We start from the raw sequence: 144,179 nt of genomic DNA, 5'->3' as shown, positions 1-144,179 counted from the left end.
CATTTTTTAAGTACCGTATTTTCAGCACTATAAGGCCCACTTAAAAGCCTTTAATCTTCTCAAAAAAACAATTTATAATCCAGTGCACCTTATAGTGCGGAAAATATGTTAATTTACACAGATATTAAAGCGTCGAACTGTGATCTCGAAAAAACAACAACGTTCCTGGTCATTTTTAAGGCTTTGTTTGTTCAAGACTTTGAATGGAAACATTTACTAAGTCAGATATTTAAAGAATAAACGCTTATATATATATTTTTTTAAGTCTTCAAATGCAAAAGCAAAACTCACAGGCAACAGAACACAATCAGAACCAGGATCAAGATGAGCAGGATCCCTCCCAGCACGCAGGAGACCACCACCACCGCCAGGAGCGACGCTGTGGGGGCACAAACAGACCGACGGGGGGGTCAGCGGGTCAGTGAAGCGACGCCTTACAACGTCCACTTCCATAAATACACTTACAGTCGTTACAGTTGAAGCCAGCGTAGCCAAATGGGCATCTGAAGGCAAAAACAAGACCAAAATAAATACAAATAAATAAGCGCATTGTAGGAGTATGACCACACGGGGGCGCCAAACACTTGACTCGTCACGCACTAAAGCGCTTTGTGCACGTGATAATACATGAAAAGGTTAATGAATCAAACGTTTACTAGTTTAATTTAATGTGTTATTCATCCTTGACATGATACTTGACAAGCAAATACAAAACGTTACATTTTCTCAACATGTATTACTCATTAAAGTACATTTAGAAGTTTTCAAAATAGTTTACATGGTCAGTAAAAATCTGATAATAATAATTAGACCTGATTTTTGGTGTGCGTTTTCGTGCTGAACAGAAATCTGATCATCAAGAACACACGCTTTAGTGAGTTTGTGTTGTTTTTACATGTTATAGTGTGTTAAGTATATTGTGTTGTTTTTAGAGCGCGCTCACACACCGTCTTCTACGTGTTCGGTCCAGTTTAATCTGATATTCAAACCAGATCTAGTCCTGGTTTAGTCACGTTATTTCCAGGTTTAGTCCCAGGTTTAGTGTGCCGTCCCGCGCAAGTAGTTCGTGAATGGAAGATGAAGTACAATGAGTTTCGAAAATGAGCCTACTTTAACAATAGAGGAAGTTTTAACAGAAGAAGAAGTCATTTATTATCATATTACCAGTGCTTTTACTTCCTTCACGTGCAGCTTAGTCATTATTACAGTATCGACATGCTTTGATATCATAAATGCAGGTACTCACGGCTGACATGTGTCCTGCACCGCCCTCTGACCGCTGGGACACGCTACGAAGAAGAAGACACAGGAAACATGTACGTTTAGACACACAGGCCTCGTTTTACCGGTCACTCTGACGTTCTTTATGTTTGTCTGCACATGCTATAAACAAACGAGTGCAGAAATAGTGCTGCTTCATGCTAAGCGGGAGAAAAGTACCGTATTGTCCGGAGTATAAGTTGCACCGGAGTATAAGTCGCAACAGCCAAAAATGCATAATAGAGAAGAAAAAAACATACATAAGTCGCACTGGAGTATGAAATGTGGTTGCAAGTGTGAAAATAACAAATAATATCACATATAAGTCGCTCCGGAGTATAAGTATATAAGTATAAATATAAGTATAAGTTGCACCCCGGCCAAAACTATGAAAAAAGGTGCGACTTATAATCCGGAAAATACGGTAATATATATTTGGTATTAAAGTATAAAGTGATGAATGTCCAGCGGGTTTAACGAGTTGTCTTCACTCTTGTGTGTTTGATTTTGAGGCCCACTGTGTAACCTTTCCGCTGGAGGGCCTGTGATCTGCTTGTCTCCATGGAGATGTTGCGGCTCTACCTGACATGCTCCACAGTAGGGAATTAAACTTGTATATCTTTCGTTTATTCGGTTACAGCTGTTTCGCTTGAAAGTACCTTACAAACATGCATTCTGACTGTGAGTGAGCCTCTCCACAGAGCTGACCTGTACCCTCACACCAGAAGCGTTACATAGTGCACCTTTTCAGTAGTTTATAGCTAAGATTTTTTTTATATTTAACACTTTGTTTTGACACCCTAAACATTAATTCAACAAAATAAAGGTGCCTTCATACATTTTTATGTGTGAAATTGAAAAAAAACATTATATATTGACATTGGATGAGTTTTGGCCCAGTGGTGGATGGGTAATTTCCTAGTGTGATGTCATCAATTACAAACAGGAAGTAAAATTGCAAACCTAAAATGTATTTATCTCTGTCATACGCACTTTAACCTAATCATGTGAAAGCAGTTATCATTATTTAACTGCTTTTCACATGTAATTATAAAAGCTTAAAGCGCCCCCTACAGGTCGGATGACTCATTTAACTAAAATGCAGTAATGATAAATACATTTTGCATTATGCTAAAAATGGTAAAAATGTTGTCATAGAATAGCACGTTTTTTTAGGTTTATAATTGCACTTCCTGTTTGTAATTGATGACATCACACTAGCAAATTATTCAGCAAACACTGGGCAAAAACTCTAATCTAATCTAATGTCACAATGTTTATAATTTGACAGATAAAAATATATGAGAGCAACTTTATTTTGTTGAATTGATGTTTAGAGAGTCATAAAAGTTGTTTCTTTATGTAAATTCTGCATAAACTTTGACTGGAATGAGACTCTAGTAGGTTTTTAAACGTTTTCTCCAAAAATACCTACTCGATTGGTGTAAAACTATAATTTATATGCACAACATGGTATTTTATATACTCCACATCATATTTTCTTGCTGAATAGATATTTGTTGGCGTCTGACCCTCATAATAGAGCTCTTTATACAGTGCATTTCATGGGAAAATGTCACGTTTCTGCTCCGCTCTTTAACGCTCTGTCCAATGGCTTCCCTCCCGAGCAACTGTGATTCCCCCGGACGTCTCCGCGGAAACGGCTGAATTCAAACGAAATAAGTTCCGAGAGATAAATGATAGAAAGGTCGCGGGTCGCCGCTCTGAAAAGGCCGGGCGTCTCAACCTGCGGCTCGCTCCCCGTCGCTTCGCCGCCTTTGCCTCTCGCACAAAACTGTTGAAACGGGTGGAAGAAAGGCGAGTTACTGCGGCTTTAACGGGATCCGGGACCACCACTCCGCGGGTCGCCGGCTTTCATCTTTAATGTGACTTTGAACGTCCAGAGAGAAGCGCGCAAAGAGGAGAAGAGTTTAAACCTTTCTTCAGAGTTTAAAGACCTGTTATTCATTTGCAGAAGCGTTTAAGGAGTTTTTAAGGATTTGGATGAGTAGTTATTTTTGACAAAATCAGACAAAACATACACGATTTTCCTCAACAGATGCGGTTATAAAACCATTTAGCTCGAAAGCCAGCCACGTTGTGACACAGCATCGAGCCAATAGGTCATTTTAAATCAAATAAAACACAAAAATTCTTTTCTGGATAAAATCTGACGCATACCAACCTTCTAAACCGACTATTCTTTGTGCAAAAGTAAAAATGCATAAACACTAGGGATGCAAATAATCTTAGTTGTATTTGGATCATCTTTCATTACATGAACTAAACAGACTCCAAAACACAGACAAAAAGACTTTTTATAACTAAGACAGCGATGTTATTAAATCAAAATGTCAAAAAAAGGAACAAAAATGTAGATTTTTCATCAATAATATACTTTCTTTGTAGATATTCTCTATTCAGAAGCCTTCAGTCGTCATATTTACACCTGTATTGGGTTGATAATGTATTTTAAAAGCGCACAATCGTTTGACTACAGTAATTATTAGCAGTTGCAGCTCTGATCATTACAAATGCCAGCCTCAGGTGAGTAAAGCGGAGCGTATACACTGTTCTCGTTTCACCTTTGCAGCTGGAGTTGGAGTAGAGCTGGTTGATGGTGACGTAGCCGGGCAAACAGCTGCACACGGACTGGCCGTTGGCGGCCGCGCAGGACGTGGTGCCGACGTCACACGGAGTGAGGAGGCCCGACTGGCACAAGTTTACGTCTGCGACAGGGGGAAACAGAGCAGCAGACAGTCATCCTGCAGCATCGCGATACGAGCGGTGGAATTTAAAGAGCGTGGATGAGGAAAAAGGCTTTTAAGAGGCGCAATACCTGGCAAAACGTTTAAAACACTCGGGATGAAGGTAGTGTTTTTGAGCCAAATGCATAATACACCACTGTAAGGCCGTTTTTTAAGTTTGTGATGCTTATTTTTAGTTCCAATCTCAATTTGGGCATTTTCCCACACACAGTAACAGTTCCCTATTAAGTCAGAGGAACCACCCAGTCCCCCTAACTGACTACAACATTATTAGAACATTTAAATATTAAATTAAGTCAGGAAAACAAAACAGTGATGCACAAAAGGCTCAAAACTAACAATAAAATTAACAATAAAACACAATTATTCAGTTATTCAGAATGTCAGTTACTACTTACTGTTTAAGAATTGTATTTTTGTGTTCAATTCTTGCATCAGAACTGTTTTAAATCTCAAAATGAATGAAACACATTCCCAATAATAATAGGATAATGCTGTAAATGTACTTGTTTTAAGAAAAAGGTTCCTGGTCTGACTGGAAAGAACTGGAAAGAACTGGAAAAAAGTCTCTATAGTGTAGTCTGTCCTGGTTCCTACTCTGTGTAAACCTGGTAGCTTTTATTTTTTAGTTCCAGACCTCATTTGACACGTGTAATTTTAAACAAGAGGTACATATGTAGTAAGTTGTGTGTTTTATTTATTATATTTATATTACATGCATCAGCTGTGTTTAATTATACCGCCACTTTTAACACTCTTTTCAGTTTAAAATTGACAGTTACGTTCCGACTCTCCTATAAACATGTCATTTCATCCTCTGCGTCCTCATTCATCAGCATCAGATCTTCGTACCTTGGTAAGTCGCATTCGTCAGAAGTGCAGAATTCGATGAGGCGATGGCCTGGTCGACCGCCGCGTTCACCTCGGCCTCGGTGACGTCGGTGTTTTGGTAGATGTTGTCCACGGTCGCAATGACACTTCCCTCTCTGCGCGGAGGAGAATGACGAGCGACAATACATCAGAAACAACACCAGCAATCTGCATTTGACATTCCTACTACCGTATTTTCCGGACTATAAGTCGCACCAGCCAAAAAATGCATTATAGAGAAGAAAAAAACATATATAAGTCGCACTGGAGTATGAAATGCGGTTGCAAGTGTGAAAATTACAAAAAATGTCACATATAAGTCGCTCCGGAGTATAAGTATATAAGTATAAATATAAGTATAAGTCGCCCCCCGGCCAAAACTATGAAAAAAGGTGCAACTTATAGTCCGGAAAATACGGTAAACCTTAACAAAACAGTCCCTTTCAGCGGCTAAATATGAACAAAATATTGGTTTGTGACTGTGTTTACAGGCAACAGAACCAGCGTATCAGCGTAAAGATGTTATATGAGCAAATAGCATGTAATTATAAAAGCTGCCCCCTACAGGTTGGATGACTCATTGAACTAAAAGGGAGTGTCTACAGAGCCGCGGCGCGCGGCCGAAACTGCTTGGGCTCTGTAGCCACGGCCGAACTAAAATGCAGTTAAGATAAATATATTTTGAATTTGGCTAAAAATAATAAAACAAATTAAAACAGAATAGCATGTTTTTTAGGTTTATAATTTCACTTCCTGTTTGTAATTGATGACATCACAGTAGGAAATTACCCAGCAAACACTGGGCAAAAACTCATCTAATGTCACAACTCTTTTTATTTGACAAATAATAATATATGCGAGACGCTTTATTTTGTTGAATTAATGTTTTAAGAGACATAAAAGTTGTTTCTTTGTGTAAATTCTGCACAAACTTTGACTGGAGTGTCCCTAGTGTGATGTCATTTCCTGTCATTTTCTACAGGTTTTTAAACATTTTCCCCACAAATACTTACTCGATTGGTGCAAAACTATAACTTAGATGTACGACAGGTATAAACACACAAAATAAAGTCAAAATTAGAACATCTTAAAAACCTGTCATACACACTTTAAAGAGCAATATTGAATTATTTAACCATTTATCAGAACTTCATTTTTATAAGTTCATTTGCATGTGTTTTATTCGTTTGGTTTGTTTGTTTAGTTGTTCTTACGTCAGCTGTATGACCTCCGACCTGATGTAACCCTTCTGCTTTCCGAGGATCTGGGAAAGCTGAGGACGACAAAACGACAACAATAAACGGTCGTCATAGTAACACGGTTTCAAACTGAATCATGATCTTACGCCGTACCTCTGCAGAAATTTCCGCCGCCGTCTTTTGGAAAATGGGGGAAGATCTGTTGCTCATTTGGCTGGAATAAGACCTGGAGACGACGCGGAGCCGCCCGGGGAAAACTTGAGCTGGAGCAGAAGCGAAAAGTGGATTTAAACGTCATTAAAGTTGAGAAACTGAGCATTTAAAAGTGCGTTTTGGCCTTTTTCTATCTAATACTGTGTGGTTTTCTGTGGCTCCTGTAGAAATGTCCCTGTTACGTTTCTTGGAAGATTGTCCCAAAGTCGTCTTAAGTCATTCTTACCTTTTACACAAACGCCGTTGTTAAAGTAGGTCCCGGCGACACAGGCACACGTGTGACCGAGGCAGACGCTTTCAGGGGGGCAGGGCCTCTCAGGACAAACTGGACACAGAAAATACAAGGGTTTCAGTTTTGATTTATTAATGTGGTCCCAGTCGAGTTATTAAACTGTTTTGTTTTTGTCTTTTTGGTTGAAACGGAGTGATTTGTGTTATTTCTTTTAGCCGTATTTATCAAAACATTTTAGAGGCAAAAACTCAATTACCCATTTCGTTTTTGTTTGCGAAAGATGAAAAAACTGTAAACCCAAAACCATCAAAAACCAGGGACGTCACAATATCACGTTTTAGTGTTACAAAAACAGTGAAATGTTCCATCTTCTTTCATTCCAACACAAAATCAAACTTTCTGATTGACAAAATAAAGTTAATGTGACAAAAACAGCCAAATAAAAATGTAATTTGGAGTAAAAATACATAATTTTGCTTTTCAAAACTGCCATGATTATTCTTGTTTTTTGCTATTTATTAAAGTCTTCAATTTGCACACACCTATGACTGGAGCTGCGGAGGTGATGGGCGGAGCCACAGAGGTGATGTTTGGAGCTGCAGAGGTGATGGGCGGAGCCACAGAGGAGATGTTTGGAGCTGCAGAGGTGATGGGCGGAGCCACAGAGGTGATGGGCGGAGCCACAGAGGTGATGTTCGGGGCTGCAGTGGTGCCAGTGGTGCCAGTGGTGCTGCCCCCTGTAGGTGGCTGAGTGGTTGCGACGGTCACTGACAAAAAAGAACATTAACGTGAGTATTAATAATTAAGATAAATTAAAGTATTAAAGACTTCATTACGCCTTTGATTCTAAAAATGTTAAAGGTTGAAACTAGTTACTACGAGCTGTTAACCGGGCCAAAAACATTTAGATAATCGATTAAAGGTTGAAAATATAAGACCTTATGCTTTATTGTAGGTAATTAAAATGGTCTTGAAAAGTAGTTTTATTTAGGCCTATATATTGTTTTTATTCACTAGTAGTTCTTTCTAGTAATTTATTCTTTGCTTGAAATAGTTATTAAAAAAAACAAATAAATGGTGGCTAGTCAGGCTAAGTCGCTGAACTGCTGCATATTATTGTGTTTTTAGTCTGTTCAGCTCTTGCCTTTTTTTTTGCCTATTTTAGCTAACTTCAAACTAGTAATATAATTCAAAAGTTTTTTTCTGTAGCTCTATTCAATTATCTAGGCTTGGGGCAGCAACGATGACTATTTACGAATATTTCTAGCTTTTTAATATATTTTTTTCAACTGACATATCATACTATTCCAGCAAAAAAGATGAAACATTAATTACATTTATTAAAAAACGTCCTTTTAATACAAAATCTGACACTGCTTTGTTATAGATAGACTTTAATTAGCCTTAAAAAAAAGCCTTAATTCATAATGAACAAATAATTTAGGCTTAGTAATGATTTTAGGACATTAAGTAGTTAAGTAGTTACTAAGCCTGAATTATCCTTAATAAACTACGCAGTCATTATGAATTAAGCCTTTGTGTATGCGCCGGATCACAGACTTGGTCCTACCTCCTGAGGTTGTTGCTGAGGGACTCGGGCTGGTGGTATTTCCGGTGGGTTTTATTGTGCCTGTGGAGGTGTCTGGAGAAACAGCAGTAGTAGCAGCAGCAGTAGTAGTAGTAGTAGTATTAGTAGTGGTAGTATTTGTAGGCGGAGGAGTTGTCAGAACGGTGCTAGCTCCGGGAGTAGACGCAGTACTCGACGTATTTCCTGTGGTCACTTCTGGACTTGTAGAATTGTCGCTTGGGTTTGTTGTCGTACTATTGTCTGGCTTTGGAGTACTAACGGTCAAAGTAGTGTGGTTTGCAGTATTTGCAGTAGTAACGTTGTTCATTTGGGTGACAGACGTTGTGGAGTGAGTAGTTTGCGCAATAGTCGTTCCAGTATTGTTCGCGGCAATAGTAGTAGAAGTATTACTCGGGCTTGTGCTGTGTGCGTCAATCGTAGTAAAATTCCCTTCAGAAGTTGTGTGATTTGACCCATTTGGGGTTGTCATTGGCAACGTCGTGTGTCCCGTGACGTTGCCGTTACTCGTAGTCAAATGTGTCGTGGAGTCATTTCCAACGGGAGTACTCGGTGCTGTGGTAGTAGTGCCTTGCGTGATATTTGAAACTGCAGTAGTATTTCCGGGACTTGGAGTGGTGTGATTGGCAGAGTCTGGGGTCGTCGGTGCCAAAGTAGTATGTGCAGTATTGTTAGTAAACTGGCCTGGATGTGTTGTGGACTGGTTTCCATGGTGAGTACTTTGTGGCATTGAAGTCACAGTAGTAGTAATATTATTGTCAGGGGTTGTTATATTGTTAGAATGGGTGACTGAAGTGGTCAGATTGTCAGTATTTGGAGTAGTTCCCATCAAAGTAGTATGTGCAGTATTATTTGGGCTTGGAGTAATATTAGTAGTAACATTATTGTTGCTTGTTTGTGTACTCGATGTAGTAAAATTGGTTGGATTGGTGACTGAAGTTGTCTGATTGGCAGTATTTGGAGTAGTTCCCATCAAAGTAGTATGTGCAGTATTATTTGGGTTTGGAGTAACATTACCGGTAGTAGTAACATTATCTTTGCTTGTTTGTGTACTCGGTGTAGTAACATTCTGAGGATTGGTGACTGAAGTTGTCTGATTGGCAGTATTCGGAGTCGTTCCCATTAAAGTAGTAAGTGCAGTATTATGTGGGCTTGGAGTAATAGCAGTAGTAACGTTACTTTTGCTTGTACTTTGTGTGCTGATTGTGATATTCTCCTGATTTCCAATGGCAGTGCTCGTCCCCATCGTAGTAGGGCCTGTGCGTGTAACTGAAGTACTAGGATTTGGCGCATTCGTTACTAAAGTAGAAGTTTTGGCGCTTTCAGTAGCGTTTCGGTCTACTGTAGTCGTGGCGTTGTCGTGTCGAGTACTGGGCGACGCAGAGGTGGGCGCGGTCGAGCTTTGGCTGCCGGAGGTGGCGCGAGTGGCCGTGGGTGTGTTGGCGTTGGTGGCGGTGGTCTTCCCGAGCGCGGTGGTGTCGCCCCTTAGAGGAGCACTGGACGCGGGCAAAGTGGCGAAGGTGGCGCTGGAAGAGGCGGCGCGGGTCGTGGAGGCATTCTCGGCTGCTGAAAATCCTGCAATGATACGTTAAAAACAATATTCAGAAAAAAAAACTAAAACAACCACCTAAATGTTTTTAAAAGTGTTTGTTAGAAGAAGTTTTTTCCCTGTCAAATTTGTTGACCTGGTTTATGGTTGATATCGCTGTAATTGCTAGTATTTGTAGCCACATGAAACAAAAACTGCCACAAAGTTCAATTTTTTCAACAAAAGTGAAATTATCTTTTTTCTTGCCATTACTTCACTCCAAATATGTGCTTGTTGTCAGTTTAAATAACTTCAAACCATAATTCTTGACAAAATTTCCAAATGTATACAATCCACAAATACAAACATTATTTGGATTTTTCTTTTAAAAACAATAAATGTTTCTTCAATCTTCAATTTCTAGAACGTAAAAGCTACTGGTCCAAAAGTTGAGAATAAAAAGTATATTAATTTTGATAGTCTCAAAATGGATGCAAAAAGAGCTAATTAAAAATAAAATTCTAAGTATGAGCTTTCAAATAAGGGTAAATGGTGATATTTCTGTAGGTTTTGTTGTTTTTTCTTGTGGTTCATTCACATTTTGTGCAATAATTGAACCGCTACCCACATTTACAGGCACATTTTAGCACATTTCTGATAGAATTCAAAAATGTTATCTAAATATTGTATTCAGGATAATAATAATTAAAAAAACATCAAGATTTGACCAATATTGCCCACCACTTATGACTAATAATCATGTAAGTTGCTTCATGATGGCGCTATAGAGTTATTGGATTTTTTTATTGTCTTTTTTACAAACAAACAAACAAACAAACAGGGCCAGAGAAAGAAAACAATAAGTACACATTTTAAAATAAGTTTTGAACGGAGTAGGTCATAACCGCTCTTTTCTATGTATATTTTTGCTACTTTTATGTAATAAAATAAACTAAAAAAGAAGAAGAATTAGGCCTGCTTCTTGTGCACTCGGGCATTTGTGTCTTCTCAGCGTTGGTCTACACGATGGAGCAGAGCCCACCAGAAAGCATCCCTCTTTCTGGCGGGCCATCATCACCATGACTACAGTGAGATACGGCTACATTGATCCTGAAACGACCATAGGGAAGTGCAACGCCGCAGTCCGCCTCCTCTGCCATTGCCCTCCCCAAATCATCAATAACGTTGTGATTTTTTACCATAACCATGAAGAAGAAGTCCAACCCAAAGATGGAGAGGAGGAAACGCGAGGATCAAGTCCAAGCTACTTTTTAAATAGATAAAGTAATTAAATAAATAAGTCCTCCAGCGTGCAGACACAAGCGGTTATCTAGAGTATTCAAGAAACTTAATACTTTTCTGTGACGCCCGTCGTCTGTTGCTTATGAACCAAGTCGTCTGAAGCAGTCGCCATAGAGACCCATCAAACCCATTATTTGTTCAACTTAAAGTACTAAAAATGAATGATATTGCTGAAGTATTCTCAAAATAATGTTTTAAGCAAATTACAAAAAATACTATAATGTAAAAGGAACAGACATTTTCAAAATACCAAAGTAATGGAACAAAGTGAATTTATGGAATGATCTTGACAAAGAAATCAAAGAATTAAGAACAATAGCTGCATTTAAGAAAGACATGAAACATATAATATTGAGGATGAAAAATGCAATGTATTTTTATATATTATTTTTTTGCAATGATTCTTTGTGTCACTGTACGTCACTGATGATGTATTTGTTATGAAAAAAAGTCCTGCAACAATTTAATCACTGAAATTATTGTCAAGTAATTCAGTCATCGTTATCTGGTCTGTACATAGCTTCCAGAACGTGCCGTGAGCTGAGAAAATATATATATATATATTTTTTTTTTAATTGCGCCGCAATTCCATGAAAATGAAGTGGAAAATGTGTAAATTGTGTGGTTAAACGTGCTCCAGGATCCACAAACGGCTTCAGCTTCATCCGGGTCAAATCTTGTACAAATCTCTTCATCACGTGACCGTTGCGTCCTAAACATTAACTATCGATTAAAACACTATTACCACAGTAACACCTCTAAATACTAGATCATAAGTGTAGAAACGCATTTCCTTTTACTGTAATCGCACCATTATTCACGCCAACAGTTCAAGGAGCAACAAAGAGTGAGTTGTGTAAAGTTTGCAGTCTTGTGAAAAAGATAAAAAGAAGACGTCATTGAGGAGTGGAAGTGGATCTTCAAAAGAAGCTCTTCGTCACACTAATGGCTCCATAATGCATTTGTTCAAGTACTTTATGGCTCGCTAACACTTAATGTGGCATAAACAGCCCTCTCTGAGAGATGAGGTAAAAGTGGACAAAGGCTGAGTCAACACAAACTCCCCGAGCGCTTCCCGATGGCGTAATGTACGGAATTCTTTTACTTGGTTTAGAACAGACCTGTGCATTTGTGGCCCCAGGGGCCAGATGTGGCCCTCGGCCTGTTTTAATTCGGCCCCCCTCAAGCCCTCTTAAGATTTTAGTTTCTATTCTTTATCTGTCTTAGCTATGTAACATGTGTCTGCACTTGTGTCCTTAATAGAGGTGACATGAAATAATCAATTCAATAGTGCAAAAAAAGTGCTTATAATGATAAGAATTTGTAACACCAATTATCACAGTCTGGCCCTCCACCACTTAACTCGATAGAATATGGCCCTCAGAGGAAAAATAATAATTGCCCACCTCTGGTTTAGAAGAACACAAAAATGAACCTTATGTTCACATCCAAACTTCTGGCACATTTTATCTAATTTTCGACTGCACTGGATGCCCTACCTGACAATATTCTCCACTTTGAGGGCCTGGTCCTGGTTAGCCTCTCCGTGTCCTCGTTTGTTTGTTTACAGGGTTAAACAGGAAGTGCGAGCGCGTGGCATCCAACTCCACATCCAACTCCACATCCAACTCCACATCCAACTCCACATCCAACTCCAAATCCAACTCCACATCCAACTCCACATCCAACTCCACATCCAACTCCACATCCAACTCCAAATCCAACTCCACATCCAACTCCACATCCAACTCCACATCCAACTCCAAATCCAACTCCAAATCCAACTCCAAATCCAACTCCACATCCAACTCCAAATCCAACTCCACATCCAACTCCAAATCCAACTCCACATCCAACTCCACATCCAACTCCACATCCAACTCCAAATCCAACTCCAAATCCAACTCCAAATCCAACTCCACATCCAACTCCACATCCAACTCCACATCCAACTCCAAATCCAACTCCAAATCCAACTCCACATCCAACTCCACATCCAACTCCACATCCAACTCCACATCCAACTCCACATCCAACTCCACATCCAACTCCACATCCAACTCCACATCCAACTCCACATCCAACTCCACATCCACATCCAACTCCAAATCCAACTCCACATCCAACTCCACATCCAACTCCAAATCCAACTCCACATCCAACTCCACATCCAACTCCACATCCAACTCCAAATCCAACTCCAAATCCAACTCCAAATCCAACTCCACATCCAACTCCAAATCCAACTCCACATCCAACTCCAAATCCAACTCCACATCCAACTCCACATCCAACTCCACATCCAACTCCAAATCCAACTCCAAATCCAACTCCAAATCCAACTCCACATCCAACTCCACATCCAACTCCACATCCAACTCCAAATCCAACTCCAAATCCAACTCCACATCCAACTCCACATCCAACTCCACATCCAACTCCACATCCAACTCCACATCCAACTCCACATCCAACTCCACATCCAACTCCACATCCAACTCCACATCCAACTCCACATCCAACTCCACATCCAACTCCACATCCAACTCCACATCCAACTCCACATCCAACTCCACATCCAACTCCACATCCAACTCCAAATCCAACTCCACATCCACATCCAACTCCACATCCAACTCCACATCCAACTCCACATCCAACTCCACATCCAACTCCACATCCAACTCCACATCCAACTCCACATCCAACTCCAAATCCAACTCCACATCCAACTCCACATCCAACTCCAAATCCAACTCCACATCCACATCCAACTCCACATCCAACTCCACATCCAACTCCAAATCCAACTCCACATCCACATCCAACTCCAAATCCAACTCCACATCCTCACATACAACTCCACGTTGGTTAGCGCAGTATCCATATTGCAAGGAAGGAATGATCATTTTTTGTTAATTTGAAAGATATTTTTTTTATATAAATTCATAATATTAAAAGCATAGTGGACGATTTTTTGGCCCAAATCTGAGTCTCATTTCCTCGTGGCTTTGACTGCCGATTAGTCCTGCCACGTATCAATCATAGAACGCACCTACTGCTCACCTGCAGCCTCGTTCTGGCTCGTCCCCAGGAGAGCAGCACGTTTCCCTGTGTCTAAGTGCATTGATCTATTATAATATAGTTCCCTCAGTGTATGGGACAAAATGAAGACAGAGAAAGACAGTTTGCGCTGGCTCAGAAGAGACGGAAATCTATGGAGACGAGAGATGCGATGCGATCCGTCGCGCTAATAAACAAACGCACTTCTAGATGCTCTTGTGCAGGTCCGCGTGGGGAGATTGCGCATGCGTAATATATTTTAGATTTTTACTTTTGGAAAATTACTTCAAGTGAGTATGACAGGTTTGAATGATTTCCTAGTTTTGACTTTTTTCTTTTAACTTTTATTTGGTGGAATATATAAATGACATAAGTTACAGTTTTGTGCCAATCAAGTGTCAGTTTGGTTGAAAAAAAAGTAGAAAAACATGTTGAAATTTGACAAAATATGTAAAAAAAAAAAGAAAAATCTTTTTTAGTTCATCTCGTCGTAGGCACTTGAAATATATGGACTGTCTACCATGTTTCTTGTTTACGGCTGTACTAGTACTTCTGGTTAAATACTTACAGAAGTACACACCCACTAAAACATCAGTCCAGTTATGTTTCTCTCCCTTTGTAAACGTCCTGGTGTTGCCTAATGGTTCTATCGCTTAGTAACCGGGATGCATGAAAAATGACTTGCACACTTTTATGAGCTTGAGTACACACACACGCCCAGAGCCACACCGCGTACACAGGCGCGGTATCAGGCATGTATTTATATCATTAAAGTCACTGTTACGTTTCCTTTTCGGTAAAACGACTCATTCAGATCCTCCAGCGATAGAGTTGTTCAAATATGAAGTGATAATATCTCAGCTATGAAAAGGGAACAGACGTAACACCAGGATAAAGTTTAAAAAGTACAAAAAAGTTCTTATACCACGGCCAGTTTACAATCACTAGAACAACCACAAAAAGGTACCATCGTTTTTCTCCCTCACGTTCGTTTAAAAATACACATATTACGTTTATACATCCACAAATAGTAAATATATGTAAATGTCAGATGTTATTAGTGCCTGTCAGTCGGTTTCATGCTACATTTTTTACAATTTTGAGTTATTTGCAAAGGTGTTTTATGGTGAGAAATGTTAAATACTTTCATAAGAGTCACTGCTGATAATTCTGCGAAAGCCTCTCACTCCATTTTTGACATTCTTTACGGAGTGGTAACTACGCTGGTCTTTTTAACACACAAAATGTTGTTTAATATAGTTGTGAATAAGGTTGTCACAGTAACAAATGTTAGTGTTACGATTATTGTGAGAAGAAACACTGCAATTATTCACAATCAAGTAGCTTTATAAAATCAAGCTTTCTGAATGATAAAGTAATGATAGTGTTACATAAACATCAGATAAAAAGGTGCTTCACACATTTTTGATTATATATTTCACTCATTGTCGCCGATTCTAACTTTTTTTGTTTTTTTCGTTTGAATATATTGTGACCTGAATAATCACAATTATCGATTAAAGGAATAACCTTGACATCCTCAGTTGTAAATATATTGTATTTAAGTTTCAGTTTCTCCTCAAAAGATAACATATTAAAGGTGCACTACGTAACTTTTCTGAGAGAGGGTCCGCCACTTTCCTGTCTCCATGGAGATTTCATTGCTTCACCCGGTTTGTTCCACGATATGACATTAAACGTATCTATTTGGCTTTTTAAAAAATATTTCATAATAGACGGTTATCATTGCTCGAAAAAACAACAACTTGAAAATACTGCTCTGCCTCTCCACAGATCTGACTCGTAACTTGGCTTGGTGGCGCCACTCTCCATGGTGATGGATGCGTTTAAGGCCGTGCAGGGGAACATTCCGGGAAAAGCAATAACATCTCCGTGGAGACGAGCGGAAAGGTGTACAATAGTGCATGATTTAAGAGAATATTTCACAAAAAACGATTGTCCAAATGAGGTTAAACTGTTCGAAATAAGCTTGACAAACCTAATGGCAAATCAAGCACATTTTTTAAAACCAAAATAATTAAATCTGCGTTGTTTTGTTTTGTTTCTGTCAGTTCTTGGTCCAACGCTGCTTAGTCCTGCTGCTTTAGCGTTAAGACTTAACGTGGCCGGAATTTCATTATTTCCAGATTAGCTGTTTCGGAGGCAATTTCTGTTTTGTTTTTTTTGTTTCTCGTTCCGTCAGATTTGGCGTCGTCCCACAGCACCTGCTCGAAGAGAAGCTCGTGGAAAGAGGAAGAGCGAGCGCAATGAGGAAACGTCAACATTTGATTCGAAGGCTTAACTCTGTCGTGACATTAATGAAGTTCCGCTTGTCATTTGGGGGACAGACTGAGGGTTTTCCGTGCATTCTCTGCTTCTGCGTCACATCCTCAAATCCTCATAAGCCTTTGTACACATTTCGCTGTAGATCCGAGCGATTACCCTAATCGAACCGAGATCAAATACGTAATGAGTCAAGTCGTCAATGGTAAGCTTCGTGTAAAGGTTTAGCTGATTATTTAATTCAGACTTATACTCCGGAGCGACTTATATGTGATATTATTCGTTATTAATGTGCAATTACTGTCGTGATTCATGTGCAATTACTGTGCAATTACTGTCGTGATCGCATGCAATGGTAAGTGTTTATTTATTTTATCTTTATTATTTTTTCCCCTCCATCCCTTGTTGGGAAATGGGAGGTTTTGTCTATGGGAGTTTTTGTTTATAAGAGATCTTCTATTGAGAGTGTTTTTCAAACTTCCTATAAGTGATCTGTTCTTTTCTTCTGTATCTACCTCTGTATCTACCTGCGTTGCACCAATGAAATTTCCCCATGTGGGACAATAAAGGAATATCTTATCTTATCTTATTTTCACACTGACAACCACAAGAGGGCGCTCTAGGCTCTAAGCGACGCAGAGGAAGAATCTGCACTTCCTCTACCTCCAGAGTTTGTGGAGTTGTTTAGAAGTGACACAGAGGAAGAAGAATTCAATGGATTTAGTGATCCGGGGTAAAACTGATGCTTTGGTAAACTTGTTAGCATGTTCTTTATGCTATAGTTATCTGAATAACTGTTAATATGTTACGTTAACATACCAGACACTTACCACAGTTCTGTCTGTGCGTCATGTAGCTGAAGGTGTTAGCGTTAGCATACGTACACCTATTCACCATGTTCTCTAATCTGTTATTATTTTAAACTGCATTTCAAGATAAAATGTCTGTTCTTGGTCTTGGATTTTATCAAATACATTTCCCCAAAAATGCGACTTATACTCCAGTGAGACTTATATATGTGTTTTCTTCTCTATTATGAATTTTTCGGCTGGTGCAACTTACAACAAATACGGTAGTTCATATTTCTTGAAAACTTTTGCCCTTTTTCCCTGTTTTACAAATGAATGGGCCGGGGTTTATCCGACTACATCAGCGCGTGGTGGTCGTTTTTGAATCAACTGGTCCTCAACCTATGGCAGTAAGTGGCCATTTTGTTGAGCCACATTACAGGCGGCGATTTATTTGTTTGTAATTGAAAAGGACAAAATCCAATGAGAGTTCCTTCACAGTAAACAGTAACCTGGCCCTATATCGCCTTTGTTCGAGAAGCGATTTACATAGACGTACTTCCCCTTTTGTTCTTCTCACTAAAGTTCCATGAACCGTCTCTTGTTTTCAGCTGAAACATAATAATCCACATGCAAAGTGGACCATATGATAAACAAATTAACTGCTCTAATCTGAGTATTTTTAGACCTTGTTCCTGTTAGGATACCAGTGTATTTATTCTGTTTCAGGGTTCAAACTAGGGTTAAACAAATGCGTACAAGATGAAATCAAATAAATATACAAAGTTGGAGCACAAGGTTTTGATCTATTTTGGTCCATTTCAGAACCAGTAAACGAGGCGGTGGTTAAGGCCAGGTAAATGTGAATGTGCATTTTAAAACCCTTTATTTAATGTCCATAAAATAAAGGGTTTTTACATCATTGTTGTATACTTCACTGTCAAGTATCGAGCCTTTTCTTTAACATCCAAGTGTGACATTTTTGTATTGAAACCATGTTTGTTCATTAGCTGTGGAAATACTGGTTTATCCATTTTTTGCTGTGTATTGTCATTGTTGAATTGACTGTTACTGGAGGGGTTAAGAACGGACAGAAAATGTAAACAGAACAGTTACCAAATTAGAATTAATCTTGCATTTTAGACTGTGCAGTTAATCAGATTTGAATCGAGATCTAGTTTCAGTTATTTCTAATCATCTGAGTGGGTATTTTAAATCAAAATGTTCACTCTGTCACTAAACACATCCAGTTTGGTTCAGAAGTTAGACTCTGAAGCAAGACATGTAACTGATTTAAAGTCGTTTATGGTCGGGAAATTAATATTGAAAACCATTTTGTTTGTAAAGATGAAATCAGGCAGGCAGAATCAATGAAAAATCTAGCAAAATGTTGTCATCTTGTTGCAGAATCAATGAAAAATCTAGCAAAATGTTGTCATCTTGTTGCAGAATCAATGAAAAATCTAGCAAAATGTTGTTGTCTTGTTAAAGAATCAATGAACAATCTTGCTAAATGTTGTTGTCTTGGTTCAAAATCAATGAAAAATCTTGCTAAATGTTATTTACTGTCTTATTGCAGAATCAATGAAAAATCTTGCTAAATGTTATTGTCTTGGTTCAAAATCAATGAAAAATCTTGCTAAATGTTATTTACTGTCTTGTTGCAGAATCAATGAAAAATCATGCTAAATTTTGTCATCTTGTTGCAGAATCAATGAAAAATCTTGCTAAATGTTATTGTCTTGGTTCAAAATCAATGAAAAATCTTGCTAAATGTTATTTACTGTCTTATTGCAGAATCAATGAAAAATCTTGCTAAATTTTGTCATCTTATTGCAGAATCAATGAAAAATCTTGCTAAGCGTTATTGTCTTGTTGCAGAATCAATGAAAAATCATGCTAAATTTTGTCATCTTGTTACAGAATCAATGAAAAATCTTGCTAAATGTTATTGTCTTGGTTCAAAATCAATGAAAAATCTTGCTAAATGTTATTTACTGTCTTATTGCAGAATCAATGAAAAATCTTGCTAAATTTTGTCATCTTATTGCAGAATCAATGAAAAATCTTGCTAAGCGTTATTGTCTTGTTGCAGAATCAATGAAAAATCTTGCTAAATGTTATTGTCTTGGTTCAAAATCAATGAAAAATCTTGCTAAATGTTATTTACTGTCTTATTGCAGAATCAATGAAAAATCTTGCTAAATGTTATTTACTGTCTTATTGCAGAATCAATGAACAATCTTGCTAAGCGTTATTGTCTCGTTGCAGAATCAATGAAAAATCATGCTAAATTTTGTCATCTTGTTGCAGAATCAATGAAAAATCTTGCTAAATGTTATTGTCTTATTAAAGAATCAAAGAAAAATCTTGCTAAATGTTATTGTCTTTGTTCAAAATCAATTAAAAATCTTGCTAAATTTTGTCATCTTGTTGCAGAATCAATGAAAAATCTTGCTAAGCGTTGGCGTCTTGTTGCCCCGCCCTATTTAAAGTTAAACAACATCTACTTACAGGCGAACAGTGACTATGTTTCCATGACAAGCGCGTGTCAAAAGCACATTGAACACAACGCAGCAGAGGGACTTATCCACAGTGGGATAATCCTGCGCAGACACAAAGGAGAGGACCGGGTCAGACCAGGCCAGCACTGGGGCTAAGGTCACCTGCAGCAGACTGGAGCCGGGGGGATATAACGGAGCTCCGGGTTTTACCTGCTCATCCTGCTGCTGCTGCTGCTGCTGAGGACCCACAGTTACAGTCGACTAAAAACACGCTCTGCGCATCGATTAAACGGCCGAAAATGCACTGGCGAGACCCTCGAGACTGCGGGAGCTCACGAAATTACACATCATTATTTGTACAGAAAACCACCGGTGAATCAATAAACTCGCAGCCCACTTCAAAATCTCCTGATGAAACGTGACAGGTTTTCTAGGTTCTGTTGTTTTGCGAATTTAAATATATTAAAATCGGCCAAAATAATCAGTCGACTAATGCAAATTTTTGTCGCGAAAGACTTATTAAGCAAGTAAAAGACAAAAGGACCCCACTCTCTTAAGGACATGACCTCTTTTTCATGAGTTTAGAGTGTGTTGCCATAGCAAAGTACACACTAGAGATGGGCAATATATGTCGGTAATACTGTGAATGTAGTTTTGAAGACATGACAAATTTGAATATCTGGTCTATTGTTTAATACAACACAATGCTGCAAAATGAACTCTATGAATAATGCAAATTTCTGAACTACAGTGGGTAATATTAGAGTCCATTTGTCAAACAGTTAAACACATTTTAAGACTTGTTTTATGTTGAAAATGCCTAAATATATTCTGGTTTTTGAGATACTTCCTAATTTTACAGTACGGTATTATTGTATAACAAAATTACAATATTGTGGGTTTTTTTTTTCTCTCTTTCGTTTTCTTGATGAGCCTTGAATACCAATGTCAAAGCTTAACGTTAATAAAAAAAAAAAGTGTTAATGAGAATAAATTGCCTTATTCCAGCAAATCAGAGCATGGATTATGGTTTAAGTAGTAAAGTTGTCACAATACTAAACTTGGAGTCTGGAATAAAGTAAAAGTGAATTGAACTAAACTTAAAGTTGGGTACAATAGATATTTTTAACATTTTAAACACAAAAAATCTATACTAAACACTCAATACCAATATTAATACCACTCGCCAACTTTTGATGCAATTTTCAAGACAAAATACTAGAACGTAATTATTATCATAGTGGTCATCGAGTTCAGTTCAACAGATCGATGCTTATTCAAATATATCAAGTTTTGATTCTAGATTTAGTATCAATCAGTATTTGTCATGGCAACACACTGATACTATGTTGCTGTTGTAACTGTCAGGAGCAGTTGGTGACCACGTAATGCACTGCTCAAGGACCCTTCCAGATCTAAAGACAGGATCCTGGTCACGAACGTTTTTCAAAATAAAATAACAAAGTTACAAAAAAGACTAAAAATGAGAAGGACTTGGTCAAAACCATCGCGAGGTTAAAAAGGCTAAAAAAGGCAGGACAAAAAATACATTTACTCCAGTATCAGAAGGCAAAGGAAGAAAAAGATAATATAAGTAATATAATATAAATAAGGACAACACAAATATAAATAATTTAAAGGCAAATTAGTAAATAAATAATTTAATTTATTTAGCATATAGTGTTCTTTAATGTATTCCCAGAAGTGCAAAAAGCAGTGATCGAAAGAGTGAAGATATGTGCAGTCTGTGGCAGCAGCAAAAACGCTAGTTGAACTTTAACACAGCAGCTTTTTACTGTTTAAAAAGCATTGCCAAAATCTCAAACAGACTTGAAGAAGCTTGTGCATTTGTCTCCAGTAAGTTGGACCAGAGGTTACCAAAGTGGGGGTCCCAAAGCATGAGCTGGGGGAATCTCCAAATCATGACACTGGATTAAATCTACACAATAAACATCTGCAATAAATGCAAATTAACCTCATTTTAAAAAAAGATTACAAAGCTAGGGGCCCCTGTGTTGGACTACTGTAACTTCTGCTCACTGGCCCCTCTGAACGAGCTGCAGAAGAGCTGAGACGGGCCTCTACTCTGACAATGTTCAAATCTAAGATAAAAACAGCTCTGTTTAGCTGTGCACATGAAAGCATTTTAACTTCACTCTTCTCTTTTGAAGTACATTTGATAGTATTTATCTGCCTGTATTGTTATGTAACTGTTATGTGAAGCACTTCATGTTTACTTGGTGTACAACTTGTGCCCTATAAATAAACTTGCCTCGCCTAGTGCCCCTTTCCCAGCACAGGCCCCTCCCCCAAATCAACAAACAAACAAAAACAACAATTTCTCTATAAATAGAAATATATCACATCCGCAATCAATGTCAGAAATTCACAAATATGATCACAAACAAAACTAATTGATTTGTTTAGTGCCTGGGAAAGATAAGCAACTCGCACCCAAAAACGACAAGACACAACAAGGAGAACGAGCAGGCAAGAGAAACGGTGGAACAGGTGTGTGTGCGTGTGGCGCCGCGGCCTCGTCGCCGTGGCGCTGGCTCACGGAGCTACTCCATCACCTTATCAACGTGTAAACACATATCAATAATGAAGACACTGAATAAATAGGACACACATTTTAAATCAAATCAAATCAAATCAATTTATTTTTGTAAGGCCCAAAATCACAACAACAGTTGCCTCTGAGGGCCACAGGGAGAAATGAATCAACAATGTCTGTGGTGGCGATGAAGTCAGACAATGTCTGTGGTGGCGAGGGAGTCAGACAATGTCTGTGGTGGCGAGGGACGATGTCCCAGGGTCCTCTGTCCTTAGACTCTCCTTCTCGGCCAGGAAAAACTACAGAAAAAACCTCTTTGGGAAAAAAGCGTAGAAACCTGGAGGAGTTCCAGTGAAGGAGAGATCCGACTCTCACAGACGGACAGACGGACACGAGGAGACTGGAGCTGGACCCACTCTTCAGGCAGATGAGGGACCGTCTGAGGCGAACTGGACCCACTCTTCAAGCAGATGAGGGACCGACTGAGGCGAACTGGACCCACTCTTCAAGCAGATGAGGGACCGACTGAGGCGAACTGGACCCACTCTTCAGGCAGATGAGGGACCGACTGAGGCGAACTGGACCCACTCTTCAGGCAGATGAGGGACCTTCAGGCAGCTGAGGGACCGTCGGAGGCGAGCTGGACCCACTCGTCAGTAATTGTAAATGTAATTGACTATAGAAAGCACATGATATTTGTGTTGAAAGTGACATTCTATTGACTAAAATAAAATATGTTGTTTTTTATATAATTGTGGTCTTTTTTCTTACTCAGCTTGAACGGTGTTGTGTGAGATTTACAGTGTGTCTATGTTTTCATGTTATTTATCTTGATTTTATGATTGTGATGATATCTATCTATCAACGTTCTGCTCCAAAATGCATTCGCAGCTTCTTTACTGTCATGTGGCCTTACGGTAGTTTTGATTTCAGTTCTAAAACTATTCAGAAAAGTACAATCCTGTTCATGTGATTCGTTTCAGTATCAATACAAGCTCAAATGTGTGTGTTTTTTGAGTATAATTGTGGTACCATCGAGCCTTCTATCAAAGTTGAAACTGAGTAGAAATGTGTTGTCAGAGTTGGGATGTTGATGTTTAGGTTGCGGGAGCACCTCGGGGCGCCTCCACCCGCGGGAGCACCTCGGGGCGCCTCCACCCACGGGAGCACCTCGGGGCGCCTCCACCCGCGGGAGCACCTCGGGGCGCCTCCACCCGCGGGAGCACCTCGGGGCGCCTCCACCCGCGGGACACAATAGCACTCTTGTGAAGTGTCCGACTGTCAGCTCCAGTTCCCTAAACGCATCTCGACTTCCTGTCCGCACCGGCGCTGACGCGAGCCCGGGATAAAGGCCCGTTTGTAAATGAAACAAAACACTGTACAAAGTCATCCACTAAAATACTAAATAAAGGGGGAAAAGCGAGAATAAAAGTTACTATTTCTTCAGAGCGCTCTGGCTATTTCCAATGTTGACATGGTTTCTTTGTCTTTTTGACTTTTACACTAATATATGTTTAGTAAAGGACATATCGGACGTTTAGATCAACGTAAAATAATGATTACATTAGTTAATTTCTAATTCGCATTTGTCTTCTTCTAAACACAGAGCAAGCTGCAGTTTGCTGTAAATAAAAGACTAATAATCATAAAGTCATGCTCTGTGAGTTTTTTAACAGACTTTCCACATTTGTAATGGTGAGGTTGGAAGCTTTGACACACAATAATTGATTAACCATTAACCAAAACTTGAGGAAACAGTCCGTCATAAACCAGCTGTCTACTTATTATTAATCATGAACTAGAATAAAAAGTAGTTTGAAAATGGTTGACGATATGTAAAAAATAGAAAAATAGCATTGCAAAATACTCAATCTATACATTTATCTAGATTATTAAAATAAACAATAAATGAAAAATATTAGTGGTAATTATAGCAGTTGTTTTTTAGTGCTAGGTGATTAATCAGTCAATAGTGTTTTCCAAAATTAAGATAAGAGATAAGATAAGGCTTTATTTGTCGGGGGGGAATTTCGGACAATAATTAGTCGACTAATTGTTTTACACACTTATGTATAAGGATGAAGTAAATTGTTGGGTGAATACCTAGTTACTTTAAGTTTATGTACTGTATATTGTATTTTTTGAGGTCTTGTGAGTGCAGTTTGGGTCAAATATTTGGGATTTGAGATTCTTCAGAGTTGAATTGTTTTTAGACTACAGCCCTCATGCTAATAATGAAAATATATAAATTATAGCAATCAATATATAGTATCTCCAAACAGCGCAGTACATCTAATGGTTCCCCAGAATTAATCTCACAATATATCGAATTATCAATATTTTGTAGCAGCGAAGAATTGATTCACAAACACATCTCAAAATATACATGGCTCACAAACAGAGATGGTGTGAGCGCAGAGTGACAGGCAGTGGCCCTACAGTGAGGAAGGGCCCGGGGGCCACGAGCCAGGGCCCTCATTAGGGGTCGCTCATGTGGTGAGTCGCCTCCACAGTGCGCGAGCTTCACAAACTCACGCGCGATCAAAGAGGAGGAGAAACACTGCTACCTGCTAATTATGGGTCAGTTCATGAGACTCACATTTATGACTCTCTTTGCAGGGCCCCCGGGTTTAAAGATGGCAACGCACCGGGACACAGCGAGGGGCTTCTCTGAGTGCTGTTCCCGAGGTTTTGGTTTACAAAGTCACAGAAAAGCATAAGGAAAGACGGTGTTTGTGATAACAGTTTTACCTGCAGACGGAGCTGTGTGACTGTAACCTCACTCTAATTGTGATGACAGTTATTGTTGCAGCAAATGCATTTTATTTTATTTTATTTTTTTACACATAAAACACAAGACATAGAAAGCGACACTGAGAGAGAGCCAAAACACATCTAAGTCCCATTTAGTCAAATTAAGTTAAATTAAGTCCGGATGTAATTTTTTTTTTTCATTTTTTGAAGGTCAGTCACAATGTTGGTTCTGTCTTCAATTGTGTGCTCAGTAAATGTATTTATTTTATTTATTTTATTTATTTTATTTATTTTATTTATTTTATTTATTTTATTTATTTTATTTATTTTATTTATTTTATTTATTTTATTTTATTTGTTTTATTTATTTTATTTGTTTTATTTGTTTTATTTATTTCATTTTATTCATTTTATTCATTTTATTCATTTTATTCATTTTATTCATTTTATTCATTTTATTTTATTTATTTTTTCATTACCGAAGTTTACCTCTGACGTAGTTTCCCTTGGAAAATGTAAATGTGTAAATAGCAGAAATGCATTTTAATTTGGTTCTGATTTCGCTGCGTGCTAAAGGTCACACTTTGGTTTGATATTTACTGTAAGTGGGATGGGACTTTCCCAAGTTGAAGACAAAAGAGAGAATATGTAACTTAAGACACGAACAAAGTCCAGCCTGGATTAAAATCCTAAAGTACTAGATTTTTGTTTTTGTTTATATCAGCAACCAGTTTATTTATTTGATTATTTTGATTATTTTATGAAAGGTTTTTAGAAATTGCCAGAAAATATGTTTGTAATCTTTTGTAACACAGAGTTACTTTGCTGACCCTTTAAAGATGATAAACAGGGACTGGTTGTTCTTTACTTCACTCGTTCAACTCAAAACGTTGTATCATTGTTGTACTCAAAGGTGAAAACTATCTTTGTCCTTGAAACGTTCCTCTTCAAAGTGCACATTCCCCCCTTCGCTGACGGGGCAAACCTGGAGCGTGACCACTGAAATATTTCAAGCCACTTTCCACGAGAACTGCGACTTCAAACCACGCCATTGTTAGTCTAATTTCCAACTTTGATCACAACTTTGGTGAGACGGTTTGCCTGGAGTTACAGTACAAGGCCGGTCTAATGCATAAGCTCTATAAGAGGGAGGAACAGATGGCTCCCTGCAGTTCGGGCGCTCGCCGGGCCTCTGCACATATCATATCCAATTAAAGCCCCGCGGCACATGCTTTCCGATTACTGAGCAAGATTTAACCTACAAACAGGCTAATCCAACGCGGCAACGACGAACCCGCGACAAAGAAGACGTAGCAACAAGTCGTCTCGAAGGGTGTGAAATATAAAGACGTTACATTCTGTTTGTACGAGTGTTGGGAACACCTGAACCACAGCGAGTATGTGCAGTTATGTCAAGTATATGGTGCTTTTCCAGATGCTTTTCTTGCATTACCCACGGGAGCCAATTGGGGTGCTCATTGTTGACAAAAATGAATACGGTTTGTCAATGTTGTTTTGCATTATCTCGCTAATGATGTTAATCGGATTGTATTTTAACAATAACCTACATGAGGATGATGAATGTGTTTGTAAATGTCTTGGTTTTGGGGTTCAAGTATTGCACGAAACTTGAATTTTTGGAATTTACCAGAAAATCACTAAAGAAAAGTGCAGAAATATCACTTCATACACTAGACTAGAAGTTTCTGTCTCTTTTTGGGGTAGTTTTTAATACTTTAGACAATTAGTAGTACAGACCATATACATATCTCCAAAACGTCAATTGCAATATTTTTTCCAATATATCTCCCACTTCTACAGACAATCTGTTTTCATTGGCCAATACACGACCACCAGCAATCAATTAATGGAATACTCGTTGACTGGTCAATACATTCCAAGGTTCCAAAACACGCAACGAGCTAAAAATAGGTTTTATGACTCAAATTGAGACGCAATTGCGTGAAAACGGCGCCAAAAATGCGTAAAGTTTGTGAATTTTGTGAAAATGCTCCTCAAGGATCCTCAAACGGCTTCACTCCAGCTTTATCTGGGTCAAACGTTGCACAAATCTTTTCATCACGTGATTTCTGCCTTTTAAGCAACTATCAATTAATCCAAAGAATAATCGTTATACTAGTCTCGCTATTTCACATGCATAAGTGTCTTGCTCAAGGACACGAGGACAGAATGCCCTAGTTGGAACTGGGATCATACCACTAACCTTTCGGGTTCCTGTAGAGTATGTTCTATGGTTAAATATTTAATCCAGTGTACATTAGATTATCTGTTTCCAATGGGTTTTGGAATGGGGGAAAATTACGGCCGTTGCCATAATTTTCCATTTAAAACAAGATAATCTCACAAACTAACGGTGAAAAGTCCTTTAAATGTGATCTAAAACAGGAAGCAACATGATCAGGAGATGCCGAGGGAAAGGCACAGCGGGTTTAGCGTGTGCCCACAAACCAGAGGATTGCCAGTTCAATTAAAATGTTGCCACAGTGAACGTGGTCAATATAAAATTTTGCAGGCGATTATAAGCACATATTCAAAAAGGGATCATATAACTAAATAACCCTTCAAAATATGTCAAACATGTCTCCTCGTGAGCCGTACATCATTAATCTAATCTGCTCGTAGCGTCGGGTCGTAACGCCATCGGCACGTGCGCGCTCTCGCACTGACGCAGCGGCGAGCAGGCGCACAAACATGAACACGTGTGGAGCGGGAGCAGACATGACGAAGCACATGTGGAGAGGAGAGGCCTGTCTGAAGTCTGTTTGTCCCAGCTCGGAGGGTCTGAAAGGGGGGCACGGAGCCTGGCTGAGAGGGGAGTCGGACCAGCTGTACACAGGCGTCCACTCCGGCGCGCTCAGTCACACTGTGTCAACCGCACGCCGAGGCCAGCGCCGCTCTGTGTATTCACAAAGAATGTAAACTACATTAAACGCAAGAAGACTTTAACGTGATGTATCAAATACATAGTCCCTGCTTTATGAAGTTGTCCGGTCGGGGCCGTGTTTAAGGGTTGAGTCATTCTGAGAGCTCGTGCTGGTTTTCAGTGTTGGGGAAGTGACTTATGGGGGGGCAATGTTGAGTAACAATAGTCAGACAATATTACGGTAATCCAACATAAATGCGTCTGAAAAGTGTCAGTTGAGGTTTAAATGTCAGACAGTCTGTAAAATTTAGTGCAGTAAAAGTGCATAAATATCACCTTATTTCAACATAACTTTTTTTTTTCATTTATTTTTTATTTTATTTTTTTACTTTTCTACAATAAACTATAAACAAAAAAAATCTGAATATAATCTACATTTTGATATATTACCCACCTCTATTTTACACTATAGTTACTTGTTTAAAAAGCAATTCACTTCAAGGAACTAAACTGAACTAAACTAAACTAAACTGCATTACTTGGGGATGACTTTAATTGTAATATTAAATACATTTAGCAAAAGAGAAAGAGAAATTGGTTATAACACGACTAACAGCTGCTTATCTCTGCCTTTGAGGTGTTTACCTGACAACACCGGTGTTTTTCTCACACTTTTTGCACATTCAGCTCTTTGTTTTACTACACTCTCCACAGAAACACTGTTGTCGGTGTCGCACGTCAGTATTTGGTTAGTAACTGGAAATGAATGACGAGTACGTATAACACAAGTATAAATGTATAACACTACTAAGCTCATTCAAATATATTAGAGTAAACTAACTCATTTCAGATTCAATTTCTACTTTTAAGCAAATATTTACAGGTTTTTAATGGTTAATATGAACACAGTTGTGATCTGCAATTTAAAACAATCGATGCTTTTCCATTTATTACAGCTTTACTCAAACACAGACACGCCCGTTGCGCTTTGTATTCTTGGTTATTAGGGTTATTAGTTATAATCCATGCCAAAGTTTTACAATGCGGTTTCTGACATTACTAACACCATTCAAGGCCATATACCGTAATTTCCGGAGTATAAGTCGCACTGGAGTATAAGTCGCATTTTTGGGGGGAAATTTATTTGACAAAATCCAAGACCAAGAACAGACATTTGATCTTGAAATGCAATTTAAAATAATAACAGATTAGAGAACATGGTGAATAGGTGTACGTATGCTAACGCTAACACCTTCAGCTACATGACGCACAGACAGAACTGTGGTAAGTGTCTGGTATGTTAACGTAACATATTAACAGTTATTCAGATAACTATAGCATAAAGAACATGCTAACAAGTTTACCAAAGCATCAGTATTACCCCAAATCACTAAATCCATTTAATTCTTCTTCCTCTGTGTCACTTCTAAACAACTCCACAAACTCTGGAGGTAGAGGAAGTGCAGATTCTTCTTCTGCGTCGATTAGAGCCTAGAGAGCGCCTTCTTGCATCAAAATGCGAATAATATCACATATGAGTCGCATATAAGTCGCACCCCGGTCAAAACTATGAAAAAGGTGCTACTTATAGTCCGAAAAATACGGTAAACTATTCAAGGCCATATATATTGTCATCAAGGTGCAAAAATGTCTTACTCAATATTGATAGAAGGGAAAAGTCTTGACACTGACTGAACACAACATCATTCTAACACAGACCATAGACATAAAACACTCCAAAAATATAACTAAAACAGGTCCAAAATCGTCTCACATGTGATTTTCCTTTAGTATTGAGACCCGTTTGAATGCGTTTCCACACTATACATAACAATAAATCATAAATAATACATGGGTGACACTCCTAAATCATACGGCCTGTCATCTTATCTGAGTCCGTTCACACATCACAGGCCGCACACAGCACCGCACGTATGACGAACGTCCTGTGATGTTGCTGGGCCACATGACCGGGCGAGCACGCGTCGCCCCGGGCCGGACGCTGAGAGCACATGACCCGGACCCATCGGCATCAATGAGAGACACCGCTCCTTTTGTACCGCGATCGTGATCGATGTTCCCGGTCTCGATTCCGGAGCGCACACAAGGCCACGACGCTTTCAGTTTAGTTTGAGCATGGACACAAAAAACACATTTCAATCTCAAGTTTGATAAGGAAAAGGCCTGACATGTGATATGGACTGTCTTTATTTTGTAACTCAGCTTGAACGGGGTTGTGTGAGATTTACAGTGAGTCTATGTTATTACTTATGTTGATTGTATGGTTGTATGTCTCAAATAAAGGTTCTTTTATCTTATTTTAGATTTTGATACCGCAACGATGGAAAGTTCTGCCCCAAAATTCATTCTCAGTTTCTTTATTGTCATGTGGCCTTACAGTACCGTATTTTCTGGACTATAAGTCGCACTGGAGTATAAGTTGCCCAGCCCAAAAATGCATAACAGAGAAGAAAACAACATATATAAGTCGCACTGGAGTATGAAATGCGGTTGCAAGTAGGAAAATAACAAATAAAATCACATATAAGTCGCTCCAGAGTATAAGTATAAGTATAAGTTGCACCCCGGCCAAAACTATGAAAAAAGTCCGAAAAATACAGATTTAGTTTTGATTTAAGTTCTAAAACTTACATTCTGTCCAATCCTGTTTATGTGATTCGTTTCAGTATTGATACAAGCTCAAATTAGCTTCTAGTTTTGATATTTTAGTCTCTGGATAAAGTATTGCAATTGTCTTGGATATATGCAACAATATTGTGTCAATCAAGAACTATTAAAAGTGCTGCAAAATAAGCAGTCTAAGAAAACAAATATATAAAAACCTACCATGTCATCATTGAAATACAGAGAATAGTGTGATATTTCGTCACTTTTGATGTTTATTTTACAGTCCTATCATGTTTCATGTGCTACTTCAACCCTAAAAATGGCATTTGCAAATACGTTTTAGCATATTTCTGATGGACTACGATAACATCGGCTGAATATTGTCATCGGGATAATACAAAAAAGTGAAAAGCAAAGTGAATTCAGTTTGAAAGCTGCGCCACTGCCAGCCTGGACAGTCCATCCCAAAAGTCTGAGTCAGTAATGAGTCAATGCCCAGTATTACAGAGCGGAACAGGGAAGCCCCCTGTGGTGAAGCCCCTGAAGCTATGAGCTCCTCATATCACATAAGATTAGGACAAAATCCCCAAGAGCAAAGAGGAAGATGCTTTTCTTTTCTTGTGACTCAAACAACAGACAATGTTGAAGGAGCTTTAATGCCATAATAGATGATAGATATGGTACAGTTAGAAATAAGCAAAGGGAATAATTCTAAGGTGAACTCTTTTTTAGTAGTAGTAGTAGTAGTAGTAGCAGTAGTAGTATAGTATTAGCAGTATTAGCAGCACTACTATTAGTAGTGATATGATTATGATGTTATGGGCTTATATTTACTATATAGAATGTTTTCTTTTCCTAAAACTAAAAATAACGCTCCACACATTGCATTAAAAAGGCTCCATCGTGACGTCTTATGACCAAACTCACTTTATCTGTTTTTAAAGCTTGAAAAAGCTCTCAGAAATGACAGCCCACCCTACGCAACACATAATATAACCTTTGAGTGAATAAATGCAACGCTTGTAAAAGTCCACTCACCTCTCGCCACGGCTCCCAGGAGGAAGACGAGCTGCAGGTGGGTGAAAAGCATGACTTCAGACAGAGCGGCGCTTCAAACTGGAGCTGCCCGGATAACGGTGCTCTTCTCCCGCAGACTGTCCTCCACGCTGCCCGCTACAGGTGGCTGCTGGCTCTGGGGCGGACTCCGGCTAAACGGCATTAAAAGCTTAAGCTGCGCCTCCTCTGATTGGACGAGCTGTCTGTCGGTCAATGAGCTAAGCGGGATTTGGGTCCGCCCACAAAACAGAACGGTCTGAATATGGCATTTTTTGGGGGGGTTTTCGTTTTTTTTTATTAACCTAAACGTATCAAAGCATTCAAAAAATATATATATATAATCTTACAATCAATTAGACTAATATATATTTTTTAATGGAAATTCAATCAAATTTTCAATGATATTAGTCTAATTTTGAGACGGAATTTGAAAGTTAATTATATCCATTAACTATGATGATTATTGTATTTATTTTTATTTGATTGTATTTATTGTATTTATTGTATGTATTGTATGTATTGTATTTTATTTATTTATTGTATTTATTGTATGTCCCACACAAAACAGTAATCTTTCCATTACCCCAGCTATATCTACGGCACACTTTATGAATATTTGTTTTTGCTGATAAAGAATAAATGTTTTCCGGAATGAAGTACATTTCGTATAATTCATAATATCAAAGACGGAAAATAGCACTTGAAGGACGCCAATTCTTCTAACTTGAGCCGGTATAAGGAAGTCAAACAAAAAAAACTTCAATCAATTCTTAGTAAATTCACTTCTTTTTTCATTTTGCTACCGTTTTGTTCACAATGACGATCTGTCAGAGGCTTGAACTTTGTCAATTTCTCGACAATATCTCAACCCATAACGCAAACATTATTAAACAAATACAAGTTATCGGAAATATGTCAGTATTGCGCACAGGGTTTGAATTTGACCCCGTTTAATCTATTATCTGCCACGAGCTGCGTCACGAATATGACAAAGTGAGTTTTCATACGGCTATAAATAGGTTTTGCAGCTACGTCAATAGTTACTGCAGTACTACATTATTATATGACACAATCAGAGTATAGTTCAGACATTTTTCTAACTACTGTAAAACACACATTGACTTTTCATGGAGACGTTATTTCTTTGCTTAGAATTGTCCACAGTATGGCATCAAACTTACCATGAAGAGAAATAATTGACGCCACGAACAACGCCAAGTTACAGGTCAGATCTGTTGACAGGCGAACTCGCTCACGACATAAATGGATGTTTTTCGAGCACATTTTATCACCGAAATCAACTCTGGATAGATGGATGTTTGATACCATATTGTGGAAACATTCTAGGCAACACATTTTCATCCGCAACACTGACCTGACTGTTATCATGATCATTAAACAAATATCAGCAGCAAAGCAACAGTGTACGTAACTATCACTATCAGAAAGCACCTGGGCTCGTTCTGTCGGGCCCGTGTGTTGACACAGCTCACAGCTTCTGAGGCTCAGGGCTTTATTATTGGAAATGCAGAAGTCACATTGATGGCCATTATTACGGTGAATATTAACTCACTTATTAACCTGTGACGGTCAAAGGTGAAAAAAAAAAACTAAAACAAAAAAGCAAAAACATGTAAAAATAATAATGTGTGTATTTATAGGTATTTCTGCAGCTGTAACACATCCAACTCTTTCATTAATATTTGTTTGTTTGGTCAGGACAGCGCTTGTTAAAGAACACACACGATTGTAGGCCAGGACACTATAAACAGACTACACACTATAAACAGACTACACATTATAAACAAACACACACTATAAACAAACACACACTATAAACAGACTACACACTATAACTATAAACAGACTACACACCATAAACAAACACACACTATAAACAAACACACACACACTATAAACAGACTACAAACTATAAACAGACTAAACACTATAAACAAACACACACTATAAACAGACTACAAACTATAAACAGACTACACACTATAAACAAACTACACACTATAAACAGACTACACACTATAAACAGACTACACACTATAAACAGCAGACAACACACAATAAACAGACTACACACTATAAACAGACTACACACTATAAACAGCAGACAACACACTATAAACAGACTACACACTATAAACTGGCTACACACTATAAACAGACTACACACTATAAACAGACTACACAAACAGACTACACACTATAAACAGACGACACACTACAAACAGACTACACACTATAAACAGACTACACACTATAAACAAACACACACTATAAACAAACACACTATAAACAGACTACACACTATAAACAGACTACACACTATAAACAAACACACTATAAACAAACACACACTATAAACAAACACACACTACGAACAGACTACACATTATAAACAAACACACACTATAAACAAACACACACTATAAACAGACTACACACTATAAACAAACTACACACTATAAACAGACTACACAAACAGACTACACACTGTAAACAGACAACACACTACAAACAGACTACACACTATAAACAGACTACACACTATAAACAAACACACACTATAAACAGACTACACACTATAAACAAACACACACTATAAACAAACACACACTATAAACAGACTACACACTATAAACAGCAGACAACACACTATAAACAGACTACACACTATAAACTGGCTACACACTATAAACAGACTACACACTATAAACAGACTACACAAACAGACTACACACTATAAACAGACGACACACTACAAACAGACTACACACTATAAACAGACTACACACTATAAACAAACACACACTATAAACAAACACACTATAAACAGACTACACACTATAAACAGACTACGCAAACAGACGACACACTCCAAACAGACGACACACTCTAAACAGACGACACACTATAAACAGACTACACACTATAAACAGACGACACACTATAAACAGACTACACACTATAAACAGACGACACACTATAAACAGACTACACAAACAGACGACACACTCTAAACAGACGACACAGCAGCTGGAGGTAAGGTGGGTAAAGTTCTCACATCCAGGACTGACCAGGGCCGACGCTGCATCGTCTGAGGTCTGACGAGATCAAGGTTTCATAAAAGCAAAACCTAACAGAGATAGGAAATTACTTTTGTAAATTGGGACTGCTTTTTAGTGCGATTATTGTGGAGTTTCCTTTTTGATATTTCTCATGAAAATGCCACGTAAGGAGAACTGTCGAACGCACCCAATAATTTAACAAAGAATTACAACTCTGACTGAGTAAATGACTAAAATGTTTAAAGTGCATATGACCGGTTAGACTGCACGCTGCAATATAATGTGGTGGTAACATGATTATATTTAAGATTTCACTAATAAAAATCCTGCCTTTTCCTGTGTTTGACCATTTTTGGAGAGGTTTACAGTTCTACTTCCTGGTTGGACATGTTAGATGCAATTCCACAACTGTTACCTAGCAACAATAATGTTAACAAAGGCCAAACCCCATTCAGATATGAAAAATAACAATTCGCACACAACCTGGCTTTTTTCTTTCTTTCTTTTCTGCATTCTGTAGCTGCATTATTTAAATTCAATAAAGCTGGAACCCAACTGCACAGTGTAACCAAGCTCGTAACCAAAGAAACGAGCAGGGTTACTGGCAATTTTCTGGCTTTATTCACACCTTCCCTGCATTAAATCCTGGTACCGTATTTTCTGCACTATAAGACGCACTTAAAAGCCTTTAATTTTCTCCAAAAACGACAGTGTGCAGTGTTACAAAAGTGATATATAAATCCTGTGCGCTTTATATATGGATTCATTCTGGTTGTGCTTACTTGACCTCGAAGCGATTTTGTGTGGTACATGTTTTGTTTCGCATAATGAGCCTTATAGTCGGGTGCGCCTTATATATGAAAAATTATCAAAAATAGACCATTCATTTACAGTGCCTTTTAATGCGGAAAATATGGTAATTTACGCGGGAAATTGCCAGATGAAAAATGCAGGTAAATTCCCAGGTCAGGCGTGTGACTGGGGCTCAAATGAACTGTGAAGCCATATTAAAGTACATAAATACTACTATATAATTCCTTTACATGTACAGTATGTCGTTTATCTGCTCTCCTCACCAGTTACATAGAATGGCAAATTGTTAAGGTTTATAATTGCACTTCCTGTATCAAATTACTCAACAACAACAAAAAAGTGACATTAGATATGTCACTTTTTCTTTTTTTTTTTAAATAAAAATATATGAGGGCGACTTTATTTTGTTGAATTGATGTGTAGAGTCAAAAAAGTTGTTTCTTTGTGTAAATTATGCATGAACTTTGACTGAAATGAGTGTCCTTAGTGTGATGTCACTTCCTGTCATTTTCCACAGATTTTTCAACGTTGTCTCCACAAATACTTGCTCGATTGGTGTAAAACTATAATGTATATGTACGACTGTGATAAAAATGATAAAACTGTCATAAACATTCACCACAGGGACACTCCCATCAAATCAAGTTATAATGAGAAAAACACAGTCATACCTTAAAGGGCCACTATGTAACGTTTCAGGAGGAAGGACAGTAAGATGTTATTTCTTTGCCTGGAATGTCCCAAGGTGTGGCATTATTATCATGAGCAGTAGTTGACACGCCTGTGGAGCGGTAAGAATTAACGTTTTTTTTTCCAATGTATTCCAAGCAACACTTTTATTTGCCAGAGAGATACGTTTCATGCTTTACTGTGGAACATTCCGGGCCAAACCGTCACCCCGTAGCGGCGGACACTCTCATGGAAAAGTGACGCAGTTCCCCTTTAATTCCGACTTTAGAACATCTCATTGAACCAAACTTTAACAAACACCAGCGTAAAGATTATTCCCACTTTTTTGGAGGGACATTGTGGAAAAAGTATTTGAGTTTACAACAGGACTATGGAACACTCCTGGACGAATGAGGGATCACACCGACATTTTAAACAGGAGTCTGCTCGCCCGCGTTACGCCGTCCCTCCCATTTATTGCAGCTTTCTCGTTCTCTTTATATGACGGACGCCTCACTTTTTTGGGGGACTGTGTGGAAAAAGTATTTGAGTTTTCAACAGGACTATGGAACACTCCTGGACGAACGAGGGATCACACCGACATTTTAAACAGGAGTCTGCTCGCTCGCGTTACGCCGTCCCTCCCATTTATTGCAGCTCTTTCTCATTCTCTTTATATGACAGACGCCGGGTGTGTACACAACTCAATATGCACGCGCTTTCTTCACGGGATAGATAACATCGGTCTGCACATCCCCGCTCAGTCAACACAGGATGAAACGCCACTCCATTAGTAACACTTTTACAATTTTGGGTGTAATGCTTTATGACATCAATGGCCACTTATTACAAAAGTGACTCACGGCGATACCAGGAGATATGGAGCGATCAGAAGAAACTATTATTAAACGTGAAAGTCGTCCCAAGCATACAAAATGAGTAAGTGATTAAACGGTCCACAAAGACTATGGGCAGATGATTGACTGCGTTTGGGAGTTCTCCATTGTTTAAAGGAAGTGTTTGAGGAAGGATGAGAAGTCAAGTCATAAAGCTTTTGTTGTCATAAATGGAGTCGGGTGCAATAATAGCACGTTCTCAGGGACTTAAATAGCCTGAAATCGATCTTGTCCAACCTCCGCCTTGTTTGTTTTGTGTCGATTGTTAACGCCGGCTTCAGCAACACAAAACTGAAGCGCACACATGTGTTCACGCCTTAAATTTGAACCAATTGTAACTATGAATCAACTTGTGACTATAGATCGTGATGACTCACGAGGTTCTGGTTACATTGTGTTGTCCTACTTTCATACGAATTATCCAAGATGAAAAGGCAGATTGATCATAAAAAAACAAAAGACAGGACTCTACAAATGAGAGCATTTTATTGTTTTCTCCCGAATTCATTTGCAATTAATTGGACAGTACAGTCTTGTGCAGATCTCCACAAGAAAACAAAAATAAAGGATATTTTGACTACAAAATTTGGCGGGGATTCAAAAAAAAAGGGAAAGAATCTAAATATATTTATACACGGGGAAAGAATTAGGTAAAGAAATATGTAGTGTTTTGTACATTTTTTTGTAAACAAGCATCGAGAAACAATATGTGTTAAATAATCCGTGAAGACTTAACACTGGCTGGTATGTGACATTTGGAAAAAAAACAACCCTTAAGCAAGAAAACGGGTCAGGCAAATGCCACATGTAGAAATGAATCAAAAATAGTTACACAGAAGATGACAGCATTAAATACAACAGCATTTCTGCTACAAACATCGACCCATCTCGGGTTTGGATGCGACATGAGGTATATGTGAGGCCGAGATCGCCTCTTCACTGTATGGCATCTTTTCTTGATATTTCAGCATAGCATTCACCCCGCCATGCTCATGATTGCTTTCAAAACAAGAGGTCACTGGGCATTCAGCACTATTGGCGTTGTGTACCTACGGAAGACAGCGCACTTATTGTTGCCTTTACAAAAAGTACAGCATAAATACAAGTATAAAATCAACAAAGTTCACCTTAAGTTTACAAGACAATATTTGCACCTGCACTTTACAGGATGAGGCACCCAAATTGTGAAAGGGGACAATTTTTCTGGTACTGCCAGCACACATGAAGGGCCTGATCAGACGATTCGATGCATACAGTTTGTATTCAGCCATTCAGGGCTGCTTCTGTAACAGCTCAGGCAATATTCAATCACTAACACGCATTTCAACAGGATAAAGCAAAACGCTAAATTGGATAACAATCAAAAACTAAAACTAAGGGATTTAATACATTTACAATAACCCGATTTAAGCCCTCCCTCAACTAGCCCTCTCCACATTAAGAAGAAAGAGAATTGATAATAAAAAGTCCCATTTTAACATATTAGCCCAGCCCACCCCAGATCCCAGTCCCTTCTGCATAAGCCCAAACAGCCACTGTCAGTCACATGTCTGCTTTCTTCATCCCAATGAGACTCTTTTTACTCTATGTTTTACAACGGCTCAAAGTGCTAATTGGATTATTTTAAAGAAATATGACCGCTGAGGAAGACAAGGAGTGCAGGAAGGGGAAGGCCATTCTTTAGCTGTCCAACAGCACCCCCTATTGGCCCAAGAAAAGCCCTAACATTGCTTTGTTCTCCAAAAATATAAACAGGACAACATTTACCCCACAACCTGCCCTTGCCCCCTCTACTTCAACTGGCAGAACCCCAGAGTGATTAAATCTGTTATTTTACATAATATATATATTCTTATAAATATATATAGATATTTATATGGCCCTTATTGAAGAAAATGAGTTTCACATTGACACGAAAGTACCATAATCTCTATAAAGCCAAGAAGAAAGTGTTTTCAGTGTTCAAGTGAGCTGGCAGCAGTCTGTTTATGTCACACTCATTCCACAAGTAACAAAACAAAACAAGTCCCAAATTTTCGTCGTCTGGGAGGGTGCGCCGGCACCCTGAGGCTTCTCCTTTGCACTTTTTCCTGAGTAATACTTTAAACCTTGTAACAGGCAAAACCTTTTTGCTATTTCAGTTCTGGGCTATCCCTGCCATCATGGTTACTTCCATTATTATTTTACAATTGTAAAGATGATTGCTCAAACAGCACAAAAACCTGTGTGGTGCTACACTAAGCCTAAACTACCGAGGAGTGTGAAATCATGATTCATGAGCAGAGCCAACAGCACTACGTGACAATAGTAAACAGTCAATACATTATTAACTTAAAATAACAGTTTAAATGCATTTGCAGGAGCCTCGTAGGCTTATTGTGGGAGAGACATGGGCACAGAACAGAGCATCAGCATTATTAAAATAAAGTCCCTTAAAAAAATAACAATATTAATCAAATAAAATAGAAGCACAGAAAAGTCTCTCCCTCAGGCTCATCTGTAACTTTGGCTTGTTGGAGTTTTGGAACCTGTACTTACTGGCTCATTGACATCAGACAACAAACTATACCCTGAGAATTCAGACACAGGCGTTCGGTGGTCCACCTCACCCGACTCTGCGCCGTAGGCCAGGCCCTCAGACTTGAACTGGGACCCGAAGGCCTGAGCAAAGTTCTCGATCTGGTAAGAGGGTTTGGCAGAGTCCAGAGGCGCGAGCTCCTGAGAGGGGACCAGAGGGTAAACCGCAGAGCCGTTCTTCACCTGCTCCTTGGAGACGCTCAGGTCTGATGGGCCCATGTACGAGGAGGGCGGCGTGGACGAGTGGGCTTTGTCCAACTGCTCCGTGAGCTCCTGAGAGGGCGTGAGCTGCTGGTGAGAGGGCTCCAGGCCGCTCAAGTGGAAGCTGTGCTGAGGAGACGAGCCCGTGAGCAGAGTGAAGTGAGACTTTGGCACCGCGGAGGCCATCGATGGAGAGGCCACAGACTGGCCGTAGCCGCAGTCCAGTGGAGAACTGGAATAGATACTCTTGTCAGAGTACAGCGACGTTCCCGGGTGTGAACTGGTGTAAGGGCCTGACGAGGGAGGCGAGGGACCCACTGGGAAACTGGCACTGTGGCTGGTGCGCTCCAGAGCCTGCAGCAGGAAGCGCGAGTACTCGTTCATCATGATGTTCTTGTCCACAGACGGACTGGAGGCGTCGCCGTGGACCAGCCCTGCGGCCTCAACAGAAGCGGCTGCCAGCTCCACATGAGCGTCACTCAAGTCAAACACCTCGTGGTGCGAGCCGTCCGCCTTCTGGCTGTAGTGCTCCAGCAGACTCTGCAGCACCTCGTCTGGGATGCCCGTCCTGTCCAGACTCAGGTGAGGGTCAGGGTCCATCACAACGGACATACTGGCCTGGGAGGACATGTGTCCTACGTCGTACTCGCTGCTGGTGGCTGCGGACACTACGGGCGCTGTGGAGTTTGCGTTGTTAGCTGCGTGAAGATAGCGCTTCTTCTTGATGAACTGCATGGCGTCGTCGTAGTTGCTTGTGGGCCCAGGTTTGTGGCCGTTGTCCTGCATCAGGCCGTCGTCCATGCCTCCTCCCTGCTCCATCTGTCCATGCTTGACCTGTGCTGCCTTGTTGCGATTGGCTTTCTTGAAGGCCATTTTTGGGGCACGTCCATGGTGCTGCATGCTGGGCCCGGGCTCAGTGGTGGACGACACAGTCTGATTCTCCACACCGTACTCATGGATGCTGTATCCGCCGGACACTGTCCCTGGGAGGTGAGGGACCCTGTCCCCTGTGTCGCCCTTCTTCTTCCTGCGCTCCCCTCCCTCAGGGTTATTTTTGGACCTTCTTTTGCGCCCTGTGCTGCCGCCGTTTCCCTGAGTGATCCCATAGCTGCCATGTCTCATGTCCACACAATCCATGTCCATCATCCCGGGGTCCAGCCCTTTCTTCACGCCGTCTCCACAGGTGCGTTTGTGCTTCAGCAGCCGGTCAGTCCTGGAAAAATACTGCCCCACAAACACACATGTTAAAAAGAGACCCTGGTCAGACTTAATCACACAGTGTCTCTCAGAGCAGAGGCTCACCTGTTGGCAGGTCTCACATCTGTACGGCTTCTCGCCGCTGTGCGTCCTCTTGTGCCGCTCCATGTGGTACTTCTGAATGAAGCGCATGTTGCACTGGTCACAGCTGAATGGCTTTTCTCCTGCAAACAAACACGGCTGTTAGATCAGGATCAGGGACAGATTTACTGCCGACCTTTAAAGAGATGTATTATCATCTTCTTTAAAAAGTCAGAACTCACCACTGTGGATTTTCTCATGACGCTGGAGCAGATACTTCTGAATGAAACTCATGTTGCACTGATTGCACCTGAACGGCCTTTCGCCTGAAACAAGGAGACCACGCAGTCAGAAAGTGAATGATTTTAAAAGTGATTGGAAGTCGGGCTGTAAATGTAACATCCCAGTTTCCCTTCAACACTCATTTTAACACCAACTTTACAAGCAATTGAAATACACTGAAGTCATTTATAAAGTTGCAAACAGACAGCGAGAGCGAGTGCGTCTGCTGTACCTGTGTGAATCAGCACGTGTCTGCGGAGGTGGTACGAGCTCCTGAAGGCGGCGTTGCAGTGCTCGCAGATGTGGGGCTTGGTTCCTGGTGAAAGGCTGCCTCCATCTGCATCCAGCATCATCGACTGCTGTGAAAAACACCCGAAAAACAAAAGTGTGAAATCAACCAACTGCGGGCATCCAAGTTCCCCTGTTTACAAACCAAATCCGCCGACGTGCACCTGTTCGACGGTATTTGCATAAATATGAAAAGGATATTCTGTGAAATGTTAGGATTGGTGGCGTCCGACCTTTTCACTGCGCTTCTTCCTCGGCTTCCCCTCTTGTCCGTCAGCGTTTGACCTCCGACCTTTCTTCCCACAGGGCTCTTTTCCTAACTGACTCGGCAGCTGTTTGGACGACAAAGGGAGAGGGCGGGGCCGTGAGAGACAGCGATCACATGGAGATTGCTTGATGGGAGGTTAAGGGTCTCCAATCCTAAATGTCACGCAAACTAAAAAGAGAATCTATGACCGTGCATAACTAAAAAATAAATACATAAATATGAGTAATAGTAAGTCTTCCGCATGCAACGCCAAATTCTGCAAAAAACAACCAAAACAAATGTCTATCTACACTGGTTAAAATGGCTTGAATTCTGAATATTACATTGTTTTTTCAGCTTAGACTGGTTTGGATTTATTTATAAATTGAGATGAAAGACTAGATTTTTGTGCTTTCTTGACAAAAAACAACAACAAAATAATCCACAGCCAAAAGATATTTACTGAAAAATGAAAACGTATCAAAAGCATTCACAAAAAAAACAAAAAAACGTCCAAAAATCTCTAAATAAGAAAGACATTTAGAAGCTCGCTCATTGTTTGTTTTGGCTGTGCAGAAAACGCAATTACACTTTCCACACAGTTTGTTTGTTTGTTTCTTTCTTTGAACAACAAAAAAGAAGATCCATTTTGGCAATTAAAAAGACCATTGTAAAACTACTCAGGAAAAGTCCAATTTTGCCTCGTTTGTGCGACCGTTTTCCGCGTCGACACATGTGGAAACGAGTCTCTAGTTTAGATACAGCTTCGGTATCAATTAGTACCGATACTTTTGACAACCCGGACGCCCAGTACAACATCTTATTCCTCCGGTGGATGAAAAGATGTAGCATAAGGTGGCTCAGCGCTTTCATCCGGCCTCTGCCAGCTCGTTCTGGGACAACAGGCCAAACCCTTCAGTGCCATATGGACGCTGGCGGGGTCAAAGGAGGTGCACCTGCTCGCCACTAAATCAGCCCAAATGAACAAACCCGTAATTAAGAGAGCCTGCCGAGTAGTTTGCACTGTTTAAAAGCCACGCGCAATTTACAATCCTACTTCATGGAGATTAAATGGTAAAAGAAAGTGGATTGTTGAATGAATTGTGGTTATTTTAGTCACGTAATCAGTATGTTTATCGCATAAAGACAATACAAATGCAATAGATGTTTTACTTGTTTATAGTCATTTTGTCTTGGTTCATTTTAAATCTGGCCCCAGTTAAATGAAGTATGAAGTGTGTTATTGTGAATTGTTCGTAACCAAGTGTTGTATGAGAAAGAAAAATCTGAAATGGTTTATTCCTTTATGACACTTTGTTTTAAAAAACTATCGTCTTTGTTATAAAACTTGTTTTTGCATGTGTTTTAGAGACTATCAATACACGATGACATTTATTTTAATAGTCAACTAGCAGTAGTTGTAGTCCATAAATCATTGCAGACATTTGCACATTTTGACTGAAATTATTCATATTTTACCTTCATTTAGCATGATTATTCCTCATTGTACACAGTATATACACACAAGTTTCCGTCATATATGATAGCTTTAGTATGAACAACGTTATTTGTTTGTTGGTTAAATGGTTTCCAATCATTTCCCCTTTTAAAAAACGACACGACTGATTTGTAACACTTCCATTTGCCGAGAGGCGCTTTTGACTTGTTTTTGTGCTCGGCTCTTGTGTCGAAAATGTTAAAAACTGCGTGGCTGAACAGACACTTCTCCCGAGCGCGGCGCACTAGACGCCCGGAGCCCATTGTGCCGTGTGAATATCCCGGCATCTTCAGGCGGCTGACCTTTGATTCCTGCCTTTGTGGGACCTGTGTGGCTGTGTGTATTAGTATTTGGGATCGCACAAAGCCCGTCTGAAATGAAGTGCGGACCCCGACAAGACAGCTGTGTCCTTGCCAAGACGTTTTCATTCAGGCCCTCGCTGATGACATCACCCTTCAGCGCGGCGGAGGGGAACGTGCGCGGCGGGAGGGGACGGGGTCCTCCATTTATTATTTTGCACCGAGCAGATTTATGTCGCGGGCCGCACGTACTCCTCCCACGCAGACGTCCCCGGCTTAAGCCCCTCCCTCAGAAGGCCACAGCAGGACAAGGTCTGGAGGACGACTGATGCGGGCCCCGGGTTTAGCGCTCATGTTTAATTCAACGCCGGAGACATTTACATAAGACTGAAACCTCGACGAGCCTAATTATGATTTATTAACAAAGTCTGCGGCGATTACGGCAGTAAATATCAACCCATGTTTTGGAATTTGTGGTGGGTTTAATATATCAGACGATCCAAAATGTTGTGACCTTTGTTTTTTTTAAACTGAACAAACCGTGTGCAATATAAAGTGATATTTTTGCACCTTTGTGGCTAATTTAACAGTCCTTTTCACATTTGTCTGTTATTTGAACCTTAACTAGTACGTTTGAAGATGCGTTTTAGTAAATTGTCACCGGAATACTGGTTTAAAACAACAACAAAACATCTTCAAAACCACTTTAGAATCAATCATTTTTGTTAATCGTACTGGTTTTAATGAACCAAGACTGGTTTTAATCAGCCGATATTTGCACAACTAGTTCAATTCAATAACCTAATAATGGTGTTGTGTTTTGCGTGTGTTTTTACGACTGCGTTTCCAGCCGGATAAATAAAATGTGTCACTTCGAAACAGTGCTGCCATCTGGGACAAAATTAGCAATTATTGAGTGTGGAATAGTGTAGGAAAACGTGTTAAATCGAAAGGAACTCCACAGTTTAGAGCGTCTTCTATCCCAAGTTGTGGTATTTTCTTGCAATAAAGGCAATTTGCAAAAACAAACCGCTTAAACTTGAACACCAGTTAAAAGCAGGTACGGTCAACGTTTCCCTTAATATTTTACCAAATACAAACAAAACACATCCCGTTTTACAGCGACGCATTTGGCATTTGGCTTTTATTTTTGTAGATGGAATGATTTAATTTCCCAACGTGAGCCCAATAAACTCTTTTCTTATGCAAATGAACGGCTGTAAAAATGTCCGTCGATGCAGCATTTCCCAATAATCGAAAAGGCCCCTTTATAGTCCAATTTTCTCTCCTTTGTTCTCTTATAAAGCTATATTGGCAAAATAATAAATACAATGGCGCCACAAATTAAGTTTTACTGTTCAATCGAGACTTTACTAACGATCAAATAGTGACATAAGACGCTCTGGGCGATGGATGTATCGTCTAAGAGATGACACGGAAATGTCGATAGGTACGACACCAGAGCGCTGCAATATGAACTGATAAAAAGAGAAACGTGCAGTGTATAATTTACTTTTGAATGTCATTTCACAGCTGACAATGTTCACAAATGTGCGATACTTGAGCCTCAACCGAGACATTTACAGGCACATTATAGTTTCTCATCTTTATCAGAGTAATTCCCAAAACGTATCGAGTAGAAATTGGCCAAAAGGTGCAATATTTCTATAGTAATGACTTTATTCACTGTAAACCTATAAAAGCAGAAGTCCCTTTTTTAAGTCCCTAGCATTATCTTTAGCGCAGCATTATCTTCAGCGCAAGCGCCACGTATCCCATTTTCAGTACCGTATTTTCCGCACTATACGGCGCACTTAAAAAGCCTTGAATTTTCTCAAAAAACCACAGTGCGCCATATACCCCAGTGCGCCTTATATATGGATAAATTCTGGTTGTGCTTACGTACCATGAAGCTATATAAAAGTAACCAAAAAGTACACGTTTTGTTTCACTTAATGCGCCTTATAGCCCGGTGCGCCTTTTATATGAAAAATTATCGAAAATAGACCATTTATCGACAGTGCGCCTAATAATCCAGTGCTCCTTATAGTGCAGGAAATACGGTAACTAACATCAATATCGGCTGATGCTGGAGCTTCGAGACCGAAAGCCAACACGCAAAAGAGTGTAAATATCTATGACCGAACCACTGTGGACCGATAGAAAAACGGCGATGTCACATTCAAACGTAAGCGTGAGTGTTGAACCGTGCGGCGCTTACGTTGGCCATGTTGAGGTCGTGCACCATGAGGCCCTGGCTGCTGCCCACCGTCACCTCCAGCAGCTCGGCGCTCTTGCCCAGGGCTCCGGGGTACAGGGGCAACCGGTAATCGTGCTCGGACATCTTCTCCTGTTTGATGCCCATGGAGTGAATGTAGTCGCCCACGCCGGAGCAGTTCATGTTGTTCTGTGGAGGACACGCCGCGCGCACCGGTTCAGCGAGAGGAATACAATGACACAAAATGCTGCGCTAATTTCACGTCAATACTGATTTTTTCGGAGTATATAGCGGTACATTTGACGGTAACTGTGGAAAGTCACCTGCATAATTCAGTGTGTCCTTGGGCAAGACGCTTAACTCCGTGTACAACCGGTCTGTGAATGGGTGAGTGGGTCCTTGATGTTTGAATTCTATACAAATCTGACAATTTTCCGAGTAAAGTACAAGTCAGGTTTGTGAAGATGCAAGCCCACCCACAGTAAGGACAGTTTTTTTTAATGAATTCATTGTTTTTTAATGAATTAATTGTTTATTGCAATAAAATCATCTAAAATGTATGGATATTCTTTGGCTATAAAGTAATGTGCTATGCATTAATGTACTATAACAATGTATTGTAGCGAGAAAAGTACTATTACTATTAGATCGTTATACTATTCATTAGATCGATGAACAAATAAAAATAGCTAAATTTTTTAAATTTGCTTTCATTCTTGACATTACCTACACATTATGTAATCAGAGCTCAAACTACTGCCAATATTTCATTTGTTGTTGGCGGTTTCCTTTCGTTATTACCGTAAATATGATAATGATTATGATATTATTGTTTTTTTATGTCGTACTGTGGCGTAAAGTAAAAAAGACAATGATGACCAAGTGAATCCGGACAGTCCTACCTGGAGGCCCATGCTGCAGTCCGGAGAGTCGCGCTCCTTCTTCAGGATCATCTCTGGCGGCGGCATGTCTTGCATCACGGTTTGGGCGGCGAGTCGCGTGAAGCTGGTGACCGGAGGTAGGTGGCTGAACATGATCATCCCGGCGCCGTAGTTGGAGTCCATGCTGCCGTTGGAGCGCAGGAACTCGTTGCCAAGTTTGTCTTGAATGAGGCTCATGGTTAAAGGCGACGGGCAGGAAAACTATGGGCCACAGGGTAGCGTCATTCTGAAAAGAGAAGAGACAAAATAAAACATTAGACTGGTGCTGTAACGGCATAGCACGATACAAATCTACAGATGAAAACGCTATTGTGTATGAATTCATGCTAAACGTCAAAGTAAACGGCCAGTTACACTCTTGACATGACTTAGTAATAGCGTTATTGATGGTGTATTGCATTGTACTGCTATTAAAAGTACCTTTGATCTGTGATATTAATTCAGCCATTTCAAATAAGCCTTCATGGCCAAAGTGTTGACGCAAATCATGATCGTTTTCCTCATATTTTTCCTTCCAAAAACAGATCAACAAAGGCTTCCAGTATCGACTTCGTGAACACAAACGATACACTTTAAATCAGTGCCATTTAACGCAAAAATAGTCACATTTCTGGCTCCAAACCACATGCTTTTACTGGCAAAGGATTGGCTGCACACTAGACATAATAAAAAATAAACTGACATGTTGTCAACTTATTACTGCATTATAAAACGGCGTAACTGAGAGTATTCCGTCAACTGTATTTCGCGGTCAGTTGGTTAAGGGAAATTGGTGTTATGCCTTCCGATTACAAATTGCCTTACGGCCGGATTAATCCAGCTCTTTAGTAGGTCAACAAAACGCTGAGTTTTTTGTTTTTTTTTCTTTAAAACAAATGTACAACAAGCAAAAACAGTGTCCCGAGAGCTCCGGCGACCGCTGCGTAAAAAAGGCCGTGTTTCCACAAGGCGAAGGGGTCAACGTCGCCACAATCCTCGACACAACATACGACGAGGAACGGGAGGATTTCTGTCGCGCTTTAATCCGTTTGATGGCTCTGTGTCCGTCCCGGTCATCCTATTTGCATGTGCTTATCTGCCAATGAGAGTGCCCATCGTCTGCATTAGCGAGACCGGCGTAACCGAGTCTGCTCCGCGGGTCAAGCCGGCATGTTATTCAACCCTATAATGCGTCATTTGGTTTTACTCCAGGGCTGCGATTTACTCATATTTTAGCAGTCGAGTAGTCAAAGCACTATTTCTATTGCACGCCGAGACGTTTTTAATACATTTATAACTGAATGAATGTTGAAATACTGCAATTGGAGGTTTCTATTGGGTGAATAATTACAAATAAAGTGTAGTACATGTTATTCAACCCTATAATGCGTCATTTGGTTTTACTCTAGGGCTGCAATTTACTCATATTTTAGCAGTCGACTAGTCAAACCACTATTTCTACTGCAACCCGAGACGTTTTTAATACATTTATAACTGAACACATGTTGAAATACTGATATTGGAGGCTTTTGTGGAGCAAATAATAACAAATAAAGTTAATTATTTACGAAAATCTCATTTTATTTGCGTTGCTTTTCACTTTAATTAAATAGTACCACTGTTTAAGTCATAAAAACGTGTTTATATGCATGCATTTTCGAGTCTGCAAAGCCCAGTTAGCGATTTCAATTACCAAACAAACAAAAAATACGACTACGATCGGTTCAATAGTCGACTATGCGGGCGCGATTATTCGGATTAGTCGTTGCAGCGCCGTTTTTACGCACGGTGCTTTTGTAAACACGCGTTGTTGTTGTTGTTGTTGTTATTTGTGCTTATTATCACCGTTTATTAAAAGTAAAGTGACTCGATCTGTGGCGTGCTAAGGATTCGAGAGGCTAATCGATGCTAACCGACCGCTGCCAGATGCCTTTGATGCATGCTTACGCTAGCTACCCAAATTACCATACGCCGCGCACACAAAGCCCAACTTTTCCAACCAAAAAAACACGAACAACGGCCGGACTCGAGCCGCGACCGTCGCTCCCGACTCGAAAAAAGCCCCGCAAAGTGTAAACACAACACCGCGCGGTTCCCGTTGCGATTTGGCCGCGTTTTAGCAGCGTTTACTTAGCGCGCACGGCTAACTACCCGTCTCCGTACGGGGCCCGTCGTCTCCCTTCTTTGTGATGCCAATAATTAATATGGCCATGCAATCAGAGCGTCGATCGGGGACTCGCCAAAAGTGCGCAAACTGAGCCTCAAAACTAACATATCTGAGCGTGGAAAAAGTGCGTGAACGTGCGGGGTGACCGTACCGCGTCGTGGTTGTTGTGAATGAATTAAAGAAAGGCTGCGTTAGCGGCGGCGATACATATGCACGTTCGTTCACGCGACCTGAACGCAAATCCGCGGACAAAAAAAGGAGCTAAATCGCGGCGCGTATTTGGCACGAAAGCGAACCGGGGCCGCTCGCGAAGTGGTATCGAGAGAGCCGCGCGGGTTTACCTGGAGTTTGTGGCTCGGATCGCTGACATTGAGGCGGCTGTGAGTGATGGAGCGACAACACTAGGCATGACCCATAACAAACGGCCCATACAACTCTGGCGAACAATGATGCTCCCGAGTGTTAGCACGGCATGCTAGCTAGCGCCGCTAAACTCCGGGCATTTCGGCCGGAGGCGGAGTCACGCGTCCTACTTTCTCGCGCTAACGTTATGAGGAAAACTGCGCACAAACCGCCACGAAAGAGCTTACTTTGCGCTATAATAAGGTTTAAACGTATCGCTGGTTGATACGGGTGTAATTAGCAGCGTATACACGGGGTAAATCGACGCAAATCTAATGTTATTGCGTGTCAAACCATAAAATACAGCAGCCCAGACATTTCTACGATTCGTAAATAAACTACAACATATTTCCTTCAACTAATCGTAATTCTGAGTTTATTCATAACAGCAGTGGAAATTAAAGTGGAATATTTGTTGTCAAAATCAGCATGCGCGTAGTTAAGCCACGCCCACACGGTCGAAACGCCTGGAGTTTTGAGCGTCCCGTATGCAGCGTTGAAGCGGTGCGGGCTTTGTCGTGCGTCCCATGCAAGGACTTTGGAAACGCCGCGAATGCGCAATCTGCGGCCGTATCCGGCGGTTTAGCGCAAACTCACCGGTGCATGACAACGACCCGCTGTTCTGGCTGCCGCAGTCCCACCTTTAGCGGTGCGTTTCGGGGTCTAGAGCCACAACATTGTTCTCCCGCAGCAGCTGGGCTCTTCCATGTTGGCTCGGCGCAGGGGATTCTGGGTCCCGCAGCAGGACGAGTGGAACTACTGCCCTACTACCCCACTACACGCGCGATACTACCGCTGTCCTACCGCTACTACGAGTACTGCGCGCGCACGTACACACACACACACACACACACACACGTACACACACATACACGTACACACACTTACACACACACACACATATACACTTACACTTACACACATATACACATACACACACACACACACACACGTACACACACATACACGTACACACACTTACACACACACACACATATACACTTACACTTACACACATATACACATACACACACACACACGTACACACACATACACGTACACACACATACACTTACACACACACACACGCACACACACATATACACTTACACATATACACGTACACTTACACACATATACACTTACACACACACATACACACACACACACACACACACATATACACGTACACTTACACATACACTTACACACACACATACACACATACGCATACACTTACACACATATACACTTACACACATATACACTTACACACACACACATACACACACACACACACATATACACTTACACACACACATACACACATATACGCATACACTTACACACATATACACTTACATACACGGCGGCGTACGTGTGTCATCATCTCATATGTAACACGTTTATATAATTGTGCTATTTTAATATATACATGCAGACATCAAATAATAATAAAGTCTAATAAATTATGATGATTATTATTATTATATGAACATGAATAACTAAAATATTAGGTCTATAGTACTCTACATATTGAACATATATTTACCTGACTTTTTTGGCAATATCGATACTGAGGGCGGAAGCAACTGTCCCAAGCGCATAAAATACATTGTTTTATGATTTGTTGCAGAGATGGTGGACTAGTTGTGGGGCATAACAGGTCAACATGTAAATATAGCCTAATAACAATAGTTAATTTAATGGTAACAGCCTATAATATTCCAATAACCTATGTTTAATTATACATGGGTGGTGCTATCTGTTTCTTTCATTTAAAGTATCATCACAACTCTTCAATTTAACCTTTCATTAGGCTATTTCATTAGTTTCAGACCTGACATGTTCCCGTAGTTAACGTATCGTATTTTCCGGACTATAAGTCGCACCAGCCAAAAAATGCATAATAGAGAAGAAAAAAACATGTATAAGTCGCACTGGAGTATGAAATAAGGTTGCAGTGTGAAAATAACAAAGTATAAATATAAGTATAAGTTGCAACCCGGCCAAAACTATGAAAAAAGGTGCGATTTATAGTCCCGAAAATACGGTAATTGCCTGTATTTGGCCATGTGGCTTTTTGCGTTTCCATAAGCAGCTCGTTCCAAAACATGCACACAACAACGTAAACTCCTGAGACTTTTGCGTGGAATCACTCACGTTATAAGATGCCGCCTCCTTACCTATTACCGTATTTTCCGGACTATAAGTCACACCAGCCAAAAAATGCATAGTAGAGAAGAAAAAAACATATATAAGTTGCACTGGAGTATGAAATGCAGCTGCAAGTGTGCAAATAACAAATAATATCACATATAAGTCGCTCCGAAGTATATAAGTATGAATATAAGTTTATGTCGCACCCCGGCCAAAACTGAAAAAAGGTGCGACTTATAGTCTGGAAAATACGGTATTTCTGTCTTCCTTTTTTGTGTGTGTGTGTGCGACTGATTTTGACAAAACAAATACACGGTGTAATACGAAACAGATGCTGACTGTGGCGAAACAGCCGCCTCACCTCGGATGCCAGAGGTGACGGCGGCTCGCTCTCTGCACCGAACAAAAGGGCCTTTCATTCAAGACGGTCGTGACACGTCTTTCTCGGAGTGATGCTCTTTCGGGGTCTACGTGTGCGTCATGCAGCGCCTCACGAGCGACTCCGGCACTCCGGCTCCTAATAAGCATCACTAATGAACCACTTAATTCAGCGAGCAGGCCCTTATCAAAGGTGGATAGTGGAGTAATGCGAGGGAAAAAAGATGAAGAGGAGGTCAGTGAGTTCTGCTTTGATATGTCCACACTGACCGACTTTGATTGAAATGTGTCTCGTCTTTTTCAACTCTGCACCGACTGTGATCATGTGGGATCAGCTATATCCGACTGTATTAAAGTAAATTCGTATATAAAAAGAGAAAAGTGGATGAGAAAGCTAACTGAGAAGACACTGAAAGGATATGAAGGCTATAAAGAAAGGGTTGTGTTGTGATATTGTGCAAAAAAAAACAATGAAATGACACAAATCCAACCTGGAAAAGTGACAAGAAATAGTGTTTTTCAGTGATATTTTTTCTTTTTTAGTTTTAGTCTAGTTTGAGTGAGATGCTAATTCATTCAGTTGACTCAATTTGAGTACAGTATATAATTTGGTTTTCTTATTATGAAAATGAAATATGCTTTGCTTCTGGGGCACGATATACGCTTGTTCCTTGGAGTTTATACGTCTGATCAAATATTTTAAATAAGTACCGTATTTTCCAGAGTATAAGTCGCACTAGCCAAAAATGCATAATAAAGAAGAAAAAAACATACATGTCGCACTGGAGTTTAAGTTGCATTTTTGGGGAAATTGATTTAATAAAATCCAAGACCAAGAACAGACATTTCATCTCAAATGTAATTTAAAATAATAACAGATGAGAGAACATGGTGAATAGGTGTACGTATGCTAACGCTAACACCTTCAGCTACATGACGCACAGACAGAACTGTGTGGTAAGTGTCTGGTATGTTAATGTAACATATTAACAGTTATTCAGATAACTATAGCATAAAGAACATGCTAACAAGTTTACCAAAGCATCAGTTTTACCCCAAATCACTAAATCTATTGAATTCTTCTTCCTCTGTGTCACTTCTAAACAACTCCACAAACTCCAGAGGTAGAGGAAGTGCAGATTCTTCTTCTGCGTCGATTAGAGCCTAGAGAGCGCATGTGAAATGTGGTTGCCAGTGTGAAATTAACAAATAATATCACATATAAGTCGCACCTAGTCCGAAAAATACGGTAGTAGAGCTTAGAGTGTATTTTGAATAAAAGCATAAAATCTTGTTTGTGTTTAAAAAGACAAGCATTTTCTAACTTATAATTATAAAAAAATTGCTACTGCACTCGAGATAAGTACAAAACATACTCAAAATATAGTCAAATCATGATAAATCCAACTGAATTAAATCACTTTTTACCCTATTATCTTATTTTAAATTGTGATTTTTTCCAGTGTAAAAATTTACTTTTTTTTGTCAGCAAAAAAAATGACAGACAGAAGTTATTAAGAAATCCTTTAGAGGACGAAATGAACACTTTTACACATGCTGCAAAAAGCAAACGTAAGATAGATAATAGTGAAGTAAAAGTACTATGAAGCTATTGCAGATTCGTCTTAAAGGTACATTTAATCTACGCAAGTACCGTCTTCTTGACACTGAAATGTTTTACCTCCTCTTAACGACAATGTGGTTTTTCTGACAAATAAACCCGTGCATTTCATTTTTCTATTACGCTTACGCAGCTTTTAATGTATCACATGTCATAAACCCTAAATAACGACCTCCTGTATGTATCACATGACAAAGACGGGTTATCAATTCAGCCTGCTCATCAATAATTCAGCTTGTGCAGCGCTCTTTGTTCATCTGTGTATTTCCTCATGAATCCACGACGACTGGCAAAATACACACCGGCAGAAACAATTCTAAACAACGCATACACCGGGCCGCCAGATGCAACAATAACGACACATATTTAGACAGACACGGTGATAATTTAACAGCACGTTCGTTAATATTGCCATGTGGACATAACGTTCTGATCAAGCCCATTCTATCAGTAGTTATCAGCCTTTTTTATGTTTTTTTTTCATTATCGACACACAAATACTTGTTTTTGCATCTATTATAATCAGGGTTTTGTTGTATTTTTTGTTACAAACCCTATTATGATCATGTAATATGTTGAACTACAAGAAGTGTCTTATAATGCACAATAAAATAAAGGTTAAGAGACGACAGGAAGTGAAGAAATGAGCTGTGCAAATGTGGAAAATATAAACTTTAATCACATTTTTTATAAGTTATCTGCTTCTTTATTATTATTATTCTGTTTCTGTACCTAATTTGTGTTGCAACATTGAAATTTCCCCCATTGTGGGACAAATAAAGGTTACATCTTATCTTATAATTGTCATATTTATCCCTCCAATAAACTATTAAACGCACCTCACTCACGTGTTTATGTGTTCTGGTTGGAGAAAAAAAAGAAAAGAAAACTGGACTGGAACTAAATAAATAAACGGTTAAGCGACGCATGTGATTCTTGTGTTTTATGCACACGCAGTTCGTACTATTTCAGTCTTATGTTTAATTTTGCTCGCGTAACGCTGCTCTCGGTGCATTTTGATCGCCCTTCAGGGATACACAAAGTCATTGAAGTAAATATGAATACTCCCGGAAATGTTTAAAATGTGCGCAGCGAACGGATTCCTCTTATTTACTTATCCTTATCCACATCCTTATTTTTACGCAGTATTTGCCATTTTTTGAAGCCATATTAAGCGTTTTGAGCATATTCTTAAATCCTCTCGGCTCCAGAGCAGATGGCGATCCCGACACAAACCTCTAATCCCCATTATTGTTGAAGGCCCTCGTCTGGACCCGTGTGTCAGCGTGGCAGACACAAACATGAACAATCGCACTTCAAAAGGGACTTGACAGAAATGCATTGAAATCGTAATTTTAGTCTAATTTTGTCTAAGTTTGTTGAGTTTTTTTCAGTTTTTTTCAGAAGATTGCATGCATAAAATCATACTCTGCTTAAAGGTGCAGTGTGTAACCTTTCTGGTGGAGGGGTCAGCCACCTGCTTGTTTCCATGGAGATGTCATTACTTTGCCTGGAATAGTGTGTTTCACAGTGTGGCATTGCATAAGTGCATTTTCATCATTTGCATATGTGAAAATTGCAAAGAAATTTAATACAATAATAAAAAAACATGCATTCTGTCTCTACGGTGAAAGACAAGTTTAATGCTGTACTGTGGAATATTTTAGGCACAGCAACAACAGGCAAACAGATAAAAGTTGCACAGTGCATCTTGTTTTAATTTTGATATGAGGAAATATATGCAGTGTCTTATTGCGTTTAATAAATCATTTGTTCAAGCACAAACATAAATCATTCCACACAACAAACCTTGCCTGTTGTCTTCTGCACTTATGGTCGAGTTGTGACAGAACCAGTTGCACGTTGACTTGTCCTTTCTGTTGCAACCGGCTCCACGACTTGGAATGTGCAGTTTGGCTGAAGTGTAAAACGACAAGAATGAACCGGGAAGCCTCCGGTCGGTGGCTGTAAGCTCAACACACTACAACACAGAATATATTATCTACACTCATATCTTATGCTTTGAACGCGTTTGCAACATGAGACGATATCAAGTGCAAAAGGCTGATGATGACAAATGAACAGAAACTTGCGTAAAATAAAGTGACATTTCTGCATTTTGGTGGTTAATTGTAATTGCCCCTTTTCACCACTAGGGACAGTCACAGTTTTGTCAGTCTTGCCCAGCTCGGAGTTGTTTGATCACCTCACACAAGGGTCACGCCCGAACTGTAAACTGGTTCACCTTGAGAGGCAGCAGACAGACAATGATGAATTGTTTTGGGAAGAACAGAGTCGTCTTCAGTCTGAGATCACCGCCAAGGAAACCTGTCTGACGGACGATCCACGGAATGGAAAGCATTTTACAACAATGCAGGGTGAACCGATAGCAGGATAAATAAGCCACACGTAAAAGCAACAACACAATTACCGTATTTTTCAAACTATAAGTCGCACCTTTTTTCATAGTTTTGGCTGGGGTGCGACTTATATGTGATATTATTAACCGCATTTCAAATTTTGATTTTTTTGTCACACTGACCACCACAAGAGGGCGCTCTAGGCTCTAAGCGACGCAGAAGAAGAATCAGCACTTCCTCTACCTCCAGAGTTTGTGGAGTTGTTTAGAAGTGACACAGAGGAAGAAGAATTCAATGGATTTAGTGATTTGGGGTAAAACTGATGCTTTGGTAAACTTGTTAGCATGTTCTTTATGCTATAGTTATCTGAATAACTGTTAATATGTTACGTTAACATACCAGACACTTACCACAGTTCTGTCTGTGCCTCATGTAGCTGAAGGTGTTAGCGTTAGCATACGTACACCTATTCACCATGTTCTCTAATCTGTTATTATATTAAACTGCATTTCAAGATGTTCTTGGTCTTGGGTTTTATCAAATCAATTTCTCCCAAAAATGCGACTTATATATGTTCTTCCTTCTCTATTATGCATTTTTTGGCTGGTCTGACTTATACTCCAGAAAATACAGTATATATGTCCTTTTACGTCCTTTGACACAGTTTTATTACGACTAGATTAAAACAAATATTGTCCAGAGATCGTCCTTAATAGTCATTACATTTTGTCCCTTTAGGAAATCTGATTACTGAACATGTTCAACACAATCAATCAATCAATCAATCAATCAATCAATGTTATTATCCATGTGCTTTGATTTCACTGATGAAAAAATAATACTGACAACATTGTACTCAAGGAAAAGTACTGTTACATGCCTTATAAAGTAGTCAATTTCAATTACTGCTGCCAACATTGTACTTAAAACAAAAGTAAAATGTACACATGACAAATACTACTCAGAGTTACCAGTTACTTTTTAATGAACTGCACAGTACTCACATGATTTTTAAAAAATGTAAATAATTGCAATTACATGCTAAAACATTCAAGTACAGGTTTGAATTTAAATTTAATATAAAAATTGCCCCAAAAATCGTCTCAATTACAGCGACGTGAGTATTTGTAATGAGTTACTGTCCATCCTTGTTTGAGTTACACACTGTTTGTTATAGTGCTGTACAAAACCAAAATGTCTTTATTATGAAACAATATGGAAATGGCTTGATACTACATTTTGATATCCTTTTGATGTCTTTTTTCTTTTTAGACAATAAGAGAGTGATTATCAACACAAAATGATAGTTATTTCTTAATGTTATCATGCTGTATTTAGTCCACAGAGCTCAAAATGATTCTGGTCATGTTTCGGGTCATAATTAGCTTTATTTCTCGGTCAACTATGTATCTACTGTATTTTTGGCACTATAAGGCGCACTTAAAAGCCTTTAATTTTCTCAAAAAACTACAGTGCGTCTTATAATCCAGTGCGCCTTATATATGGATTAATTCTGGTTGTGCTTAATGACCTCGAAGTGTTGTTTCACTTAATGCGCCTTATAGTGCGGAAGATACGGTAGTTTTAGCATCAATATCTGAGTTCTGATACAATGGACCACCTAGTGTTTAATATTATCATCACAGCTCCAAACCAGGCTATTTCTATGGGCTCGGGAGAAGTCGGTTTGTAGTTTCCCGACATTAGAATGAAATAAACATCGATGTTCAGCTAAATGTGATGTCCTGAAAAGCCCTGCTCTAACTTCACTGACCTCCGACTTCATGTTCCACAAATCCAAAGGTCCTTTACCTCACGTCACCCTCTTTCTCTCTGCTCCCTCAAGCTTCATCTTCCTCATTTGTTTGGATAATCGCTTCTTCTTTTCCGCGCGTGAGGCAAATTGGCTTTTTGCGTGATGAATGGTCTTGACGACTGAAATGATTTAAAGCCGGCCACTGTGCATCGAGTTTTCCCCAACATAAACAATGGCATTTACAACAAGAGCAGACAATCTATTCCATAATTAAGGTTTGGAGAGACTTTGGGCTGAACTATAAACACGGACAATCCAATTTACAATGTTCCCGCTGAAATCAAACTGAACATTAATGAACGACAATCAAAAGCAGGTCAGTTTCACCGAATCATAATATTCAAATGTGATGATGTATACAAAGTTAATACATGTCGGCCTACTGAAAAAATATGTGTTCAGAACAGGCGGTACAGTTACTCTCGAAATTCACTGAGATATATTGAATCATGCCATGTAAGCTCAATAAATGTATAACAAACATGAACGCGACGCTGTTTTAATCATATTTTGCATTTTGTATCCAATATAATGCGACTCAGTGTGAAAGTACTATAAGTAGGGTTAGGGTTATACAGTATACAGTAGGTGTGGGTATTCAGTATTCTCTAAATTCAAGTATTCGTCCGAGCACTGGATGTATGTAGCAGCGTAACTACTTCTTTAAAGGATTTTCTCTCATTGTCTATTGCAAATCCGACCCAGAAACCCAACATCAGACATGACTTCACCACATCTATTATTGACTCGATGCCCTTAGATCATCTTTCAAATTATTTTAAGCACTCCTGAATCAATAAATGATGTAATGAACATTTACAGACAGCTCTAAACTAAAAGTAGCGCAAAGAGTTTAGCGTGTAATATCCAGGCCGCCGCTTCCTCGCATCTATATCTGTCTAAAGAGTGAGACCGACTTTGTTAATAGCAGAAAATGAAGAGGGCGCTTTACTCAGCTGAGAGTCCGTCCTTTACTGGAAGACCCCCGATGTGAGATCAATAGGCAAGAGGCAAGACTGTTTAGAGTGTTTACAGTATAATGTCTATGTCCACGTCTATGTCTAAATAAACTGCGGAGTGACATTCCATTTGAGCACGGATCAAGTACCGGTAATTATATGTGGGGAAGATGCTGACTAAGGCATGGACAAAAGTATAGTTTGCATGGGTAGAGTAGCCAAAATATGTACTTAAGTAAGAGTAACATATACAAAATGGTGAATGGTCACATTTATACAGCGCTTTTCTACCGTCAAGGCACTCAAAGCGCTTTACATCAAGGAAGCTGTCACATTCACACACACCAGATGTACGCAGACACTTTGAAATAATATTACTCAAGTACAAGTAATAATGAGTAAAATGTATTCAAATTTTCATGTAATTGGACGGACAATGCACAGATTCTGGAATTTTCTGAAAGAAAAAAATCTTATCTGAAGATAAGAGTTTAATGCATTTAATGTTGTTTATTAAAAGGCTTTTATCACATAATTACTCACAGTGGGACGAGGAAACAAAACTTTCATGCAAGAGTACTGCAAACAAACTTTAGTAAAAATAAAGGTACGATGTTTGAAAAGTGATTTTTGGATGTTACTCATTAATTTACTGTATGTGCATCATATTGGAGTTGCCATTCATGTGTGACCAAAAGAAGTACTCCATTTTGGTACTTAAGTAAAACACAGGAACAAAAGATGTACGCAAGTGAAAAGTCAAGGAATCACATATAAAACTTCAGTTAGTATTGAAATACATGTTTAAAATTGTATTACATTTATTTTTGTAATGCCCCAAATCACAACAGCAGCTGAGTAAAATTGTTGATTTTATATCAGCAGTAAAAAGTATTTTGTGTATTTTCAGTTTCTCAATGTTTCTAGACTTTTCGTACATATTCTAATAAGAGTGTTTACTTTACCACTATGATTAGTATTATTTTGTCTTATGTTCAATTTTGATTTAAAATGTTTGTCTCTATTCCCTTTTAAGAATATGAGAGGTTCTGTACATAGGAGTTTTGCTTATATAAGAGTTTTTTTCTATTAAGAGTGTTATCTGTTACTTTCTTCTGTATCTACTTGTGTTGCAGCACTGAAATTTCCCCATGTGTGGACAAATAAAGGCTTATCTTATCTTATTCAGTCCAGTTAAAAATGTAGTGAGTAGAAGATACTTGCTCTCAGATGTAGTGGAGTAAAAGTAAATACTGGCAAATATCCACTGTAAAATGTACTTAAGTAAAGTAAATACCCCAAAACGTTAATTAAGTGCAGTACTTTTCCATTTGTACTAATTACTTTCCACTGACCACACGTGACCAGTAGATGGCGCCCTCAGACACGAAAGCCAGCGGATCCCCGCGCACGGCGCGTCTCCCGATTGCGTTAATCAAAGCAAAGGTCAGCTGCAAGAGCAATCCGCGCACTCATTAGAGACGAACCAACACATTTGATTACGGTTAATTCATTAGACAGAGCTAAACTGTGACGTGACGTGTCCGCGAAGTATCATAAAGTGGGGAAGCGGCGCGCGCGGGGCTGCTGTCTCTCCAGCTCCCCGCACACACACACACACACACACACACACACACACACACACACACACACACACACACACAGTCACACACACACACTCACACACACTCACACACTCACTCTCTCTCTCTTTACACCGCACAAGAACCTGTGAATGGTCAGACAGATCTCGGGATTTCGCCAGTCGGGACCAGGACGCGTGCCAGGGAGCGGGGCGCACGGCAGAGCACGCGCGCTTTTCCCGATGGCACCAAAGTACAAAGGACGCGCGGATACTTTTGCACAACACACTTAAAAAAGCGCAGAAGGAAAGAAAGCACCGGGAGTGAGGGGATTTATTCCGTTTTTTTGGAGAAGCGGGGAGAAACCGGCGCGCGTAACGGTGGTGCCCATGGCGACTTTTTCGCGCCGCGGGTGACGAGCGCACAAACATGGAATAAACGCGCGCGCCGGCTCTCTGCGCTCCAAAGAAGAGCGGCGGCGGGGATGGCGGCTCTGCGGAGGAAATTCGGTGAGGACTACCAGGTGGTCAACACTACGAACAACCGCGCGCCCACGTTCAACAGCGCGCCGGGCAAGAAGAAACGCCAGCGCTTCGTGGAGAAGAACGGCCGCTGCAATGTCCAGCACGGGAACCTGGGCGGCGAGACGAGCCGGTACCTCTCGGACCTGTTCACCACGCTGGTCGACCTGAAGTGGCGCTGGAACCTGCTCATCTTCATCCTGACCTACACGATCGCCTGGCTGGTCATGGCCTCGATGTGGTGGGTCATCGCGTACATCCGCGGGGACCTGACGCACGGGCGCGACCCCTCGTACACCCCGTGCGTGGCCAACGTCTACAACTTCCCCTCGGCGTTCCTCTTCTTCATCGAGACGGAGGCGACGATAGGCTACGGGCACCGGTACATCACGGAGAAGTGCCCGGAGGGGATCATCCTGTTCCTGTTCCAGTCGCTGCTGGGCTCCATCGTGGACGCGTTCCTCATCGGCTGCATGTTCATCAAGATGTCCCAGCCGAAGAAGCGCGCCGAGACGCTCATGTTCAGCCAGGACGCGGTCATCTCGCAGCGGGACGGGAAGATGTGCCTGATGTTCCGCGTGGGGAACCTGAGGAACAGCCACATGGTGTCGGCGCAGATCCGCTGCAAAGTCATCAAGGTAAAGTCGTTGTAAAGTTTGCGCCAAAATGAGGCCAAAAACAGACGCGCATTAAAACGTCAGTATTACTTTTCACTACTTTAATGAATGGGTATTTTATGTTTTATTTTTTGTCCCCAGAAAACTTGCTCCACACACATGACACTGCCACTTCCTCAGATTAGAATACTAAAATAATCCTTTATTGTCCACACATGGGGAAATTTCATTGTTGCAACGCAGGTAGATAAAGAGGAAAAGAACAGATCACTTATAGGAAGTTTGAAAAACACTCTCAATGGAAGAATTCTTATAAACAAAAACTCCTATAGACAAAACCTCCCATTTCCCAACAAGGGATGGAGGGGAAAAATAATAAAAATAAAAATAAATAAATACCATTGCATGTTATCACGACAGTAATTGCACATGAATTGCACATGAATTGCACAGTAATTGCACTGAGCAGATATGTAGAAGCAAACTCCAAGGATAACCAAATTAATCAATCAACTATATTGACAGGAATACTACTACTATTATACTTCGAACAAAACACGACTAATATACTCTTTAACAAACGCATGTGAGAAACGTTTGCATTGATGCCACGCTGATGTTTTGGTCAGGTATGAACACATTAAACAAAGTATGCACAATAAAACCAGAGTAACATCCATCAATGTATTGTCTGAATGAACAAAAATACACAACTTTATAAAATTAAAGTAGATTTCTGCAAAAACACCACTGATTGATTGGTTTTAGACATGATATAATATATCATGTCTAAAACCAATCAATATTTAATATCATATCATAATCAATATATTTGGTTTAGATCAATGGTTCTTACATTTTTTCAGTCGCGACCCCCATAGTAACAACTGTTGGCCACATGCAATGTCATAAAGTAGACTTATTTCTAAGGACTGGTTTTATTTTCCAGCAAACAGGAATCTCACAATCAGAAAAAGGTTTTATTGTCATTGTCAGTGAACAGAAGTCAGAATCCAGGAACTTTGCTTTGGCAACATACAACAACGAAGAAGAAAAATAGATACATTCATCACAAAAGTCCTTAGGCAAGACCCTCGGCGCTCCTGCCTGTGCCTGCAGTGATGAGTGACAATGAAATGCATGAACAAGCTCTGCGGGCTCGAGATATATATACAAGTACTGTAGTATTATTCACGTCATACGCACTCATGAAAGAGGGTGACATTCAGAGTAGATATTGAAGAATTGTATCAAGATTACAAACAGGCCACACAGCACCAGTGTCGCTATGTTTATCCTGTATATTTAAAGAGGAATGTGGGGCACCAGCAATTTTAGTCAAATATCAAAATTAATGAATCGAAAACAAAATGAATAGTTGGTAAATCTGAAGTTTTGTGAGAACGTAACCGCGACATTGACCCTGTTTCTTTGCCAACTTTGGTTTATGAAGCGTTATTGACCAAACAATTAGACAATTAAGTGCAGTAGTTTCCGTTTAGGCGACGTCCTTGAATATTGGCGCGATGTTTCAACCAATCAGACACGTGCTACGAGTCAGCTGACAGAGACGGGGGTCTGGACTGTTTCAGCATTAACTGGTCCGACATAGTTCTACGGGTTACAATGTTACACGACGAGTCATAAGACAGTTACATGAACATCGTTAACATTATACACGGTAAATTCATCATGTGGACAACGCCTTCAGTCAGATGAAACAGCACAGTCTTTTAGCTGCGTTTTAGCTTTCATCTTGGGAGAGAAAACGGCTCTTGAGAGTTCATTTGAATCCCAATGTATATATATATATGGCCAACATTGACTGACTAAACTAGAGCTAAGTAAGGGGACTAGAACAGAACCAAACCAAGTCTACATCAGGATTAAATAGGGCTCAATTTAAGGACCAAACAACCACAAGTTCATCGTTTTCCTTCACAAAGTCATAATAATGCTCTGCGCAGGACTCTAGAGCATACAGTAAGTCATGAGGTAACAAAGAAGAGTTGCGTATCACACACCGAGGGCTTAGCTGTTCTCCTCGTTAAACAAAACCCGGCTTAACGTGATACGTACTTCATCCTCAGCTGCGGGTCGCGAGCCAAAGTGACAGAAAGGTACATCTTTAAACACAAAAGACAAAAACAACATGACGGAAGCTACGTTTTGGTTGTAAAATTAAAAAAAGTGGTCTTTACATCACTTTGTTTGGTCACTTTTTGCTGTATCTTCAACGTAACCCTCAAATTTACATATTTTATTACCCAGTGTAGCACCCCGCTCTTAAATATCCTCAGGGGTCGTACAATGAATAGCAATTGGAGCAAAATCTAAAATTGAACGATCAAATTTAGCAAAAGGCTACAATGGTTTAGTGACATACGTCTAAGAATGTTCTGAAAACCGCTTTTATTTCTCTGGCAGTTCGTATTTCCTCTCAACTGTTATTGTTCCCGTGCTTTTGGAAAATGTTCAACTGTACCTTTCTCCGACGCAATATCGGTCGGTAAAAATTACGTATTTTTCAAAATCGTTCAGCCCCATAATTGACGCCGTCGCTTTAAAAAGAGGACGTATCGTCCTCAGAGTTTCGATGGGAGTGTGTTTGTGTGCGACGCTCAGAAAAAGTCTATTCATTTGGCTCGTTTCAATTGAAAGTGATACACAAAGGGAGATTATCAATTCAAGACCATTTTTAATTGAACTGGATTAGCTCGGCTTGCACAGAATTACAAACATTTGAGCGCGACATCACCTCATGGCTTTATTTTCTGAGCGATAAGACACTGTAGACGGCTTTGTTCCTCTCCCGATGTCAAATTGAAAAAAGACATTTCTCCACAGTGGGAGGGCGAGTCGCTGTGGGGGGGGAAAAGTCGTTCTGGTTTTATCGCCGAGAGAGAGATCAGGTCGGGATTTCTCTGCAATGACTGGGTTTATCTACATGAAACAGAAACTGGCACAAAGTCCAGCCTCTCCTCGGTCAGCACAGGAAAAAACGTTCATGTTTTTTGCTGTTTCTGTCACAATCGCGCCGAAAAAAACTAAATTATTCAACTCCAAAGATGTGATTATTGTCAGTTGAGAGAACTTTTAGCTATAAGTTTGATATGGCAAGTTTGTGACGCCAATCTATAACAAATAATGATTCGGTTTGACATCTGTACATAGTAAGTTTGGATATTTCTTCAAAAAAATCTCCCATAGAGTGACAAAGGCCCCGCCCTCCACCTGAAACTAAAACATCATCACATTCTACAACAACCTATTCTTGGGTTTCAGGCAGTTCTTTCCAGACGTGAAGGTTTTTGGGAGGACTTTTCCAAAGATGTATATTTATATTTTACACTGTAGCTTTAAACGTCATTGAATGTTTTATTAGCTTAACCATTCAAAAGTGCTCTGACACTATTTAATAAATGTATTTACGAGTGGTGAACCAGCAGTTTAACACCTCGTTTCATGTCTCTTTTGTTGCCTTTTTTACATTCTGTCCCAAGCTCCACGGGAAACACGAATAACTAAAATAAGAATTAAAGCTTGAAATATTTAACTTAAAGGACACTTCGTATTACTATAACATAAGTAGATTCCCATTTTACATTTCGTTCATTGTAAACCGCAGTATTGATCTAAAACGTCTTAGTGACAAAAACGGGTCCAAGCACTTCCTGTTCACTTCCTGTTCAGAACTGACAAGCCCCGCCTCTTTGTAGTGGCACTTCACCATGACAATGACAATGTTTCCCTCGAAGTTGTCATTTTTCAAATAATCACAGGTACAGGGAATCAAGTACAGGGAAGTGGGCGGGTATAGGGGGTAGGGGCAAACAGGGATTTTCTGAGCACTCAAACGCAAGAAAAAATACAGGATAACTAAAGTATGCATGAATAATAGTATAAAATAATGAATGAAGACAGTAATAAAGGTTAAAAGCTCATTTAAGCAGATTTAGCATAATATCCCCTTTAATCTAAGTTTGCTTTATGCCATAAGCTACTATAGTTTTGAGTTTACTTTAGTTTAGTGTCCAAAAAGCAGAGTTTTGAACCCGACATCTTTCCCTCGAAGTTGTAATTTTTCAAATAATTGCAACTAAGTACAGGGATGTGGGCGGGTATAGGGGGTAGGGGAAAACAGGGATTTTCTGAGCACTCAAACGCAAAAAAAATACAGTATAACTCAAGCATGCATGAATCAATCAATACAAAATAAAAAAACAAATGATAAACTAATGATGGTTAAAAGCTCATTTAAGTAGATAATTTAGCACAATACCCTCTTTAATCTAAATTAGCTTTATGCTAGAAGCGTACTATAGTTTTGAGTTTACTTCGGGTCAAAAAGCAGAGTTCATATCAAGTCAACAAAACAAAAAAACAAACACATTTTCATAATTAAATAACTTAAATCTAAAAAGAATCGTCTAAACCCTGCACTAACACAGAGGACGATCAGGATGCGTGAGGTTGACGGGTTTGCGCCTCTCATTTCCCCGGCTCCTCTCCTTCTGCCGTCGGTGCGAGGTGTGCGATGTGAGCCGTAAAAAAGACAAACAGCATTAGCGCGGTGCTGGGAGCTTGTTTATTCAGCGCAGCCACAGAGTGCAGCCGCGGTCAGCCTAATGATGCATGCGCCGACAGCAATGCAACCGGGAGCCTTCTGCGCGAGCCGTGTGCTTCAATGGCGGGATGAACGGCGTTATGTGGAGAAGGTGTGGAACAAAAATGTGAGGCCGTTCACTGAGGGAGGGGGGAGGAAAAGACAATAATGATGTCACAAATGATAGTGTTAGAGAAGAAATATCACCGTTTTATGATTTTTCACTTTGATTATTCACACCCTGATCAATAAATAGAGTTCAAACCAAACTCCATGGAGATATAGCGTATTTTCTGGACTATAAGTCACACTTTTTTTCATAGTTTTGGTCGTGGTGCGACTTATACTTATATTTAAACTTATATACTTATACTCCAGAGCGACTTATATGTGATATTATTTGTTATTTTCACACTTGCAACCGCATTTCATACTCCAGTGCAACTTATATATGTTTTTTCTTCTCTATTATGCATTTTTTCGCTGGTGCGACTTATAGTCCGGTAAATACGGTAGATATGTTTTAATCCATTCGTTCCAAAGTAATAACACTTCCAAGGACACAAGTAGGTGATGGATACAAAGTCAGATCTGTGGACTGGCGATCCCTTCACAACTTCAAACGCGTATGTTTTTCAAGGACTTAATGCCTATTCTATTTTGGACTAAAATTACACTTAAACTTAGTCTGTGCTGCTTTTGCTTTCATTAAAGTTGTCTAAATGATTATATTTATATAGGAAACACAGTTCGAGCATAAATTGACTTGAAATAGTTTTTACAGTGACTTCTTTTGTGTTCTCATGTTGACCTGAATATTCACGATTGTTGATTGATTGAATAATCTCGATTCGACTGAAATTTACCAGCAAAATGTAGATAAGATAAGATAAGATAAGATATTCCTTTATTGTCCCACATGGGGAAATTTCATTGGTGCAACGCAGGTAGATACAGAGGTAGATACAGAAGAACAGATCACTTATAGGAAGTCTGAAAAACACTTTCAGTAGAAGATCTCCTATAAATAAATAAAAAACTCCCATAGACAAATAAATAAATAAATACATAAATACCATTGCATGTGATCACGACAGTAATTGCACATGAATATGTGTCACGACAGCACATAGATTGCACATGAATTTTACATGAATTGCACATGAATTCCAACAGCAATTGCATATATGACAGAATTGCACATCAGTATTAGGTTAGGTCAGTATTGCGAGTGTTCAGTACTAACAGTTTTTGTTATAAAGTCTGACAGCAGCAGGAAGGAAAGACCTACGGAACCTTTCCTTCGCACATCGAGGGTGGATCAGTCTCTCACTGAAGCTGCTCTCCAGAGCGGACAGAGTGTCCTGCAGGGGGTGACACTCATGGTCCAGCATAGATGTGAATCTAGCCAGGACCCTCCTGTCCCCCACCTCCTGCACCGAGTCCAGAGCACAGCCCAGGACGGAGCTGGACTTCTTGATGACTCTGTCCAGCTTCCTCCTCTCCCTCTCTGTGATGCTGCTGCTCCAGCAGGCCACACCGTACAGGAGGGCCGATGCCACCACAGAGTCGTAGAAGGTCTTCAGGAGTGGCCCTGTCACTCCAAAAGACCTGAGTCTCCTCAGGAGGTAGAGCCGACTCTGGCTCTTTCTGTACAGTGCGTCTGTGTTATGAGTCCAGTCCAGTTTGTGGTTCAGATGAACACCCAGGTACTTGTATGAGTCCACTCTCTCAATGTCCCGTCCCTGGATGTTCACTGGTGAGGGGGCAGTGGGGTGGCGTCTGCGGAAATCCACCACCATCTCCTTGGTCTTCCCCGCGTTGATGAGGAGGTGGTTCCGCTGACACCAGTCCACAAAGTCCTGCGCCAGTCCTCTGTACTCCGCGTCATCGTCGTCCGTGATGAGTCCGATGACGGCAGAGTCATCAGAGAACTTCTGCAGGACACAGCTGTCCGTGTCATGTCTGAAGTCTGCAGTGTAAAGGGTGAAGAGAAAGGGCGCGAGGACAGTGCCCTGGGGCGCCCCCACACTGCAGGTCCGAGTGTCAGACACACAGTTCCGGGCTCTCACAAACTGGGGTCGGTCTGTGAGGTAGTCCAGGATCCACTCTGCCAGGTCATACTCCACACCAGCCGTCTCCAGCTTGTCCCTCAGGAGCAGCGGCTGGATGGTGTTGAAGGCACTGGAGAGATCGAAGAACAGGATCCTCACAGAGCTGCCAGGCTTTTCCAGGTGAGAGAGGGAGCGGTGCAGCAGGGAGATGACGGCGTCCTCCACTCCGATGCCAGACCGATATGCAAACTGCAGCGGGTCCATGGCTGAGCTCACGGTGGAGCGGAGGTGGTCCAGGACCAGCCGCTCCAGTGTCTTCATCAGGTGGGACGTGAGAGCCACTGGCCTGAAGCTGTTGAGGTCTTTGGGGCGCGGTGTCTTAGGCACAGGTACCAGACAGGAGGTCTTCCAGACCTGTGGTACCACCCTCAGCTTCAGGCTCATGTTGAAGACATGCTCCATAACTCCACACAGTTCATCTGCGCAGGACTTAAGGAGCCTGGGGCTGATGCCATCAGGTCCTGCTGCCTTCCTCACTTTAATCCTCTTCAGCTCACTCCTCACCTGTGCTGCTGTGACAGTCAGTGGTTGGCAGGGGGACCGTGTGCTGGGGGGATGGGTGAGTCCAGGCGAAGTGGGGAGCTGATGGTCCGGGGCAGATAAGCGAAGAGGAACAGATGCAGGGCATTGTCCAGCTGTGGAAGAGGGAGCATGCAGCTGTGCAGGGGGAGGGGCGGGTGACCGATCAAACCTCAAGAAGTGAGCATTTAAATCATTCACCCACTGTAGATCCCCCTCTGTCTGGGCAGGGGGGATTTTGAAGCCTGAGATGGTTTTCAGGCTCCTCCACACTCCCTGAATGTTCTTTTGCTGCAGCTGCTCCTCCATCCTCCTCTTGTAGCCGGCCTCAGCCTGCCTGATCTTCCTCCTCAGCTCCTTCTGCACAGTCTTCAGCTCCTCCTTGTTCCCTGACCTGAAGGCTCTCTTCTTCTCCTTCAGCAGAGCCTTCAGTTCACGGTTAATCCATGGCTTGTTGTTTGGAAAACACCGCACCGTCCGGGAGGGAACAATGTTCTCAAAACAGAAGTTGATGTAGTCCGTGATGCACTCTGTGATGGTGTTGATGTCCTCCCCATGTGGGTCATAAAGCTCAGTCCAGACAGTGGTGCTGAAGCAGTCCCTCAGAGCCTCCTCGCTCTCAGCAGACCACATCCTCACCTCACGGGACACCACAGGCTGCCTGCGCACGATGGGTTCATACACAGGCCTCAGATGTACAAGGTTGTGGTCCGAGCTGCCCAGGGGAGGGAGGGGGGAAGAGGAATAAGCCTCCTTGGTGTTGGCAAAAAAACAAGTCCAAGATCTAATATATAATAAGTGTACGCTAACACTACACTGCAGCTTTTACAGGTTTCTCGGTTGATTTAGAGAAGTGGCTTATTGGTTAAAGCCTGAGACATGTTAAAATGTGACTTTCCTCTGGTTTCTCTAATGATTTCAACTTAAAATATAATCACGATGCCATCTCCTCATACCGTATGCGTTTGTTTCGTTTTTTTAAATGGCTGTTATTCATAAAGCTGTCAAAAATCTACAGTTCGACGCTCATTGGAACTAAAACTAGAATCAAAACTAGATACTCATACATCATGCGTCGATACTGGTATGTTTATAGTTTTAGAATACAAATATCAAATAAACTAATATAAGTTTGTGTTGAAAATGATATTCCATTGTCTAAATAACCGTGTTCAAGTATTGGAATTGTGTTTTATGTATCAAGCCTTTTCCTTAGTATCAAATTTGAGTCTGACAACAATAAGCCATCGTTTGTTCAACAGCAAAACAATCATTTCATGTTTTCACATGAAAACATTTCCCCTGAGGCTGAAGCAGTAGTAAAACTCTGTACATTTTTGTGGACACTTCTCCGTTAGCGTTTTCTGAAGCCCACCTTTTGTTCCCTGTGAAACACAAAGTGCATCACAAAGCGCCTCTAAGGTAACCCACTATGGTTTTCCTCATGCCGCTGTAAAGTACAGTAAATACCTCGTGCTCCGTGCACAGCTTTGGATGTGTTTTGTATTTGTGCTGCAGGGCTGTTTGCTCTAACCTTATTCTTTCGCTTCACAGCCTCACTCACCGACACTGATTCTTCTGCCAGAGAACTATAAAAATGAGTCACTGCCTGAACAAAGAAAACCAAAAACTTGTTATTCTCTCCCAGATACTTTGAGGCATTAGGTCTGTACAATGTGCGGCTCACTTTGTTCCGTTGTGTACGTTCGATGCTCTGTGTGCAAACAGAGCTGGTGAAGTGAACAAGAGGACTTTATAGTTCTGACAGACTAAACAAACCAAAGAATATGGAATACTTGAGATGCAGCGTCCCATAAATGATGCATAAAGTAAAGAGGGTACATTAGGAAACTTGTTTCACAATATTTACTGCATTTGACCTTCTGTCAATCATGACAATTGTAAACTGAAATGTTATGCTCACACTGATCACAAACATCATCCCTAAAATGTTCCACTCTGTCTTTTTAGGCTTTTACGAACTGTACCAAGAACTAAGTTCCTGATCACCCAGTCCTTGTTGTCCAGGTTCATTCTCTTCAAAAACGTTGATCTAAGTCAGAAAATGAATGTAATATAGTTCCCAATTAAGTGAATGTATGAAATGTGCTTTTGTGTTGACAAAATGTTCCTGGTCTAACTGATAAGTACCTAACTCTGAGCAAGAGCTAAAAAAGTCACCAAACATTGGTCAGCGCTGCTCTAAACCTCACTGACCTTTCATTAAAAGTGTCTTTCCTCCTGTGAAGAACGTCTGGAGAAGAAGTGAGTTCTTCCTTGTGTATATATGTATATAATATAAAAATATATGTTTTCATTTGCTTTTGGTGGAAGTTTGGACCAGCAAGTCTTGCCCTCTCCTTTATTGGGGTCACTGGCTGTGGCAGAAGGGACTTGGCCGCACGACACGTTTTTTGGGGGGCAAAATTCAAGGCAGGGGTATTTTGGATATATCTTTTTAGAGCCCGTTTGAAGGGTCCATGCAGTGCGGAGAGTGACTCAGCCGAGGTGAAATTGGCAGAGAAAGCCCTGCCTCTCAGCCATGCAATCCGGATATGTGAGTGGGATATGGAATACATTTGAATAGATACATGCAAATTTGATCCACAAAGACAAGAGCAAAATTAGGGGACAATCAGACTCAGAGGCCAGACAGCTGTGCTCTGCTGGAAGGGGGAGGTTAAGGGGGGAAACAATAGACTTCAGGCTATTGTTGTATGTTAGCGCTGGATAATACAGGTGCAGGAAAATATTGTGAGCGCATTTGGCAGGACAAAAGCTGTGTTATTGCATGTTGTCGAATATTTCCAGGACCTCGTGTCAGTAATATTGCAGTGTGGTTTTGCATTCACAGCAAAAGAAAGAATCAGATTTTCCATCAAAGTATAAGTCGCACCAGCCAAAAAATGCACAATAGAGAAGAAAAAAAAAAAAAAATATATATATATATATATATAAGTTGCACTGGAGTATAAGTCACATTTTTAGGGGGACATTTATTTGATAAAATCCAAAACCAAGAACAGACATTTCATCTTAAAATAATAACAGATGAGAGAACATGGTGAATATGTGTACGTATGCTAACGCTAACACCTTCAGCTACATGAGGCACAGACAGAACTGTGGTAAGTGTCTGGTATGTTAACGTAACATATTAACAGTTATTCAGATAACTATAGCATAAAGAACATGCTAACAAGTTTACCAAAGCATCAGTTTTACCCCAAATTACTAAATCCATTGAATTCTTCTTCCTCTGTTGAATTCTTCTTCCTCTTCCTCTACCTACTCCAGAGGTGGAGGAAGAGCAGATTCTTCTTCTGCGTCATTTTTAGCTTCGAGCGCCCTCTTGTGGTTGTCAGTGTGAAAATATGCGGTTGCCAGTGTAACGGTCATATAAGTCGCTCCGGCCAAAACTATGTAAAAAGGGGCAATTTATAGTTCGGAAAATACAGTATAAGCTTGATTCCCAAACTATGTTTTTTCAGATTACACATTTGACAAATGGGAGTAACTGTATTTTTTCTTTTTACAGCAATGACTTCACTGGGGAAAAATGATTATAAGTTAAAAATGTTTTGCACCAAGTAGTATTTTATATTTTAATTTGAGTTTATTTATTTATTTCTAATTCCAAGTTGGAAATTGCTTGTCTTTTTTATTTCAAATAAAACACAGAATGTTACATTGTCCCATTGGCAAAGTTGGAAAATCGAAATACCAAAAACAAGGAAACTTAGTCTAACTGTCTACTCTCTGTAGTAGTTTAATGCTAGTGTATGAAGCAGTTATTTAGTCATTCTATCTGGTTTATTTGAGTAGTTTAAGTCGTGACATGTAACGTTTACTTGTCTCCTTAGCGATGTTATTGCTGTGCCTGACATGTTGTATTGTATGGCATTAAACTAATAATTAATCTTGCATTTAATCAGTTACAGATGTTTTTACTCCTAAACGTTTATGGCATTCTTACTGTAAGGGCTCTGCTTCATTTATTAATCGGTCTTAGTCAACCAAATATTTTATTAGTTGACCAATTATTTCATTAACAGGAGATCTGGGAGTGACTGGACAGTTTAATCTGCCTTTTTTTTGGAGAGTTTTGAGAGCTTTCACCAGCGCCACGCCTCAATCGACGGGCAGCTCTTTAATTAAACAGTTCCTTTAATCAGTTACAGCTCTAACACAGATCTGACTCGTAACTCGGCCCGGTGGCGTCAACTGCTCGTCTCCGTGAACACATATATAAGTTGGCACACTGTGGAGCGATGGCGGAGACAAGGAGAGCTGGACATCTTATGCGTTGGTACAGAGCATGCTAGTGCGCATTAGCTTTAGTCGTTGAGGTTGAGGGGAGCAGACTGTCACACATGGTCCAACTGAAATGCAGCTTGGTGGGGCGCCCTGCTGGAAAATATGACTCTGGTGTGAGTGCGAGGAGGAGGAGGAGGAGGAGGAGGAGGAGAGGAGATGATGGAGAGCACTGCACTTCACAGGGAAAAGAAAAGCTTCCGTGTAGTACTCCGGGATGAAGCAGACATTGATCGCTCACACAAAATAAGAGCTACGGCGCGTCGTTATTATCGATTTGTCTTATGAATTGCAATAGGATCATATAAATAAATCAATAAAATTAACTGCCATACGGTGAAGGTAAATCATGCATACAACTGCTACTAGTGCTACTACTAGAGCTGCGACTACTACTACAACAAATGCTACACTACTGTTCACTATTCTCATGACGTTTAATTGTTTTCTGGACCATAAATAGAATAAAATACATACCGTTTGATAAGAAAACATGTTTCATTGTAAACAAAGCTTCAAGAACACATACATTTGAACTAGAATTAGTAAATGTTCAGCTTCAATTTGGCATATTTTGGCTCTTGAGTACTTCTACTTTGACATCTCGTGTTTTAGAACTAAAAAAAACAAAAAGCAAATTTACTTCATGTCATTTTGGCGTTTCACATTGACTTTGCGCTCCGTCTACTGGCTGCAGAGGGAATTACATGGGTCAGCTCACCAAATAGATGTCTTTCTCCTGACACGCTAACGCAACCTCAGAGTTGTAATAATTGTGATTTGAGGCAGAAATGCTCTGAGTCTGGCGTTGATTTATGGACTTCAAAACCTCCCAGAAGATGTGTGTGTTTCTGATGCTCTGAGAGGACTTTCTAAACAAGAATCATCAAACGAGAGCGAATGAAGCTAAATACAACTCCAGGCATGTTTTTAATGAGGGAAAAATGTTATAATGACATATCTGACTAGTCAAATATTATAATGGTTATTTATGTTTCTATTTGTTTCTATTCTATTTTCAATGCATCATTTCCTGTTATAAGCACGTTGAATAACTTTGCGTACAAATTGTGCACTAAAAATAACCCTAAAATTATCTTTAGTTGCAGCCCGAATTTGCAGTCAATCTTGCCCCATTTCCAATCAAAGAATGCACAAAACAATCATCTAAGAATCTAGTAACATCTTTAATCTTTTAAACTCAATGGCCAGTGCATTTTCTCCCCTTCACACGCAAAAGAAAGGCCAGTGCAAAAGCGTGACAGTACGAGCCTCTACATCTTCTGCCTCTTTACACTTTGGAGCCGTGTTAGAGTATTTTCCACCAATCAGAGCGTGCGCAGTCACAACACGCTAAACACGTCCTGGGCCAAGAACATTGTGACACCAATCGAAGTGACTTCTGCAGGAAGTCACTGAACTGCAAGGGCCCTCAAGAAACCATCAGAAGTGTAGTCCCAAAGATGGGAGGAGAACTCAAATATAATATGCTGATACACCATTTTACACTCTTTTACTCTTAAATGGAGATAAAGCTTCTATTTATGAGTCAATCATAAATAGGAAGAGAAGGAGAGGCATTAAGGCTTTTATTCTTATTTTATCACAACCGTATTTTGTGCTGTGACAAAGCAGACTCCTTCTGCAATTACAATTATAAAAGGAGACATATGCAACATAAAAGCTTTGTATATATATTTTTTTCATTAAACTTTATTTATTTATTGACCTTTATTTAACCAGAAAAGTCCCTCTGAGCTGTAGCATCTCTTTTTAAGGGAAGTCCTGCCTCAGAGGGGAGGAGCCTATAGTACATATTTTTAGTAGTAGGAGAAACCGAAGCACCCAGAGGAAACAGACACAGGGAGAACATGCAAACTCCACCTGCCCCGACCTTCTTGCTGTGAAGCGAGAGTGCTACCATGCAATGTATAGAGGGGCCCGGAGGCGTGTCACTTTGTTATGATGACATTTTGACCTTTATGGTGGCGTACTGTGAAGGGGCAGCTGGAAGTCAGCGGAATTGTTTCTTTAAAAAAAAGAAAATAGATCAACAGCAATACAACATAATCTGCAGTGGTCTGATTATAAACGATATAGCTGTCAAATGCATAATTATGTCTTTAAATACTGATAGCGCAACATATAGTGCGTATAGTTAATGCATGGAATACAGTACATATATACTTCACATCTACACAGTCAGAGCAGTTGAGATTAAGAGGTTCCTCTCAGCATCAGACTTGTATCGATCAAAGCTGTGGGGGGTTTGTTGCATCTATAGGAGGCTTTGTTTTAACAGCCTCTCGGGACAATTCGGAGTATTGGAGTATGTGAATTGTATATTATTTGTAGTTATGTTTTACATTATTTGATAAGCTTGGCACCGTCAGAAAACCTTTGCGTCAAGAAAAGATGGCGAACAGTCCTTTCCCCTCACTGCTGCCACGGCTTTTTGTGACTCTGAATACTCTGACAGTAAATCTGTTTATCTTCTTATAATGCCATAAACCACTGTGCCACATCAGCAGCACGGGACTCTTGACACACAACAAGAAATACACAAGATCCTACTGTGTACCCACTCACTCAGAAATATTTACAGAATTGTATGCTTTGTTGGATAAAAATATAAATGATGTACTTTTGAAATAAGGTGTAATCAACAGATACAGCTCTTATTTCAAAAGTACATCATTTATATTTTTATATCAACAGATACAGGTGAAGTGCACTTGTTTGTTGTCATGGTTGGAAATGATCAGAATAGTAAATAATGCCAAGTGCCAATGAACAAATCCAAGCAGTAAAAAATGAATGGGAGCAAATGTCTGTTTTTGACATGGCAGTGACATCTGGTAGTCATTTTCAATCTGAAGGTGAGGGGGTTTTACACTGCGCTAGGTTAGTCCTGCCCTAAGAGAGGACGTATAACCCATGCTCTGACTTTGTTTACCTGACGGAGGCAAAGGAGTTTGCCTCCATCACGCGTCTCGATTTCAGAAACAGTGTCCAGATGGCGACCTTTGAAGCCCTTTATTCTCTGGACCGGGGATTACGTCGACTGAATAGATGAATATCATACATCTGCTGTTGATGAGATGACCTACAGTTAAACATGTATCTCTCTTAACCAAAGAAGACAAACACATTCATTATCCTATTTCAGTAGCTCTCACTTTTTACAAGTGTCACCTAAGGAAGGAGCACCAGATCTAAATCAGGTCAAAAATATGGCTCAAACAAACCCAAAGAGAACAAACATGTGGAGTAAATGATTATATTTAGCAACTGTAGAGGAATCCTGAAACAACCCTCGTGCCACAGTTTGAGAAACACTGCCCTATTGAGTGTTACCTGAAGGTATTTGTGTTTGGGCTAAATCAAAAAAGCTTAAAATTGTCAATGATAAGCTTGTTTTTTTAATAGAGGGACACACAGCTCTTCTGTCAGTAAAAACAGTTGAACACGTGTAACTGTCATACCCATGTGCAATACTGACTTAATCATGTGCAATACTGACTTAATCATGTGCAATACTGACTTAATCATGTGCAATACTGACATAATCATGTGCAATACTGACATAATCATGTGCAATACTGACATAATCATGTGCAATACTGTCATAATTATGTGCAATACTGACATAATCATGTGCAATACTGACATAATCATGTGCAATACTGACATAATCATGTGCAATACTGTCATAATTATGTGCAATACTGACATAATCATGTGCAATACTGACATAATCATGTGCAATACTGACTTAATTATGTGCAATACTGTCATAATTATGTGCAATACTGACATAATCATGTGCAATACTGACATATTCATACGCAATAATGTCACATTCATGTGCATATAACTGCTGTAAAAAAGAGTTTACTTTTGCCACTGTTATCATTATTTTTGTCTTATGTTATTTCTCTCTATTCCTTATTAAGAATATGAGAGGTTTTGTCTTTAAGAGTTTTGTTTATAAGAGTTTTTCTATTAAGAGTGTTTTTCTAAAGCTTTCTATAAGTTGTGTTCTTTTACTTCTGTATCTACTTGCGTTGCAACACCGAAATTTCCCCATTGTGTGGACAAATAAAGCTTATCTTTTCTTGAAAGCATGTGGGTTGGAGCAAAGTTCCAGGAATTATTTATGTATTTATTGTTTTATTCCATTCATTAAAAGTATGTCTTCTTGTTTATGTTCATTTTTAAATAAGAAACACTATGACCAAATACAATTATAATCAAGCAATTCAAGGATGTAGATAAATATATAATTATTTCCCCTATAGCCCAGCCCTAATCTGTATTAGTAGAAGTAAAGCTACATCTTTGTATTGCAGCCCTCCAGCACCACAGGCCTGTCGGAGCGTACAGCTGTGAAGCCGCGCGTTACACAACTTTTTGGTTCTAGTGCGCTACAAAGAATCAAGCCCCGAAGCTCAAAATCCAGCAGCGTTTGTGCCAAGAATCCATTGAAAATAACAGCGTCCATCTTTGATCCCGCTTGAGGCCATGCGCCGCTTTCGGAAACGGCTCTTCGATCGAGATCGTTCTGCACTCGTAAAAAAATCCCCCATATTCTTACAACAGCCTGAACGTACTGTAAAAACAATCGATGCAGACATTTCACTTCAATTAGTTTTAATAGGATTTCGGATGTCGTTTGCGCTAAAGATCGAGGAAGGACCGCGAGAGCCAGCGGTAACAACGTATGTGACATTTTCATCCGTACAAGTCAATTTGTAGTTTCCTGGGACGGCTTAATGTGGTTTTCGGGGGGGGGACGACACTGGATTGCATTGAGTTCCATGATGATCGAAGGCCCACATTTTTATACCATCTGAATCAAAGACCGCCCATTAAACCACCAAAAATCAACTTATAAATCAAACAACAGTGAGAAAAGATGAAAGAACATTGCACTGTGCCGTTTTGATGCTTCCTTATTCGTGGATAATATTTGTGAATAACATAGACTGGATGGAGATGGGGATTCATTGGGTAAAAAGTGTATATTTTTGCTATGATTGTATTGGTTAGACGACTGTGGCGCGCGAGTCGCTCCGAAACAGCAGGTCTTTTGTCGTGCTCCTGACTTGTAAACACTTTATTTAGAAGCATATTGAATATTTGGTAGGGAAATGTCTTGATTTGTGAGAAAATCGCGTCAACGGGAGACGAACACGTTGAATCGGAGGCATAAAAACGCACCAGAGGGTCCGCGTAAGAAGCTTTGCCTGTCAACAGTTTCATAGCCGTCCGTCTTTCTAATCTTAAGCGTCGCTGACAGAATGTGAGAAGTAGCATTTCCCTGAGCTGTAGCATGAGACAACCCCGGGGTCCGTGGAGTGGATGCCAAACGGTATTCAGCCGCCCCTGAGCACCTGACAAGAGAACAACGGCCCCGTGACTTGATAAAGCGCTCCCCCACGAGGGAGAAAAGACACATTGATATGCACGGGATGACAAGAATAGACATGTTCTCGGGCGATGCAAACGCCGCTCAATCACTCGCCGTTCATAGTTTGTGTTTCTCAGCCGAGGTCAGGAGGACGGGGGCGGACACACTCAGACATGGCCCTTTGTTGTTTTCCTGAACAGGCACATTGTTCTGTCTGACCGCTGATGGACAATACTAGAGTTAATATCAATCTTTTCCACATATCTGCCTCCAGTCGCCCTTGCGTGTAATTCCCAGTTTGACCTCTGTGCGACGTTTAAAGACAGACTAGTGAGTTAAAATGATTGGGTGATTGATCTAGATGGAGAAATAGGTAAAGAATCTAAATTAAAAATGATCATAAAAGTGCAATTTTTGGTTTGTTATCGTTTTTTCAAAAGAGAAAAGTTAACTTCAATTTTGGTCTTTCCATAGATATAAAAATGTTGATATCGGCATCAGTAAATATTGGTTGTTGGTCAGAATAACAAGCAAAATATTAGAGATCAGCTAAAAAAAAAATGTGCGTTTAGCGTTTAGTTTCAGTTTAAAATTATATTATTGTTTTTACTCATTATCTGGGATTCCCTTCTTATGTAGATGTATGTTATGTTTATGTTGCATTAACTTTATCATTCAGAAGGTTTGATTGAATAAAACTGGTCACACACTTGAGGAATGGCACTTTATTGAACGATACGACCGACAGAAAAGGAACGATTAATTGTCGTTCGGTCATGGTGCCAGGAATCACGCTTGATCGTAAAATTGTGACGGTTCTTCTCACAATAAGATTAAAATTTGATATATTTCCACATTCACCTCATCAAAATTGTGACTAAACCAGGACTAAACCCACAACTAAACCAAGGACTCAAACAGGACTGACCCAAGTCTTCATTTTACCCACAATACAACAGGCAAAGTAGTCTATTTTGAGACAGGTACATATCAAGATCTGCCGAGACGATAAAGTAAACCATAAATACATTGAAGACGACGTAAAACTGGTAGAATTTTCCAAAACTATGACTTTTACTCGTCTAGTCTTTTTCCCGTTCCTTGGTGTAACGACGCAGTAACCGTTAGTGGAAGTACAGTTGAAGTATTATTAATGATAGTAATCACAGGAGTCGCAGTGCAGTAGTGGTGATAGTTGTCATCTTTTAGAACTTATTGTTGTATTTGGTTTAAAAAGTAAAACATAAAACTTCTTCCATTATTTCTAGCCACGGGCTGTATTTTCCGAGGCACAAACCCCAGCCAGGCTCTCATTAAAGATTCTGTAATTACATTGCGACACAAACGGTGCAGTTGCATGTGTCTTAGCGCGTTGTCACTCACCCCCATTCGGGTTAATTAAAGAGCAAAATGCAATTTAAGTTACACAATAGCCGCGCCGAGCCACATTATTCCACAGCAAATGACAGAGGGAAAATAGAAAGGCTTTTGTTTTTGCTTTATTTTGGGATTTACCGCCAGAAGTAAAAAGATGGCAGTCGGGTTATTGAGAAGGGGCCGTGTGTGGGACTTTATAATGGTGTTGTGAACAGAGCGAGTGGGCGGGTTGAGGGCTGACGCATCCCATTGGTCGTAGGTTGTAGTTCTGTGAATAGAGTTATTTTTTAAGGTACACTCAAAGCTTGCCTTTTGTCATGACGGTGGCCTGTTTTGATCAAATTGGTGAAGATATTTTGGTGACTGAGAGCGACATATGCAAAATAATCAGGGGCTGGATATATATATATTTTTGTTACAATGGTTTTTCCTTCGTGGTGCAGCTTTGACAAAAGTTTCGATTGAGTTTTTAGTTAAAATAATATGGCTTTGTGACACGTGTAATTTAAATTCTGGTCAAAGCAATTTTGTTTCATGAGTCCACTTTGTAGAAACATTTCTACAGCTACAGTAGGTGGCGCTAATGTAACACTTGGATACCAGACGCCATAAAACACCAACAAAGAAGAAGAAGAAAATAAAATCTGTGACAAAAATGCATCACGTCAAAACATTTATATTTTGGGTGAGTTATTGTATCTAAATAAATTTAAATAAATGTCCTAAACTCATTATTAGATTATGTTTGTACTAAAATGGAGCAAAATCTAATTAAAAACATGTGTACACTGACATCGTTATGCCCAATTTAGTTTCCTCCCTGAGAGTAGACAGGGACTTTTGTAACCTCAAGTCAAAAACATCAGGAGTTTGTTAGACGTAAAAAACCTTCATAAAATAACCTTTGACTAAATGTTCTGCCTTCAGGAGAAAAATGATGATGCTTTTGTTTATCATCCTGTCACTCTAATGACCAACGGAGAACGCTCAGGACGTGTCACGGAAACACAAAATATCTCATCTAAAACAGAAGAATTGACTTTAAGACTGGAATAAATATCTTCAGGATTATGAAAAAAAGTCAAATGAAAAGGCACATCTAGGGCTGCTCATTCATGCAATTATCGAGTGGTCCCGGCCTGCGTCTGAGGTCCATCTACAGCCTCCAGAGACATGAACAAACACTAGAACTTTTTATTTATTGAATTGACACTTCAAGATACATTTCATTTTTGGTGTGTAGAAATATTCGTTTTTCATCACACGCTTCAGTGGTTTAGGAGTGTAACAGGAGGAGATGGGGAGGCTGAGGTGGCTGATGGGAGCGCGTGGTTTGCAAAAGGTGGCAGGCTGTGATTGGCTGATGAATATAGTGACTAGGGCGGACTTGGACTTCCGGTAACCGTGTCGATTATAAAACAACAAATCATATTTCATCATTATATCCTCTAAAACACCAAACACAAATGTCAAAAAAGAAACCATTTCTGACGTTCATCCTTTATTTGTGAATATAAACCTTCAGCCACCATAATTTAACCTTTGATTCATTGATTATGTATTTAAAACATCTCAAAGTACAAGTGAAATGATCGTCAGACCAGTCAACTCCTGAAATGATCGTTAGATGTAAGTGAAGAGCGAGTCTTTATAAAAAACTGTTCTGTGTTTTGTATTTCAGCCCCACAAAAAACAAAACAAAAAATCAGTTTTATGTCACGATTCCCAGTTATAATAATAATGTATTGTTGTGTGCAGTCGCGGCAGACGCCTGAGGGGGAGTTCCTGCCCCTGGACCAGTGCGAGCTGGACGTGGGCTTTGGGACGGGTGCGGATCAGCTCTTCCTGGTGTCTCCTCTCACCATCTGCCACGAGATCAACACCAAGAGCCCCTTCTTCGACCTGTCCCAGCGCTCGCTCATGAACGAGCAGTTTGAGATCGTCGTCATCCTCGAGGGCATCGTGGAGACAACAGGTGAGTTCGCTCAAGCGCCAACGTGCAGCGATCATGGGCCCATCAGGGTTAGAGTTTTTTAATACCGCATTTGATATTGTATACAGAAGAGTTTCCGTCTGGTCGCCACCTCCTCCGCTCAGGCCAAACTCAGACAGAACAGTGCAATCAGGTTTGGGTTTTTCAGTGAGGAGCTCTTGCCATCATCGTTTGAAAGAAAATCAAACTTCTCTCACCTCAGAATAACAGTGTTTTGTGCTTCACTTCCTGCATCATTTCGCAATATTTCTTCAGTCCCCTGTGATATTTCTTCCTTTCTTCTTTCCTCGTAAACATCCATGTTTGTTTTAATGAAGACGGACCACGCATATATTCCTAAGTGGTCCATCCACCTGTCAATCTGAAGCCGGTGAGATGAGAAATCAGTGCCTAATCAAACCCTTTTTGCTTGTGGCACCGCGCCGCTATGTACAGTACGTGCCATGATTTTACATGTTCTTTGATGGCGATTCACATCCGATAAATATAAGATAAGATAAACAAAAACTCTCATAAACAAAAACTCTTATAAACAAAAACTCTTATAAACAAAAACTCCTATAGACAAAACCTCTCATTTACTAATAAGGAATGGAGGGGAAAAATAAATAAAGATGCAAATAAAATTAAAATAAAATAAAAAAAAACAGCTAGCGTAAGACCGTCTTCTGGGCGTTGAGCTCCAGGTTGTTTGGCTGCTTTGGTGTCATGGGAGACAGAATATGAGACGTGATTACAATGCACACGAGCACGAGGCATGAGAGACAGTGAGGACCATTTATAAAAGAAGATATTTTGCTCACACACAAAGCGGCTCCATTTTTTATGTTAATTATGAATGTTTTACTTTGCATAACCATATTCTGCTGCTAATTAGGCATCCGCATGAATAAACCTCTTATTATTGCTTATTAGTGTAATGTTAAGACATTTTGTACATGAATTATGATCCTAATAGGGTTTCGGCAAGTACCACATGAAATTTGGTTTTACCAAAAGCCTTAATTTGATGTTAATTACCTTATTTAGAATAACTTTATTATGCTTATTATTAGATATTTACTTGACCTTTCCTATTAATCAAACTCCGTATTACTGCTTGTTATTAATATTATCATGTATGTATTAGCAGCAAGTTGAACATTAATGTGCACTCTAAAACAAAATGTTACCAAAGACGATAACGCTTTAAAGTTGTTCACTATTTATACCTTATTGTAAGCATAATTATTTGTTTATGCTCTTATTAGCCTAATTTGTATGTGGCTTTTAATACTTTATAAATGTTAATAAGTCATTAAACAAAAAACATGTGTGCGTTAATAACTGTTGTACAAATGATAGTAAGAGCGTTAATAACCTGCTTTATAAATAGTTTACTATAGAACCTTAGTTTAAAGCGTTACAGAGAAGACCTGCTTTGTCTGGGGTCAGTGGGGGAAATGGCACAGTCGCTGATGCATATGCAGTGATTTCCCCTTAAAACTCAAAGTACCAGTGAATGAGGATATATCTGTGGTCTTTCCCCTCCTTCTCTTTCTCTCTCTGGCTGTCACAGGAGGCAGTGCAGGGCTGAACAGGCTTATAGCAGAGGGAGGATCAGCGGGGAGGCCTGCACTCTGTTGATAATACCAATAAATCACACAAGTTTGGTGTGTTGCACAGCAGTGGCAGCCGAGGCAACGGGAAGTTACTGTGGCATCCTTAAAGGCACATGACACTGACCATCCGCTACATACATGACATGTCATTGATCACTTTAAATGCAAAGTGTGTATGGTCAGATTGAGAGGGAAATGTTTCATTCAACTGTTTATTCTAATGAGAAAGTATTTATACTAAATGGAATTGGCTGAAAAGAGGCCAAATTTAGTTGCTTCCTGGGTCACATTAGCTCTTATAAAAACTATGAATTCATTAAAAAACAAAAAAGCTGGAAAAACAAGATATACCCTTAAATAAAATAAAATAAAAGAATAGCATGGCCCCTCCAAATGTTTGTTTCATGCATATATGTGTATATCATATCAACTCCTCTTCAGAGTTGCCATTTTATAACCTACATTCTCTTTGTTGTTTACGTTTGTAAGAATTTTGATTTAAAATAATGATATGAATAAGAAAAATAAGAATGAGAGTTAAAGCAGCAAGCGGCATCAAACGGTCCTCACGAGCGCCGGGCTTCGTACTCGGCACTTTCAACTTGATAAAGCTGGTGCTGTCACGCCCACAGGCCGTGTATTATTGGAGCTTTAGGGTGTAGTTGAGCTTAGTCACAATACATGGACACGGCTGTGTATCACCATCGCAAATGAACACAACTGATTAATATGTAGATTAAAATTGATAAATTCTGATGCCCCACTCCCAAATTTAAGTTATAAATTTGTATTTATGAGTCTTAATCAATAATAAACATAATGAAACATTCTTAATAAACTATATTTAACTTAAATTACCGCTGAACTAAGGCTTTAACATACTTACTGCTTTTTTTTAACCAGTTTCTAGCATTTTAAGGATGGAAAATATAGTCCAACTAACAACTAGCACATTTTGTCTCAATTCAGCAAATGACTTGAATTGGGGAATGAAAGAGACTAAAGGTTCATTCTGAAATATGTTTTTTATTCATGATAAAAAAAAGTTCAGGTACAATACGTTTGATTCAAGTTTAGTTCTGTTTAGGATTTAGTTCATTCCTACTGCCATTCCTAAGTCAATCACTATTACCATTTCAAGATCAGATTTGGCTCAATCTTAAGTGAAGCTAACTTTAGTGAAATCATTTTTACTTATTCAGCATTAGACATTTTGTGTATTGCGTATACACAGCGACGTCAACCTTCTTTATGTCTTTATGACATCAGCATTCTCATCCATTAAATACAAGACGGGGCCATAAACGTCTGAAGAATAAAGTCTGAAGAATAAAGTCTGAAGAATAAAGTCTGAAGAATAAAGTCTGAAGAATAAAGTCTGGCAGTAATGTAACACTTGGATACCGGCCGCCATAAAACACCTCATGGGCTTTGAAACGCCAAAGCAATGGAAGAAGAACTTCTAAAGAATACGACAAAGTCTGAGGAATAAAGTCTGGCGGTAATGCAACACTTGGATGCCAACCGCCATAAAACAACAACAACAACAACAACCAAAGAAGAAGAAGAACTTCATTACAATTCAGCCATCGAACAGACAAGCAGCGACCAAATCCAAGGGCACTGGACAATGTCGACAAACTGGGACGAAGATACTCTCGAAGACGACGAAGCACTTAACACTGAGGACTTAGAACTCATGGAGGCGCTTGGTTTGAAGCCTGAAGAGGGGCACCAAACCACTGGAAACTTTCTAACTGTAGAACAGCTGGAGAAGGAGGATAAAACAGAGTCTAAATACCAACTAGTGATGTTACGACTGGAAATGGCATTTAAAGCTTCAGAGGCCCAAAGACGGGAAGAGAATCTGCTGAAAGAGCTAGAAGAGGTGAAGAAGCTCAGAAAAACAGAGAGGAAGGAGTTTTTTAGACACCTCAAAATGGCTAAAGAGCAGAACATGTGGCTCAAACATGAAATTGAGCTGAGCGTCAAACAGCACGAGGAAAAGTGGACGTTACTGAACAAAATGAATCGGATGATGGTCACTTTAAAGACTGAACTGAGCAAACGGGCCAGCGAAACACAGGAGCTCCAAACTGAACTAAACAAAGTGAAAGACGAAAACTATCGTCTAAAGCTCGAAAATTAGCTCTGCATCAAACAGCATAAAGAGGAGAAGAGGAAGATACTGGGCCAAAAACATTATCATAGACATTTATGAGATTGAACTGTACAAACGGGCCATAGAAACACAGCAGGTCCAAAGTGACTTGGACAGAGTTGAAGAGGAGAGAGGATTCCTGCTCGACCCGTCTGAGAAACTGATGAAACATGATATTATAGACAAGGACGAACAAGCGAGAGCTGAACTAGAGGAGAAGGCAGCTGTTCTGAAACAGTGTGCAGAAGAGCGCCACCGGCAGGAGGAGAAGAGCAGTGCACAAGAAGAAGAGCTGAGGAGGGCAGAGGAAGAGCGCTCCCTGCTGGAGAGGATGTGCAATGCGCTAGAGGAGGAGCTGGAGAAGAAGTAGCACCCAGATGGACTCCAGGACCCCTCTCGTCCCCCACTACCACCCACCCAGCAACAAAAAATAAATAAAAAAATAAAAACACAGAGTTAGAGGAATATTGCATTACATTGTTACAAGCAGCAGGCGTACAGCTGCTCAGGTTAACTGTCCAGATTATTCTAGCTTTGTTTCCAAGAATCACAAGTTTTAGCACGTGCATTGTTAAAACTGTTAAATTGTCTCTGTCCAAATTAGTCTCACTGACTTTTTGGATAAGTGATTCCAAAATGGAATTTTGTAACAAATTTCATAATAGTTTGAAAAACTAAAACTTTTGCTCTCCGTATACAATTTAATTTCACTGTGTAGGGGGCGCTATCGTACCAAACAATTTAGTTTCATTTCAGGTAGGTTTAAGGTTAACAATTTAAGAATTTGACACATTTCTGTCTCTGTATGTGCAGCACCTTCAAAATTTGGGAAATTTCTGAAATTCAAGCAACATGAGACCATGAAAGGTATCAAAATGACTTGAATAGTTTTTGGTGCCCCACTCCTTAACACCATTTTCAGGAAATGTAAGTTTTTTCGGGCCAATGGCTTAGGAGGAATTTATAAAAACAAAATGAAATTTGGAAAATCTAGTGAGTCCTGCTTAGGAAATTTGTATCCAGTATGGCCGACATTTGGTTGGGCTGACGGCGTTGCCGTAATAATCAGATTTTTTGGGGGGCCATTTCCTATCTCGCAATGCATTTTTTGTACATTGGGGGCACTAGATTTGACATTAAAATTATTTTCTTATTTAACGGTGTACTGTGTCATTTTTGTGGTAAAGGGTTGTTGTGTCACAGCCATTAACATCTATTTCCATGGAGACAAGCAGCTGACAACACCAAGCCAAGTTACAGGTCCGACACAGAGAAAATAAATCTAATTTAGCCGCCACACATAAAATACAAATGATGTCCCACATTCAGACGCTGCTGACTCTGCTGTTCTCTCATTGTCTCTTGTATTTCCATTATTCCTGTCAGTCAATGTTAGATTCACGGCTAAGCAGAAATATCGACTCCAGAGAAGTATTCATGAATAATAGACACTTTCGACTGAGTTTGGTTGATCTGTTTACTGATTGATGTTGTACTAAGTTGAATACATCATATTTACTGCAGCAAAGTGTCAGCAGCAATACCAGTCGACCAGTGGGATGTAGGTGTGAACCAACTTGTGAATTGACATGTCCCAAAGTGGACGGGGAAAAAAAAACGCCTGAAGAAAACAATTTAAATCAAAGTATTCCAGTGTTGGACTGAAGGTAGCAGAGTGGTTAACCTGTCAGCCGCAATAACAAGGAGATTGTCGTTCAGTTCAGTTCTCAGGTTGGAGGAGGAGAGCTAAGTCACCCAAAAATGGCGTGAATGGGTTTGAGTTGGTTTTGAAAAGTGATGTTATCTGGTGCTCTCTTTTACTCCTGGAACTAGCGCTGCCTTCCAGTCGGCCTCGGAGGTCTGAATTTATGAGTTACGACTGAGCCCGGAGTTTGAATATCCGACACGGCCGTGCCCTGAGCTCAGATGAAGTTGGATATCCGACAGTTAAATTATTGAAAGCAGTTGTATGTTTGTGACCTGCTCCTGCGCTGAGCCTGAGTCATAGTTTTTACGGCTTGACAACGTGGAATAGAAATAAAAAAACTGAGAAAATGTCTTTGGAGGTATGAGTTCCGGCCTCTGAGGATCAACGGGGCGCGGCAGTAACGGCAGTGGTGCTAGATTTAGGACCTTGTAGAATATCAGAGGTTGAAACAGCCTTTCATGAGTTTTAAAGATAATTCTCCCTCATCATTATCTCACTCAGACTTGTATTTCGATCGATTCATTCGTGTTTGAGTAATCCTGTGTTCTTTTTTACCCATCAAGTCACCGTAGGTATTTTTCTTGACTAAAAAAAAAACACATGGAAGAAAATGAACTGCCTGGTCTATGATGAAATGTTAAATTGAGGAGCGTTGGAGTTTTGAACAGGGAATAAATCTTCCCATTTCTTTTTTACGTCATTTTGGATCAATTTTGCAGTTTACAATGGACAAAATCTACTGAATGTATGTTACAGGTAAATACTGAAACCATAGTATCTTCTCCGTGTCTTCTTTAAGGCAAAAGGTAATAGGAAATTCACATAAATTGACATACATTACCTACAGTAAACTCCATTGAGACCGTTTAACACCAGGTTGAATAATGTAGTTCCCTCTAAACTGTATATTTTAGCATTTGGAGAGGTAAATAGAGCTGTCGGTTAAAAGTCTTAATAATGCAACGAGAAACAGTGCCAGTCCAAGCTAATGCCAAAAACACCCTCCTGAGTCTCCACAGTCTGGAGATTCTGGAGATTCTGCCAAGAGTCTCTGCAAAAGCGCTTTCATTCCGGAGCAGCGAGGAGTGAGCATTAAGCAGATGGTTGGAAATGTTTAAGACGTGGGAATAATGAGGCGGAGCGCTTCGTCTGCCGCTGAGGGACGAACGCTGTTAAATACAGTTGTGTCTTTAGATATAAGTTTCCTGAAAAATAATGCAAGTTTGTATTATTTTGACAATAGTGTGTATCAAACAATGTATCGTCGAAATCTTCTTGTTTTGGAAGAATTCTCAAGTCTCTTTCATTTTCCCCATAAACTTTTAATATATTAAGAAAGTTATGGTGATAGTACAGTTTTCCAGATATTTTTTGGGCAAATGAAACACTGTAATTAAATATGATCCATCATGACCGACAGGTATAATCGTATGCAATCAGACGACGGAAGTAACTCCAAGAATCACGACTACAGTGGGTGGCGGTAATGTAACTATGGATACCAAGCGCCATAAAACACCAAAGAAGAAGAAGACTACGAAGAAGTGCATATGGTTCTCACGTTTTCATGACTTTGTTTGGTTGTTTTGTCCCTGTGGTAAATATATCATCGTTTTTACATGAGTCAAGTTGCAGTTTGCGAAGAAAATATGAAAAAATAAAAGTTTAACATGACAGGAAGTAGAGCTGGGTTCTGAAACAGAATCCCTTTGTTGTGATGTCATCAATAAGCGACGTTCAGTCAAAAGTGTAGAGAGGACAATTCATGCAACAGACACAATTTTCAGAAAGCTTAAGCAAACATTTAACAAGATAAAGGTGACGCCCTAACTAGGCCTATTGCCACACCCTGGCACACCCTGGCACACCCTGGTACACCCTGGCACACCCTGGTACACCCTGGCACACCCTGGCACACCCTGGCACACCCTGGTACACCCTGGCACACCCTGGCACACCCTGGCACACCCTGGCACACCCTGGCATACACGTGGCTATGACAGTGAAAAAGAATACATCATACATTTGAGTGAAATGTCTAACGTGTCATATGCACTTTAAGCCACTGTTAAAATAGTGGCTCATGAAATACAGAGCAAATAATATGAATGAATATTTACACTGAGTAATTGATGGACATTTATATTCACAAAATCAGTTCTCAGAATAAAGTCTTTCAGGGAAGAAGGCTTCTACTTTGTGCCCAGACAGAAGCCTTCAGATAAACATCGGCTAAGTGCTTATTGATTGTGAGAATCTGAGTGCAAACATCCAAATGTCAAAAGTTGGGATTGTAAACAAAGAAATGGCACAAGGGCCAACATACCGAGCATGAATTTTACCATCTTTATTGGATTTTAGTCGTCAAATGTGCACTGCCGCCCTATTCGGAAGCGGGATTTCGTTTTACCTGGGGACGTCTGTCAAATTGAAACGACCTCGCGATGTCTGAGTTTTTTTGGATTCGCAACATCAGTAATTGATAAACACATTGAAATATGACAAGAACACTTCAGCTAATGAGTTTGTCTGAGCGTTCCCCACACCAGAACACCATGTGATCAGATTGATTCTTTTACACAGACACAGCCAAGTTTGCGCTTTTTTTGTTAACAGACATTTTCACAAACATGGAGTAATTACACGGGATTTGCAACGTTCGTAATCATCACAACTTACCCGAGGTCCGTGAGCAATTCATCAATGCGTAGGATCAAGTCGGACCGTTAAGGGCGCGTTTAACGACCAAACCTTGCTTATGTAGACACACAGAGAAGCGCAGAGGCTGCGACCGGCGCATTACGTCGTACGAGTGAAGACGTGTGAAGACGGCACTCTTTCCGTTGACGTATCGATGCGTTTCGGGCGCTGAGGGACCGCTAATTACGTCGATGGGGTTGAAAGTGGTCGGGCGAGGGGCACGTGGAGAACAAGCTCGCTCCTGACCTGGGCCGTGTTAAACGCTGGGAAGGGAATCGCAGGCGAAAGACGTGATAATTGAATTCAGACTGAAGGTGTTTGGTGTCTGTTGCTACGGGAAATCGGGCTCGTTTACCAGTCTCCAATTCCTTCGACTCTAATTTACATATTGAGTTGAAAATCCTTGTTTAGGTTGCGCCAATTTATTTACTTTTGAATTTGTTGAGTGTGTTTGTCCAGTTTCCCAACTCAACAATTGGAAAAACATTATCTTTATCTAGCTTTATCTAGTCTTTTCTTGTTTTTTTCTTTCCATTTTGCACTTTAGTTGCTTTTATAAAATTGTGTTTGATGAGAGAGTCAAGTAGGCGTTGTTGTTTTACCACTTTCCAGAACTAAATTATTTGCTAGTGCAGTGTTTTAAAAGAAAATGTTGGTGGTAAAAAATTTTGTGCAAAATATTCCGCGGCACACCACCTACTAATTAATACATTTGCAAATCAGTTGTTATTTAGTCCGTGGTGACTAATGTCCATTCCACTGGTTCTTTTAATCTGGAAATGGCGATTGCTTTGCTTTCTTTTTGTTGGATCAGTTACACTTAAAACCTGTAAATGATTCAGTTAAATTCATGTGTAATTCATTAACTCAAACTGGAAATGTTTTCAAGGCCCACCAGGCAATACTTGAAGGCACATTAGTGTTCACGGCACATCAAATCAAGGCGTTGACTTACTACCGTACTGAAACAGAATTAGTCTTGCATTCGACCAATTTTTCAATGACACCCCTTTGTTTGAGGACTTTGAAAAAATTAAAAACACATTTTTTAGAATCCAATCAAGTTGGAAACAATTGCGGTACCACTTTATAATAACTACATCTTAATTTCCCTTAATAAAGCATGAAAAAAGACTTAATTCATCTTGAATAAATAGGTAATTAAGACGATTCAGGCTTAGTAAGTACATACATTTTGTTTATAGGAGATCTTCTACTGAAAGTGTTTTTCAGACTTCCTATAAGTGATCTGTTCTTTTCTTCTGTATCTACCTCTGTATCTACCTGCGTTGCATCAATGAAATTTCCCCATGTGGGACAGTAAAGGAATATCTTATCTTATCTTATTTTATCTTAAATAAGAGGTTAATGTATTAATTACATTTTTACTAAGCCCGAATCATCCTTAAACAATTTGTTCATTATGAATTAAGTCTTTGTGCTTTATTAAGACTATTAAAAGTTTAGTTGTAAAGTGTTACCATGTGTATGCTAGTTCAGTGCTTCTCAAACTGTGGTACGTGTCCTGGTGGTATTCCAGCTTCTTCAAGTGGATTCCTCTGCCGTTCTTGTGTTTGCCTTGTTTAGAGTCTATTTTATCCCCATTTTCTTTCTCTTTTGTGTTAGCCCTTAGATAGAACTACAGTAGCAACACTGTAGTCCCATTTCAGACATAGTTTAGACTAGGACTAGCTCCAGTTTAGACCAAAAATGTGGAATAAATCTGGTGGTATTCGGCAAGCCAAGTATTCTCTCAGTTGGTACTTGGTGTGAAACATTCAAGAGCCACTGTAGCCAATCATGCCTTTCATCCTCTTCCCACAGGTATGACATGCCAGGCGCGGACGTCGTACACAGAAGACGAGGTTCTCTGGGGCCACCGCTTCCTGCCCGTGATGTCACTGGAGGAGGGCTTTTTCCGCGTCGACTACTCCCAGTTCCACAACACGTTCGAGGTCAACACGCCGCCCTACAGCATCAGGGAGTTCGAGGAGAAGAACTCGCTCCCCTCGCCCGTCTCCACTCCAACCCAGGCCCTCACCGGCGACAGCTACGGGGCCAGACGCGATCGAGTGTTTTCCGTGGACTGCATCAACGCCGTGGAAGAGAGGAACCGACACGGCGGCGGCGGCGGGCGACTTCCGAGCAAACTGCAAAGGATAAGCTCGTCGGGGAAGGAGGACTTGCAGAGGAAAGTGCTGCTCTTGAACTCGCAGCACTCGGAAAAGGCGTGCAGCACGGGAGACTTGCCGCTGAAACTGCAGCGTCTGAGTTCGTCCGTCGTGAACGAGGCGGAGACCCGACTGCAGCTCAAGTCTCTGAAAGTGGGATTCGAGCCGATGACGCAGTCCACGGGCGATCTGTACCAGCAGAGCCTGCAACCGACGCCGTGTCCGTCGCCGATGCCGATGCACAGTCCGCTGTTGTCGGGAGGGAGGCCCGAGGACAAGCTGCCGGCAAAGCTGCGCAAAATGGCGGCCGATCGCTGAAAAACTGCGGACAATTATTCTGTACTGTGCTCACTCCTCGATATGGAGGTGATTATTTTTTACAGACGACGATGGTTCGATGAGAAACAACTGGATTTACTGTGGTTCATCTGTTCGATTGCTTCGTTTCTCACATAAAACTCGCTGGGCACAGACTTCATGCTTTCAAGTTGTTTGCAGCCGACAGATGTGCATGTAAATCTATACTTTACTGTATGCACCAGAACACCGGAGACACACCCGGTTACAAAAAGTTGGGACACAGCATGAACTTTGCCCATTCTTCTCAAATATTCCTTTTTATCTAAAGACATGACTAAAATGTGGCCAATTAGTTTATTAACCGGATGAATTTCAAAATTATTTATGTTTTGAGGGGGAGGCCTGTCACGATAATTACTAAAGTATATCGACTTATCGTTCAATCGACACTTTGAGACTAGATAAAGCCCTCTCCCAGTGCGTCCTTGAGGCACAGCTGTAGAACACTTTAACAGTGTGGCAGATCAGTCCCAGTGTCTGTTATTATCTGACTGATCGCTTCGCTGTGCAACATTGAAGTTTGTGTCGGGCCGAGAAGCACATCGCAGTAGATTCGATCCTCCCCGTATTCAGAGAGGACAGAATGCCTCGTGTTTAGACTTTGTGTGTTCTGTGCACGCCGCATGCTGCTGATTGTGTGTTTGATGGAAAAGGTATCTAAATGTCACTGAGTGCAGCCAATTGCTTCGTTCAGTGACAGGTTTTGGCCAGATGAGGATGAACTTCTGACCAGTGCAAAAGCAGAATTCTCCTCCACAGCACATGACAGCTTTATATTCTACCTAAAATAAACTTTTAAAAAAGCAATATACAATATTTCAACCAATACTGAATACTCATTATCAGATATACAATTAAAGGCGTAATGAACGATTTTTTGCCGATTTGAGAACTCAAGCGGAAGTGCGCATGCGCACTCAGCCCGTGCGGAAGCAGAGAAAAGCATCGCGGCTACACGTGCATTTGTTTATTAGTGCGACGGATCGCATCTCTCGTCTCCGTGGATTTCTCAAACTATCTTTCTCTGTCTTCATTTTATCCTGTACACTGAGGGAACTATATTATGATAGATCCATAGACTGTCCGTGCTGCTCGTGGGGACGAGCTGCACACGGCTGCAGGTGAGCAGTAGGTGCATCTTATGATTGATACGTGGCAGGACTAATCAGCAGTTCATGCCACGAGGAAATGAGACTCAGATTTGGCGCCAAAAAATCGTCCATTACGTCTTTAAGTGGCACACTATATTGTGAAAATAACAATTATAACGTTTTATATTAAAGAAAATATAAGATAGACCATGTGAATTTCTAGACATTGGCTTGAGGAAGTCAAACTGGACTTTGGTTTATTTGAGCCCCCCACAGTGCGCTGCTGCTGTTCGATGTTGATGCAGCAGTTTATTAAAGTTCTAAAGTTCTATATTTTCAGAGGCGATATATGGCCTGTTAAAACAAAGTTATTGTGACAGGCCTATTTGAGGGTTTGTTTTTTGAGAAAATCTTGAACCTATTGTCGATAGATTATCCTTTTTCGCATTGTTGCATCTTTGATTCCTACAGTGTCCCAACATTTTTGCAACGAGGGTTAAGTAGTCAGTTTATCAAATCTAAACTATATTAAGTTAATAATAAATGCTGTGTGCCATTTTCCCTGTGTGTGGTTAATTGTGTTTTGCGAATGTGGCTGCATTGACTGCAGCTTTCCAGATGTCGATAAGCCATCCAACAGTGTAATGCTGTTTTAATAGGCTGTAGTTAATACCCTAATTTTGTCCCTCTTGGCAGGCGACACATTATCAGCTGGAGCAAAGCAATAACTTTCTTTATAAGTATACAAGATACATTACATTAATGAGGTATAGGCTACAGTTGAAGAGTTGCTTAGTGTAGACTAACAGCTATTGTCACATTCAAATAGATGTGGTCAGTGAAGCCATTTATCGAACAATGATAAAGGAATTACCCACATGTGCTGACATGGACAAACAGAATGGCGTATGGAGTATGGGCCTTAATTCTGTTTATCCTGGCAGAATACATCAAGTTTGTTAGTTACAATATATAATGCATAAAGTACACATTTAGTCATCAAATTCGATCAGTTAGAGAAGGACAACAAATGAAAAAAGATTATTTTCAGGGCATTAGTCATTCTTTGTGGTGGTGGTGCTGGCTGCAAACACGATGAAAGTGATTGAATGAAAGATTAGTAAAAGCTAAATATGCTAAAGATGGTAAACATAAAAGGGCTTTGACTGGCTTTATTTGCAACAGTTGCTTTTTCCTGATTATTGATGCACAGCGTTCGCTTCACATTAAACAAAAAAACATAATATTTTTAGTGCAGAAAGCGTCCAGCCAGAGTGTGTAAAGAAATATTGAAACACAAAGTGGAGCTGGAGTGAAGTAGTCTCCCGTTTGCTCTTTAGCTCTTTAGCTTACTGTTTAGCTTTGATCACTAACTTGAAATTCATTGGTAAAAAAAAAAATAAGTAAACATTTGTTGTGTTTGGATGACGTCAGTCGCTCACGTATCAGACCCCCCCCTCCCCTCAGAGTCCCCTGCACAATCAGCATCCAAATGTACTCCCCCATTGACTCAAACCGCACCAGTATCAAACAACCAATGGAAAAGCGGCTTATGTTCCTGAAACCAAAGCAATTCTGGTTTATTTCAAATTTCCAGTCGTGTAACAGAGATAAGTTGGCATTTCAGTATTTCCCTCTGTCCAATTTGCGTCCATATCCAATTCATGAGAAGAATTGCACATTATTAACGTACAATTGGAATTAAACTGCAAAGCGATCGTAAAGACAGTGCTAATCTCAGCACACAATGTCCAGAGCAGGCTTTTCTCTCCATCGCTCCTGAGTCAGTCCTGAACCTTCATTTCACCATCAGCACAAAGACAGCTAAATCAATAGATACAAGGAGATTTCCCCTGTTCCATCTGCACAAAGGGGAACGGCCTTGAAGAGACGACTCCTCAAAAGGAAGAGAAGGAGGGATCTTACCATGTGCAAAAAGCAGTGCTGGAAAAAGGGCAGCGCTTCATAAACCGATGTGGAATGTGCTATGGTGGCAAGCTTAGTCACAGCTGAATAAAAACAGTTCACAAAAGCAGCAATTCATTATGTATTATGTTGTATTAAAATACCCTGCATCCATGAGGTCTTAGTATAAAAAACGCTGCACTTAAAACCTCTGAAATGCAGGTAATTGTAGTGTTTAAAATATTCAATTCAGCCTGAATGCAGACCTACTTTAATCCAGGTTTAGAATTCACTTTGTCCCTGTTTAGTCTTGGTTTAGCCTTTGTTTAATTCATGTTCAATTCGTATTTAAACCTGGGACAGTCATGGTTTACTCCTGGTTAAGCCCTAATTCAACTGCACAGCCTGTAAAAGTTACATTTAAATGCATGCTGGGAGTATTTTGGTGTTTGGCGGCCCCTTGTAGAGTCTAATACACCCAGAATAAACAAGTCAATTATGAACATTAGGAGATAATAAACTAATATGTTATTCAAGAGGCTCAGCTCTCTAACGACAAACACTAAATGATATTAGGCAGTCATCTTGGACGTGAAAAGAGAATCAAGGAGTGAGCAACTGGTAAATGTGGTCAGAGATACAGCGTTTAACTTATCAAACGTCTGCAATAGCCAACATAAAGAATCTAGAGTGCAATTTGCATGTTCTCTCCATCGTGTGTGTGTTTATTCGTGCGGCGTGTCCCCAGCAGCAGATGAATGGGTAATTAGACTCTTCGCTCTGGTGGCGCCTGAAAGGAAACCTGCGCACACCTGCAGCGGACGCATCAACGCGGCAGAATCAACAAACAGAGGCACTCGCGTCAATCGCACGCCACTTCCTGTTAGCGTCGTCACCATGGGGACGGAGGGCCGTAGAGACGTCAGGACAATTCCTGTTGCGGTTCTAAAATATGAGTCGTTCTTACAGCTCCCAAAGCAGCAGATTGGGAGCAGTTTTGTCATAAGGGCAATAAATGTGTTTCTACTGTTTGTAAAGCAAAAGTCTGACCACGTCAAAACTTTCACCGTTAAATCCTTATCGCAAAATTCGACTCCCTCTTTACCAAATTAAATGATTAAAGATTAAATTTGTTTGACAAAGACAAAAGACATTTGTGATGTGTTTAACTAACACTTTGTTAACTCTGGAAATGTCTTTGATGATGCTGCTTCCATGTTCCATGTTATAACCCCAACCGCCATAAAACTACAACAACAACAACAACAACAACAACAACAACAACAACAACGTCAAAGAAGGAGAGGAAGATGAAGAAGAGTCTCCCTGGAATAAAGCCGGTTGGTCTCTGAAACAACAACAACTATTCTAGTCACAAAGACATATCATGACCTCATGGGCTTTGTAACACCAAAGCAATGGAAGGAGTACTTTTACGGACTACGACAGAGTCTGAGGACTACGACAAAGTCTGAGGAATAAAGTCCGGCGGTAATGCAACAATTGGATGCCAACCGCCATAAAACAACAACAACAACAACAACAACTCCTAAAAAGGATAAGACCTCTAAAACCCTGTACACAGTATGAAGTATTAAATATGTCGCCCTCTGTAGATCTAAAACAGTCAGCTGGTGCCGACACCCTCGAATCTCACAATTCACACTGAAAACATCCCATTATTATGGAAAACTGCTTTTGTTCTCCCTTTGCACAAAGAAGAAGAAGAAGAATTTCTAACAAAACTCTTGGAGAAGCGAATAAGTTCCCAAGAGCATGCTTTCTTTACCAAATATTCAACTTTAAATAGCTGCCAGTCTGGTTTTAGACCAGGGCATAGCTCCATGACAGCTGCTACCAAAGTTTTAAATTATATTGCTATTGCACCGGACAATCATGAAGTATGTGTTGCTGTTTTTGTCTGTCAAGTGTCTTTGATACAGTAGATCACTGTATTCTCTTGGATCGTCTGGATGCTATTGAGTGTGATTTAAATGCAAAAAAGAAGTTTGCAGATTACCTCACAACGCTCAAGCTGTTTCTGCTGATTGCTTTCAATCCGAATGATCTTATCTTTACAAAGGAGTTCCTCAAGGGTCTGTCCTTGGACCACTTCAATTACAATTTATATAAACTCAATTAGTCATAATGTAACATAGTAGCATCCACTTGTATGCAGATGATGTGATTCTATATGCGAGGGTGCCTTCTGCTACACAAATAATTCAAACTATTCAAGTGGATTTTTGCATCTAATAAGACCGTGTTAATTTAAAATGATTAATTAATTCAAGTAAAACTAAATGTATGTTGACTCAAAAAATGAATCTATGTGAATTATGCTCTAGTGTACGATGGCAATCATTGGACGCACTACAAATTGAACAAGTACGTTGAATATCGGATCAAGTATTAATCAATTGAGATCTCAGGACATCTTTAAGATAAGATAAGATAAGATAATCCTTTATTGTCCACACAATAAAGGATTATCTTATCTTTATATTACTGTCACATTGTCAACACCGGATTAGGAAAAAAGACCTTCAGCAACTTTGCTCTTTGTTTATGGAACAAACACAGGAGACTATTTAAATTAGAAAATCTTGTGCCTTTTAATGAATTCAAAGCACTTTTTAAAGATAACCCATAATACCAGTGCTCTTGCTTTGTTAGATTTGATTCTATATTGTATGTCTAAACGTGTGTTTATAATTGCGTTAATTTCTTAGACACTTTAGCTAGATGTTCATTGAGTTGAGTCATCATATTTTCCACTTATTGCCCTGACCACATGCTTTTTAGTTCTCAATCCGTCACAATTCTAGCACATTCCATGCATTTTTTTCTGCTCTAAAGATGGGAATCAATTGATTTGTTGAATGAAAAATGAGTTTAAATCCAATGAACACCTCATCTTGTAACTGTTTACAAATGAAACACCACAACACAGAGGCCACGCTGCAGCATCACTGGGCAAACAATGTGGTCTAATCTGAACCTGAAAACATCCTATTCCATCCAGTTTATGACCCCTGAAATCTCTCATGGCAGGACAATCTTTAGTATAGCACGCCTGTTCCATTAATGCGATGTGATTCCTCGTATAACCCTTTTTACTTATATGGGCTCAAGAGGGACATATAGACGCTGGGGAATAGAATAGAAGATAGAGTTTAAATGTATTCCCGCTCAGGCTTTACAAGGAGACAACCACAGATCTATTGAATAAACTAATAGAGTTCATCCTCTTTCTTCATACAATATACATCAGCCTAATACTGTACCATCTAGAGACTCCAGGCATTTCCCTTCACACACTTCCATGTTCTTCTTCCTCTTTAAGCCAGTACATTTATCAAACACTTAATGTATAAACCCAGATTGTTTTATCATAGCTAGTGTTGGGAAAAAAAACTACTGTAAATACATGTAACAAATATACGTATTCTGAATACTTAGGACTAAATAAATCTGGTACAATTACACGCACTTATTAAGATTCAGGCTACTATTACTTTGTTACAATCAAAGGAATCCATTGCCGTTCCTGATCGAGTAAATTAGGCTTCAAACTGCACAATATTAGTCTTTTTTGATTCTCAAGTCACTAGTTCATCAATGGTAAGTGCATAACATGACGTAGCAGCAGACATGAAGCCGTTATAATCATATGTCAATCAAAGTATTTCGGAACACAGTGCACTGATTGGACCGTGTAACAGAATGCAGATTTTCAGTATGCCTAGTCCCAACACTGATTGTAGCCACATTTTGAACTCGGTCGACATTAGAACATTTTGAAAAGAGACGGGATGAAGAATCTTCGAGGGGACTCAGAGGGTTCTTTAGCCATCGTGCTGCCCTGCCATAACATCGCCGCTCTGTGAGATCCTGCAGACCGCCAGCGCGAGTCAAAGCGCTCGTCTTCGGTCTCTGGACTCTGGAGTTGCAGCGCGTGACGGCAGCTAAAGACAATCGAGCGCCGTCAATCAGGGGCCTCTCTGCGATGCTGCGTTGGGGGGTTAATCGCCGGGTTCCGTTGGGGACACTGGAGCGGTGTCAGGGGTATTTATGATGGAGCCGCAGCCACCAGCTCTGAGACTTCACTGAGGAGGAGTGACCCGGCAGAGCCTCGCAAGGAATCAAGAGCTATTCATCACCGCGGACACGTCCAAGCTCGTCTCGCTGCTGACACTTGAGACACATGAGTGGAGATGGAGGCGGCGCTTTGTTTCACTGAGAGAAACGCACAGGCCGACATATGACGATGAAGATGTTTGGAATATGTTTGTTTGACATGTCAAATCCACCAAAACATGACCTTAACATTGGTGTATTTGTATCATATCACGTTTATAATATTACAGTGGTTGTTTTGGGGCTATGAAAATGTATTGTATTGTATATTCAAGTGAGTGTGTCATATATTAGGGCTGCACAATATATTGTAAAAGTATCTATATTGTAAAATGCAGTCATTGATATCAACACCAAGATAACAAAGGTTAAAATAAAATGTAAACTGGTACAGCAAGTAGGCAGCATGTTTTAATATATCGTGTCAAAGAGTATGTTATAATACTATTGTGGAGCTCTACAGTGTTTCACTGTGACATTAACTTTGAATACTACAGTTTTATTTTTAATTATAATGACACGGCCAATATATTCAATCATTTTAATAATTTAAAGTCATCATCTCGAACTAAAGCAATCATTAACAAGAGTGTAGTATTTGATGTTCCTTCATCAACAGACAGAAGCTGGGGTTAAAGCCATGTTCTGCTGCACCATTAATACAAGAGCTGTTTCTCTGGATGCCCCAATATTCTGTGTACATACTTTTATTTATTGTATGTAATTATTGATCTTTATTTAACCAGGAAAGTCCCATTGAGCTGTTGCACCTCTTTTTCATGGGAGTCCTGGACCCAGAGGGGAGGGGCCTATTGAACATGTTTTTAGTGGGAGGGGAAACCTACGCAGACATGTGGAGAACATGCAAACTCCACACAGAAAGGCCCCGTGGCCACTTGGGAGCAGTGACGGCTGGTGATGCAAAATAAAGGGAGGCTATTTGACATTACATACCATATAACACTGTTCTCTGTGATGCAATATAAACAGTTCAAGTGAACTAATGTCACTTAGAAGCTGATCTTTGTCAAATGTATTTTCTCACAAATAGTATCCACCTCTAAGTCATAGTATTACCATTACCAAAAGTGGAAATAAAGTTTGTTCACTTCATTAATTCAGTTGTTAATGTGTATTTAAAATGTGTATTTATACAGTCAATGTAAATGTTGTTCTTAAAGACATGTCATTTATAGCATTCTTTCATGGGCTTTCTAATAACCAAAATATCTATTTATGAATAAAAGTGCAACAGGTTCGACACATGATAAGAAATCAGCCACTTTCACTTCTTCAGATTCCCATAGCTTTTCTACCAGGCTCAGGGACGATTTTCAAACAGCCCACAGCGTACGTAAAAGAGACGCCAGACCACAAAGTATCCTGTATGTATCGTTTTATTCTTATACATATTTAAACTAATAATGAGATAAAATCATTCTTTGTTTTTAGACAAAAGAATTGTTTAACACCATTTGACATAATTGGCTGATTGAAAGGAGGGGCGTCGCTTGGGAGTCATTCTTACTATGAAATAACAGCACAAACCGCTGCTCCACATCCTTCCACTGCTTTACACTGAGGCTTTGGTCTGTAACTACATCGTGCTTGATCAACAGTTTTGATGAAATTGTTGTGTCGGCGAATAGATCCACTGTGAAATTGTACTTGTCACAGAACGGATGAGATATGAACACGAGATGACAGCAACAAGAACTGAGCAGCCGAGCATCACGCTGATCAGGGACAAACTTCTATGGCACAAGATAAGGAACTTTTTGAGACCAATCTTGGATAGTAAAGCCATCTCACTGAAATGTCATACAGGATAATCAAGGAAGGCTCCTCCCAATGGGCTGGACTTTCCACAGAATAGTACAAATATCGGAGTTCTCGACCTAAATTCTTTTATTGACAATGACTCTTGGATGAGAGTCGAAACGTCTATTTTTTCTAACTGAGTCCAGTTGACTACAACTGAAGCTTTTTCTACTGTGGAACACGCCTGGACGAATGAGGGATTACACCGACTGCTCTCTGTAACTTTGCTAAAAGGTCTGTCCCCAGCTTGGACTGCAAACGTACTATTCTCCATGGAGATAAGCAGGTGACCCCATCAAATTACAGGTCAGTTCTGTGGAGAGGCAACACCGTTCACAGTAAGAATGCATTGTCCCCATGGAAACGAGCCTGTTTGGTCCGGATATTCCAAATATTGAAAAAGTTCTTGTTGACTTGTTTGATTCTGGGTTAGTTCTGGTTTAGACCTGGTCTGATTCTGGGTTAGTTCTGGTTTAGACCTGGTCTGATTCTGGGTTAGTTCTGGTTTAGACCTGGTCTGATTCTGGGTTAGTTCTGGTTTAGACCTGGTCTGATTCTGGCTTAGTTCTGGTTTATACCTGTTTGATTCTGGGTTAGTTCTGGTTTAGACCTGTTTGATTCTGGGTTAGTTCTGGTTTATACCTGTTTGATTCTGGGTTAGTTCTGGTTTAGACCTGGTCTGATTCTGGCTTAGTTCTGGTTTAGACCTGTTTGATTCTGGGTTAGTTCTGGTTTAGACCTGTTTGATTCTGGGTTAGTTCTGGTTTATACCTGTTTGATTCTGGGTTAGTTCTGGTTTAGACCTGGTCTGATTCTGGCTTAGTTCTGGTTTAGACCTGTTTGATTCTGGGTTAGTTCTGGTTTAGACCTGGTCTGATTCTGGCTTAGTTCTGGTTTATACCTGTTTGATTCTGGGTTAGTTCTGGTTTAGACCTGGTCTGATTCTGGCTTAGTTCTGGTTTATACCTGTTTGATTCTGGTTTAGTTCTGGTTTAGACCTGGTCTGATTCTGGGTTAGTTCTGGTTCAGACCCGGTTGGTATCGGTCCCTAGCTTAATTCTGGTTCAGTACTGGACTGGCAGTTTTGCAGTGCGATGTTAGTAAAGCATTTTGTATCTTCTATCTTTCACAAAACTGGAATATAGCTAAATGTATTTCATCATTATTGAAATGGGTCTAGGGCTGGAGTTATTTTGTGCGACCCCAAATTGTGTTAAAAGTAGTTGCGTGTTGTGGACCTTTCCAGCTCCGAGGCCATGGCCCTCCAAAAAATCAGGTCCTCAGGGAAATTAAGTTCAATTGCCCTGCTGTAGAACACTGAAGGAAAAGCAATAACATCTCCATGGAGACAAGCAGGTGATGTGCCCCTCACCAGAAAAGTTACATGTCATTTTGCTGAAGTGCATCATAGGGTTGTGTTTGGCTGTAGGTGATGGAGGTGCTTTATCTGGTTCTTCTATGGCTTGAACCAGGACAGACCTGGTGGACATTTTCTGCATTTATTTTGTCCACCATCTGATAAAAACAACAAGCTCCTGGGAAGTTAAAATATAAGCTATATTTCTTAAGATGAAGCTTTTTAACTAAAAAGAAAAACTAGGCGGGATTTTGAATCTGCTTTTTACCACTTATAATAAGTAAATAACAGCAGAAGCCAAAAACACAGAAGCTTCACAAAGGCTCCAATTGTTTGTTCTCCAAAAGGGTTCAGTTTTAATTGGGATACTTTTTTGTCAGGCGTTTTAGGGGAAATCAGCCATAATGAATAGGACCTAAATTTAAAAGTGAAATAACTTTTTTAAACTTCAGGCCAGTTTTTCTCTTCATACATTTTGGGAATCTCTTTAATCATTGCCCTGCTGTCCCAGACGGTGTGACACTGGGCAGTGAGTGAAAGCCACAGGAACATAAAGAGATTCGTACTCTTGCCCCCTTTGAGCCGCTACATTGGACTGAACACAAATGACCCTGTCCTTTCTACGCTGGCATAATTGGGTTTTCAAGGGAAAATTTCTCTTGTCCTAAATTACATTTGCTCAGCCCTCTCCGAATCCACTGCTACCGCTGCGCAGCTTCAGCAGGGAATCATTATCCCAGTTGTCAGACATTAATGGACATTGCCCCGTAACCGCGCCGCAGCGATGAGAATAACCGCATTAATTTTGCACGCACAGGTGTCGCCACTGCATACACTATGAGGCCAATTTCCAAGTTGAGAATGGGTTTCGAAATGTATTAAAAGTTTGAAATGAGCCGTTTGGTTATTCGAATTGTCACGGATGGTTTTGTGTGACGCGCTCAGGTCTGCGAAATCACTTAAATTACAATATGTGAAGGATTTATGCAGACAATCTCGCCGGTAATTGGAAGCAAAGCGGAATCAAGTTGCCTGAGAACGTAGTGTGAATAGAAATGATTAAATAGATGCACTGGTAGCGTTTGAATAGGCCTTTACACACATTATGAAGATCTGTCTGTGGTGGATGCTTATTGTACTGCGTGAGCACAAAAGGCCTATTTATTCTGACTCAGTATTAAAGGAGACACTTTACTGCACTTTTAGTTGTATTTTCGTTGGTTCCACACGTTTTGAGTAATCGAAAATGTACAGTTATTGTGACACATTTTTGTGTATTTTTGCTTATTTATTACCGTTTTAATGTTTTAGACTTTGCTTTGCTTTTACTGGCTTTATTGTTTGAGGAAGATCAAATTGAGCACTTATTTTACGTTTTGCTCTTTTGGAAACGGTTCTGTTTATAAAATATGCTACAGAAATAAGGGCAATGTTGAGATGAAAAATAGCTGCATTAAAAACACTTCAACGATTATTTTTAAATTCTTACTGATGTGTTGTGGCCTGAATAATCACAAGTATTTATTATTTGCAAGTAAAAACCACAGTAGCATAATCTGTTTAAATCTGTAAAATTAAAATAACACATATTTCCGTCCCGGAGGCAGAAATGGAAGCCATAAATGCTTGGTTGAATTTATTTTTCACCATCAGTGGTCATAATACAATGGTTAAACAGTATTTTAGGATTTACTTGGGACAAAAAGGACAGAAATGATTAATTTGGACACAAAATGGCTTGAATATACTCTGTAAATCACGCTGCCATCAACGTACTGACCATTGAAGTATTCTGCGTCGCTTTGATACTTTGGCGTGTGGAAAATCTGTCAGCGAGATCGATGGCAGAGAAATGAACGAGAAAAACATGACTCAATCGACCTGATGGATTGGTTTGATTTGTGTGAAAGTAATGAGCTGTAGGGCAGGACCTTCACTGCAGGTTAGAGTGACTAAACGACACTTCAAATGTATTGACCACACATAAGGGAGAACTGGGTTTTATCTTATTTCCAGCCAATTTTTAGCCTCTGTCTTCAGAAATATCCAGCAAATTTGTTTTTTTATTGTCGGTTCCGGGAGAGACAAAAGATTTGCACATTGTCACCCAGGTGTAATCAAGCTGCCAAGTGGTGTACAACCTAAAAATCATGAATTACCAAGTTGGATTCTATCGCAATTATCATTTTCAAACACAGTGTTTTACATAATCTGCCACATTTCTTCCTTCAAAGTGACACCATGTAACTTTCTGGAGGTGGAAAGTCACCCGCTTAATTCCATAGTTAACAACACACTTCGGAACAGCCCTATAAATACATCACAGTCGTATTGGAGGGTTAAAACACCACCTTGCTCCACCAGAAGAGTCGGACCAGTGTTTTAATCTGCACAAAGCTCTCGAACATGCTCTGACCGTCTGATAGAACATGCAAGAACAAGTGCTGCTGCTGTGGTAAAGAAAGAAAAAGCATTGACCGCCTGAATGAGATCATGAAGAAGGCTCTGACTGTGGTGGGCCTGAAGCTGGCTCCAGGAGAAGAGGTGGAACAGAGACCACCGTCCAGACTTAGGGCGATCATGGACAATGTCTTGCACAGAAAACACGGGTTTTATACCTTTTTAGTGCAATAAAACGTCAAAAAACAAAAAGAAACATTTGCTTTGTGTCTGTAGTCGGTAGCCTGTATTTAATGTCCTTTTAAAAATACAAAAAACAAAATAACAAATCAAGATTAAAGCCGCTGAGCGGCAATGATGGCTCTCGCCACCCGCGCGACCGCCTTTCCGTGCAACGCCCCACTTGTCCAGAGGACATGCACCAATTTGAGGCCAGTGGGCTTAACGCGCTTGGAGGAGTTTTTTAAAGTTTGACGCGCACCAAATTGCTGACTCAGCATCTTTTCATTATCAAAGGACGATGGCGGCCATAGGGTCAGTCTGGGGGCGTGGTCACAATAATATTTTTGTATAAAATAACATCAGAAATAAATAGGACTTTTTATCATCTGCCACTGTCAGGCTATGTTCTGTATATGTTGTTGTTGTTGTTGTTTTATGGCAGTTGGCCTCCAAGTGTTGCATTACCGCCAGACTTTATTCCTCAGACTTTGTCGTATTCCTCAGACCAGGGTTCAGAATAAGCGGTATTGCATCGCAAAATGCGACGCAATTTCTCTCAAATGTACTGCAGCTTTTGCAATACAAAAATTTGAGTTCAATTGTGTAAACAAAGCGCCTAAAAAAGTACTGATCACTCGTCAATCAATTGTCAACAACGGCATGACACAATGTAGGACGCTGTGTTGACTTTGCGAGGTCCCGCTGATCGAAAACAGGAGAGTGCACGGAGCCACCCGCGCGTGCGGAAGGAGCCACCCGCGCGTGAGGGAAGAGCCACCCGCGCATGCGGGAGGAGCCGCGCGCGCAGGGCGACGAGGGGCTTTCACGAGGGCTGCGTCTTGCAAATGGTTTGATGATGATGATATGGAAGAAAGTTGCAAATAAGGCCATTTGACTTGGTATTAGAGGCGCAATGGACGATTTTTCGGCGATTTGAGAATGCAGGTGGAAGTGCGCATGCGCACTCCCCCGTGCGGACTGATACAACACACACGTGCGTTTGTTTATTAGCGCGACGGATCGCATCGCATCTCTCGTCTCCGTAGATTTCCGTCTCTTCTGTGTCAGCTCGAACAGTCTTTCTCTGTCCTAATTTTGTCCCATACACTGAGGGAACTATATTATGATAGATCAATGCGCTTAGACACGCGGAAATGTGAGACCAGCCACACGCGGCTGCAGGTGAGCGATAGGTGCATTTTATGATTGATACGTGGCAGGACTAATCGGCAGTCCACGCCACGAGGAAATCGTCCATTCAACCTTTAAGTCATTTTGTTTTCAAGAGTTCTGTCTTATTTTGAAAAATGTTGTTTGAACGGGTTAGATCAGGGTTAGAAAATGTGTTAAGGATTTTTTTAAATCGAATATTTACAAATACATTTGAAATAAATAATCTTGTTACATCAATGGAAAATATTGATTGTTCGTGTTTTGCTATGCAATTATCAAATTGCTATACAAATTTGAAAAAGTGCACGGATTGTTTAGTAGCATTGCTATACAAGTGAAAATCCTTAATCTGAGCCCTGCAGACTCTGTCGTAGTCCTTAAAAGTACTCAAAGCCCATGAGATCGAGTTGTGAGAATCATCTCTTTTCTTTATTGTGACTGTTTCTTTGATCCTCTACACTCTTGTCACGAACGTCAGAACGGAGCCAATGACAGAACTGGAAACAGGCGATGATTAAAGGGTCTTTAATGGCACAAACAGTAAAGTATAAGTCACTGGTACGTCAGGACGACAGGTCCTTCCAGCCAGCGGGGGTCAGATCCGGCATTCAGCGGTGTCAGAGCAGGCGAGAGTCGTAGTCGGTAATCCGTTCCAGGTTCGGTACACGGGCAAACAGGAAAGTCAGAGGTCAGGCAGAAGGGAAACTCAGGACGGTCCAGGGTCGATGACGGCGAACAGGATCACGAGGAACAGGCAAAAAGATCAGGGTCAGAATAGGAATCAAAATCTTAAGCTTACGGGGCTTCGCGGACAATCTCGCGCAGAACAGAGGAAAACCAAGGGAAACAAAGAGGAGCAGAGATAGAAAACATGACAAAACATATCACCAGATCAGACGGCGACCATGACACACTCATCTTCAGGACGTACGTGCAGATCTGAAGTCCAAACCAGCCCTAGTCAGAAGGAGGTCCACACAACATGTTCTTCTCCTTCAGTTCTGGCTCTTGGTTCTTCTCCGTTTCCTCCTGCTTCGTTCTCTCCATCTCGTCCTCCTTCTCCTCCTGAAAACGCCCTTCGGCCGCCTGTCGCTCAGCTTGACGTGACGTCACCTGTTTGGCGGGTTCGTCCCCCGGCTCCGTGTTCTTGTCCTTTCTCTTCGGCTTCTGCAGCAACTCTTTCCAAAACCTTCTCCAACGGTTGGGCATTTTTTTGCCTTTTGTTTCTGAGACGCACCTTATTTATCGTGAACGGCAAAGCTCCTGAAACCCGTCTGTCGTGTTTGCCTTCTTCTCCTTGATGTTTTATAGCGGTCCTTCTGCGTCGTAAAACACAGAGGCCTTTATCCTTTAGGCTTTATCCTTTAGGCTTTGTTCTTTAGGCTTTATTCTTTAGGCTTTATTCTTTATTCTTTAGGCTTTTATCCTTTAGGCCTTATTCTTTAGGCTTTATTCTTTAGGCTTTATTCTTTAGACAATCATCTGTCACTGTCAGGCTATGTCAAAATAAAACTCCTTCTGTATCTGTAAAACACAGAGGCCTTTATTTTGTAAGTGTCACATCCTGGCACCTTCTGCACTGACCTGAGCAGGGAAACAGGGAGAGAGAGAGCCTCGGTGACCTGGCTGCACCCCCTCCTCCCTGTACCTCCGTCACCTAGCAACAGAGACCCACCGCTAATGCTAACGCTAACTCTAATGCTAGTGCTAAGCCCGCGGCACGAGAGGAAATGTCCCATCAAAATAAAAGAGGAAGATGAAGTGAAGGCATTCAGTGCGCTCCTGCTGGTCAATTGTGAAAATACATAATATCTGTAATGCACTTTTTTTCATGGCGTCTTGAGGAGAATATAATCCATGAGTTTCAAACAAATCAGACAATGTTGAGTTTTTCACACAATGGGTAGGGGGCGCTATAGAGTAAATTTGTTACATGGTATTAATTATTTCCAATCAGACCATAAAAACACATCAGTGAGTGAAATATGAGCTCCGCAGATCAATTCCAATAGGTGTGACTTGTCCTTGAAAAAAAAGGAAATTAAGCCTTTTTGAGGGCGTTACGCGGAGACCGTAAAGAATATCAACATTCTTTTGAATATTTATTAAATTTCAATGCCTTTAGATGCAAAAGGTGTTGTTTTGAGCTCGATCGGACAAAAAACCTAGGACTAGAAAAGTACTATTTTGGGGAAAAAAGTCAAGCGTGTTAATATTTGTGGCTACATGAGACAAAACAACAAAAAAACATGTCTTTCTCTATGAACCACGTCTTTATTAAAGCACCCCACATGTTCCCTCGGCTATTGGTAAATCGTACTGCTCATGAAATTCAAATGAAAACATGAGTGAAAGTATAATCACCATGTAGGTCCGAGCTCCGTGTCCACAAAGGCAGCGGCTCTAACACATTTTTTCCTTCTCTTCTTCTGAGCTCTCAGTGTTGAACTAAATGCATCTAATGACATGAACAGAATGAACCCTGGGATTCCACTTCATCCTCGTGCAGTAGTGAATATGTCACGATATCTGACGTTAGTGTCGCCATTATTGTGAGAAACAAACCATCACGGTTTAACGGTTATTCGCGATTATTGAGACTGCGACCAACAACAGTGAAATCTTTCATTTTCTTTCATTCCCGTGTAATATGCGACTGTTCTTCAAGTTTTTTGACCGGCTTAGCGAAAATGACAGACAACAAAGTTAAATGTGACAAAACAGCAAGATAAGAAAAAGTTATTTATATTTAGGTATACTTTTTGGACTATATAGTGAACAAAAAAGACTTAAAGGAACACGCATCGCATCACATCTTTTGTCTCCACAGATTTCCGTCTCATCTGCGCTCGAACACAGTCTTTCTCTGTTGTCTTTTTGTACTGTTCACTGAAGGAACTCGCTAAACACACAACGGCAAATCAACCACTCATGCGCAGCCAGGGAAACGTGCTGCTCTGCTGTGAACGAGGCTGCAGGTGTGTCACTTTTAAACAACTCCGCAAACTCCGGAGGAAGAGGAAGTGCCAATTCTTCTTTTACGTCGCTTGGAGCCTAGAACGCCCTCTTGCGCTTGTCAATGTGAGAATAACGAGTTAATAATATCACATATAAGTCGCTTTGGAGTATAAATCGCCAAACTATTAAAAAAGGTGCGACTTATAATCCGGAAAATACAGTAAAAAAGGCTGGTTTTCCTATTGAATACATGTTACACTTCAGTTTACACTACACTTGATATTGTTCCTGAAGCTGGGGTAGTTCTCCTTTATTCTTGTAGATTAGTACATTGTTTTCCCCCCATAGCATAATACATGAAGAAGCAGTACTTTGTAGCAAACCGCTGTGACTAATAGTAAAGTATTCTACCGATCTTTTAGCGACTTATACTCCGGTGCGACTTATACTCCGGAAAATACGGTACGTTGATTTTTGCATCAGACGTCCCCTTCAAAGGCCTTTATGTATGTACCACTTACTAAATGCATCCATGTATTGTCACATTGTTCAGGCTGCTGCTGGTACAATAAATCAAATGTACTGGAACACTCCCACTACCGGTGGGAGTGTCTCAATCAGAGACACTCCCACCGGCAACAAAAGGTGCGTGTGTTCCAGTGAGCAGCGTTACTACGTCCACGCTGCGTTAAACGTGTGAGATAAAGAGTCTCAGCTAGGAGTGGTTCGATACTTGTGTCCTCGGCGCCCGGCTCTTTTATCGCCGCGCAAACAAACCCAGCGCGAGCGTCCGTGCCCAGTGACTTCCTGTTACCCAGCGTTCGGTCGGGGGGCTTTGAAATGTAAAACGCTCCACTTCTCCCGCCCGCCACCGCGCCATAAAAGCCAATCCAACATCTGTTCCTCAGCACTCGTCGACGGCAAACGCAGCGTCTGGCAGCTCGTTGCAAATCCAAAGGGTTTTTAACGTGTAATGGACCATTTTAACATGCGATGTCAACAGAATGTTCAAAAATCAGGAACGGATTCGACCGGTACCAAGTGTGAAATACAATAATACATGTTTAAAGGTCAAAATGCTTATGATTTTGAGTCTTCAGGACAAAAACTAGAATATACAGGTTCAGAAATATCAGTTAGTTTCCTTTTCTATCACAAGATTTGACAAAAAGTATAACTGGTAGTAGATTATGGACTATATCTGTAGAAACAATTGAGCAGCCACAACGTTCCTGGAAGTATTTGTCCAGTAAAAAAACAATAATTCATGACGTGTCTTTCATAACCTCCTATTAAATAAACAAAGAATGTAAAATATAGTGGTAAATGTCTTTAAACCCCAGGCCCTGATATCACTCACACGTAGCTAAATGTGCCAAAACAACCTTGATTTTTCATGTTTTGGAATATTCTACGGTTAAATCCAGTTTCGTCCTTTAAATTACATTATGTGGCACTTTCTTTTTATGTGAGTTCCTTCAATGACAATAAAAAAGCTCCATGTCATTAATTTTTGTGTGCTTACGTAGGTTTTTTGGAGCAGCATCACATCGGCACAAAATCATAATGTTTTTTTTTGTATTTTTACTAACAAGCTACGATTTTAAATTTCCTGTGCACTTTGATTTTTTTTTCTCTTTCCCTCTTTTAGAACTGATAAAAAATAATGCCGTTTTCTAGCCTCAAAAATGTATCTTAATTTCACAAACAGTATTACTTGAATGGAAGAATGTTATATATCTAGAAATCACGTTAGGTTTCATTTCACTTTTCGCTTCTAGCAGGTTTCACAAGATGATATGCATTTAAATTTCACAGGAATAGCTGTTGTATGGATGATATACACAGTGTCATGTCAGTGCTTTGACAGATGCATATATTATATTATATTAAGATGTTAACTGACAGTCAGAAGCACATTTATGACTCAACTGTGGCCAGCCTGTACAGAAAATAGAGCGCAATGTCCACAGCAAATAAGTCCATAACATCTCATTTCACTACAGTTCCGATCTAATCATCATTTGAATGAACTTTCCAATTTCATTTATTTATTTTGAGATGGCACAAAGGTAATAATAGTTGATGAGCTCTGTCTCCATGACGATGGTATAATAAAAAGTAAACGTCTTCATGAAAACAAGCGGGTGACGCCATCAGACCAAGTTACAGATCAGGAGTCGTATTTACGAAGTTACATACGGGACTTTTCATGTTACGTTTGTGATCTATAAAAAGACAATAAGTATTTGTGGTTGTGCGGCTGAGAGCTGAAGGTCACTATGCCCGGAGCTCACGGGACATCTGTGGTAGTGATGGGCCAAATGAAGAAAAGACATGTGAAAATGAACAAATTTGTTCAACTTTGGGCAAGATGGGACATGAATTTGTATTATTATTATTATTGCGCTCTGGTCGTGTTTCCCATTTTCTGTTTTGTGTATTATTACTATCAGTACTATTTTACTATCATTTCTACGTTTATTTCGAGTCACTTCTTATATTATTTCGAGTCACTTCTTATATTGTGCAATGGGCTGTTATTTGCTGTAATTAATAAGACTGGGTTACCGTCTTACCAAGTTATCCTTTACTTGTTGATCAGATTCAGTGTTTGCATTTTGGAACGAACGACCCCAGTGTCGTCTGCAGAAGAAGCAGCGCGCCCAGCTTTTTAGACCACTAGATGGCGCAATAGAAGGCACCAACATATTGTCAATACAGTATCGGAAACATGTAACACACACCCTGACTCATCATGTACCCATCACTAACTTAGGGCTTGTCTGTCCCATGAGTGTGGACTGATGGGGGAAGCGAGCCTTTGGTTATGCTGCTCCCACAGCCTGGAACTCTCTCCAGTCTGAACTCAGGTTATGTATGTGAACTGGGTTTTTTTTAGGTTTCGTGTTTAAATGTGTAAAGCTTTTTATATTTGTGAGCCTTGGAAAAAAAAAAAAGAAGTTTCTATCACAATGGGTTTTTATCTGGTAAAATGAAGGTTAATATAGTCAAATAATAAATTAACTTAACCAAAAACTCAGACCCTTTCACTTTCACAAGCCAAACGTGTGCTCAGACAGAGGACGCTTGTGTTTTGGCCACACCCCAGATCTGTAGAGCGGCGTCCCTGATCATAGAAAAAACACATATTTTCGAAGATATTTGTGAGCAATAAATACACCACTGATTAAATACATGCTTGATAGAAAAGTGAATGCCATACTGTGGAAACTGCAGTACAATCACTACTGAATCTGCCTGCGAGGCTTAGCTGTCATATACAAGTAAATAAACAACACACACGCATTAGCACGCATCGCTGACTGTTAAAATCCTGTCATTTAGCAATCTAAAGTTAAGAGCTATCACTTTCTGACTGGATGAGTTGTTTTGAATATGTTCAGGGCTTCTCAATATTCCCATCACTCCCATCCGAGTCAATACTTTATTTCTCTTTTCCCTCAAATGGCACGTGTTGTTCTTGTTTAATTCATGAGCCACATAACTCTGCAGACATTAATCAACCTGCAGAATTGAAGTATCCAGCCGGTGAGTAAATAAGGATTGGAAAAAGAAAGCTCAAAAGGTCCAATACGCCACAGTCCTTATCGAGGGGAAAAACGCTGATTGAATTGCGACGCCAAGAGCAGCAAAGTCCAAAGGAAGAATTCTTGAGCTTTTTGAATATTTGATGAGGCGAGCTGCAGGGCGTGGACTCACAAGAGCCGGTTTTTATTTGTGACGCCGCGGTCGGGGGAAAGGACAGATGACGTGTTCCGGGCTGACCCACCGTTAACGGCGAAAAACAGCCACACCTGAACCGGTAAACCACGACCAGGAAAACCTAACAACGACAAAAAGGAAAGAAACGACTACGACATGTAAAGAAACGACTACGATAAGTAAAGAAACGACTATGACAAGTAAAGAAACGACTACAAGTAAAGAAACGACTACAACAAGTAAAGAAACGACTACGACATGTAAAGAAACGACAACGACAAGTAAAGAAACGACTATGACAAGTAAAGAAACGACTACAACAAGTAAAGAAACGACTACGACAAGTAAAGAAACGACTACAACAAGTAAAGAAACGACTACAACAAGTAAAGAAACGACTACGACAAGAAAAAAACGACTACGACAAGAAAAGAAACGACTACGACAAGTAAAGAAACGACAAGTAAAGAAACGACTACGACAAGTAAAGAAACGACTACAACAAGTAAAGAAACGACTACAACAAGTAAAGAAACGACTACAACAAGTAAAGAAACGACTACGACAAGAAAGAAACGACTACGACAAGAAAAAAACGACTACGACAAGAAAGAAACGACAAGAAAAGAAACGACTACGACAAGAAAGAAACGACTACAACAAGTAAAGAACGACTACAACAAGTAAAGAAACGACTACAACAAGTAAAGAAACGACTACAACAAGTAAAGAAACGACTACAACAAGAGAAGAAACGACTACAACAAGAGAAGAAACGACTACAAGTAAAGAAACGACTACAACAAGTAAAGAAACGACTACAACAAGTAAAGAAACGACTACAACAAGAGAAGAAACGACTACAAGTAAAGAAACGACTACAACAAGTAAAGAAACGACTACAACAAGTAAAGAAACGACTACAACAAGTAAAGAAACGACTACGACAAGAGAAGAAACGACTACAAGTAAAGAAACGACTACAACAAGTAAAGAAACGACTACAACAAGTAAAGAAACGACTACAACAAGTAAAGAAACGACTACGACAAGTAAAGAAACGACTACAACAAGTAAAGAAACGACTACGACAAGTAAAGAAACGACTACAACAAGTAAAGAAACGACTACAACAAGTAAAGAAACGACTACGACAAGTAAAGAAACGACTACAAGTAAAGAAACGACTACGACAAGTAAAGAAACGACTACGACAAGTAAAGAAACGACTACAACAAGTAAAGAAACGACTACGACAAAAAAGAAACGACTACGACAAGAAAGAAACGACTACGACAAGTAAAGAAACGACTACGACAAGAAAGAAACGACTACAACAAGTAAAGAAACGACTACGACAAGAAAGAAACGACTACAACAAGTAAAGAAACGACTACAACAAGTAAAGAAACAACTACGACAAGTAAAGAAACGACTACGACAAGTAAAGAAACGACTACGACAAGTAAAGAAACGACTACGACAATTAAAGAAACGACTACGACAAGTAAAGAAACGACTACAACAAGTAAAGAAACGACTACGACAAGTAAAGAAACAACTACGACAAGTAAAGAAACGACTACAACAAGTAAAGAAACGACTACAACAAGTAAAGAAACGACTACAACAAGAGAAGAAACGACTACAACAAGTAAAGAATCGACTACAAAAAGTAGAATCGACTACAACAAGTAAAGAAACGACTACGACAAGTAAAGAAACGACTACGACAAGTAAAGAATCGACTACAAAAAGTAGAATCGACTACAACAAGTAAAGAAACGACTACGACAAGTAAAGAAACGACTACGACAAGTAAAGAAACGACTACGACAAGAAAGAAACGACTACGACAAGAAAGAAACGACTACGACAAGTAAAGAAACGACTACGACAAGTAAAGAAACGACTACAACAAGTAAAGAAACGACTACGACAAGTAAAGAAACGACAAGTAAAGAAACGACTACAACAAGTAAAGAAACAACAAGTAAAGAAACGACTACGACAAGTAAAGAAACGACTACAACAAGTAAAGAAACGACTACGACAAGAAAGAAACGACTACGACAAGAAAGAAACGACTACGACAAGTAAAGAAACGACTACGACAAGTAAAGAAACGACTACAACAAGTAAAGAAACGACTACGACAAGTAAAGAAACGACAAGTAAAGAAACGACTACAACAAGTAAAGAAACAACTACAACAAGTAAAGAAACGACTACGACAAGTAAAGAAACAACTACAACAAGTAAAGAAATGACTACGACAAGTAAAGAAACGACTACGACAAGTAAAGAAACGACAAGTAAAGAAACGACTACGACAAGTAAAGAAACGACTACGACAAGTAAAGAAACAACTACAACAAGTAAAGAAACGTCTACAACAAGTAAAGAAACGACTACGACAAGTAAAGAAACGACTACGACAAGTAAAGAAACGACTACGACAAGTAAAGAAACGACTACAACAAGTAAAGAAACGACTACAACAAGTAAAGAAACGACAAGTAAAGAAATGACTACGACAAGTAAAGAAACGACTACGACAAGTAAAGAAACGACTACGACAAGTAAAGAAACAACTACGACAAGTAAAGAAACAGTACAGTTCTAACTTATTGAATCAGAAACGCAGCTTTTACATTTGATTGACAGTAGAAATGAGAAATGTAGAAAACAATAAATAATTTACAAAAGAGCAGGGAAATTGTGAACAGGATGAATACTTGATCTTTTATCTTTTTTTTTCAGTGCAAAGACTAAGTGACGTCCAACAGAAACCTTTCAATCCTGGCCTTTTCCATTTTCAGTTGACAACGTTTTTGGGATGCGAAAATTGCACCTTAACCAAACCAACTCCCCTGCACTTTCACAAATCAGATCCAAAGTGATTTGAGCGCAAACACAGAGCTTCTGTTATCAGTGTTTGACACAAAATGGAAGCAGCCGCTGGAGTGAAACAAACGGGTTATAAAACCATCAGTACTGCAGATTAGAAAGTGCACGATGTAACTTTTCTGGTGGAGGATCCGCCTTCGTCTCCATGAACGATTGCATTGCCCGGAATGCTCCACAGTACAGCAGTAAATCCATCTCCATGGAGACGAGCCACCGGGCAAGCGTTTATAGGTTTTTTGTTTAATACTGTGGAACCTTCCAGTCAATGCAATGACTTCTCCATGGATAAGATAAGATAAGATAAGATAATCCTTTATTGTCCCACATGGGGAAATTCCATTGATGCAACGCAGGTAGATACAGAGGTAGATACAGAAGAAAAGAACAAATAACTTATAGGAAGTTTGAAAAACACTCTCAGTAGAAGATCTCTTATAAAAATCTTAGGATGTCCGCCGGGATAACGTGACGATCTCCGGGTAAGACGACTGTTCTCCGCAGTTTCATGAGTTCCTCCTTTGTGTAAACGCGGTACGGCGCCGGGCGCAGGGGGCGCAGGGGGGCCGGGGGGATACAAGCAGTTCTCCAGTCAGCAACCAGAAAAGTTACACAATGCACCCTTATGAATGTAACATCACTTTATTACGAGACGAATAAACAGAATTGTGCACTGACGACATAAAAAAGCTACTTTTTACAATAAAACAAAACGATTAACAGTTGGTCATTAAAAGGATTGTTTTGTGCAACAGAATGATGACCTCAACTTGAGGACTTAATCTTATAATATGCACTAAAAGCTTTCCGGATACTTTTTTGGAGATGTTTTACAACTGTAAGCGAGCCAACAATAAAGTCGTGCAATAAACGACTTGGATTATACCTTTGGATATCGCCACGTTTCAACCGGCGGCTCTGTTTCCGGTGTTATGGCGTCATTCGAACAGTCAAGTGGTATGAAGACGCAACACACCATATGGTTATTAAAAGTAGCAATAACAATCCATGACTAATTTCCAGCCGGAACACTCTGCACATTGTATTGCGCGGCCGAACATATGCTCCGGTTGCTTCAAACGTGTCTTGAAGATGCCGCGACAGCATTAGCATTAGCCGCGGTGAAGCCGACGAGGGAGCGACAAACAGAGCCATGCATACGCGCCGCGGCTTAGCAGGAGGAGGGAAATCAACGGGCAATTAGGTGAGCAATTAGCCCGAAAATCCTCAAATGCAAAATCGGCTGTTGATTTATGAGCGTCTGGTTCACGTGATGTTTGGTTTGTGAACGAGGGACAAGAAGATGTTGAAATTCAGGGTCAATTTTGGCTTTTTTTTTTTTTAAAACAAACGATAAAAATAAATTCTGCTGTATCTTTTCTGGCAAAAAAATATAACAAAAGAGAAAAAGGATGTATGTTTTAGGGCTGCGCAATGTTAAATGATACTGATACGCCTGCCTTATAAGGTGCATACTGTTAAACAAAGAGAAAGAGCGTCACTTGCGCTGTAATAAAAGACTTATTAGATTAGATCAGAGTGCCTCGGATTCGACACTTTCATCTGCAGAATACAACGTTATTTATTGTAAACAATACTGCGCTTTTGAAAAAAAAAAGTTAAATTACTAGTACAGATTAAAAAAAGAGATAATTAATGAAGTATTGCCGTTATGTATTGGGGGAAAAAAGAACCATGTATTTTTCAAACGTTTTTAGTGAAATGATCTGCGCCCAAACCCAGTCTAATCCTAAAACTAACAGTTTGCCTTCCTGTTTCATATTTACTCTTCATTAGCGAGACTTAATGATCACAAACACAGATTTTTAGTCGAGGTAAAGCCCGAGCGGTCAGAAGCGATGTGTGGAGTTTAATCTCTTCCTCAGACGCACCTCACAAAGCTGACGTGGGCTAATTCTACATAATTCATTAATAAACAGACGCGAGACTGTCAGCCCAAGTTTACCGAGCTTATCTTTGACGACTGCGCAGAATCTCAACCCACATACTAAGCTAGCACGTCTAAAATAATGTATTTAACAACAGAAAATATATTGCTAATTAGTTCAACTCCTATTTTATTCATGTGGCTGCCAGTATTGCAAAATCCGTGAAAATATCTAGCTAAAAGAATGCGCTGGAAAGCAGAATAACACCATCTCTGCTTCTTCAGGAAGGGTCAGTGAGGGTGAAATCCTGTCCATTGTGCGAAAATACAAAAGTGAAACATCAATGGACAGTGATGGCTGAGACGTGACTATAATCAAGGAGACTGTAGATGGCATTGCAAAACCTCTGACTTTCATCCGTCATTTGGCTCTGCACTCGGATTAATAACTATAGACCTATATTTGTGCTCTCACAGTTTTCCAAAATGCTAGAGAAATTGTATTTTTTGGGGGAAACATAATCTAATTTGCGACAACCAGAGCGACAAGCTTAGCACTAATAGATCTAATGGGAAAAGATCCTTAATGCAAGTGATGAGAAACAGTATACTATCAGTGTGTTCATTGATTTGCGAAAAGCCTTTGACACCATAAATCATGAGCTCTTATTATCAAAATTAAAAAAGGAATAAGAGGAATAGTGCACAAATGGCTCACTAGTTACTTTACAAATAGAAAACAAAATGTACATTTGAATGGACACGATTCAGAATGTGGAGCCCCACAAGGGTCCATTCTGGGCCCATTATTCTTTATTTTCTTTATTAATGATATGTGCGAAACTTCGAAAAAGCTGCAGACGCAGATGACACGAATATTTTTCTTTTCTGGAAGTAATCCAAGAGAAGTAACTGAGAGGATAAATGAACCAGTGTAAGACTGGTTAATAAAATATATATATTTATATATTTGAACAGTGAAAAAACTAATTCCCAAATAATTTTGGGAATCGTAAAAAAGATTAATCATATTGGATGAAACATTTAATTGGAAGGCTCATGTAAATAATATTAAAAGTCAGTCCAGTATGTTATATAAAGTAAAAGATGTGTTAGATTGTGCGTCATTCATTCATGTGCAATCTATGTGCTGTCGTGACACATATTCATGTGCAATTACTGTCGGGATCACATGCAATGGTATTTATTTATTTATTTATTTGTCTATGGGAGTTTTTATTTATTTATAGGAGATCTTCTACTGAAATTGTTTTTCAGACTTCCTATAAGTGATCTGTTCTTCTGTATCTACCTCTGGATCTACCTGCGTTGCACCAATGAAATTTCCCCATGTGGGACAATAAAGGAATATCTTGTCACTTCATATGTTAAATTGCACACAAATTATCCCATATTTAGTTTATTGCACTGAAGTTTTGGGTAAAACTTATCCATTTGCTGCAAAAACGAGCAATACAAATTATCAATCAAAAGAGATTCAGAGAACATACAATTATTTTTTTGCTAAGCCAAATGAACTTAACTTTAAAGATTTAGTGGAGAGCCAAACAAAGAACTCTACCAGAATCTGCACAAGTCTTTTTACTTACTAACCTAAGCACGAGCCCAAAAGAGCTGCGATTACCAACCATCCCAGCAGCCAAAGCTCATGTGGACGAATCTGAAACGTGCCCCTCTAAAACGGACAAAACCATAAATGATCCAAATGCGATGCAAATAAGAATCAGATCATTACGTCCTGGGTATGTTTTTGGATTTCGCATGATTGTAAGATCTCCTCAGCGCGTGCTCCCGTATCGTGTCCCGGCGGCGTGCGTTTACAGAGGGTAACGGGGGTGAGCCGAGCGCGCGCGTTTGGAGGGTCCTCGCGGCAGATTGGAGAGCACATGTCCCCCGGTCTGAGGGTCTCCACGTTACACGGAACCGTCCATTTCCTGTGCCATCTTCAGCAGGCGCGACTCGGAATAAGACACACTCATTACGCTGTCCGATTGTGACGCTTTGTGTGTCTGCAGCGGGGTCAAGCTGATTATCAAATAACTTAGAAAAATATATTAGAAATGTGCGTTCCCAAAACACCATATTTACACGTTCAGGTCCAGGTTCATTACGATACCGTAGACATGGACAGTAAAAATTGTACAGCTATAACATTTGCAAAAATAGTGCAGCTCTAGACAGTTGATGCGATGTCCTTCCCCAGTCTCATCCCCATTTTGCGCTTTATTGTCCGGTCTAAAAAAGGCTACGGGTTAAAAAAAAGGCAAGGGCTAAAAAAGGCAAGGGTTAAAAAAGGCAAGGGCAAAAAAAAAAAAAGGCAAGGGTTAAAAAAAGGCAAGGGCTAAAAAAGGCAAGGGCAAAAAAAAAAAAGAGGCTATGGACTAAAAAAAGGCTACGGGCTAAAATAATGTATAGGCTAAAAAAGGCTACAGGCTAAAAAATAAAGGCTACGGGCAAAAAAAACCTGCTACGGACACACAAAAAAAAGGATACGGGCTAAAAAAGGCTACGGGCTAGAAAAGGCTACGGGCTAAAAAAAAAAAGGCTACGAGCTAAAAAAAAAAAAAGGCTACAGGCTAAAAAAAAAGGCTATGGGCTAAAAAAGGCTAAGGGCTGAAATAAAAAGGCAAGGGCCATAAAAAGCTACGGGCTAAAAAAGGCTACGGGCTAAAAAGGCTACGGGCTAGAAATTAAAGGCTAATAAAAATAAAAAAATAAATACTCTTGCACTAAAATATTTGGCCGTGGCTGCAGAGCCACGGCGCTTGTCAAATGGCCCAGCAGTTTCAGGAACCGCGGCACTGCCATATAGCCTCATGGCTAACCCTAACCCTAACCCTTGACCCTAACCCTTGACCCTAACCTTAACCTTAACCTTAACCTTAACCTTAACCCAAACCCTAACCCTAACCCTAACCCTGACCCTGACCCTGACCCTAACCTTAACCTTAACCTTAACCTTAACCCAAACCCTAACCCTAACCCTAACCCTAACCCTAACCCTAACCCAAACCCTAACCCTAACCCTAACCCTAACCCTAACCCTGACCCTAACCCTAACCTTAACCCGGCGCGGTCTAAAACGGAGCAGTCAAATAGCGCAGCAGTTTCAGGAGCCACAAAATAACATGGCAGTTTCGGCCGCGCGCCGCGGCTCTGTAGACACTCCCAAAATATTTAATGATGCAGTTTTTTTTAAATCCATTAACAGCAATGACTCGTATGGTAAACAAAGAACAGTGTCAACAAACATTAGTCATTTGAACATTTCCTTGTTTTTGTATGAAACATTCTCATTATATTTTTGGCCGTTTGCTTAAACTCACACATAAGTTTACACTAAGTCGTGACGTGCACAGAACCTTGAGGGCACTTGGTTCAGTCTTTCTTTTTATGAAACTTTGAGCCATTTGCAAAAAAATAACTAAAATGAAAACAATATTTGATCTATCTATAACCTGCAAATTGATGATGGAACTTATTACAAACCTATTGTGTTTTATTTGTCATACATAGCAGTTATTGAGAAACACCACATTGATATTTATTCTAATTTAGCATAAGAAGAACGCACCAGATGTGGCAGATGATATAGTCCCCGTCCAGACAAAGTTTCACAGTCTAATAATGATAATGTGCAGTTGCCACACCATTTCTCCTGTTGGCTTTTCATTCCAGTGTAAACAGCAGACTTCCTGTGAGAGGCCGGTCGGGCAGAGATGCTAAAAGCGCTGCTGAATGGGCAACAGTAGACTGTAGTTTTGGCCTCTGATGCCTAATTTACTCTAATTAAAAGTGGAAACAAGCGCTGCACAGAGGAAAATCTGAATTCCACCCAGACTTTCTGTGGTAAACATGAGGAGGAGAAAAGCTGAGGTTTGGATGAACGGTTTGTTTGACACTAGTTTGGGCATTTGTTTGGTTTTGACTATTCCTCTTTAAAAGCTGAAGCTAATTTCACACAAAAAAAGACTTAGGGACATGTAATAAAGTAAGTAAATACATAAATATATACATACTATACAATGATACATACAGACCAATGAATTTAATTTTTTGTTTTAGGGTCATTCTTTTCAGTATTTAGAATAAGAAATCAAAATCAAATCAAATCGAAAGGCTAACATTGAATTCAAAGAAAAAATATCCCAATTTGACAAAAGGATATATATTTAGTTGTAAAATGTGCATGTAATCTACTTGAACAGGACGCCACTAGACCAAGTTACAGGTCAAGTCTGTGGAGGGACGAGACGCTCACGTAAAGAGTTCATATTAGGTATTTTTGGCACTAAAAACCTGGATATGTTCAATGCCATACTGTGGAACATTCCAAGGCAATGACTTACATCTCCATAAAGAAAAGCAGCAGAAAGAGTGACCTAGGCGTCTCCACAGTGTCCGGATTATTCCTCTTTTTTCATTTATTTAACCACACAGTAGTTTAAAGTGAAGGAGAGTGGGTTTTTGTTTTTTGCGTGCTTCCTTTGGGATTTGTCGTCTAAAGCAGCGTTTGAGGACTTTACAGTGTTGTAGACATTTGAGATGCTCAGAGAGTTCAGACACCTTCCCCTGCAGCGCCATAACACGTGTTTGTTTACTTTGTCGGAGCGAGAAGACCAATTACCACCACAGTTAAATATGTTTGTGTACTTGTTGTGCCGAATGTTTAGTTCTTTGTGTCATAAAAGTCTTAATGAGGGACGAAAAAAGCAACTTGTTTGGTCAATTTTAACCCTGCTGTAGTGTTGGATCAGTCCGGGTTTTGTTCTGGGAAGTGCTGGTTTGGTCCGTGTTTAGTCATTTTAAGTGTTTAGTATTGCATTTAGCTCCCTTCAGTTGTGGTTTTGTAATGGTTTAGTCCTGGTTTGGTCCTTGTTTGGTCCTTGTTTAGTCATTTTCTGTCTTTCGTATCGTGTTTAGTTCCCTTCAGTTGTGGTTTTGTAATGGTTTAGTCCTGGTTTGGTCCTTGTTTGGTCCTTGTTTAGTCATTTTCAGTGTTTCGTATCGTGTTTAATTCCCTTCAGTTGTGGTTTCGTAATGGTTTAGTCCTGGTTTGGTCCTTGTTTGGTCCTTGTTTAGTCATTTTCTGTCTTTCGTATCGTGTTTAGTTCCCTTCAGTTGTGGTTTTGTAATGGTTTAGTCCTGGTTTGGTCCTTGTTTGGTCCTTGTTTAGTCATTTTCTGTCTTTCGTATCGTGTTTAATTCCCTTTAGTTGTGGTTCTGTAATAGTTTAGTCCTGGCTTGGTCCTTGTTTAGTCATTTTCTGTGTTTCGTATCGTGTTTAGTTCCCTTCAGTTGTGGTTTTGTAATGGTTTAGTCCAGGTTTGGTTCTTTTTTGTCATTTCCAATCCTGGTTTTGTAATGATTTTGGTCCTTTTCAGTTCTGAGTTTTGGGTTAGTTCCGGTCTGCCTCGGTCATTCATCGTTTTAGTCCATTTTTCATTTAGAGGACTAAACTGGAACTAAATTTGGACTAGACCAGGGCTAAACCAGGACAAGAACCTGACCAAATCTAGTCTAAGTCAAGATTAAACTGCACTCAAACCAGGACCAAACAAGTATGCAAGAACGCAAGAACGCACCCTACGCTACTGCCACCTAAATAAATTGTTCCTCATTGTCTTGCTCATTTCAAGTGTAGTAAAAAAAATTAAGTAAATTGTCACTATATCATAAAAACATAAAAAACAAGAACATGTAATCGACTTATCGCACAAAGTTTTCTCTTTCGTTTTTCGTTGCATTTTGAAAGAGGTTCCCGCTTGAGCTACAGTGACTTCTTTACAACCGTCGTCTCCAGACATAGTATTTCAGTAATAAAGTGTAATTAATCACAATTTCTTCAAATGTGAAAAGTAATATTCTCTCTTCATCATGCATCATTCATGGGCGATGCATCCGTTACGTTTGACAGCTACAGATGAAACTCTGCAGATCATTACCTCACTTCTCCTGAGAAACTGCAGTTCTGTGGGCGGGCGGGCGACCAATAAGGACTTTCTTCTCCTCAGATGAATCCAATACCATCTTTATCTTTATTCTGCAACACAAGAGCAGTTTTACATAAATAGATTTTACAGCTCGACTAATTAATGTCAACGTCTGCAAAGTAATCTTACAGCATTACCAAAGACTAGTTGTCATTTCATTTGCACTGAACTGTACTTAGATGTCAAAATTGAGCTCAATATGTTGTTTGTAATAACTATATAACCTTATGATAAAAGTAATTATGTTCCATTTATTATGCACTTTACAATTGAAAGCAAATCTCAAAGTGCTACATGATAAAAACAGAACAGTTGATAAAATAGATACAAATGTGGCTAAAGGAAAAAAGACAGAATATGCTTTGTGCTTGTACTTACTTTGAAATATAAGTTTTTAATGTTATCTAGTGAATTATGTGTTTTTTTTTTATTTTATTTTTAAAGTTGTGTATAATCAAAGACAAGTTACATTTATAGCAACGTTGTAATAAAAAACAAATATCTTGTAATGGAAATTTTAAAATGAGTTGTATTTGTTCTTGATTAATAGAAGTTTTGCTTGAGTGAAATGTAAGGCGACTCTTTCAAATTTTAATGAGTCTATAAGTTACACGACAAAAGCTTTACGATGACGATGTCAGATAAACATTTAATCCCGGAGAGCCTTGGACAAAAAACAGAGAGAAGCATTTAGCAAGCTTCATTACGTGGGTTATTTGTCAATGTCAAATAAATATGAGAAGGAGTGTCTGGAATGCCTGCCAATGTGGTCCCATACATTTGGATTTGGCTAGGTGTTTGTTTAATTTATTTCATTTTATTTTATCTTACTTTATTTTATTTTATTTAGTTAATTTTATTGTATTTCTGTTTCTGTAATTTCTTTGTGATTTTAATGCATTTTTCCTGCTGTGTGAAGCACTTTGAATTGCCTTGTGTATGAAATGTGCTCTACAAATAAACTTGCCTTGCCTTATTTGGCGCTCAGACCCTGGCAGTGGGATTATGGGCCATTATAGTATTAGAAGTCTCCCTCAGGGTCTGGAGACTGGTGGAGGTAGATGTGAGGAAGAGGGTGGAGAGGACCATGTGCAGTGGACGTAGTTTGGGTGGAGTTCGGTCTTCCAGGCTGAATTCACGCTTCATTTGTATTTTTGTACCAAGATATCAGAAATCAGAAAAGGTTTATTGCCATTGTCAATGAACAAAAAATCACAAACTTGTCTTGGTGATTCGATGCAACGCAAAACAATAAAACAATGAATACGTCATAACAATAAGCTATTAGATAAAAATAATAAAAAGGCTTAATATGTACACAAATTTACAGTTGAACAGATATAGTTCATTTTGCTCCTTTATTGACACAAACAGTTCATTTACCGTATTTTCCGAACTATAAGTCGCACTGGAGTATAAGCCGCACCACCCAAAAAAATGCATAATAGAGAAGAAACAAACATATATAAGTTGCACTGGAGTATGAAATGCAGTTGCAAGTGTGAAAATAACAAATAATGTCACTTATAAGGAGTATAAGTATGTAAGTATAAGTTGCACCCCGGCCAAAACTATGAAAAAGGGTGCAACTTATAGTCCAGAAAATACGGTAAATTAACTGTTTGTGTTTGCGTTTCATTTTCACTTTGTGGAAGACTTTTTGCTGGAACTCTTGACGGGTTTTACAAATTATTAATAAAAACAACAACAATATTCCAAATGAAAAACACCTTTGGCTTCTCAACCCACCTCAACTTTCACTGTGAAAAATGGTCTTTAACTAGAATTAGAAACAAGATTCCAACAACACCGTCATGCCACAAACAATGCCCTAAAATTCTACAACAAAAAAAGCGTCTCCTCTGGGCAACAAAGGCACGCCTTTATGCGCCACACGTTCAGATCGGGCTCGGCGGATGAAAGCGCCTCGCCAAGATGTCACGGAGTACGACGTGTGGATCCAATCAGAGCGATGTCAGGGTGATAGACCTGCAGCTGCCGGGAGATCAAAGCGCCGGCATCGGGTTCGGCCCCGTGTCATTTTGTGCATGTTTGAAGTGGAGTGTCATCCTGATAGTAGCTCTTCTCACCGCGCAGGAGTCCACGGAAATAATGACACTTATTACGGACGACCAGAGGCAAACACACCAGACTTACGGAATCCAATGGGATGAGCCGCAATGGTATGTTTCAAACGCATGCCAAACGGTGTTGTCAAAATATGAGTCTCTAGAATGCTAGTTTTCTATCTCCGCCAGTGGTTTCCAAACAAGAAAATATTTGAATTGGAGGACTGCTTATTGGTAATATATTTCTGAAGATTTTGCAGCTTGTTTGTTTAGAGAACGATGAGAATGATCATGTCAATTGAGTGTTCTTTGTTTTGTCATTATCAAAGGTGCGACATGGACTCGAGTCAGACCTGAGTCTCTGTTTTGACGACTTTAGACTTGATCAAATGGACTAAGACTTGACTTGGAGCCCAGTGAGACGACTTTTCCTCAAAAAAATGATGTGTCGTTACTTGTGCTACTTACGATGTGACCAGATTGTTTTATTTAGAGGAACAATTCACAAAAAAACACAAAAACAGCTAAAATATGAGCCGTTTTCAGTCATTTGGAGTTTAGGACTTGAAAGGACTTGGGCCAATTCAAGTCCAAGTCCCATGATTTGAGTTTCATTGACTTGGGACTTGAATTTGACATAACGCTAAAGACTTGAGACTTGCAAATTCACTTACAACCAAGTCATTAAAACTATGGATCAGCTTTCATCCGTACAAATTGTAATGTATTAAGTTTAACAGCAGCAGAGTGGCTAGAGGCTCCTTAAACTGTCAAATCCCACTGTTCAGGACAATCAGCATCTTTCTATTAGAGTGGTAAATTGTGGAATTCACTAGCCACTGAAATTAAAAGCATCTCTGCAGATTTAAGTGTTCAAAAATATAGTCAGAAAGTCAATGAGTGAGGACAAAAGAATGCGTAAATGTGCACTGATGAATTTAAATATAATGGCACTGTGTTTTAATGTCTTTTGCATTTGGTTGTTAGTGTAGAAAAAGCCCAAATGGGGACGAGAGTTGGAAATAAACCGTTTTTGCATTGACACTGCCAAATTGAATAGAAAAATAAGCTGTTCTTTTCAATTTATACTATTCTTTTAATAGGTTTTTGCCCTGACTGCTGATGGTCTGACTATAGGAAAAGCTCCATATCGACTGCCAGACAAAGGACAACCAAAGAGTGGATTTGATGTAGCGAGAGAGCAGATGTGGTTCGGGTTGGAAAAGGACTCAGACTAGATTAAATTTGCAGTGCGGTGCATTCAGTGTATCGAGTCGCGGAAAGGAACGTTGAACAACATTGCAATTATTCTGCCCATTCAACCTTTTTTTTACAAAGCTCACACTCGTCTTTCTCCTCTTTCACACGCAGAGCCTTGTGTCCAAATTGACGGAGGCATTTGTAAGTGCCCCGCCGCCTTGTGACCGTGCTGGAGTGTAAACACGCTAACTTATGCATAATATTGTACAATACGATGTAATACGGCCCACACTTCAAGAGAGATCAAATCAAGGTAAACTAATGAGCCTGTTGTGGATACAGAGTCCTGTGTAAGGCTCAGAATATTAAGAAACCCCTTGAACAAAGAGCAAAAGAAATGTAAAAAAATATATATATATATATATATATATATATATATATATATATATATATATATATAAGATAAGATAAGATATTCCTTTATTGTCCCACATGGGGAAATTTCATATACAATATATACAAACAATCTATACAATACAATATATACAAACAATACAAACTATATACAAACAATCGCTGCTTTTAAACCACCGACTCAGAATAAATGCAATATATCTTTGGACGTGTCAATCCAAAGCAAATACCTGGATTTCAAAATTATGCGTTCATTAAAAGTCTATATTATTATTATTTTGTATTGATTTTTTAATAAATGAATAACTTATGGAGTACCAGAGGAAGTCCAAATAAATCTTTCTGTTTATGCATACACTAAATTAACAGATTTTTGAATGGTAAAAGGTTACATCATTAAAAGTCTATATTATTTATTTATTTATTTATTTATGGAGTACCAGACGACGTCCTAATAAATCTGTTAAAATCTGATTAGAAAAAAACATTTTATTATTAAATTGATGGTAAACGCATAAATCATTAAAAGTCTATATTATTTATTTATTAATTCATTTCATTGATTGATTGATTGAATTATTTATGGATTGATTTATTGATTAATGTCCTGATTCATGTATTTATTCATTTATTTATTTATTTATTGAGTACCAGAGAAAGTCCAAATAAATCTGTTTAAATCTAATGAGAAAAAAACTATTTTATTCTTAAACGTAGACAGCGTGCAGCAGCATTATGTCACAGAATCCTGGTTTTACAATCAATTCTTTGGGGGAAAACACAAAATGTACGAATTTACATAAAAAAGTCAGGTATGGCAGAATATTTTTGAGTGATAGAGACATTTTAGAGAGCATAAAAACTGCAGCCAAGGCAGTAAATCAAGCGTAATGGTGAAGTTCTAGTCCACAGACTGCAGTTTCCCAATATAAATCATACATAATCATTAAGTTTAGTTATTTCTCCTTCCCCCATTTTTCTTGATGAAACAAAAGCCCCAAAAGTAAAATTTCTGCATCATACAATTCAACATAAATTAAACCTCCCATTCTTCTAAACAGGTTTGTAAGACAGTAGCAGAAAGAGTGAATTCTCTGGTGAATATTCGCGTGGAGCCATAAACAGGAAGCTGTCAGAGAATCTTATTCTGAATGTCACGGCCAGATTGCCTCAATGTGATAACTATGCAACTGGGACACTCCTGATGAGCGCACTATTCCCCAACACAACTTGTCATTTGGTCTGCGGAGGCGAAGTTTGCCACGTCTCAGGGCGGATCAGACGCCACAGAGTCAAAAAGAAGAAACGCTCGGGAGAAAAGTGGAGAAACGCCACGTCAAAACCAAAAATCATCAAACTGATACGACTTAGTGTCTGTCATAAGCTCCTATTAAATAAACAAAGCATGAAAAATGTCATAGGAAATGTCTTTAAACCAGGTTCTGACTTGACTCACGTGGTTTTCATTTGCAAAAAACACCTTGATTTTCATATTTTGTGATAATCTGTGGTTAATCCCAGTTTCTCTTCTCTTTTTTTTCTCTTTTTACATTTTTACAAACAAATAAACACTGAAAACAAAGCGACCAGGGAGCAAAAATTAAAATAATAACACAAAACGACATCATCAACGACACAAAAACGCAAACAAAATCACAGCACATTTAAATGAAGATAAAAATCCCTTATGGTCTAAAGTCTGCCGAATTTGTGCTAATCCCAGTTTCTCATTGAAATCACAGCAAGATTCACTTTCGCCTCCATTTCGGAAGTTAGAATATTTCTATTTCAACGCTTTAAGGGTCTATACGGCCCTGACACACACAAGAGACGAGCCTCAAGAGGTTGGGAGATCTCAAATGATGTTGGATGTTAAAACATGCAGTGCAGTAGTGACTGAAGCTGGGTCACAGCAGAGATGTAAAGTCCTCTCTCCTCACGGAAACACTAAAACATCATAAGTGCTTCATTCGTAGGACAAAACCCCAAATCATAGTCAATTATCCCGCTTTCAAAAGAACGTGCTCTGGATTTTCTGTTCATGGATTCTTTACTTGATCAGCGCGGTCCTTTGCATTAAACACACAAAAGAAAGAAAGTGAAAATAAATTTAGCTCACAAATCATATATATAAAAATCATATAAATGTAACTGATAGAGAAACTGCACTGTTTGAATTTCATCTCATTGAATGGACAAAACCACATTGTGTTGAGCAAATCTCCTTTATTCTACCACTGTTACTTTTATGGTTGGACGCTCAAAAATGATATTTAAGCCAGAAATGTATTTTACAGACCATTTCTTACCGTAATTAATAGAGAAAACGTTTCCTGTCTCACATGATATTTTCACAGTCTGGAAAATAAAAATAATTGACCAATGGAGGTGGAAAGTAACCAAGGACAAAAGTCTGTCTGTCTGTCTTCCGTCTCACTCGTCTGTTTCATGTGGTTGAAGTAGGACAATTGTATATCTGTAAAATCGCTTTATTAAAAATAAAGTTGTCCATCTTTTTGGTAGGCAAAAAAAACAAGTTAACTTACTGTAATAAAGTCAAAGGTATAGGCATTTGCACTTTCTACTCCATTACATCACTGAACTGGACTGATTAAATGTATGGTTTGAGGGTTTTTAATTGTGTACTTTACAATACTTCTCAATAATAATGCTTCTCTGTATTTTTATGCCTGTACTTGTACTTAAAGCACAGTACATGTGACAGGTTGAACTACACACTTCACTCAAACATACTGAACATGATGATATACTTCAGAGTTTTCCTAACTCAATTTGACAGTTTGGTGACATTTACACTTGTGCTTCCTGGTTAGACACGAGCACCAGATTGACCTTTAGTCAACCAGGAAGGAGGGGAGGAGCCTATTGTACATGTTTTTAGATGTGACATAGAGGTAATTCAACAACTGTTATCGAGCAACCACCTTGTTAACAAGGGCAAAAATCCATACAAATTAGTGTATGTTAATACCTGCTAACGCTTTTATTTTGTTAAATGATTATGAAGAATGTGTCCAAAAGTCCATCCTACATAGTCAGTCCCGCACTATTTAGCAGACTATGTAGTGCACTCATTCATGAAACGATCGGGACACTCTGCTCACTACTTCCTCATCACCGCGGGTCATGTGACTCTGGTGTCTGAGTGGGGGGGGGGAAGCCTGCAAAACTCAGATAAAAATTTATTTCTGTAATGAATATCGGTTCAAATCTGTCACGCACATATTTATGGACAACACCTTTTGCATCTAAAGACATTGAAATTTAATAAATAATCAAAATAATGTTGATTCTTTAACACGCCCTCAAAAAGGCTTAATTTCCTGTTTTTTCAAGGACAAGTCACACCTATTGGAATTGATCTGCGGAGCTCATATTTCACTCACTGATGTGTTTTTATGATCTGATGGAAACAATTAATACCATGTAACAAATGTACTCTATAGAGCCCCCTACCCATTGTGTGAAAAACTCAACATTGTCTGATTTGTTTGAAACTCATAGATTATATGTGCATTACAGATATTATGTATTTTCACAATTGACCAGCAGAGGCACACTGAATGCTTTCACTTCCTCTTCCTCTTTTATTTTGATGGGACATTTCCTCTCGTGCCGCGGGCTTAGCACTAGCATTAGAGTTAGCGTTAGCATTAGCGGCGGGTCTCTGTTGCTAGGTGACGGAGGTACAGGGAGGAGGGGGTGCAGCCAGGTCACCGAGGCTCTCTCTCTCCCTCTGTTTCCCTGCTCAGGTCAGTGCAGAAGGTGCCAGGATGTGACACTTACAAAATAAAGGCCTCTGTGTTTTACAGATACAGAAGGAGTTTTATTTTGACATAGCCTGACAGTGACAGATGATTGTCTAAAGAATAAAGCCTAAAGAATAAAGCCTAAAGAACAAAGCCTAAAGGATAAAGGATAAAGCCTACAGAATAAAGGCCTCTGTGTTTTACGACGCAGAAGGACCGCTATAAAACATCAAGGAGAAGAAGGCGAACACGACAGACGGGTTTCAGGAGCTTTGCCGTTCACAATAAATAAGGTGCGTCTCAGAAACAAAAGGCAAAAAAATGCCCAACCGTTGGAGAAGGTTTTGGAAAGAGTTGCTGCAGAAGCCGAAGAGAAAGGACAAGAACACGGAGCCGGGGGACGAACCCGCCAAACAGGTGACGTCACGTCAAGCTGAGCGACAGGCGGTCGAAGGGCGTTTTCAGGAGGAGAAGGAGGACGAGATGGAGAGAACGAAGCAGGAGGAAACGGAGAAGAACCAAGAGCCAGAACTGAAGGAGAAGAACATGTTGTGTGGACCTCCTTCTGACTAGGGCTGGTTTGGACTTCAGATCTGCACGTACGTCCTGAAGATGAGTGTGTCATGGTCGCTGTCTGATCTGGTGATATGTTTTGTCATGTTTTCTATCTCTGCTCCTCTTTGTTTCCCTTGGTTTTCCTCTGTTCTGCGCGAGCTTCAGCATTCGAGCGTTTTTGAGATTTTGATTCCTATTCTGACCCTGATCTTTTTGCCTGCTCCTCGTGATCCTGTTCGCCGCGTCCTGAGTTTCCCTTCTGCCTGACCTCTGACTTTCCTGTTTGTGTGTACCGAACCTGGAACGGATTACCGACTACGACTCTCGCCTGCTCTGACACCGCTGAATGCCGGATCTGACCCCCGCTGGCTGGAAGGACCTGTCGTCCTGACGTACCAGTGACTTATACTTTACTATTTGTGCCATTAAAGACCGTTTAATCGTCGCCTGTTTCCAGTTCTGTCATTGGCTCCGTTCTGACGTTCGTGACAAGAGTGTAGAGCAGGGGTGTCCAAACTTTTTTAGTGGGGGGCAAACACACTAGAGGTGACAAATTGACGCATGAATACTGTGTGTATTTCTAACTCACCTATGATGTGAAGAACATTGCTCTCAGTGGGAGCAGTGATGCCGTCATGGCCGGAGCTCCATCCGTTGTTACTAGAGCTTGTCCCATTTAAGCTCCATATTTTAAACTGTCGCTGACTCAGCTTCAAACATATCTTTTCCCGTCGTCGTGCCTTTTAGGCTCATCATATCAAGCAGCTCCTCCGTACAGCAAAAATTATCATCTACTCCCCGCAAATAAATGAACAGTTGCGCGGTGTCTGTGGCATCTGTGCTGTGCCGTGCTGGGCAATAAGTTTAGCGACTTCATAACTTGCCATAACTAGCTTGCAGGCTTGCTGTCATTTGCTTGATTTTCTGTGTTCGTTCGGCACTTGTGTACAATGTGTAGCTCAAATAACAAATAATATCACATATAAGTCGCTCCGGAGTATAAGTTTATAAGTATAAATAAAGTTATAAGTCGCACCTCGGCCAAAACTATGAAAAAAAGGTGGGACTGTTAGTCCGGAAAATACGGTATAACTTTTTTTGGCTGTGATGTGATCTTCTTAAAGCTCAAGCTAAGATACGCGGCTAACGCTAGCAACATTGTAGCATAACGGTTTATTTAGCAGTGGTTTATCTGTAATAACAGGTCGACATTGCATTAAAACACCTCCTGCATCACTACTTTCCAACATGCTGGGACATTTTGAGCATAGTACTTTTCCCCCTGCTGGACATTCTGGACGGCGCTGAAAATGGCGTGACCCTTAATAAATACTTTGCTCTACTTCCTGTTATTTTTCAACTTTAATTGTTCTTCACCAACTGCCACTAGACCGATGATAAACTATGACAAATATCCATCCATCCCGCCAAACGAGGTAATATTAAGAAAACCCTGAGCACCAGTCGTGTGCACTTTAAGTAACAAAGCTGACTACTTCACTCACATAGTTAACATGTTGCTTCAATCTGGAACATTCCCAATGTCTTTGAAAACTGCGGTCATAAAGCCTCTCCTAAAGAAGAGCAGTCTTGATGCCGCAGTACTGAGTCATTACCGGCCCATCTCTAATCTACCATTTTGGGGCAAAGTCCTTGAAAAGGTTTTTTTACCAACAGCTCACAGATTTCCTCTTAATAAACAACTCATTTGATGTTTTTCAGTCAGGTTTTAGACCTCATCACAGCACTGAGACTGCTCTTGTCAAGGTGACAAATGACATCCGCCTGAACACTGACACGGGCAAAGCCTCAGTCTTAATTCTATTAGATCTGAGTGCTGCTTTTGACACTGTCGATCATGGGATCCTCTTACAGAGACTAGAGGACTGGGTGGGCATCACTGGCACTGCCCTAAACTGGTTAAGGTCCTATCTGGAAGACAGGAAGTACTTTGTTGAAATTGGTAGCTGTGTCTCAGACCACATGACCCTGACCTGTGGAGTGCCCCAAGGGTCAGTCCTGGGTCCCCTTCTGTTCAACCTCTACATGCTGCCGTTAGGTCAGTTGATACGCAGTGAAAATGTGTCCTATCACAATTATGCAGACGACACTCAGATCTATGTTTCACTATCGGCCGGTGACTATGGACCAGTAGATTCACTCTGTCACTGCATCCAACAGATCAGTTTGTGGATGCAAAACATCTTTCTCCAGCTGAACTCAGACAAGACTGAAATAATCGTTTTTGGCCCACAGAAACAAAGAGAAAGTGTTAGCGGTCACCTCCAGAGTCTCGCTCTAAAACCTACAAACCAAATTAGAAATCTGGGGGTAATAATGGACTCAGACTTGAACTTTAATAGCCACGTCAAATCAATAACATCAGCAGCTTTTTACCATCTAAAAAACATTGCCAAAATCAAAAATATAGTGTCAAAACCAGATTTAGAGAGACTTATCCATGCGTTTGTCTCCAGTAGATTAGACTACTGTAACGGCCTGCTCACTGGCCTCTCCAAACGAGCTGTAAAACAGCTGCAGTACATCCAGAACGCTGCTGCTCGGGTCCTGACTAGAACCAGGAAGTATGATCACATTAGTCCTGTTCTCAGGTCTCTGCACTGGCTCCCTGTGGCTCAGAGAATAGACTTTAAAGCAGCTCTGCTTGTGTACAAGTCTCTCCATGGCCTAGCACCAAAGTACATCTTGGATATGTTAGTGCCATATGAACCATCTCGGACTCTGAGGACCTCAGGGACCGGCCTCCTGCTGGTGCCAGAGTCAGGACAAAACATGGGGAATCTGCGTTTCAGTTTTATGCAGCTAAAATCTGGAACAGTCTTCCTGAAGATGTGAGACAGGCTTCTACTCTGACAATGTTCAAATCTAAGCTAAAAACAGTTTTGTTTAGCTGCGTATATGACTGAAAGGATTTTTTCTTTGCACTCTTCTCTTTTGTTTGTGATTTTATTAGTTTAGAAAATCAGTTGGATTGATCATTTTTAATTTAGTTAATTTTATTGTAGTTAATTTTATCTTTGCACTCTTCTCTTTTGTTTTTTTGATTTTATTAGTTTAGAAAATCAGTTGGATTGATAATTTTTAATTTAGTTAATTTTATTGTATTTCTGTAATTTCTTTGTGATTTCAATGCATTTTTCCTGCTGTGTGAAGCACTTTGAATTGCCTTGTATATGAAATGTGCTCTACAAATAAACTTGCCTTGCCTTGCCTTACTTCCTCCTCCTGTGTCGGGGTCATTAATGCCCTGGTCTTGTCTCACCTCCACACTTCCTGTCAGAACTCACAAACAGCCCCCCGGAACACGCCGTTCCATCCATCCACAGTCACCGACACCTGCCGACCTCCGCGACTAATAATACCAGAGCAGCCATCAGCCGCCCGACCGCACCGGCCGTTAGTGAAGGAGAGAGCACCCGTGGGTGAGACCTAAAGGGCAGACGGAGGCAGGCGACAGAGCGCTGGGACAAAGGCAGCTGATACTCCAGGGCACATCGACACGCTGATTGTGCGAGCGGCACCGGTGATTAGGCGTTTGTCTGAGGATTTAACTCCTCCATGAATACTTTGTAGGAACTTTGTGGAAAGAAAAAGTTGAAAGCTGAATAAAGTTGTTCAATATTGGAGATAAATGCTGGTTTCAGAGTATAACCTGCAGGTTCTTCCCTTGTGACTTAAAGGGGCGGAAAGTATCATGGGCGGAAAGTATCATAGTACAAAAGTAAAAGTACTGTAGTAAAGTAAAAAATCCATCGTTTTTTACATTTACGTTACTACATTTGGATGCATGAATCTGTACTTTCTCTACCCCACTCCATTTCTGAACTGGACAAAAACAAATTTTTTGACTTGCTGAAATGTTATTTTCACACAAGCGACCGCATTTCACATGTTGATTATTTGCACACTGACCACCACAGGAGGGCGCTCTAGGCTCTAATCGACGCAGAAGAAGAATCTGCACTTCCTCTACCTCCAGAGTTTGTGGAGTTGTTTAGAAGTGACACAGAGGAAGAATAATTCAATGGATTTAGTGATTTGGGGTAAAACTGATGCTTTGGTAAACTTGTTAGCATGTTCTTTATGCTATAGTTATCTGAATAACTGTTAATATGTTACGTTAACATACCAGACACTTACCACAGTTCTGTCTGTGCGTCATGTAGCTGAAGGTGTTAGCGTTAGTACGTACATGCTACTTATACTCCAGTGCGACTTATATATGTTTTTTTTCTTCTCTATCATGCATTTTTTGGCTGGTCCGACTTATACTCCGGAAAATACGGTATTCGCATTGATGAGGTTAAACGGGCTTTTCACAAGAGAAAGCTGCGGTCTCATTTTCACCCGGATAAATGCTTTTACAATCAATCTACACTGTGGCAAAACACTTTATAACATGAATAAAATCTGACTTCTTCCACCGTCGTGATGTGCATCTCTGAATCTAAGCGTCTTTAAATGACCCGCTGTCTTTTAATGGGCGTTTCTGGGTCGTAAACTCAGCAATAGCCGTGTTTATTGTAGTAGAAGTGGCAGTAAAACCATGCTCGAGTACAGATTATGTCCAACTTTCAACACGCGGGTTCTTCCCTTACAGTTTTTTGGGTGATTCAGTTCTGAAATAACTCAGAAAGGTTTGTGGTACAGGGATATTTTTGTGTTACTTTTTGAACAAGCTGTAATTATCGCACTTCCTCTAATTGTACGACCTGTTGCCCCCAGAGCGATCAATCAAAATGTGTAATTGGATTTTCTTAATAAAACAGGGCATAATTACACCAAAGAGTGTAAGGTATTAATATGCATTCAGCACCCTTGGGCCCTTTTCACTTCTATTCCAGGGGCTTGGCTTCCGTTACTTCATTTGGCGCACGTGAGTTCATTAACATGCTTAAATGTTGGATTTCCGCAGCTGCTTTGGAAACAGGATCTGGAGCTTTGGAGGATTTCTCGCCTGAACTTGAGCCTAAAAGGATTAGTGTGATAACGGTCCAATCAGGCAGATGGGTCCTGTCGACAGGTGCGCTCCACGGTTCGCTCAAACGTTCTGTTTCTCCGGGTCCGCTACATGCTCGTCGCCATGGAGATGTCGTTGGTTTGCCTTGAATGTTTCACAGTACAGCGTTAAATGTTCCGTGTTCAAGCACTGGTTTAGTTCTTCTGGTTTTAGTTCTACTGGTTTTAGTTCTTCTGGTTTAGTTCTTCTGGTTTTAGTTCTTCTGGTTTTAGTTCTTCTGGTTTTAGTTCTTCTGGTTTTAGTTCTTCTGGTTTAGTTCTTCTGGTTTTAGTTCTTCTGGTTTTAGTTCTTCTGGTTTAGTTCTTCTGGTTTTGTTCTTCTGGTTTAGTTGTTCTGGTTTAGTTCCTCTGGTTTAGTTCTTCTGGTTTAGTTCTTCTGGTTTAATTATTCTGGTTTTAGTTCTTCTGGTTTTAGCTCTTCTGGATTAGATCTTCTGGTTTAGTTCTTCTGGTTTAGTTCTTCTGGTTTAGTTCTTCTGGTTTAATTATTCTGGTTTTAGTTCTTCTGGTTTTAGCTCTTCTGGATTAGATCTTCTGGTTTAGTTCTTCTGGTTTAATTCTTCTGGTTTTAGTTCTTCTGGTTTTAGTTTTTTCTGGTTTTAGTTCTTCTGGATTAGTTCCTCTGGTTTAGTTCTTCTGGTTTAGCTCTTCTGGATGAGCTCTTCTGGTTTAATTCTTCTGGTTTAGTTCTTCTGGTTTAGTTCTTCTGGTTTAGTCCTTCTGGTTTAGCTCTTCTGGTTTAATGCTTCTGGTTTAGTTCTTCTGGTTTAGTTCTTCTGGTTTAGTCCTTCTGGTTTAGTTCTTCTGGTTTAGTTCTTCTGGTTTAGTCCTTCTGGTTTAGCTATTCTGGTTTAGTTCTTCTGGATTAGCTCTTCTGGATTAGTTCTTCTTTTGGACGCTGGTGTAACGTAGTCGCTCCAACAACTTCCAAAAACCACACAAAATACAAAAACTTGGCATTAAATGAATTGAAGACTTCGGCATTGAACTGAAAATGGACACATTCAAAGGATTATGGACCAAGTGTGACGTTTGGTTGGGCTTAAATCGCCTTGATTCTTCTTTCTTTTCTTTTCTAACCTCACACTTTTCTTCCCTCTCTCAGGTCTTGTTCTATTATTGTCTCTTTTTGTGTGCGTTTGACCACAGACTGCACTTGTTTCTTCTACGACCACCGCTGCCCCGCCCCCAGGACACGCCCCGCTCCCGCCTCCTCCTCTGCTCTTCCTCTCGTCGCACACTCAGAGCCATCATCTGTCCTCGCTCGGCACCTCGCGGCGTCCGTGAAGCGCGCCCGGACACTTCAGTGCGGTATGTGTCCCCGGACACCTTTTAGGAGCCAACAACCCGGCACGACGCGATAAGACGCTCTTGACTGACCGCGGCCCCAGCACGGACACTCCTGACCACATGGTTTTTAGTGGAGAGGTTTGTTTTACCGTGACCTTGGTGACCAAAATTAAGGAGAGGCCAACCTGCCTCCACCAGAAATTAAAGACAAAACGACAGGTGGTTTTACAGCTCTGGGGACGTGCAAAAACAAAGCTTGTTGTTACCGAGCTGATTAATAAGACTTCAAGGTTTCCTGCAGTGGATTAGACAAAAATGTAGTCTATTATTATTCATAGAGTTTGCCAAAGTTTTACCTTTACTATTTCCCGTAAGTTTTAAATATCCGAAAAGCAAACATTTTCCACAGTTCTTCTGGTTGTGAAGAAGAGAAGATGGAGAGGCTGAGGGGGCAACTTTGGGCTGGAGGAGGGTTAAGGCATATTACAGTAATATATACAGTCATAAATATATACAGTCATAAATATATACAGTCATACATATATACAGTAATAAATGTATACAGTAATACATATACAGTAATGAATATATGCAGTAATAAATATATACAGTAATACAGTTAAAAAGTGGTTGAAATCCAAAGCATTTTGTTTAAGACAAATGTTTGTTTCTTCTTAATTTAAAGTAGCATTGACTAGAACAAAAATACTTTCACCATGGCTATTTTAACCCTGTCTGTATAATATATAATCCCCCAGTTCCCATTTACTCAGAGGGACCACCCAGTTCCCTCTGCTCGCAGTCACACAGCGACACAAAACTGAAGTGAACCTTAATCCTTTTGCTACACACAGACTTTTTTAAAAACATTTGTTAAACACACACAATTTTACAAACTTTTCCATATTGTGTAGGGGGGGTTCTACTACAGATTCTGTGGGTCATCCAGACTCAAAGACAGCACAAGGGCCAGAGTATCTATAGTATCTGTAGTATCTATAGTATGGAAGATTTAATTATCAAGTGGGGGCAGGACCAGTGTGTGTGCCAGTGTTTTCTTTACTTCCATTGAGCCCTGTAAACCACACATGCACATACAACTGTAACGCTGAAAAATCACAAACCAACAGAACAACAAGGGAACAATAATGATGCACGGAGTTGCAATATAAGACTAATTCTACCAAAACCAAAGGTGCAAATCACAATGACCTATGATATTCAGAATTTAAACTACTATAAAACAGAGAAATATTTTTGGAGCCACTGTGTCCAAGTAATTTCTCTTGTGGCTCAATAAGTTGGAGAAAGAATGAAAAATGTCTCACTAAAGCAGTGTTATCGTGAGTTTGAATCCCGACAATTTACTGCACTTTACTCCCTTCTCTCTCATCCCCCATTTCACCCTGTTCTTTCTTGTCCAATAATAAAGCCAACGGGCCAAAAAGTAGAAGAAAAAGTAGCAGGAACTGAAGAGTTTGTACAGCTCTAATCCTTGGACATTCTTCAGTTTTATAACATGAAGATAAGGAAACAGAATAACGTGAAAGCTTATTTCTTTTTACATGCAGCGTCTCCCCTTAAGACAACACAGGATATATTTATGTTTGTCCCCAATGTCCCAGCTCCAAGTCATCATCTCCCCCCAGACATTTGTGCCGGAGAAAGTGTGGTGTCGGGTGAGAAATGGTTTTACTTTTCAATTCGCGACTCGGACAAACGCGATGGAGGCAAACGAGGGCGACCTGGAGCGGGGGTTTGACTGGGGGCCCCCCGGGAGCAGACCTGTCTCAAATCAATACCGCCGTATCAGCGCGTGTCCTCGGGAGCCCCAAGGACGCTCCGAGGCCCGGCAGACGAACACTTAAGACACAGTCCGACTCCGACAGTGGTATTTATTACAGCTTTAATCGGGAATGATCGAGTGGCAAGGAGCTGAGAGCAGTGGAGCTTGCGTTGAAACTGAATATTGTTGTGTAGGACTGTGGAATCAATCAAGCTTTTGAATCAAATTGACATGAAAAGGTCAAAAATAATTATCGCAGACAATCTTTAAGTAAAAGCGTGAGGTTTGGTGAGTAAAACACTATAAAAACTGTATTGTTTTCATAGTTTGTGGAAGAGAAAATCAAAATGTACAAATTAATACCGTATAAGTCGCAGCAGCCAAAAAAATGCATAATAGAGAAGAAAAAAACATATATACTGGAGTATAAGTCGCATTTTTTGGGGACATTTATTTAATAAAATCCAAGACCAAGAACAGACATTTAATATTGAAATACAATTTAAATTAATAACAGATGAGAGAACATGGTGAATAGGTGTACGTATGCTAACGCTAACACCTTCAGCTACATGAGGCACAGACAGAACTGTGCTAAGTGTCTGGTATGTTAACGTAACATATTAACAGTTATTCAGATAACTATAGGATAAAGAACATGCTAACAAGTTTACCAAAGCATCAGTTTTACCCCAAATCACTAAATCCATTGAATTCTTCTTCCTCTGTGTCACTTCTAAACAACTCCACAAACTCTGGAGGTAGAGGAAGTGCAGATTCTTCTTCTGCGTCGCTTAGAGCCTAGAGCGCCCTCTTGTGGTTGTCAGTGTGAAAATAACGAATAATATCACATATAAGTCCCTCTGGAGTATAAGTCGCACCCCGGCCAAAACTATGAAAAAAAAGTCTGACTTATAGTCCGGAAAATACGGTAATTAAACACTTTGACACATTCGCAAATACGTAGTTGAAACTCCACTCAGAGGCAGATGTACACAGACAAACACAGTGTACCCTCCTCCCCGCGGTAACACCTCGACCCCGGGTGCCACATCTGTCCACACCAAACACCCGTTAATGAGAAGCAAAAGGTCAGCGCGGAACATTTTAACCCATCAGCTGGACCCCAGGCGCCTGCTGCCAACGGTATCACCAGCGCGCCTCCTCTGCCAGCGACGGGACGCACCGTCCAAGTCCAGGCTCCCACAGACATGAGCGCTCGTCAAGTCAAATCGTTCCAATCCAGCAGCAATACTCTGTCCATCTAAAGCAACATTCTGTACATCTAAAGCAACATTCTGTACATCTAAAGCAACATTCTGTACATCTAAAGCAACATTCTGTACATCTAAAGCAGTATTCTGTACATCTAAAGCAACATTCTGTACATCTAAAGCAACATTCTGTACATCTAAAGCAATATTCTGTACTTTCTTCTAAACCAATACTCTGTACTTCTAAAGCAATACTCTGTCCATCTAAAGCAACATTCTGTACATCTAAAGCAATATTCTGTACTTTCTTCTAAACCAATACTCTGTACTTCTAAAGCAATACTCTGTACCTAAACCAATACTCTGTACTTCTAAAGCAATATTCTGTCCATCTAAAGCAGAAATGCACGGGAGGAGCCAAGTTATGGTGTGAGGATGGCACGGCTGGAGGGAATGGGACTTTGAGTTGAATACCACTTATGCGTTTCCAAACGTGTTAAATTTGGCGGTTAGATTCAGGCACAAAGTTTGGGAAGCGTGAGCCAATAGACTGACATTAAAACAAATCCAGCCACAGGCCCTTGGACCAAAAGATAGAAAGAAGAGTTATGCCAAATCGTTATTCAAAATACAGCAAACTAACTGGATATTAATTTGCTATAGTGAATAGAATAATTGAAAGGAATCTTAATAATCTGCATAAAATTTACTTTTTTGTTTTTGAACTCTACAAAGTCCAAGTATTCCTCTCAAACTACCAGTATACTTTTGAAGTCACCATTTTATATGTTAGTGGTACATTTAAAATAACAAGTAATACCACAGTTTATTGTCACATTAAAGCTGGTGTACCTGATTTTCAAATTGTGAAAGGAGGAATTAGGTATTTACTTCTTGCTGGTGTTCACATTTTAAATTCAACCTAAAGACGTGGCTTGAATTGGTGTGGAGTCATTAGTGATCCGTCTGTAAGACTGATGTCAATTGTAAATATTTAGATTTGTATTTGGATTGCTGATGAGGCGGTGGTGAGTGATATATCTCGCTTTTATCATCGTTCATCGTTGTATGTTGCACAGAATTACCAAAGATAGTTCCTGACCTGTGCATCACTGACAATGGTAATAAACCTTTTCTGATTCTGATTGGTTGTTGGTATTTATTTTGTCTTTTTTCACCATTTTAAGGATTACCTGCTCACTGTGAACCTGCTGTGCCTCTGCCCAGCAACGACAGATGAAAATGAGCCTGTAAAATATATGTATTGTGCAATGTCCCTGTCAAATAAATAAATGCTTCTTTCTGCGTACACGACTTCAGAACCGCCTCTTCAGACTGAAGTGAAGCAGGAGGACAACCTTTACACAGCCAATCATCTCTCATGTCATAAAGTGACTCACATGGCTTTTTCTTACAACAGACTCGTTGTTTTCAAATTAGATTTAAACCGCATGCAGTGGTCTTATTGTCAAAAGGATTTGCTTTTACTATACACTTGACGGGGGGGAACAGCATGTACAAATATATAAGCAAATGTTGGATAATGCAGCTTCAAACCAAACAACATATACAGCTTTAATCATCTTTCATTTACATTGTATGCTCCAATTCCTCTGAAACCGGCTCTTAAATCAAACAAAGACATAGAAGACAAAAAACAAACTGGCCAGATAAAAAGCACTTTAACAATTATAAATTGAATGAAATTATTTAATTTTGCTTCTTAAATTTTCTGTAGTTATTTACGCTAATTAACATATACATCCCTAATAGCTACAAACCACTGATACAGCACAAGTGCAGCACATTTGTAGACGATTCGATTCTTATTTTAAAAAAACTCAGAATTTTTGCAAAACTTGGGCCTGTTTTTCAGCCTAAAAACATTGACAATTTGAGGACTAAAACTTTTTCAACCCAATACACAGTGACTTGATGAAGATGTAATTTAATGTTTCTGTTTTGTCTGATCCGCTCATGCACTGGCCTCCGCTCCAAATTCCTTCGACAAGGTCTAATCAGCCATTTCAAGCCCTTAGGTGGAGATGTTCCTTACGTTATGAACCCGTTACTGGACCGTCAACTGTCAGGCTCCTTTTTGACATTGGAAAGACTGATTAGTCCAGCAGGAAGCTAAACAAAAAAGCAAAACTGACCATTTCACAGTCCTTATCGATCTCTCTTGTTTCATGTCGACTTCGATGCAGCTTGGCGGTCCGGTCTGACTGACAAGAACGTGCAAAAGGAACGTGCAAAGGAGTATCCTGGATGCCCCCGACGTGCCCCCGTTCCATCGAGCTCAAGGCAAACGCTACGCCACACGATCAATTCCCTACTGTCAAGTCACCGTCACCGACCTCTGCTGTTTGGAACCGATCGTGTAATCCAGCCTCAATTTCTCAAATACAACCACGTGTACGATGAACGACAATGTCCTAAAATGTACACCGTACACGTGCATACGTTTCGGTTACTGTTGAAACTGGTTACGGTGGAAACAGGCTAGCAGCAGTGGAAGAAGTACTGACGCGGGAGCAATTATTATTGTTATTGACAAAAAGACATCGACTTCATTAGCGCTGTAACTAACCATTATCCTAGTGGTCGACTAGTCAGTTTCAATTGGTCAACGAGACAAACGATTACCGATATGTGCAAAGCAGATTGATGTTTGTTTATTAAAAATACATTATCATTCTAATAGAGGTTGAAATATGGTCGATGAAGTCTTCTAGTTAGAGAATATTTACCTATAATATGTCATATCAGTTCAAATCTGAAATGGTCTCATCTGTGACATTTTGATTTAATAATGCCACTGTCTTTGCTATAAAACGTCTTTTTGGCTGTGTTTTAGAGTCTGTATAGAGTTGAA

At 40.0% G+C, this 144,179-nt stretch overlaps 3 protein-coding genes across 4 annotated transcripts in view; 1 reads left to right on the top strand and 2 right to left on the bottom strand.

Moving 5' to 3' along the window:
- The window catches only part of LOC140358790 (protein HEG homolog 1), a 12,603-nt gene extending 1,788 nt beyond the window's left edge, over positions 1-10,815 (bottom strand). Inside the window, exons 1-11 of the mRNA XM_072443838.1 lie at positions 10,698-10,815; positions 9,406-9,702; positions 7,085-7,309; positions 6,537-6,635; positions 6,251-6,360; positions 6,113-6,171; positions 4,881-5,014; positions 3,846-3,989; positions 1,247-1,289; positions 466-503; positions 292-379 (exon numbers count right to left, since the gene is read on the bottom strand). Of these exons, the coding sequence (XP_072299939.1) occupies positions 292-379; positions 466-503; positions 1,247-1,289; positions 3,846-3,989; positions 4,881-5,014; positions 6,113-6,171; positions 6,251-6,360; positions 6,537-6,635; positions 7,085-7,309; positions 9,406-9,702; positions 10,698-10,815 (1,355 nt within the window). The remainder of the gene's footprint in view (positions 1-291; positions 380-465; positions 504-1,246; positions 1,290-3,845; positions 3,990-4,880; positions 5,015-6,112; positions 6,172-6,250; positions 6,361-6,536; positions 6,636-7,084; positions 7,310-9,405; positions 9,703-10,697) is intronic.
- A 26,587-nt stretch (positions 10,816-37,402) lies between these two features.
- Positions 37,403-50,118, bottom strand: LOC140358219 (zinc finger protein 281-like). Of its 2 annotated transcripts, none has more exons than XM_072442910.1 (8): positions 49,910-50,118; positions 46,726-46,990; positions 45,827-46,012; positions 41,795-41,893; positions 41,506-41,632; positions 41,234-41,317; positions 41,016-41,134; positions 37,403-40,937 (listed from the first exon to the last, which is right to left on the bottom strand). In XM_072442910.1, exons 2-8 carry the CDS (start codon positions 46,939-46,941, stop codon positions 39,429-39,431), a joined length of 2,340 nt encoding a protein of 779 aa, XP_072299011.1. In that variant the 5' UTR covers positions 46,942-46,990; positions 49,910-50,118; the 3' UTR covers positions 37,403-39,428. The 2 variants fall into 2 exon arrangements, with proteins under 2 accessions (XP_072299011.1, XP_072299013.1); XM_072442912.1 differs by lacking the exon at positions 49,910-50,118 and adding an exon at positions 49,252-49,379.
- Positions 50,119-60,672: 10,554 nt separating this feature from the next.
- On the top strand, positions 60,673-92,880 carry kcnj19a (potassium inwardly rectifying channel subfamily J member 19a). Its single transcript, XM_072442909.1, has 3 exons — positions 60,673-61,348; positions 81,429-81,645; positions 91,658-92,880. Exons 1-3 carry the CDS (start codon positions 60,674-60,676, stop codon positions 92,320-92,322), a joined length of 1,557 nt encoding a protein of 518 aa, XP_072299010.1. The 5' UTR covers position 60,673; the 3' UTR covers positions 92,323-92,880.
- Positions 92,881-144,179: the final 51,299 nt, after the last annotated feature.

This window comes from Eucyclogobius newberryi, unplaced genomic scaffold (genome assembly GCF_026437365.1).
Source record: "Eucyclogobius newberryi isolate DKJ021-1_F unplaced genomic scaffold, fEucNew1.0.hap1 SCAF_13, whole genome shotgun sequence".
In the NCBI taxonomy this organism is placed as follows: domain Eukaryota; kingdom Metazoa; phylum Chordata; class Actinopteri; order Gobiiformes; family Gobiidae; genus Eucyclogobius; species Eucyclogobius newberryi.
The sequence above is the reverse complement of the archived record's forward strand: the minus strand, read 5'-3'. Positions and strand labels throughout refer to the sequence as shown.

What these genes read in the sequence shown, in the direction of transcription:
- LOC140358219 (XM_072442910.1), bottom strand. Translation starts at nt 46,941, where the DNA reads ATGAGCCTCATTCAAGACAAACTTGGCAACGAGTTCCTGCGCTCCAAC. An exon ending in ACTGCAGCATGGGCCTCCAG is followed by an intron (nt 46,013 to 46,725) that starts GTAGGACTGTCC and finishes TGTCCTCCACAG; the next exon opens with AACAACATGAACTGCTCCGG. An exon ending in ACACGTGCTGATTCACACAG is followed by an intron (nt 41,318 to 41,505) that starts GTACAGCAGACG and finishes TCCTTGTTTCAG; the next exon opens with GCGAAAGGCCGTTCAGGTGC.
- kcnj19a (XM_072442909.1), top strand. Translation starts at nt 60,674, where the DNA reads ATGGCGGCTCTGCGGAGGAAATTCGGTGAGGACTACCAGGTGGTCAAC. An exon ending in TCCGCTGCAAAGTCATCAAG is followed by an intron (nt 61,349 to 81,428) that starts GTAAAGTCGTTG and finishes TGTTGTGTGCAG; the next exon opens with TCGCGGCAGACGCCTGAGGG. An exon ending in GGGCATCGTGGAGACAACAG is followed by an intron (nt 81,646 to 91,657) that starts GTGAGTTCGCTC and finishes CTCTTCCCACAG; the next exon opens with GTATGACATGCCAGGCGCGG.